General features: G+C 28.3%; 3 protein-coding genes across 5 annotated transcripts; 1 reads left to right on the forward strand and 2 right to left on the reverse strand.

Annotated features, from left to right (window-relative positions):
• Positions 1–2,830: 2,830 nt before the first annotated feature.
• LOC129956975 (uncharacterized) lies at positions 2,831–19,139 on the reverse strand. Of its 2 annotated transcripts, none has more exons than XM_056069054.1 (3): positions 19,028–19,139; positions 15,880–15,967; positions 2,831–8,965 (listed from the first exon to the last, which is right to left on the reverse strand). In XM_056069054.1, exon 3 carries the CDS (start codon positions 8,430–8,432, stop codon positions 7,182–7,184), a length of 1,251 nt encoding a protein of 416 aa, XP_055925029.1. In that variant the 5' UTR covers positions 8,433–8,965; positions 15,880–15,967; positions 19,028–19,139; the 3' UTR covers positions 2,831–7,181. The 2 variants fall into 2 exon arrangements, with proteins under 2 accessions (XP_055925029.1, XP_055925030.1); XM_056069055.1 differs by having other exon boundaries at positions 19,059–19,109.
• Positions 19,140–31,437: 12,298 nt separating this feature from the next.
• On the forward strand, positions 31,438–70,867 carry LOC129956974 (X-ray repair cross-complementing protein 5-like). Of its 2 annotated transcripts, none has more exons than XM_056069052.1 (21): positions 31,438–31,534; positions 34,668–34,778; positions 39,435–39,621; positions 42,606–42,783; positions 43,770–43,913; positions 44,549–44,663; positions 46,525–46,666; positions 47,020–47,132; positions 47,878–47,940; positions 51,655–51,792; positions 51,881–51,971; positions 53,313–53,373; positions 53,499–53,574; positions 53,648–53,734; positions 54,840–54,943; positions 58,863–58,953; positions 59,936–60,005; positions 61,525–61,640; positions 64,480–64,573; positions 66,755–66,909; positions 70,719–70,867. In XM_056069052.1, exons 1-21 carry the CDS (start codon positions 31,520–31,522, stop codon positions 70,731–70,733), a joined length of 2,166 nt encoding a protein of 721 aa, XP_055925027.1. In that variant the 5' UTR covers positions 31,438–31,519; the 3' UTR covers positions 70,734–70,867. The 2 variants fall into 2 exon arrangements, with proteins under 2 accessions (XP_055925027.1, XP_055925028.1); XM_056069053.1 differs by lacking the exon at positions 31,438–31,534 and adding an exon at positions 31,890–31,964.
• A 3,123-nt stretch (positions 70,868–73,990) lies between these two features.
• Positions 73,991–98,246, reverse strand: LOC129957418 (glutathione-specific gamma-glutamylcyclotransferase 1-like). The gene is made up of 3 exons (XM_056069725.1): positions 97,941–98,246; positions 77,239–77,274; positions 73,991–75,700 (listed from the first exon to the last, which is right to left on the reverse strand). The coding sequence occupies exons 1-3, from the start codon at positions 98,079–98,081 to the stop codon at positions 75,161–75,163; spliced, it is 717 nt and encodes a 238-aa protein (XP_055925700.1). The 5' UTR covers positions 98,082–98,246; the 3' UTR covers positions 73,991–75,160.
• Positions 98,247–144,179: the final 45,933 nt, after the last annotated feature.

Raw genomic sequence — 144,179 nt, forward strand, 5'->3', positions numbered from 1 at the left:
TTCAACAAAACCAAAACAAGATATAATTTTAATACTAGATTTAATACTTTAGATGAATTAAAACCAAAACAGGAGCATGATAGATTTAACTCTAAAAACGGAAGTGTAAATAAAATCAAATTTACTGGTGGAGCTGAAAGAACAAAATATAATAATTTTGAAAGTCGCAAGAATAAAATCTGTTTTAATTTCGGAGACCCAAAACATATCTCACGATTTTGTAGATATAATTTGATCTACAAAGATATGATTTTGATGTGGAGCCTTCAGTTATAAAGCATCAGAATGTGTTGAAATAAAGCTACCTTGGAGATTAATTTGAAACCAAGGCTTGATAATAAAATGATGATTGAAAATATAAGCGTTAATTCATTTATCGTTATTGGTAGCCAAGTGACATTGCTTCGTAAATTAGTGTGTGAATTGTACCCATTGAATCTCACTTTAAGTGGAATTGGTAAATGCAAATTAAACCCATTAGGCTATTTTAAGGGGGATATTCAAATTGATGGTTTGAAGTGTAATGCAGATATATGTGTTGTAGAAAATGATGTTATGTCTTATGATGTGATTATTGATATGAATGTATTGATACAAGTTAAAACGGTAATTAATGAAAATGGAATCTTAATTAAAGAAAAACTTCAGTGTGTAGAGGAAATCAACACATTATCCGCCCTACCAATTGATGTAATTCCTGACGAAGTTGAACTAAATATTGAACCTGACGTTCCATATATTTTTAAAGATAGGATGCGACAATCAATTTTAAATTACATACCACATAAAGCTAAAACAACAGGTGTTGAATTAAACATTTCGGTAAAAACTAATGAACCTATATCTCGTCAGTTTCGTAGATTACCATTTTCAGAGGAAAAAAAAAAATGTCCAAACTCAAGTAACTGAATGGTTGGAACAAGGGATTGTAGAATTATGTTCTTCAGAATATAGTAGCCCATTGGTAATCGCCAAAAAGAAAAATGGAACCCCTCGAGTTTTCATCGATTATAGGAAATTAAATGAAGTCGATTTTTAAGGATAGATTTCACCTTCCATTAATCGAGCTGCAAGGATCTCGCGTCTTTAGTACAGCCGATCTTAAGAATGCATTCTTCCATGTTGATGTAAACAAAGATAGTAAAAAAAATATATATATACTTCATTCGTCATTCATGAAGGTCAATATCAATTTCTTCAAGTCACTTTTGGATTATGCAATTCTCCAGTTGTGTGTCAAAGGCGAGATGATTACGGCGTATTGTTAAAAGACGAAGATGTTAGCGCTGAATTTGATTATCCACTCCATCCTGTAAATTAGTCATCATCATTTGCCCATCATTAACCTAATTTTACTGTCATTCATTAAATTCTGAAATATCATCTGGACTTGATATTGCTTGGCCCCACATATATAATTTGTTTTATATGAAAAGTAATTTTTAATAAGTGAAAAAAAATTATAAAATTACAGTTTAACAATTTTTAAATTGCAACATAAATCGAAGGACAAGACCATTTTATGGGAACATGCAAAATTTCACCTTCTCCCTACGAGTAATTTTATCGTTGCATTAAGTTTTTTGTATTGCCCCTAAAACGGTACATTTAGGGCCGCATTCACAAATTTCAAAATATCGACAACTTTTTATTTAGCACTGAAATTCTGTTGATCATGCATTCCTTGAAACAAATATCGTTCTCTACATTGTTGAATTAAAGAATATATTTAAAAAAATTCATCAATGGAAAAAAAAATTTATGAAATTAAAAATTTTACCTGTCAGCTCATATAATGGCACTTTCAGAATGTAACAAATATCAGAAAAATGGGAACTTTATTTCGCAATAAATACTTTGTAAGATTTAACTATTTAATGTTATAAACATCCTGAAAAATTATTTATCTTGATAATTTATGGATAATAAACTAAATAATTTCTAACAAGAAAAAGGCGATTTGTGTTTGAATGTTGTTGTCCTTACTTATGGCACTTTACAAGCCCGCTGACAGATCTGTCAGCGATTTAAGCTGAGTGAGCGTGTCTTGTTTTTTCAGTAGCGCCAACCAGGGTCAAGAGTACGACTTCATGCTTCACATTCGCCTGCACAACCCCTTTTTACAGGCGTGGAGGAGGGGGGGCACATTCACACACCTCACAGATAGAACACATAAGAACAACCATGCCCGAACCGGGACGCCCAGAGCACGGGGAAGACGCGCTACCCCTATGCCAGGACGCTGGCATTTTTTAATGTACTGATGTTTATTTAAGTGCACAAATTTCAAATATCATTAAATTAATCTGTCGTAATTATTATTATATTGTATATAATCACAAATGGAATTAAGATGTCAAAACTTATTTAATAATGAATTTAATATTAATTATTTGTAATGATACACATGTACATTGTAATAATAATATATAACAATCTAGAAATCTTTATTGATTTTATTTCTCCATTTAATACTGTTGGTTGATAAATACAAGATTTTTTCTATGCCAGCTTAATAAAATTAACTTTGTTCTGTTGGCAAATAGTTCTCATATAACATATCGATTATTAAGCTGGTTACTACTTATAGACACCCATTTAGGGATTGCAATACCGGAGCAAAATTACAATACCGGTATTCGGTATTTTTTAGATCTTAATACCGGTATTAGAAATTTTAGAAAAAGAAAGAAAACACAGGTGTTTCTTTGTTTTATTCGCCAGTTTTATTAGAAAGGGTAAATATCACAGAAAATTATTTGCAATTTATAAATTATAATAGTATTTAAAGAATCACAAAAAGTAAAGGAACAACTTATTTATTTAAATCACAAAAAATTGTAAATATCACTAATCAGTCTGTGGTACTAATACAAGTTTGTGAAATGTGATCTTAAAAAACATAATGCTTCGATTGTACTGTCATTAAGCCTGAAAAGTAATTTTGTGCAAAAATTACTAGCTGTCAAAAACGCTCTTTCGGCATCTATGATAGTTAGTGGTACTGTTAGCAATGCGCGATATACTTTTTCCAAGTATTTATCTCTAAATCCCTCATCTTCAAATAAATCGATTTCTCGTCGTATGGTTTTGGATATAGCTGATTTCTGTATTGTATTTTGGTTCGTTGACATTTTCTTATTTATCGCTCATTCTAATTTTTGTCCAAGAGACAATTCCTTTTCACTATCGGCATTAGTGTCATAATCTTCAATAACTGAACAGAATTCTTTTGAATGTGGATAGGTTTGTGGGTAAAAATTTTAAGAAATTTTACAATAAACTTAATCAGATTTGAATTGGTTATTTTCTTTTCTTCTTTTTCATTTTTAAAATCATTATAATTATGTAAATACCATAAGACATTTTCTATTTCGATATGCCTTTCTTCTGTGCGATTTTGAATGTAATATAAAATCTTCAGATAGTGATGTGTGCTGTTCTAATGTGATGTTTGCTGTTTGGAGTAAACGGTGCCAACGTGTTTTAAAATGTAATATTAACATATATTCTGTTTTATTTTCAGTTAGTATGTATTTTAATAATTTGTCATCTTTTGTAGAGGAACGTTTAAATATCTTAACAATTTTTCGAACTTTATAAATTATAGGAAGCAATTCTTGATGTGTTAATATTTCATCCTCATTAGCAATAACTTCTTCAACAATTACATTGTTATTATCTTCATTGTCAATATCACTCTCATTCTTACTCTCTTCAAAGTTGGAATCCGAAGTTTCTATATCCACAGTATTTGGATTCTTCTGTTCTTTATTTTTTTGGTATAATACATCTGTTATTCCTAACTGAATTCCATGAGCATAGCACAATTTCTGATTTGCACCTATCAACTTTCCAACTTTTTTTCATAACTGTTGCTCCATTAGTCGTTATGGATACAATATCTTCTTTCAGGGATAATCCATGTTTCGCTAATTTAGATTTAAGAAATTAATTAAGCCATTAATTAGTTAATTAATTTCGCCCGTTAGGGAGACATAAAAACAAAAACGTATACTATTTTGTTATGTTGGCGATAACTGAACATATAGTGGAGACAATTATAAAAATTTCTAGTAAATACCGAAAAACCGGTATATAAACTTGTGAATACCGGTATTACAAAATTGTATAAATGGTTGAAAATACCGGTATTCGGTATCCCGGTGTACCGGTATTGCAATCTCTACACCCATTCTTATAATCATTTATATATAATACTGACTCTCATATTTACATATAATTATTCTTTCAATTATATATATATTAATTCTTACAACGATATCTCTTTTAAAACTTCTATTTATATAAAAAGCAGCAAGATATGTAAAGTAATATAGTTTAAAAAAGTGCTACAATAATGGAAATTACAGATACTGATGAACATTTAGAGTGATGTTCTGCAATTTGCTTTTCACATCTGTAACATGCATACACACTGTATACGTGTCTTCGTATAATGAAATCTTTCACAATCGAAAAGCATTTGCATAGAGCAATAAATAGCCAGTAAAGAATGGAAGAAACTGATTTACATTTATTAGTGAATGAAATACTCTACTTTTTTTGTATGCTTATAAAATAAAGCGGCGTATCACTAACTATTTATGAGTAGTATAGGAATAATATACACTAATAAAGAAATGCAGGAATAAAGCGCAAAAAAGAATAAAAACCAGTTAAAATTTTTCTCTTTGAATCGATATTAAATATTTAACACTAAAATTGACATTTCTAAATAATAATAAGTGTGTTTAATTTTATTTTATTAATGCAATTTAAACAAAACTTTCAACGCTCTTCAATATTTCTTTACTGAAAACACAATTATTCCAAAAATTTTCAATTTATTTCATCATGAATGAAATAGCAATCGATTTTAACATGTTGATTGTGCATTTTAAAAGAATCTGTAGAACTACAAAAATAACAAAAGTTACTACAGATCTTACACATCTATGGAAACAACCCCTTTAGCAGAAAATGTCAAATACCCTCGATGCAATCATAGTATATTAACCAAAAAATTGTACTCCGGGTATTTTTCCATGGTGAATCTATTTAGGACATCAAAAACGAGTGTTACTGTAGGAAATTTCAAAGTTTTTTCAATTATAAATATGTAGACAACCCCTACGAAAATTTTAGGAACAGTATCTTTTAGTATTCCTTGCAACCTTTAAAAATTTCCCCGGGGGGCACCTCGAAAGGAAGATGAGATGCCTCCGGCATGGTGGTTGCATCTCGCCACCTTGGAGGGTACACGAAAAGGTGGGGTCTGGTTTCTCCCATCGATGACGGGACGTACTTCTTCAGAGAAGGGTTGTATCGTGGCCAGTGATGGCCCTTAGGATTCAACCGCAGTTCCCACGAGATGTTGCGACGGTCCGATCGTTCGGTTATTTTAACCGTGTGCCTTCGGGCGGGTCGGTGAGACAGTGATATAATTTACCACTTTTAAAACAGTACTTCTAGTTTTCACATAGGATGATAGATTGCAAAATAAATCTGGGTGGCTCTTTTTTTTTATCCCCGCTACTGTACAATCCAACGAATTTTGGAATGATTTTGTTGCCTAATTTACAAAATTTCATCAACACAACATTACGGATATTGGAAAAAGTAGCCCCCCCCCGCACCCAATTTCCTTATTTCAGGTGCAGGTCTATATGAAAAAATCGGGCATTAAAGTTTTGGTCTGGCCTAGGAATAGTTTTGACCTGAATCCAACTGAAAATTGTTTGCATATAATGGGTACGAAATTTTCTGCTAATGAATCTTACTACTGAGATAAAACTGCAGGAAAGCATTATCATAGCCTGGTTCCAAGAAATCAGTCACGATTACACGCGCTGAAATGTTGCCAGGCTGCCATTGCAGCTCCTGGAGGATCTTTGAAGTGATCCTCATATGTGGATAAACATATAAGTATTTGTAATATAATTGCAGTTATATACAATTTGCATTAATTACAAAATTTGTGTATCCATTGTTTTGTTCCATGTTTTTGTAAAGATTGCATTTTCCCAAATAATTAAGGGTATACAATTTATTTATCTTAATAAAATTTGATCGAGATTGTATTTTATCGTAACAATATCATCATTGCAGAAAATATATGAATGAAAAATATTATCTGCACATTTTTCCCACAAAATTAATTAAAAATGAAGAAAAAGAAAGGAAGAAATTTTACTCGGGAAAATCAGGTGCAATCATTTCCACCAAAAAGCGAACTAAAAGTTGAGGTGTTTTCAACAAGTTTGTTGGAATAGTCTGCTAAGGTGGCACTGCAAATAAATGGACGCAACTTTCTAGCGTTTGGTTATAATTTTTTTATTATCTTAATCATATTTAATATTACAATTTAAACTCAATGAATTATGCATGATTGTGGTATCATGCTGTACCCTGTTATTTAAGTATACATAACCAGTAATCAAATATGGAATGAAATACTAATTCTAATGGAAGAATAAATAAAATGATTATGATTTTTGTACTTGTGTAATGGAATGGACGAATTTTCTGTTCCATACATACACACCAATCCATTTTAAGTACTTATCTTTCATTTCAAGCAGTCACTTCATTTAATTGGCAACTATTTGGAGTTCAAATTAACTCCGTTTCCTCCATAAAAGAATCGAATTCTTGTCTATCATCTCCATCTCTTCTTTATTTTTAATTATCATCGTGTGTTATTTCTTTAAATGATTGATTTTTAAAAAAAATTCAGTTGCACATATATAGATTTAAGTTAAAAAATGCTATAAATAATTTTTCCTTTAGAGTAGTTGTCATCAGAAAGAGCAATGATAAAACAAATATGATATTTTGTAAAAATAGACTCTAAGTTGGAGCATACTTTAGATTAATATCTAAAAGTAATGAAATAAAAACTTCATTACTTTTAGTTTTCATTTAAAAATTTCATTACTTTCAGTTTTCATTTAAAAATTTCATTACTTTTAGTTTTCATTTAAAATTTCATTACTTAAGTTTTCATTTTAAAGTATCTTCAAGTTATAAAAAGAAGAAAAAAAGTTAGTAATGAATATTAATGTCTCTAAATATAGAAATACAAATTCGAAGAACTCCATATAGTAGAATAAGAATGCCAGAATTCCATTCCAGAAATACACTTATAATGCTAAGCTTTTTAGTTAAAACAAAAGAAGTTAATGGTATATAACCCGTCTTGCCGACACCGCCAACGCGTCATACTGCAATCTCATTTCAATATCCATTTGCTGAAGCCATTCCTTCGTAAGCAATTCAGTGCTTTCCTGATTAAGAGCAAACAATATGGCTTGAAAAAATTGCCGCGCTGGGTTGCTTTTCAAGTGAGATCGTTCACGCGGAGAAATTCGTTCCCAAATTGTTTTCATAAGTTCGAAATAATTATAATCTTCGCATTTCGGTACAATTTTTTCTCTTAATATGTGATCCAAAAAGCGTTTTAAATCGGCTTCCATACGAAATTCTTTTAAATTTAAGAACATGTTTTGGTAAGGCCAGTTTAAAAAACCTTTACCAATATCGCTGGCCGCCCAAAATTGTAAAGAGCACCGATGTTCATTATCCAGTTCCTCAAGATAGAAATGTATGATATCTGGATACATATAACTTCTCTCAAGATGCGATTTCAAAAATTCACCTTCTTCTCTGTGGTAAAGGCAATATCTCTTCCGAAACATGTTCCATAAATACTGCATAGCTGATACATTGGTAATAAATGTATTAAAGAAGAACTTCTTTCTTCCAATGTAGGTATTTAAACGTAAGTCTTTCCTTTTAAGATTGAATTGAGCCTGCCAGTAACCCAGAATTGAATTATGGTCATAAGAAGTTGAATTGAAATTATTTTTTCCATCAGCGGACATGTTACTCCAAAAATACCTTGCATCGTCTTCTTTGCAGTATAAGCATGCAAGACGAAAACGGTAATAGAATGGCAGTGTTTCAAGTTTTAGCAGAATATCGATAGTCTTTTCTCGGTCGATGAGTCCTTCAGACTTGAAATAAAAGTAGTTTTGACAATCAAAAGCTGGATATATAATTTCTTTATGGTCATTTATCCATGTCTCGATCTCTACAGTGATAGGCACAACCATACTCAAAACTTTTTCTTTGAAATCCTGAGGTAAAGACAGCCTGGAGCACATTTCTATAGATTTTTCTTTAACTCTTTTTAGATTTTCATGACTACGGTCATCATGGTAACTCAGGAATAAGTAATCATTGAATTGTCCACTTCTAAAATTTTTTCTGAATGCTACCATCTCAGAGCTGGTGCATATCAAAACTGCAATCTTTGTTAGTGCAATGTCTTGGAGTGACTGACAGAAATAGAAATTAATTGCTCTAGGCAATAGCGAAACACTCGGGCCAGGCATACTTTCTACTATGGGTAAAATAATGACAGACATGATGAATAAGAAACGAATACACTCTGTAAAAAGCTTGTGTTCACATAAGAGCTAATCAAACACTCGATCAGCTTTGTGAAATGCTCGGGTTTTACATATGAGAGCTATACCATTCAGATGGACTTGATGAATCAGAAATATGGGCACAATTGGAAATAAACTTGTGTTCACATCTGAGACTCCTGACTATTTGATAATGAATCGGAAACTTGGGCACACTTTATAATAGATCGATGTTCGCATCGGATCTATACCATTCTGATGATGAATCCGCAACTTGGGCACACTTTTTAAAATGGTTCTGTTTACATATGAGATGTACACCATTCAGATGGACTTGATGAATAAGAAACTTGTGCACAATTGGAAATAAACCTCTGTTCACATTTGATGCCTCCGACAATTTGAAAATGAATGCGGAAACTTGGGCACACTTTATAATAAATTGATTTTCACGCCTGAGATCTATACTATTCCAGTGATGAATCAGAAACTTGGTAAGCCTTTGTACATACTATGCCATTCTGAGGAAACTGAAAAATAAAAAAAAAATAAAAAAGTTATTGATTTTATCTTGCTTTTTTAAAAATCTACGTCAGGGCTTTTTAAACTGTCTCTGACCTCTTTTCGGATAAAATTTTCCATCCTACTTTTATCAGAACAATATCGCCGCCACCCAAAGTTGCAAGCATAAATAACAAAATTATGTATGAAACAACATTAATTAAAAAATAATACAATTTAAAATATTTACCATTAATATTTTCAATAAAATTCTCTAATGTCAAGGTTTTTTATAATTATTACTATTATTATTTTATCTAAAAATTGAAGAACCTAAAACACTAAGCAGTACTAATATAGTTTCCAAGATTCTGCTTCATAGAACAGCGGAGTCTTGGAAGGGATGCTAGTACAATTTCTAACTCACAGTTTAACAAGTCCTGATTTATTTAACTTAAACTAAAAATGAGTAAAATATGTCAATTTATTAATGTAATAAAACCAATTCAAACTACATCACAATCACATGATAAGTGCACCATTATTTAATACCCAGTTGTACATTGTTTTAACACTAGCATACCAACACTTAATTCTATTTCTACCATAACCGGACTTTATGTTTCCTGATTGAATGCATGAAATATGAGTTAGAAAAGAAATAAACAAATTAACTTCATTATAATTAAACAAAATTGTATATTGTCTATTTCTATGTATTACACAAACAAAGAATAAGAATTTTTAATTCATTGCTAATCATATTTTTTACATATACAGGGTGTTTCCATTGTACATTTTCCACAAACATATTTTTCACATTTAGAACAAATTTTGATGGTTTTATTTCCGTTACAATATCCTATTTGACATGTTGTTACGTTGATAAAAATCCGTAATAGATTTAGGCATGGGTCATTTTATATTTGTTCTTTCTTTTGCTTGTTCACGGGCTTCTCGAAAATCGGCGGCAAGTTCTACTGCTAACTGGAGTAAAAAATCTTGTCTCAAGATATTTTCGTCTGTCGTTTGCTTGTGCAAAATCCAAGCATTTATGCCAGCTAAATCAATGTGCAACTAACTTAAGGTGACCATTTTTTTAAAATCTGAAACCAGGACAGCATGAATTTTGACCAGCCACGCCCAGATTTTATAAATTTTTATCAAAAATTCACCCAACGGCCAACCTGTATACCAAAGTAAATAAAAAACTTTTAGATATCAAAAAATGTTGCGTTTATTTAAACACAAGAAATGTGAAAACTAAAATATGATTTTACAATATAAAAATAAAACATAATAAACATAACATGATAAGCCATACCTAATATAATAACATAATAAAACATAAGGAGTTATTTAATTTAGTTTGTTTTTTTTATATTTTTCTGAAAAATGAATTGCTTTTAACAAATTTTTGTTTTCCTGTATATTTTCATAGAATTCCATACAGGTTGCATTTAAATTATTTTTGACAATCAACAAGGATTTCAAAGTTTCCACTTTTAATTGGGTTTTCTCGCTAGTCCAGATGTTGTTTAATAAAGAAAAATCCCGTTCGGTCGGTGCATTAGTTCCTGGCATACAGAGGCAATACTCTACCAATTTGCCAATATTACTGGACACATCATTTTCTTTAAAGGCTTTAAAAATTTCAATCCACCTATCTCGTGGCGGTCCTGCTCATATGGAATTATGACGATATCACATGGAATTATCAGGGTTGCCAGTTTTAATTTTATTATTTTTATTTTATTACTTTTTTTGTTTTAATGTTTTCTAATCTAAAACCAGTACTTTTCGTGTACTGGTTTTGTTTAATGACTAACCAGGACTTATGTCTTGAAAACCAGTACTGTACTGGTAAAATCAGTATGAATGGTCACCTTAAACTAACTGAATATAATACGTTGAATACGCATTACATCATAATGTCTGATCCGATAATGATGCAATAAATTGATCGTTCTCCTGGTCAAATAACCAGTTGTGGTAGATAATGGTATACGGCAAGCATAACTCAAAATACAAAATAATAATAATAATTTTTAACTGTATATAATTTTTAAAAAAAAGTCATTAAGTCAAATGTACAAAAGCGATAAGATGATATGTGCATTTTCGATGCAAAAATTCATAATCGGTCATTTGACTGGTTATGGTGTGTTTAGTGTTAAACGGGTTGTTTTCAATCGGTCAATGTCAATCAATTTTTTATTCTATCCATTTAGGCTGATCATTCGCGAACACTCCTCATCAGCTTCACTCAAATCGGCTTAGCAACTTCTTTTTAGAGTAAATCGTAAGCACATCCCCGTTAAGGTTACTATACGGTTTGTGTCTAAGCATGTCTAAATGGTGGCAACCATCTAAAAATTCGACGAAAATCAGTCATCTTGTTTGGATATTAGAAATAGTTATAAACTGGTTTTCAGATTGCAATAAAAATTGTCATGACTATATTTGGCGTGAAAGCGTCTCAAAATAATTCAATTTTGAAACTGCACAGTTATTTTAAGTCTAGCATACATACCCTCCACTCCCCCCCCCAGGGGGTACCCCTCGAAATAATTATGAGATGCTGGATGATATATGGACGGTTGGATCTCACCACCCTGGAGGGTACACGAAAAGGTGGGGGTTTGGCTCCGCCCATCGAGGATGGGACGTACTTCCTTAGAGAAGGGTTGTACCGTGGCCGGTGATGACAGTTGCGGTGGTCGGGTTGTTCAGTATTTTTTATCCGTGTGCCTTCGGGTGGATTGGAGAGTCAGTGACATGACTACATACCCTCCAAGCGTATTCCTCTCCATATGTATTCAAAATGGCGCAGAATGATAGAAAATCGAACGGGTTAAATACACAGCCTACCTAACCATTTTTTAGACAGGCGATCAATTTAGAAATCGAACAGTCGGATTTGTGTGGCATTGAACGATCGTGAATAACCAATATGATATGGAAGGGCTCGTTTTTCTCCTGCAAATGGATTTCAAAACCAATTTGGACACAATGCACTGGAAAAGTATCGTCATGAATAGATTTCCTTAACGTAATGATTTTAAAATTGGTATATTCCATCAGGAATGACAAAGACATTAAAGAAATTAGAGGAAGGAAGTTTCCTCGAAGCTCATTAAAATTTTAAAATCTTATATAAAATAAATAGTTTTAAAAAATGCATCATATTTATTGTCATTTATTTTCAAATTTCAATTTTCCTTAGTATTTAACAATAAGTATTCTATGATTCAGAAAGTTGCAAATATCATTTTTGAATTATTTTACTATATAGAGGAGTGATACACTGCGAGCAAAAAGAGTGCATTTTTGGAGTCCTTTATTTTTAATTTATCCAGGGGGGAGGTGGGTTATTCAGCCCATTTTAGTTTTTGATATTCTTTTCTGATATTGGTATTTATTTTCAATTCAAATCATGCCAGTTCAATCTTAATTTTAAACTTGTAAAATGTTTCTGTTAGTAGAAGAAAAAAAAAATTGTCTTTTTTTGGTAAAACGAGTCCATTGGAGCATGAGAACAGCAATGAAAATTTTCATATCTGAAAATGAATTGTATGTATTTTTAATAGTGAGTTTCTAAATATTTTTGTGTTTTAAAAAAAATTCTTTTTTTTTTTTTTTGCTAACTTTTTTTAAAATCCAGTACTTTAAATTTAAGACACTGACTTTCTCCCCCCCTTGTTACTTTCTATTTCAAAGCAACACAAAAGTTAATTTGAGATGGACTTCAATATATAGATCTGTTCTTTGATAACACCGAAGGCGGCTTTCCTTTCTCTAGACTTCTGCACAACATAACTGAAAGAATGATTGTTCCTCGACATCAGATTTACTGTATCACATGCAAATGATCTTAAGTTGGATCGGATTTCGAACCTGCAACTCTCCAGTTAAAGGCTTCGGACCTACGCCACTATTATTAAAGTAAGTTACTATTAATAATTGCCAATTTCTTTCTTTTTTTTTAAGCAATTTAAAATATGATAGCATAAAAACAGCGAGGACTATGATGTTAAAACATTATCAGTGAAAGAAGATATTTTTAGCATAATGTTTTTATCAAGGATATTTTCTGTAAATTGCATAAAATGCTCTATAAGGCAGGTCACTGAATCAAGAATTACTAAATTTGACACATAGTTACTTCTTGGATAGAACATACTTGGAAAGAACGGATTTCCTAAAATTTTATTTGATTTTAAATATTTAAACTAATCATAATTCCAATGTTTTCTTAATGATTTCAGAGAATATAGCGTCACAAAAATCATTGTTACATTACGTTCAAATAAAAAAAAAGCTTTTCACAGATAGCAATTTTATTTCTATGAAATATTCTTTTATTTTAAACTAGCCGCCTTTGGCGACCAGCCGGTTAGCCAATCGTAATGTTCGTTTAAATTTTAATAGTTAAATAAGTTTAACCGGAGTTTAACCCCCTTCTTCGCCAAGTTGCGATAACGCGCCAAAGCTGGCAATCTTTATTATGCACTATAATTGAACATCTGCTCCTTTGCTTTTGAACATTTCGCTAGACCGTTGTTGGCGATTTTTAAAAATTTCGCCAAGCAGGGGGTTAATCTCCGGTCGTACCATTAAATATTTTACGCAATTCCAACCTTAATAGATTCTTCATCAAAATATTTTAAAACTTCAAATTTTGATAGTCATATAATTCACTCATAATATTATAAAGGCCTTCAGTCATAACGTGATATGTATCTCTCTAATTTTCTGTTACCCCTCGTAGAAATTATGCTTTAAATTAAAGTGTAAATGATTAATCTGCAATTAATATAATAATATTTTTTACTGAAACAAAGCATTTATTTTAATTATATGATTACTGATAATAGAGTCACTGAGCGTTTAAACTTTATGGGCACTAAAGAATATCCTTCTTAATATATGTAATATCTCAAGAATTTGTCAACAAAATTTTCTCAGATTCATCATGAACAGATCGATTCATTAACAATGTTTAATTTTAAATGCATCAAACACTAAGAAAATAAAATGAATTGTTTAAAGTAATCGGTCGAAAACATGTTTAAAAGAACTACTTAAAAAACGATGTACTTAAAACTATAAGCATATACAAAAAAATATATAACTAACATAAATACAGTTTAATTACAAAAGCCTGCAACTAACCTAAAAATAATTTAAATCATTGAAAACAGGTTTTAAAAAAACTACTTAAAAACGATGTACTTAAAACCATAAGCATATACAAAAAATATATAACTAACATAAATACAATTTACTTACAAAAGCATGCAACTAACCTAAAAAGAATTTAAATCATCCGTTGATAATGGTTGCCATGGCAACAATCAGAACACAATGCGCATGCGTGAATTTTCTTCGCCACTTACGGTAACGCAAATGCATGAATTTTTCTACGCCAGTTGGGGTAACGCTATGCAGATTATACATTTTTAATTTCCTTTATTCTGTGTTATTTTAATTCAAAAGTACTTCAGAATGAATCTGAAACATGGATTAATTAACAATGTTTAATTTTAAATGCATAAAACATTAAGAAAATAAACAGAATCGTTTGAAATAATCCGCCGAAAAATGTTAACCCTAGCCTCATTACTGTTGGGAGAGAAAAAAAAAAAAAAAAACTGAAGCCTTACTCCTTTGGCGGTGGGGAAATTGGAAGATTTTTTTGGCGGTGGGGAAAATGGAAGTTTTTTTTGGCGGGAAAGTTAGTTTTTAATTCATAATTAAAATTCTAATTAAAATTTCAAAAACTAGGGACCCCAAGTGCACATTCCCGACCTCTAAGGTATACATGTACCAAATTTGATAGCTGTATGTCAAATTACCTGGCCTGTAGAGCGCCAAAACACAAACACACATTGAGCTTTATTATAAGTATAGATAATTTTTTCAAAATTAATTTTAAACACAATTTAAAAGAATGTTTATTTATTTATTTTGTGAATGACATTCAAATCAATTTTTATTGTTCCATCAAAATTTTCATGTTTGCTTTTGCTAGTGCTAACATTATGATTAAAAAAAAAGTTGCTTCCTTAAAAATATTTATTTCAAAACAGAATTTTCACTTTCATTTTTATCAATGAGATTATATTTTAAGACTGATGTTCTTTCAGTAAATTATATATTGCAAAAAGTTTTACACACAGAATACAATAGTTGATGCTATCAAATTAGACAAATCAAATCTAAAACAGTATCATGCTGTAATGTTTCAAATTACAGATTTGAAATTTAAAGTGCTTTTTTTTTTTTCTGTCCCTGATATTTATTTTTAGTGTGCCCAGCTAATTTGATGAATTAAAGCATTGTAAAAGTTTTTGAGAAGTTGTATATATATGTATCACTAAATAATTTCCTTATTAATTTTCAATGGAAATTTTCACTCGTTTTCCTATACTAGACAGAAATTCTTTTCATTAAAAATTTTTTTAAATTGAATTTTGAATGTATTCCTTGAAAGGTTTAAATATCAGAATTCTACTTCCTACAATAGTTTCAAATATTTCATTTCTAATAAAAGTTTCTGCTTGTGCAATAAACAAAAAAAAAAAAAAAAAAAAATCAATTTATTTGTTAATGTATTCAAATGAAATCAATCCATTCTCATGCGAGACATCAAAAAATTTGTAGCAATAATTTAACTTTGGAACCTTTTCTACAACCAACAAAAAAAGTCACATCACAGCACAGTATAAAAATATGGACAGATAGATGTTCAATGAAGCATTCCATATCTGTTATATAACAATGATGTCATGCTAATTGATTGCTTACTATTAAAAAAAAACTTCAATTTAATTTATTAAGGATTGTTTTTTTTTATTTTATTTAAATCAACATATTTATTACCAAGTAGCATTCAACAGACTAATTGTCATAGTGATTGCAGAATATTTTTAATAATTACCCATATGTAGATAATTTGAATATCACATTCAGGATGCAGGTTGAAATCCAGTAAGTGACCATTCATGGCTTCGTCAAATAAATTGGGCCTAAATTATGGATCAAAAAATTATTTAATTTCAATTGTGAATCTAATTACAGCCTAATAATAACATAAAACAAATACAATTATTTATATACAAAGCAAATGATTTACATTGTCATTTGTTTATCTAAAATAATATGCAAGTTAAAATTCTATATTCAGATTCTTAATTTAATTTGAAAATAGATATTTAATAAATTGAACTATCCATAAAAAAGTATTGTGCATTTTGATTTAAAATACAAAGAGAAAAAAGTGCAATCAAATTCAATTGTGAGATTTTGACAAATTTTAACCTTTCAGGCTCCCCGAGTCCAAACACTTTTTGGGAATTAAGTCAGTCTATGAACACAATACTTAAAAAAATGTATTAAGTTAGTGCAATGAAATTAGGAATATAGTTTTAAGATCAATTTGCACATTTTTAATCAAAATTTGATAGAAAAGAAGTCTATTTGTTCATATATGCACATGAGAACAATAACTCAAAAGTACAAAGAGCTAGATGGATGATATCTGGTATTCAGATTAATTATCTGAATTGCAAAAGTATATTAAATTTTGCACCTAATATCTCAGAGCTGAAAATTTTATATTCATATATATATGAATGCCATAGTTAAAAAATGAATGATGATATGGCATTTTATGAATTTAATGATGATATTTTGATAAAGGAAATTTATGCACTGTTGTAGCCAAAATTGCAGATATCTGTCTAATTTTGGATCAAACTGATGGAAATAAAGGAAAACAAGAGTATTTTTCCCTATATTACAAAATGCAAGATATGTCATACTGCAACACTACAAAGGCACTCATATCCGAGGAATATCGTTAACTTTTAGGGTTCATCACCTCTTTCTGTATACTATACCACCCACAATATATTCAGAGGATGCAAAGGAAGATAGAAAAGTAGGTGTTTAATTATGCGAGAAAGTTACTCCAATTGGTTTCTCTACTATGTTTCTCATGACTAAGTTTTTTTCCAAGAAATAAGCCAGAACAGTTTAATGAAATGCAAAAAAGACTAACACAAGTAATTTTTTACAAATTTTCTTTAAGTTCCCTAATATTAGTTTAGTTTGTTTAGATTAGTTATATTAACGTCCCGTTTGAAGCAACACTAGGGCTATTTCCCTAATATAAAACTACCATTTAAGTATTTCAGTCTTTTAAACTTTGTATCATGTGCAGATTCAAGAAAGAAAATGTTCTGTGCTTTACTTTCGTGTATATTTCCAATCAAAGAATCTAGAATTTATGTTAAAAAAATGATTGTGCCTTGATACTGCAAAATCACAAGTTATTGAATTGCATCAATAAAAATACCCTAAAATGTAGAATTATCACTGATAGGTTTTGATTTTGTAATTTTGATATTTTTTTGCCAAAAACTTTAGAAATTGTTATCCATATAAAGCATTTTTATATGGTAACTATGCCATACTTTAATATTTTCACCAAATAAAATACAGAGGCAAATAAATAAATTAGTTAAAAATAATTAATACATTTTCTTTATGAGTTGCAGTATACCTTATAAACATTTTAAATACAGCATATTATAAATTTAACTTCATAGTACACTGAAGACAATCAAATATGCATTTTAGAAATATACCTTTTTTTTGCAATTCATCATGATAAAAAACATGATAAATTTCACTCATAAAGTCATTGCAATTTTGGGTTATTTAATAAATATGCATATGGATAAATGGACATCATTTCAAAAATATTTTTCCTGGAGTCAGATAATTAAATTTATATACATCTAGCAATTTTTTTAATAATTACAATATTTTTTTAATTATATATACTAAATAAACTAAATTTACTTCTGATGTTAACATTACGATTTTATTTAATATATTGCAAAAATTAAAATCCAATTTCTAAACCAGAATAATAGGATTTTAACCCTGATAAATTTAAGATTTTGATTTCTTCAGATTTTTGCATTGCAATCAAATATTCAAAATGCTCTTATGTGGGAATAAATATTCAAGGACTATATAAGATGAATTTTTGCATTTCTCTGTTAAACCAAGATTGCAAACATTAAATATTATATGAAGCAATAAATAAGTATAAGTGTATCCATAATAGGTACAAAACATAAGAATAAACAAAAACATTTATATCTATACACTTATTTTCACTGAAAAACATTGAACAAATAATAATTTTGATTTTGTTTCTGCTGAACAAAATGCAAGCATGTGCAAGAACAAACTGCAAACTATTATAGTTTAAAGAACGGAACATTTTTAATCTAAAAAAATGCTCAATTTATTAAACCTTAGATAATAAATAAACAATATAATAATTATTATTCAATATAAATAAAATTGGAATGTGAATTATTCATATATATAGAATAATCAATACCAAGAAAGGCACCTGTGTGATTTTAATAAATCAACTATTCATACAAATCATTGGTATTGAAATGAGTAATTCTAAAATAATGTATTTAGTGTTAAAAAAATATTAAATCAATTATATAGTTCATAGAAAGAAAAAGAAGAAGAATCAAACTTTAAATAATACACTTTTGTCCAATTTCAAACCACAAGATTATCTTTTTTTTTCCGATTCCTACTATTAGTTCACATTCTCCCTATATATATTTATATATCTTGTTCAAATTTTCAATCGTTAATAAAATACTTTTTATTCATCCAGTCAAGTTCAAGTACATTTTTTTAAACTTGTAGTGAATAACACTTCGTGTTAATAGTTTTTTTTTTCAATTTTCAATTTATTAATTATTAAATTTAATACTTTAAATAGAGTTTTAGCAGATTTTAATGAAAACTGAAATCAACAGGCAGTAGCTCAATCGGTAAAATGCAAAGATTTCAGTATTTTTCACGTGAAGGTGAAGAATGCGAATTCAATTCTTGCGAACATATGAATTGACTTTCAATATATATATATATATATATAAGCATTTATTTAATCAGAAATATATATATATATATATTGTAATTAATACTTTAATGATTATTTTTTTAGAAAGAAATAATCAAGTAAAAATCTAGCACAAACTTACACAAGAAAAGGGTGATATCGATATTACTGACCTAATCCAAGAGTAAACATCAAATTATCAATTGATATATCAACCAACAGAGAGTAAAGTAAAAGAACGAGGAAGATTGGAGGAAATGTGTACCCCAGAATGTGTACCAAAATTCACTTTTCTTATTGACCAATCCCAGCCCGCGGAAGAAAGCCGCTACGTATATCCATGTATATGAGCAATGCAATCGTACATGTGATTGGCTAACGTGCCAACGTGATTGATTGTGTATGTTTACATTTTGGAAATGAACAGCAAACGTGTGTCAGATTCTGTCTGGTTAATCTTTGAAAATTCACAGGTGGTTTGAGACCAGAAGTGTGAAAGAATTTATGAGCAATTGTTGATATATGTGGCATAGTAAACATAAAAATATAGTTCTTTTTATCATGTACATAGTGTTATTCCATTTACATTAACTTACAAATCTTCAGTAACATGTGAGATGATTATGATTTAAAGTATATTTCTATGTATCACCAAATAAGTAGCATATTTAGATAAATGATTTTTTTTTAAATATATTTCAAAGATTTTATTTTCTAGTAATTTTTTTTTTTCTTTTTTCGTGCAGAACATGCAAAGAAGGCTTTCTATCAATATCATGTTTTCACAAGTATTGAGTCATAATTTTTAACAATGATTATCATGTTCATATTTAACTATCAGAATTTTATTGCTGCAGATATTCATATTTCCTCAATTTTAAATACTTTCATCTCTTTACTTTTTGTTCCCCTTTGTTTCAATAACACTTAAGCCCAACTAATGATTGACATTCTTATTAAATACTAATTTTACCTAATTGTTACATGACAAGTCGTAATAAGCATTGCCCTTTTTTTGTTTATTTATTTATTTTGCATTGAAATGGAATATGTAGGGGAAAAAATACTCATATATTGAACATATTCAAAGTGAAAAGGAAAATTTGTATTTTAAAAATATAAAATTGGTTGTTTTTTTTACTTCTTAAAATCAACTACATAGACTTAGACATTGATTTCTATTTATATAGCAATTTCAGCAGAATTAGTCAAACAAATGTCTTTCTCAAACTATAATGCCACGACAATTTGTGCAATTCTTAATTGCCATTCCTTCGATATAAATTATGAAGATCAAGCAACTCATATATGTGTGAATTTTTTAATTGTTTGTGTGTGAATTTACATTGAAATATTTTAATACCATCTGCTTTTACTTTATTTCATATTAACCATTTTAAAATATATCCAAATTTCAATAAAAGACATACTTCTAATAACACGTTTTCTGTATTTTACTCAATATTTTGCTATACATATATATATAATGTAATTTTAAATAGCCATGTTATATTTCTTTAAAAAAAATTTCAGAATATTTTTTTCTGAATTGGTTTGAATTAGTTCTTTCAATAACATATATATCCAATACAAAAACTTTCATATTCCAATGAAGGTAAAATATGCCAATCTATTGAATACCTTTTTTCGTGTAAAGGTGAATATTTTAAAATCCTTTTATGGAAGGCTTTATACAGATGTATGAGGCCTCATATAATGCACTTAGAATTTTAATACAATATTTTACTCGTTAAAGAAATATAATGATCATTGTATGATATTAAAATGCATACATGTTATATTTTTTTTAAAGGATTGAGAAATTATGTATATTTAAAATAAGCTATACAGAAGTTTCATGCAAGCATAATAAATAGTACTTAGTCAGCTCCTAATGAATTTGTTTAATTATTAATGAATTAGTCAATTTGTTTTAAATACAATTAAAGTTGGTACCATTCAGCAACTACATTTGTTGATTATCTCAGTGTCAAATAAATGTTTTAAGATTTAAGTTCTTAAAATATCTCTAATTTTATATAAACCTTGTCCTGGTTTTATATTAATCTTCAGTTTCCAAACTTTTACATTACATTGCAACTTCATCTCTTCACATAATATAGTGAAGCAAAAAAAGAGTAATATTTATTTTTCATTCCTTTTAACAATTTGCTATTTTGTTAAAATTTATTTTTAAATTAAAATAGCTTTCTAACAAATAAGATGCCAAAATTCTTTCTCTTGAAACTTAGCAAAAATTAAATGCTTTGCTATTTCATTTTCTGAAAATATTTAATTTAAACAATATTAATAAATAAATGTTGTATAATCCTGGTTCAATGTAAACTGATTTTATAAAATATCTCTGATATTGCAAATTCAAAAAACAAATACTTATTGTAGGGAAATAATTAAAATTCTTCCCATGAAATTGCAAAATTGCTGATTTTTTAATGAGTAATTGATATGCTATTATTCATATACTACAGTTTAGAATTCGTTTTGTATTCAAAACATTTCAGATCCCCCTTCCCCAAAAAAAACTTGTATTGCTTGCCTATATGCCTCTACAGAGTTTAATTTTGACCTGCTATCCATTATTAGGTTCTAATCCATTCAATTTTTTTTTTTTTTTCATTTACTGCTTATTGTGCTAACAAAGAATATAATATTAATAAAATAAAAATGATACAACATGTAACACAAATTTAATGAACCCAAATGTGGTACATAGTGCAAAGATTTGGATTATATTTCTAACATGATAGCGTTTATAGACGTGTGTACTGTTTATAATTTCACCATGCATGACAAAAATCATTCAAAATGGTTCACAGAACAGATCATCGCATCTGCAACTACAAAAGTTACTTCTTACGTTGCTGATGCTCATTAACCCTTTCAAGAGATATGGAAAATATGCTTCCTCCCAAATATTTCAATTTTTGTGTGAAGTTATGTAGGTTTACTTAAGTTCTGACTCAAATTTTCTATAGTATGGTATGGTATAGTTTAGGTTTTCTGGCACAAGGTACAATTTAGGGCAAGTTGTGTCATCCACAAGGATATTTAAGCAGTTCCATCATAAAGGTGTAAATAAAACAAGGATACATTGTAAAACGTCAAAAGTTTAAAAGGTCTATGATTTATAATGATTTGGTACAAGAATAAAAATAAATTTTAAATGCTATGAAAGAAACCAGTAGGTTTTAAAAAGTAAAAAATTTTCAGTGAGGTTTCTCACCCACCAGGTCCTGTAAATTTGAAATAGGCGAATGAAAGTGAGTTAAACGATCAGAAGTAAAATTAGGACATTGAGTAAGAATATGTGCAATAGAATTGATCACTCCACAGTTCGTACAATGAGGAAGCTTCAACTTCAGGCTTGTTCACCAAACAGCAAATGTCTATGTGTGTCCAATGCATAGACGAATTAATTTCACATCTGCGCATCAGTGTGGTAAAACTGACTACAAAAGTAATTCGGTTTGAGAACAAGTACATTTTAATGCTGAACTTATGGCGGCACTATAATAAGGCCAGGTTTGGGTGTTCTGTCTAAAACAAATTTTTTCGCTTCTGCGTATGAAATATTTCTTCTAACTTTCAGGCTTTGAATTACTTTTTCCATTTAGGATAGTCACGGAAATAAGCAGGATGGAGCCCAGAGCAGTTTAAACATTTGAAGGTTTGTGAGCTACAAACTGAAGTTTCATGAACATCAGCTGAGCATTTGGCACATCGACGGCTGCCATGGCAAGTTCCCTGCGAATGTCCGAATCTCTGACATTTAAAGCAACGTAGAAGATTCGGTACATATGGTTTAACTTTGGATTGTATATAGCCAGCACGTATAAATTTCGGAAGTTCCGGACTACTGAAAGTTAGAATGACATGTTTTGTTTGGAATGAATGAACCATTACGTTTAATTTTTATGCGATGAGCTGCACAAACTTTTTGGGAATGCAATTCCCGAATGAGTTCATTTTCCGAACAATCAAAAAGATCTAAATCAGAGATGACTCCTCGAGAATAATTCAGTGTCCTGTGAGGAGTTACCTCTACAGGGAAGTCTTCAAGTTTTGTTAATTTCTGCATCGTAGCAATCTGTGTTTTTGATGAGGTCTCAATAGGAAGATTCCCGGATGGAAGTTTTTTAGTAGATTTCACATCACCAATAAATGAAGAAATCAATCTTTGAACTATGAAAGGTCTTTGGTGTGTGTAATATTAGAAATCTAGTATCTTCAGTGATAGGTAAACATGGCAAAGTGTCTGAAAACCCATGCAAAAAGGGGGAAAAAAATTCGGGCCACGACGACACCGCCTTCCACGGAGCCCAACAAGGGAAGGAGCCACTGGCTCCCATTCCCAGCCTTAGCGCTTATCATGGAGCTAGCTGGAACCTAGGAACCTATACCCTGAGAGTCACCCCCGGGGACAGTGACCACCCTTAAAGCTAAGCCCAAGGAGTAACCCCTTCGCTTGATCTTCTTGAGCAGCCCAGTCAAATATCTGGGATACCGGCCGATTGATGCATCAGGGACCGAAATGTACCACCCGTTTAGACGGGTGGTACATTTCGGTTTAGACCCTTAGAGGGTCACCACGCACGGTGAACACGTGGGGTTTTTGGTTGTCCATGCGAAGCAAGAAGCAAACAGAGCGGCGACAGCTTCTCATGGCAAGCTCCCTCGCTTACCGTCGAGAGAATGAAGAAAACAGAAGGGGAAGGGGGGATTTTAAGTGAAAAGGGGATAAAGAAGAGAAAAGGGATAGAGGAGTAGGAAGAGAAAAGAAAGAGTAAAGATCCCTGGGTACCTCGGGATTGGAACACCTGTACCCACCTAAAGAAGGTGAGCCCCTGAGGGGACAAATTTTCTATAAGACAGGAACTTAGATGCTTCAGTTCCTTATTTCACATAAAATAGTGTGTCTTGATTTGTTACTTAATTATCAAGAAACCAAATTTAATTAATGTAATTAGCTAAATGAGTCACTTTTCTTAAGCCAAATTCAATCCTAAAAATATTTTAACAAATCATGATTGTGTAAAAAAAAAATGACCTTTTAAAAGATTAAGGAAGAGTTTTTCAAAATTTGAATTAGATTTTTCACCTAAACATTATTTAAAACTTTAAATTTTTCCTTCAATAATTTTGAAGCATATCAGACACAAACCATTTTTTAAATTATTTTAAAAATACAAAAATGAGTTTTCCGATGAAATTTATTTTATTTCCGTGCGTGTTTTTACCTGTAATTTATATAAAATTTTAAAAATATTTTTAATATACTAATTATAATTAATTTATACTCACACACATTCCAAAGATATTAAGTATATTCGTTAGTAATTATTTTCGGTACAATAAAATCAGAGGAATCAAACATAAAATATTCCAGTCGAATTATCATGAAAAGTACCAAAATGTGGAGCAAGTTCGGGAAAAAAAAATTTAGGAGCAATAATCCCCTCTCCTTTCAACACGTCTCTGATCACAATGTATTCTTAAAGTCGAATTAAAGGACTTATTTGCAATTCTAAAAAATTCAATTGAAAACGATTTTCTATCATTGGGGCAATTGTGTTTTTTAGTAGTCAGACAGAATAACGTTTAGAAATTTAGAATGAAAGTCTTTAAAGGAGTGCTATGGAAAAATAAACCCATTCATCATAATAAAAATTCTTATAAAGAATATTTCCAAGAAGTTGAAGATCATAAGTCAGATAGTGAACCGGACTAAAACGAAGTCTTCGAATGCCAATTAAACCCTCAAGGGGTCGTTTCTCTTTTCCTCTCCTTAACAATATCTATATAAACAGTTTTAAGAAGAAAATTTCATCAAACTGAAATAACAAAAATTTTTATTGCGGATCACTTTCTAAAGTTCAGTATATCGCAATGCCAAATTAAATTTTCGAAGAATTCAACACAAAATAAGTTTTATGACTTTTTAAAGACAATCTAAATAATATTTAATTATAGATTTGATATATTTATTTTAAATTATAATGCAGCTTTTTTTATAAATTATGGAACAACAAAATATAAAAGTTTCGGTAGAACAATGTTCTAAAAGTAAATAACGAACTGCTAGAAAAATATTCTAAAATTAATATCAATATTTATAATAATAATTAAGTTTGCACGGCTTTTGTACACTAGGCGACAGTACAAAATGAAACTATCGGAAATACCACACACACACAAAAAAAAAAAAATATCTAGAGGGACCTAAGCAGTTGTCTATTTAATAAAAAGGTCATATTCAGGCACTGCAGAATTGTATTCAGACTATCAACATATACTCTGTTGAAGATATTTTTCATTAAAATGAACTTGTTTTTACACGAATAAAAACAATGCAAGGAACATAAGTTGCTAAACTATCAGATGTGAAAAATTATTAAAAGAAATAACCGCATGATTGACTTCTTAAAAATAAAAATTGCTTAATATTTCAGTGACAAGCTGTTTCATTCATCATTTAGATAAAAAGAAATAGTTTGTCTTCAATATTAGGATATAAATTTCTTGGATAAAAAATTCATACAATTATTAATTCTTCAGACTGGTTATGTGTTAAAAAAAACTTGTCAACACTATAATGAAACCTCATTTGTAAAAAAATGAAAATTACTTTAATTTTACAGAGTTTTTTACATCCAATATATTTAATTCACCCAAAAAAAAATTGCATGCAATAATATAGCCTTCAAATGAAATTTGGTAAGGAAAAACTAGTCCAAATATAGTGTTCATATATTATGAGAGGCTTCTTTTTTTACAGAATTTTAACACAGTTTAATTATTTTTTTTCTATAAATTTGGTACTCATTCTTTCTGAATTTCACAGAAAAAACGGAAAATCAGCTCTTCCCTAGAAAAGAAGAAGAAGAAAAAAAAAAAAAAAAAGACAAGAACTTATTTTCTCAAGCTGAAAGTTTAAAAGTAGGAAGTATAGTCATAAAATCCAGTATTCACATTCTACCTTTCTTTTTTCCATTGAAATTTCCCACTCACACCCTATGAGCATAAACAATCAATATCAGCATTTGGCAGGAAAAGTTTTATAACTGAATGAGCTGATTTTTTAGTGATTCACTTGTCATTTTAAAATTAGGATTTATCACATACCTATTTTGCTTATAAAAAATCTTAACTCATAATTAAAATTTTTACAATATTTAACAAATATCTTCATTACCTTATGAAAAAAAGACTAAAAAGATGTTGTATATTTATTCTTAATTTCATAGACATGGCCTTTTACGTTGGATATTGGCAATAACCTAGTCACATTTTCCAAAAAATATTCAGTCAACTGACTCCAAGCAAGACACTGCAAAAATGTGCTGTGTAGTAAATTATATAAAACATAAAATCAGGAAACAGTACTTTTTTTCTTTTCTTTTTTTACCTTGCTAGATAGTTTATTGCCACTCTATAATTAATTTTTTTAAAATACAAATCTTCAAAATCATAAATAATTTTGTTAAATATAAAATTTGTTTCTATTTTGACATTTTTATTTTATTCTTTCAAGTTATAATGATATTCTCTCAGTACTCCAATGTGCCAAAGAAATAGATGAATTTTATTAAGTTCACTAATTTTATATACTATTCCAAGCACTTATAAATTTGTTTCATTTGCAAAATGAAGAAAAGAAAACTGTATCTGGGAGACATTTATTAAATTAATTGATAACCAAAGATTAATTATATTTATTAACTATGTAAAAAGAAATCATTAAGTAATAGGTATAAATGGAAAAATAAAATAACATGGAATCATAAAAATCTGTAATTTGTGAAAAGTAATAATGTAGCATATTCTTATTGTTTTGTTTCACTTCAGAGTGTGAGAACTATACATCTTTATATGAGCTGAAAGAAGAAAAATCAAGCTCAGCAATATCCTTGCAGATTTTCAACAAGCATGGCAAAGTGATGAAATATGCAGACAATGAATAGATAATATAACATTATAAATTTCTACATATATTTTAACCATCTACATCTAAATAATTTTTATACAGATTTCTATGCCCCCCCCCTTATAAGAATGTACACTAAACAAATGAAATATAATTATTTTCATATTATCTAAATGATCTATTTTAATTTTAAATACAATGCAGCTATAGCATGGAAAATGTTCCATTTCTTAGCTGTCACTTACTGCTTTATTTCTTGAATTCTTGTTTGGATACATTTGTTAGTTCAGAGCCAGGGTCACCAATGAGGAAGATTGATGAGGACAAGGAGCAAACTCGTGACGTTGGGGTTTGTAGCCGAGTAACAAGACCCCTGGACAAAAGTGTAAACTCTTTCCAGAGGCTGTTATCTGGCTTGTAAGCTTCACCACAATTTCTGGTATGGATTTATCCTGATACTAAATTTTTTTTTCATAAAGGAACTTCCTAAAAGTTAAAAGCTTAAAAAGAAAGCCAGAAATTTCTGGACAATCTTTTCAGCTAAACCATTGGGAATTTGTTCCTTTATTTTAAGACAGGAGAAAATAAATAAACTGAAATATATACAATATAACAATATAAACTGCAGTATAAAAAATTAATTTATTTTTCTTATAAAAATATATACTATTTTGGTAACAGTGAGCTTTTATTGATATACTGATTCAAATTACATTCACTAAATAACAAACAACATTTAATAAACCCATTAAAATGAGACAAGAACAATTTAAAGTAACACAATCATATACTTATATTAAGTCGTTTTTAGTATGTTGCTTCCATTATGAGCTTGTTTCTTCCTGTTTTGAATATGTGATTAACTTAAATTTTTGAATTTAGTCACTTACCTTTTCTTGACACCATCAAGGCACTCCATTTCCAAAATTATCTATTCTCACTGAGATTAGCAATCATAACTTGCATTAAATCTTCTGTGAAACTAATAATAAAAGAACTTCCTAAAAGTTAAGCTTAAGAGAAAGCTAAAAAACTTTAGACAATCACTTCAAATTAACCATTGGGAATTATTTGTTCATGGTGTTTAAAATTTAGAAGGGATAAGGGATAATTCCCATTAAGTAAGGTTAACAATTAATCAAATTTATTATTTTTAAATTAATATAAAAATTAAAATTTTCACAATAAAAGATTTAAAAAATTTAAGTTTTTAGTAATCTGTTCAAACATTAGGGCTCTAAATGAAAGTATGTTGAAGTCCTGAGTTAAAGAAAATTTATTCAATTTTTGATGTGCATAAAAACTTATATAAACTCCACAATTAAAATCATCAGTTTGTTTTATATGAGGTGGAAAAAGTATCTGCCAGTGGCTTTCTGAATTAAGCAATTTATTTAAAATCTTAGACCACTTCCTAATCAAAATTGCAGTATTATTATCTGGTCTGCCAACAAGTGGATCAAAATATTCAAATGTTTTAAGTTTTATATTAACAATAATCAAAGTCCAATGACAATTTAAATTGACAGGGATAATTAATAAATCTAGATTTGGCAACTCTTGAATCCAAGAAAATTTAAGAATATCCTTCTGATTAAAAATTAAAACTGATTGCAAGGATTCTATTGCTTTACAATTTCTGAATTTCTCGGTTAACAGAAAAAGAAAAGCATCAATAGCAGAATCATAAAGCCAACCCTTCTTAAAGCTCGGTGACACAGACTTTAGATAATTCTCTTCTTTCCGAGTAACAAAAGGATCTAAAGATTTTAATATATAAAAAGAAAGATTGATATTATTAATAGTTACTACTGTTGCAGTAGGGTTACCCACATTCATCTTACTAAATTTATTGAATATATTAAGGCTAGTACATACAGAATTTTCTCTAGCAGAATAAGCTTTTAAAGGAATTTCCTTTTTATGACCATCAGGATCATCATTACTTTTTTCATCACGACTAAAGCATTTAGAAATTTCTCCCGCATGATACGATTGTAAAGGTGCAATCGCATCTATAATACTGTCAGGTTCATCAATATTTTTTTCATTTAATCTTTGCCGTTTCCTATTTTTTTCCTGAAATGATTTTCTCCTCTTTTGTCTTTGAGAAGTTTTATAAAATTTAATCAGAGGAGGAATTTTTTGATTGGGAGCAACATATACCCGAGGCGTGACAGGAGCAGGATCATCTTTGTGACAGACAACTCCACACATACCAGATACTAAAGTATTTAAACAATTTACTACATTAGTTAGCATAGTTTCTTGAATACGAGGAATTTTAATTAATTCCAAAATCTAGGAGCATAGTTTTTTGCATTCAGCTTCTTTTGTGTTAAAACATTCAGACGAAACATTACCTTTCAATTCCAAATTTAAGATTTGGGGCTCAATTCCTTGTGCATTTCTTTCATTTTCAACAGCATAAAAATCATCTGTTATGTATGTTTTCATTTCAGAATACAATAAATGTACTTTATGAATATGTTTGCAAAGGTTACTATTGTCTTCACAAGAACACACATACAAATGACTACATAGTACTGTACAGTTAATATCAGTACATTTAAAACAGCAATGATCTAATAAAAGACAAACATCTGTAATTTTTTTTATTGAGTATACTATTCCCTTTTTCGTCTATGAATTTACTAACCATTGATCATCATGTTTAACTGTATCATTAATAGGAATTTTTACACCCATTTCATGCTTTTCTTTAATAGTTTTATTGAAATTTGAATTTAATGGAACATTATTTACAACATTAGAAGAATATTTTAAAAACCTATCTGTTTCCATCTTTAAAAGAGTTAAAATTAGCTCATCTATGCGCCTATTAAATTTACGCTCAAAATATACAGTTTTTAACTGATTATGAAACGATTCACAGTAATTATTTGTATTGGTACCACCATGTGGAAACTGTCTATAGCAGGTAGAATAATTTTTTACAAAATAATCAACAAAATTTTGGCATTCATTTAAATATTTACTAATAAAAATTGAAACTTTATTATCAAAATCCTCTAGAGACTTTTCATTCATTATATTTAATAATTCATACGACATCTTCATACGGAGACATTTATCATGGACTTTAACAGTCAACTGCCTTTTCCAAGCACGGTATACATGCCATTGACACAATAGATGCTTGATATCGGGACCAAATACAGAATTAAAAGTAAAACCATCATCATCAGTCATGACTGTATTAACTTTCAAATTAGGAATGCGACAATGTAAACTAGAAAATAAAGCCACTAATGTACGAAAATCTAAATCATTTGTAATAAAATGCGCAACAGGATATCCCTGACCATATTCATCTTGCACATGCAATGAAAGAAGAAAAAAATCATAATGGTTTGTGCCATGGGTAGCATCAATACAAAGGATTTTATGGGAATGTTTCATAAGCATGTCTTTTTGAGCTTCAGTTTGAAAATCTAATGCAAAAGAATTTTCACAATTTGGTAAGCTATCCAAATAAGAAGGTCCAAAGATAGTATCCGACATTAGTAATTTGAAAATTAAAATGGGATTATATTTTTCATTTTTTAATTTCTCCACAGTACAGAAAACAGACATGGCATCATTAAGGCCTACATCAAAAGCTAGTAATAGTAACAAAATTCTGTACAAACTGCCAAAAAAGCATACAGCAAAACAGAAAACAATTATAAGATTCAATATACAGAAGATGTTAAAGATTATTATTAGATACCACAAATAAATTTGAAACTATCAAGTTCAATACACCACTGAATAATTAAAAAATTGAAATAATACACAAATTAAATGTAAAAAAAAAAAAAAAAGCAATTTCCCAAGTTAGCACTAATCTGGAAATTAAAATCTTTCAGATTATAGATAATAATAAGATATAATTAATCTACGGAAAAACAAATAGTAAAATTAAATATAAAAGTTTATAATATAAAATACAAGCACAAAGAAACTTTTTTGTTTCCTAGCTAACCCTAATTAGTATGTTCAGTGATACTAATTCTAATTAAGTTAAGTAAAGTAAAAAAAAAACCCTAAATAATATAAATAAATAATGAAAGATAAATAAACAATATAGATTAATAATATATAAAAGAACAAAATGAATTCTTATCTCCACAAGCAAATAAAAGGTGTAAGAGATTCAATACACACGTCTCACGTACAGCAGGGCAAAAAAAAAAAGGATTAGTCACTAAATATTGCTAGATAAAGCCCGCGCTAAATGACCAGTATGACGTCAACAAAGTGTTACGTCATATCCGATGAATTTTGGTTCACATCCGGTAGAATCAGGGGTATACTTCCGGTGGCAACGACTTACTCCAATCTGTAAAAACCAAAGTAAAAAGCGTCGCAGAGTTCTTAAGCTAATCGCAATTTCCGAATCAAAATACATTGCTTACAATCAAATTGCCGAATCCAAAATGACGAATCTTTAAACGGGATAATGTCATACTATGACATGTTTCAAACGTACTTTGTTACAATCTTTACCTTTTTAGCTACTTTTCACAATGATTTCAAAAGTATGGGACGAAATTACTTTCGTAAATCAATATTTTCAAACCAAAATGTGCTAAAATTTGACGTTTTATTGGTTTTCTTTAAAGGTCCCTTTTTGTTCTTTATCGATACTTAACTGTATCCGTTTTATAACCAAAAACAGAAACCATGGCGGTTACAAAGGTAGGGCCAGAAATCTAATTTCGTAAAAAATTTTACTTTTTTAGTGAACATTGTAATGCACTCTAAACTGCCTATACCTGTTTGTATATTAGTACTGCAAGATTATGCCACATTTATTTGCCTATTTACCCTCAATTTTTCTATTACTAAAGTGAATATTGTACCCCTTAATTGGGAAATTACTACATGATCCCTGTTATCTGCGAACTTTGGGGATGATCTGCTTTTCATTCGCAGTTTTGCCGGCGCTTTCAATTTAAATTCCTTACTTTTTGTCGAATAAAAAAGATTTTAAAAGCTCATATTAATATAAGTTATTTATACAAAATGGAATTAATTTAGCATATAATAAAAGAATGTTTCCATATTATATATAAAGAATTGGGAAAGTACTACATATAATACAGATTTAGAAACATGATTTCGCGAAGTACGAAATTTGGAGTTTTCCATTGTTTTATATTTCAAAATTTAATGTATTAAATTTTTATGGAAAAAATTTACATTGTTTAAATTTTTGACTCTAAGTATTTAGTTTTTCAAAAAAAAATTGTTATTAATTAACATATGTAAATATATAAGTGTCCTAGAGTAAAAAATTTACATCTTAAAATAATTCTTTGTGTTAAAGTTTTCCTTTCTCCTATCATTGATATTTTTATGATAGTGAGTTAAAGTGTTTTGATAAATTTTTAAATTAAATAAAAATAGTCATGATTTAATTTAAATTTGAAAATAATCTGAAGGAATTTTTATTTCCTTATATTCATATTCTTCAATGTATTTCAGTATTATTTATGCACCTATTTTCATATATATTTCACCTGCCCTTATTTAATTTTATTTCTTTATATGGTCTCTAACCTTATCAAATCTTAATAAGGTATTTAACCTTAACAAAATCACTATTTTTAAAACTATTCAGTTCAGCTTTCTGAATACTTTATATAAATTATTTTCTCATAATAGGATGCAGGATTAATTTATTCAAAAATATTAGACAGTTCAAATGGAATTTGCATTTGTATTGCAGATTCTAAACATTTCAGTACAATTAATTGTACTGAATTAAATGTACATGGTCCATTACAATTAATTGTAATTTAAATGTAATGGACTATGAGTCCCAATATCATATTCATAGTGACTACTTGTTCCTATGATAATAACTGGAATAGCAAATATAAAAAAATGAATTGTATATATATATATATATATATATATATATATATATATATATATATATATATATATATATATATATATATATATATATATATATATTAGTTTTCTTTAACCATAATTTTTTAGTTTAGGTTGCCATGGGCCTGGTTGTGTTACTATGCTCATTTACATTTAATCTGAGTTTTAAATGTGATTATTGTAGATTCAAATTCTGATTCATATAAAGGTTTGGGCATAGGGGTTTGCAAGAACATGATATATATTAAACCTGGTTGTAAATTACTCATACTTTAAATATGGAAAGAATCCTTTTGTATACTTGAAAATGATAGAAATCGTAACTTGTAACATGAACTTAGATCAATTTTTGAAACTCAATTCAGATATTAAAATAAATATTGGGAATCAAATTAGTTAGGTCTGTTTACAAAAAATGGCTGTTTGAATGTTTCTTAGTAACAGCTGATTTCGGTATTTTCAGAGAGGTTAGACATCTGCCAATAATATTTAGTTTGTATCGCTTTAAGTTTCATAAAAATGAAACCTTATTTTTTACTATGTTGAATATGCCAATTTTTATGTTTACTAAGCCGAATTTGTGAGATGTTTTAGTTTTTTGCTTTAATTGGATGAAAAGTGAAACTTATAGGAATTTACAGTTACAATGCTCCATCTGATAAATCATGTAGGGAATGGTTTCAACTTTCCAAGAATGGTGATCTCAGCATTGAAAACAAGTTTCGCTTTAGCCAAAAAAATTCAAAAACAAAGAAATGAGACATTATTTAATGAAATTATAAGTCAAATGCAAGAGGAGCTTGCAAAATTATTGGAGTGATTCAACAAGTAGTTTCGATACAGTTCCAGGGCAATGCAAGGCAATTGGATGCCTTATGAACTGAAACCAAAACACTTTCAAAATTAATTTTTCACTTGAACAGCCAATTCAAAGGAAACAAATAAATGTTTTTTTTTTTTTACGTTGTATTGTGATTGAGGATGAGAAATGGGTATTCTATGATAACACCTCAAGGAAAAATACTATGTCATGCCTGTCATTGTTATTGACATCAACACCAAAGTCGTATTCATGATTCAAAGGTCATGCTATGTATCTGGTGGGATCAAAAGGGTGTTGTGTACTATAAACTGCTACAACTCATTGATTCCATTACAGATTATCAATTTAGGCTACAATTGATTCGTCTGAGAAATGCATTACCAAAAACAAAACAAAAAACAGCCAGAGTACAAACAAAGGCATGACAAAGTTATTCTTCTGCATGACATTACTTGGACTCATATCGCAAAACTTGTAAAAAAATATTTGAAAATAATGAAGTGGGATATTTTACAGCACCTACCATATTCGCAGGACATTGCACCTTCTGATTATTGGTTGCTCCGATGGATGCATCAAAATTTAGAAAATTACTGGGGTTTTTTTTTGCAGGAATAAAAAGATTGGCCCGTAACTTGCATTGACTCAAAAAACGAAACATTTTTAGAGATGAAATTCAAAAAGATGAGAGTGGGAAGATTGAGATGTGGGAAAAAAGTGATGTGAAGTGTGTAGCCAGTCATGGACAGTACTCAGATTAATCTGTTTATTCATTTTGCTTTGAAATAAATGCATTCTTGACCACAAAAAACAGACTATAACTAATTTGTACTCCATTTAAATTTTATATTTGATGGAAGTATATAACTGATGCATATTAAATCTGGTTGTAAGTCGGATATCCTTTTATTGGTTGGAAATAAAGTACTGATTCCAGTGTTATTTTCATAATTTTGTCACAATTCAAAATTATAAGATCCATCTTGATGATCTATAGCATAGAACTAATCTTTCAAATCAAACCCGTATATTAATGACTATTTTAAGCCTATTTTGTAAGTTAAAATTATTTATTTAGTTCTTTCAAAATCTCTTTTCTTTTTGTAGGAGGCTATTGTTATCATTCTAGATGTAGGCTTGCCTATGCATGAAATCACAGAAAATGGTTCAATTCTGGAAAATGCCAAAAGTTGTGTTAATATGATCATTCAAAGAAAAGTAAGTGGAACAAATTCCTATAAAGCTGTTTCATTAAAATAGTATCTTTTCAATTAGATTTTTGTAAATGATTTTAAAATGGATAAAAATAATTGCTTAATTATGTATTTGTAAGATGTAATAAATTTTAGTTCAGTTCTTAGTTATTTTATTTGGTATTTTATGTATGTTATTTAATATTCAATTTGTCTGTATTCTAAAAATAATTTTGAATTTGTCAAACTGAGACTTCACTTAGATGTTATAACTTTTATGGGCCACGATCTCTTATTATCCCATACTGAATCTAACACATACTACTAAGCATGATATGTTGTTTCACCTAAATTCTTTCTGAAACTCTGTGTTCAAAATTATTATGGTTCTAAGGAAGAACTTTTAAAATGCATCTTATGAAAATGCCATAATAATGAAAAAAATGAAATAATAAAAATTCATTTTCTATATAACCACTTCTGTTCTTCCTTCTTAAGAATACTATTTCATACAAATGTTCACACACATACAACTGAAAGAACCCTGAATTGATGCATAAACTTTTTTTAAGTATGTATAAAAGTGCAACATATTTACTATGTGCAGTTTTTTAATCAGAGGATCTTTGAATAAATTAATGTTATTCAATGAAAATCAAAAGAATTTAAATATATGCAATCTCATAATTAGCATCTTTTATTCTTTCAGAGTGCCAATTATATTGAACAGAAAATGTTCATTTTCAAGTTATCAATTTTTGAATCAAATAAGCTGAATTTTTTTACTCATTATTGGCATTTGAAGATTTTTTTCTTCCCCTGAGGTATTTCAGGAATATTGCGAGAAAATAATAAATAATGCTAATCTCATTCTAGGGAGATTTCTTTTATTTTTATAGCTTTCTTTAATTTAATTTAAATAATATTCTTTATTATGCACTAGGGTTTATACAAAAACTGACTTTTGGAAAAACCAGTTTTCAAATTCAATATTTCCAAAAAAACAGGTTTTAGCTGGTTTTCGAATTTTTGTCAAAAAAAAATAGAATTAGGAAAATATTTTATTTAATTTATATAAAATTTTAAAAAAACAATGTCAAAGTCTATATATATATATATATATATATATATATATATATATATATATATATATATAAATTAAGAATTACATATACATATCACTTCCACAAAATAACAAAAACTCAAACAAAAATTTCAAATAATATTTATATTATTTTTATTAATTTTAATTTTTCCTAGGAAAATAGGATTTTAAAAAACATAAAATATTCATTGAAAGGTGGCTAAATCTTGTTCTTATTTTAGACACAATATTGCCTGAAATTGAAAATACTCGTTCACTAGTTATTGAGCTTGGTTTTATAGTTTTCATGGCATCAAATTAGAAATCTAATTTTTTTGTTCTTTTATACATTGCCTCAAGTAATGAAAATTCAGCTTTCAGTATTTTTGGATTTTTAAATTTTTCTTCAGGGTCTGTAAGAAACTTTTGAATTGATTTTTCCATGGATTCTTTTAAAAAAGCATTATTCTGATGAGTAGTTTCTTCAATTTGCTCTTCATCAGAATTGGTTTCCATGTAAGAATTCGGAAATATTCTAGATAATATCTTTCCAGATAACTCAATAATTTCGGTTTTTGAAGCTAAAGAAAGTACTCTAGATTTCTTTGCTGAACTAGAAATGTGCAAATACAGCAAAAGAGTTGCTAATTGTACTTCTTTCTTGAATTCGTTCTTCTAAAGCATATAATAATTTCAAACTTATTTCAGTGTTTAAATTTTTTAGTTCATTTAATATAAATTCAGATGTACCTTTTATTGTTAATAAATTGGTATCACGTCTTTTAAGCCTTCAGCTGCTAGACGAATCGGTCCCAACAGATAAAATTCAAAATGTTTGTTTTTTTGAAGAAGAGGAGTACAGGTGTTTTGGAAAACTGGTTTTCAAATGTGACAAATTTACTTTAAAAACTGGGTTTGAAAAACCGCCAAACTCTATTTTGCACCACTTCATTGGCAAAGGATATAAAATTTTATCCTTTCAGAAGCTGCTTTGATGAATATAAATATAAGCATTTAAATGCAGGTTTTATATTTTATTAATAATCCTACATAGTTTGAACACTCTAATGTTGTTTAGTGCAGTTATTATTTTTAAAATTTAAAATTGAAAGGTAACTTGTAAAATTTTCATTTTGCTTTTTGATTAATAACCTGTCATTTTATAACTGAAGAGAAATTTATTTTCGTAAGAAAAATGTAGCATGTAATTTCCATACATATTTATTTAATGGGTAGATTTAAGAACTTATTAACTCACTAACATCCAGTATTCTATTTATACAACAGTTACATTTCATGTCTATGGCTAGACCAAACACTTTTCGTATTTTTCTTTTCTACTCTGCCTAAACCTTCAATAAGCAATCCAAAACTTTATATAGTTTTCAACAAGCTTAGGCCCATTCATCCTATTTTGAAGTTAAAGTGTTATCTTTTCAAATATTTTTTTTAATAATCTTTTTTTTTTTATTATTGTGTTTAATTTTTTAAAAATATTTATGTATAAAAAACCCTTTGAAATGATTTTTTAAAAAAATTTCCAAATTAATAAATATTAGAATTTACTTTTATTTCAAATGTATAGAATGGTGACCAGAACCCTGATAAATGATAAATCAGTAATTTCAGGGACTTTTATCGAATTGGAAAAGACAGAGAAATTTGTTAAAACATCTAAATATCGAGGGAAAGTCTGAGATTTTGCATCAAGCCTGTGCATGATCAGTGATTTCGTGTTATCATTTCTTTACATTTGAAGTCTAATGCTGTCAAAATGTTCAAGTGTATGGTACTTTTTGGAATTTCGTAATGATAAGAAGAGCGATAAGCTAATGAATGTTGCTAATAGCTACCTAATGAAACTTTAAAAAAGATCGGTTTTCACTTTTTAAAAAATAGAATATGAATAAATTGTGGCTTGACCTGCTGTCAACTTAAAACTTTCCAATGCTGCCATATCTTTATTAAACATCTAAAAGATTAAATTTTATTAAAAACGCATCTAAACAGTATTAAAGATGATGATGCTTTCTCATGGCAACAGTATTGTCGCAAGTAGATTTTCGATTAATAAAGATTTTTTTTTTTTTATGGAAGTCCAAACGCTCATTGCAATAAGAATTCTTTATATCTGCATTCAAGCAAATAGTGGAATAAGTAATATTAAATTGTAAAAACAATGGATTTTAAGTGTGAAGAATTCAGGAGTCAAACAAACATAAAGAGCAAAAAGAAAAGGAATTGTATGAAAATTGAAAAAGGAAGCAGCATATCTGCTTAGAGAATTAAAAGAAGAAAAAAAGTAAGATCAAAAAGAGAGTTTAAGGCTTTGAGAAAAAAATTACAAGCCTCAAAATTTTGCAAAAATAAAGTTTTAAAACTTTTTAATTCATTTAAAGCAGGAATGATTGTTTTAAATCAAAAAATCTTTTATTAGTTCTCTAATAATTGATTTTTCAATTATTATTATTTGTAATTTTTTTTTTACATTTCAGTTGTAATAAGCATTTGTTTCTTTGAGTTACTATCCTTAAATTAGTATTTTACATATAGTATTATTTATAATAAAAGTGAAAATAAAATAATTTTATTCATTTATGTAGTAAATGTAGTTGAATGTAGTAATTCCTTATGATTTGTTAAAGAAAAAAGATTGATAATAATATTTGGTGGTTTCTTTTATTTAAATTTTTGTTAAAATATATATTATTAGAAGCATATAATCATATTGATTTGATATATATGCAAAAGCACTAATTTTTTATTGAACTGTTTGAATATTTTCAGCAAAGATTATTATAAACATGATTGTTAATATAATTTAATTTGTGTTGTATAGAATACTTTTGTTTCCTAGAATTCTTATGAAGTTTTAGAAACAAAGTATTTTGTGAAAATTTTCAGTACTGTTTTAATGTTGTTTTTTTTTTCCCCTTAGGGATCGATGTTTGTCTTATTTTTAAGAAATTGTATTTCATGAATATATATATATATATATACATTAGATAATTTGTGAAACTATTTTTTATAATGTATATTGTATGCATAAAATGATTCTGAGTAGAGAGAAAGTCAGAGAGCTAATATAATTAGTAGCCGTAAGTCAAGAAAATGTTGTAAGTTTAGTCCGGTTTTTTTTTCTCTCTCACAATTTCTGTAGCCATTCCTGATGGCAATTTTAACATAACTTAAAAGAAAAAAATATTTATATGTCTTTGCTTATGTTGGGAATTAATGGATTAAAATGAAATGAAACACTGATTCTCTTGTGTAAACTACTGCACTGTATTTATGCACTTCAGATATACAAACTTTACTAAATTTTAATGAAATACATATAAAATGAATAAATGAAAAATAAATCTTATTGCCAGCCATTAAAAAAACTATGCAATTCAAACATTGAAAGAGTATAATTATTATTATAGATTTTATTTCCCATAGAATTATGGATGAGAAATGAATGCATCATAGTGGAAAACGATGTGAATGATTTATGAATTCTAAAATTAGAATAAATATTTTTCTGATTTGCTGCTCAAAGGCATGATATTTAATTTTTTCTTAATTGATTATATTAATTAAAATTCTCTTTAGATATTCTCTGAATCCAAAGATGAATTAGCACTTGTACTGTTTGGTACATCAGAAACTAGCAATGTTTTAGCAGATCAAGGGGATCCTGAGTTTGGAAATATTTATGTTGTGCAAGATTTTAAAACTGCCAGTTGGGAGCTCTTAGAGAAAGTAAATGAAATTCAAGGTTGTGAGGCTTCATCTGACTGTATCCTTTAAAACTAAGTTTAACACTTGTTTAAATTTTTCTTTTTATGGTCTCACTTTCATCTGAAAAATTATATCACAACACTATGTTTGGAAGAAATAATTACAGACATGTTGCAAAAATTAAGATTGATTAAATATATGAAATAGTAATCCAAAAAACTCTAATAAAATATTTTAAACTATCCTGTTTTTGCGACCAGCCGATTTAGTGGAATTAATCCTCAATAAAATTTTCAATTAAATGTTTCGTGTAATTTGGTATTTTAAAAGTATAGGAAAATATTTTTAAGTCTGAAATTTTGATAATCAAATAACTGATACTGTTACAGACACCTTAAGCTGTTCTATTCATTGTACTGTGTATCTCTAGTTTTCTGTCAACTAACATACAATTTTAAATTAAAATGGAAGTGATTAGATTTTAATTAATGTAATTAATAAAAAAACAACTGAATCGTTTTTGCTGAAATCAAGCATATTTTTTGAAAAATGGAAGTACAGAAAACAGTATCATTTGGCATTGAAGATTTGTGTCCTATAGCATTATTTTTATAATTTATGTAATATCTCTAAGAATTATTCAATAAAAATTTCTTGTTAATCATAAAATTCAGTTTTTAGTTTTACTTTAAAAAAGATTTAAATTATTAGGTGAATGACATTTTATATTATTTCAATCAATGAATGTACTTCAAAAAAGTTATGAATTTATTACAGTCCTTTGTTCTTAAGAAACCATATTCTGCTAAGTATTCTTGTCCCTCCAACTTTTAAATAAAATAAAAAAAAATGTTTTTGTTTTCTGCAATCAAATTGACCAAATTATGAAATTTGAATATTACAATTTTAGAATAACCAACATTTTTTTTTAACATGCACCGATTAGCAGCTTCTTTTAGATGGTCAATGCAGTGGTCTAAAATCATACATTTTTATTGGAGTAATATTAATTAAATTCAAATTCTATTATTATTCAAATTTTATAAATTATTGAATGTTAGTTAATGAACTAAAATTGAAGTTTAGTTTAATAATTTATTGAATTTTAGTTGCAATGGTGTATACCTTTATTTTTATTTAAAACTGTTCACCTTGGCAGCCAGCTGATTTTCTAGAAGTATTTATTATTTTTCATTTCAGATAAATCGTTTTTTTTTATAATTCCATGTTTATGATTCCACTATATTATCAGACATTAAAGTTGTGTTATTTAAATTGTTTTAATAAATGCTTTGTCTTTTATATACTTAAACCTTTCTAATGGAAACTAGTCCCATTATATCATAGTTCTATTAAAAGCGTAAATATCAAATTCATCTATTTTTGAAATTGTGCAGAGCTATTATTTATTTTTTTTATTCATCTTGTAAACTGCTTAAATATTAAGCAGTATCTTTCTTCTTTGGTTTTTCAACAATGGAAGGAAATTGCATAGTTAAATATTTGATGAAACATGGAAAACAGTTTGGATTTTAGGGCAACAATGTAATCTGCTATTGAAAATCAGGTTATATGTATAAATGTGTATGTGTGTGCTTTAAAAATTGACAAAATTTAGCAAAAATTTGCACAACAATTAAATTGGCATAATTCAAAAGAAAATTTAGTAAAAAAATTTTGAATCAGTGTAAAATTAATTTTTTTATAATTTTATTTTTGGAAAAATTTGAAATTTTAGCTTAATAATTAATGAATTAAAATTTCCAAAAAAATTGCTCTAAGATACAAATTCTTACCCACCAAGTTATATGTAGGCGAAGTTTGATAGCTATTGATTTAATGATCTGACCTATAGAGTGTAAACACGCATTCATCTTTAATATTAGTAGTAATTTTTTGATAGTAATTTTCTTAACTAAATATAGATTTGTTCAAAAAAATGAAAGAACAATCTGAAAATTTTTATGAAATTACTTTTCAAAATATTTGATTAAAATTGCTAATTTAATTATTTTTAACTGTCCGTGTACCCCTAAATAAGATTTTGATCATTAGTTAAGAAACATTTATATACTTTTAAAATGTCATCATTATCACTTGAAGTGTGAAAAAATAAAGAATATAAGTTTAAATTCTGTTTTTTATGAATTTTTATTTATTTTCAAAGAGTGTAAGAACAATATATTCATTAGTTTCAAATATTTTTTTAAAATTTTATTAACTTATTTCTTTTATAAAATGTAGAAATCTGCAAGTACATTATTATATTTAGTATGACATTATTTTTTTCATTTAACATAAAATATTTAAAAATATTGTTATTTTTTTCATTTAACATAAAATATTTAAAAATATTGTTATGATGTCTTCTCATTTTTGCACATCATTCAGAATTTATTTTAATATTATAAAGGTATACACTATCTTGTTCTCATAGAATTAAATTTTTTCAAGTTGTTAAATTTAATTATTAACTTTTTATTATTTCTTTTTTTTTACAATAAAATCAGTTTAGAAATATTTGACAAAATCTTATTCTTGATTAATTTTATCATTTATTCCTGAAAGGAACAAATGGTATAACATTTACTTATGATTAATTTTTAGATCATACTCATTTTCTGGAAATTAAGAAAGCAAGATGATACATTTTTTGTTTCCAGTTTTGAAAAGGTTTTTATTTACAACATTCCTTTAATTATGAATAAATTGTTAGTGACAAATAAATATTTATTTTATAGAGCTTATTGACCATGCATTTTCAACATTAAAACTGAATTTTTTTTTTTTTTTTTTTTTTTTTTTTTTTTTTCAAAGAGTAGTTGAAAGTATATTGATTATTTAATGCTTTTTTTCTAAATTTCTGTGTAATTAATTTTTTGTCTTTATCCAACTTTCTTTTCAGTTTCTTTCTTTCTTTTTTTTTTTTTTTTTGAAAAATGTGTTTGTTTTGTGTTTCAAAGATTCTATGTTACAAATATTTAAAAAGAAAATATTTATTATTTAATTGTAATATTTTCCTTCACCTTTCCTCTGATGAAGATATGAAAGAAAGTGTGTTGGTGCTTGCAATTCATATGCTTCAAAACACAGACAAAAGCAAAAAATTTTTCTCTAGGAGAATACTATTTCTATCTCGTTTTGACATTCCTTTTTACACCAATAAAATCCAGAAAATATGTGAAGACTTAAAAACATCCAAAATTGATCTGAATATTATGTAAGTATAGATAAATGGGTGTTGTGAAAGCCTTTATTCTTTTTCATTGCATTTTAAAAATTATTATTATTATGCTTTTTAAATTTTTATGTTTATAGTTTTGTTTATAATCTTAGTTTCATATTAGAATGTATTTTTCTGAATTTTTGTTCTTATAGCATTATATTTTTTCATATGATTATAAGAATTTGTCATAAGTACAGTTCTATTCTTAAAGAGGGCTTTGTGTTACCATTTGAGTTTATATTTCTGTACTTAGATTTGATCTTATTTTGTTCTTGATAACCATGGATATTGACAACTGAGTTGATAGGACTTTGAAAGCTGTAAATAATCCTATAATTAGGGAATTAATATGATAATACCTGTTTCAGCACTTCTTGGAGCCATAGAAATTGTTCTCTGAAATTAATTTTCATTTTAAATGTAATGATATTACACAGAAAATAGATTGATGAGCTTTAAAAGCATATTTTTTTATGTGTTATAGTTGCTTTTAAATAAATTATCATTATTTGAAACTGTGTAATGTGCAAAATTATACATCGCATATCTTTCATCAAACTCTGAGCTTGAGCAATCATTAGTTGTTATATTTATTATTTAGTTTCTTGATTTTATTTATATTTTAATATGTGTTAATTGAAACTCAATAAGTTTTCTCAGTAATTGATTATACATATATATTATTTTGCTTAGATTCAGTTAACTAATGTATATTAAAGAATTAGAGGGTTCAGTGTTATAATTATTATGATTTGTTGCAAACATATTATTTTATTATAAAGTTTCAAGATATTTCTATTAAAGTTTGAGATTAAATATCATTAGTTTACTCTCATCAAAATATGCCCATTAACTTTTTAAATATTATCATGATAATAATTTAAATTTAATTACAATATATTTGATTATATAAAAATTGCTCCATTTAATTTTTATTAGATTTTTTTTCCATATGATTTATAATTTTTTATCATTTATAGAGGACCAGTTTCATACTCTGAAGAAGAAATAAGCAATGGTGCTTGCTTGCAAGCATATTCTAATACTACTGATGTTACTGATGTATCTGGAAGTACTATTCGAAGTATATTAAAAGAAGTGAATGGTGAATCATATTCTTTTGAGTAAGCTACATTTTTATATTATATTAAAATTAATATATATTAATTTAATTCTTGTAAAAATATTTTTGAATGCATTTTTTCCCCTTAAAGCTTTTAGAAAATATTTTTATTATTAGCTGCAAACTTCCATATGCTTGATTTTTAAATAGTTATTGTTTTTATCATGAACCATGTTATCACAAAATGTTACATCAGTGGAAAATGGTGTAATGGATCAAAAAAGAATGAAATTCTGGGATAAAAGTTGTTAAACTTAACTTATTATCAACTTAATGCTATCTAGTTGATAAACTTCTAACATTCCTGCATATGTGTGTTGTGTCTTTGCTGAAAGAGTTTGAATAAAGCTGTTTAATTTTTCACTAAAAATCTTTTATATGTTTATATAATGGAAAATATTTCTGAACAGATAAATTGTTGTTTGAAATCCTGCAATGAAATCCTAGCTGAAATAATGTTATTCATTTTAAAAGTCTCATCGATTCTATATGTAATTTTTAAACAAAGCTTTTCAGATTTGTTATCCTATTTGGATGAATATGAAATTTATTTCATTTTATGTTTTCCTTGAATTTTTTTTATATAAAAAATTAGAATGTAAATACATTAATAATTTTGTTCTTTTCTGTTTATAGAGAAGCAATTCCTGCTTTAATTTACTATCAAAAAAAGAAAGTGCAGGCCTTGCCATGGAATGCCAATTTGGATATTGGAACAAATTTAACTATACCAATTAGTGCTTATATAAAGGTAATGTATTATCATTTCCAATTTGATTTTCGTTCTCTGACATTACACTACATATTTTTATGTAAATTAAATTAACTCATTCTGAAGACTTAGATCAAGCTTGCACCTGGAAAATATAGGGAAATTAAAAATCAGCTACTGAGCTGGGAAAAGGAAGGTAATTTTAAAATTTTCCTTAAAAACTAGGAAAGGTAAAAACAGACGATTTAAAATTTTTCAGATTCTTTTTTTTCTTTCTGTTAAAAAAATGCCAATCTCTTTAAAAATTGTGAAAATAAAAGATTGTCACCATGGTTCCAATCTCAGAAATTTGAATACCGAAACAAATATTTTTTAGATTTGTTTTAATATGCAAAATTAGTGCATGTGAGGTATTATAAAGCTTCATAATGCAGAATTTTTTTGGTGGGGAGGGGGAAGAGTCCAACAAACACAAAGCAACTTTGTAAATATAAATTGTTGCAAGAGAAAAAAAAATAAAACTGAAAGAAAAAGCCTTGTAATTTTCTTAAATTAAGTAATAATTACATGGTTTGTATTATGAAAGCAAGAATGTTATTTTGTGTTTTATTTCACACGAGTTTTAAATTTTAAATTTAAAAGCTTGAAGTAAGTGTTCAATATCTTTTTCCCGCTTCATATGTGAATCTTCTCTTGCTGAATTCAAAGCATAAGTGGATAATAATAACATTTTTTTTTTGTTCATGAACATTGCATTTATTATACTATTATTTTAATTAATGTTAAATTATTGCAGACTTCTCCTTGTTTTTCCCACTGATGAAAACTTGGAGGATATTGTTATTTAGTTATAATTAGTACATAAAATGTTCGCACAGAAGTGCGTGTGTGTGTGCGCATACATAAATAATATATTTATAATTATATATTTCCCTAGTTTCGTTTCTGTGGAAGATAGTTTTTTTAGCATTTCACTCTTTGTAGACACCATGATATTACTTGTATCCATATTCTTTAAAAATATCTGCTATGTGATCATTATGATTTTTAGTTAGCATATTTTATATGTAATTAGTGAATTTCATTTGTTTCAAATTGTAATTTCTTCAATGTTAATTTTTTATAGGAATGATTATTAATAAGTTCGAATTTTAAGGGACCATCTTGAGCTTTCTGTTTTTCATTGATTTTTTTTTGTATCGGACTTATGCAACTTTTATTTATTTATTTATTTGAAAATTGATGCAATAAAGTTTAATTGAACTTTTATTTTATTAAAAAGTAAACAAATTGTTATGAAGTTTTTATTTTTCGGTCTCAAGAATTATATTGTGGTGTAATATTTTATTCACTATTTCCTTGTAAAAAAATCTAATCAGGGTTGTCTACCCATTTCTATGAATTTGCCCAAATCCATAAAAATTTTATAAATTAATTTGCCAAATATAGCTATTTTGTAAATACATCTTGCAATTCTCAAGCAATTTTTTAAATTTTGGCATGTTTTTTGCGGATTTCAATGTACAAGTTTTCTTAACTAGTATTGAGTGTTCTTTATTCTAGGAATTGTTTTTATGATCAGTTTTCTCTTTCTTTGTGATCAAAGGTCTAAGTTTCAATAGTTTTTTTTTTATATCAAGAAATACCCAGTGTTTTTTTTTCCCTTTATTTGATGTATATAAACATTTTATATTGAAGGGAATTTAAAAAATAAACTCATATTTCAAAATGTTTGTCTGTATTGTTATATATATATTTATTGTATTAATATTGTCATATATCATATATAAATTTACTAATATATATATATATATATATATATATATATATATATATATATATATATATATATATATATATATATATAATGTATTCATATATACATTTATCAAATCTTCAGGTAAATGAAAGCAAACCTAAATCTTGGAAGAATGCATATGCTCGAAAATTAAATGCAAAATTAGAACGAAATACTACATATTTGATGAATGATGATGAAGTATATAATCCTATTATTTTGACAAATGAGAATATAATTCCAGGTAGGAAATTATCTTTATTATCCATTCTTATTGACAACTCAAAATTTTATTTATAAAATGCCATTATTAATAAAAGATATTTATTTGCTTTATACTATTATATTTCAACACTGACTGAATGTGATAATTATTGTGAAATGATATACAAAATTATATATATGAATGTTTCAAATATAAGTCATTAATTATAAAAGGTTGTTTATTATTTAAGCTATATTGAATAACATGCTGCTAATTTAATAAATTGTTTGTTTATGCAAATATGCCATCAAATGCATGAAAAAGGTAAAATAACAGATTAGAGAAGCTTCTCATTAAGAAAAAATATCTAACTATCATTTCTTTTATTTCAGCCTTTAAATATGGAACAACTCTTGTTCCATTTACTGAAGAAGATAAAATGAATATGGATTATCAATCAGGAGATAAAGGAATGAAAGTTCTGGGTTTTACAAAAGCTGAGAATGTGAGATTATAATTTATTCTATTTATACATGTACTTTAAATTCTTTTCATTTTCTCTTTTGCATTGTCTTTATAAATATGTACAATTTTGTTAACATTAAACCAAGGCTGGTTAAAAGCTTAATTGTTAATGTTTTCCTTTTTATGAAAGTTAAAAAATTCTTCTAATCTAAGAGTTTGAAATTTTAATGTAACATCTTCAGCTTGTATCATCATCAGAAAGCTCATTTCACATCTGTTTTTCTGAGCAGTTTATATATTTTTATATACATATATGTGTTAGTATTTTGTTATTTATTTTTCACTTTTTTTAAATCACGGAATTGGCAAATTTTTTCCCTATAACTTTAGCATGTATAAATAAAAAAAAAAAAGTTAAGTTGAAATCAATCATCTTTTTAAGAAATATATGTTACCTTGCTTATTTTAAACTTTATTTTTTAGGTGTACTTTTATCAAAATGTATTTATATAATCAATAATAAGTTCATAAATGAATTATTAATTTTTTGTGGATGTTAGATAAATACCATTTTTTGAAAAAAGGTCAAAGTACTCTGTAAAGATTTTATTTAAAAACTTTTTCAAAAAATGATGGGTAAATTTTTATGTCAAATTTAAAATTTATAATAAATTAAGATCCCAGTATTTAGTTATTTTGTAATTTTACTTTTGTTACTATCTTCCTGACTGATAATATATTTTTATTAAGGCCTTTGAGTTTGATAATATTTTTATGTTTTTCAGGTACACAGGTATCATTATATAGGTGATAAATCAATGTATGTTTTTGGTCAGAAAAATCGAGAAGTAAGTTCATAAGGAATATTTCCCTTAATTTTCATAAAAAATGTATCGATGATACTCGTGTGAGTCATATATATATATATTCTACATTTGCCAGGAGAAGGCATTTCGGCCCACCTTCTTGAAGGTAGAGTTCATTTCAGCACGTGGAAGACGTGTAAACATCCCCACTCTTGTTAATGAGACAACCCTAAATGTGCACCAAACCGCAAATGTTTACTCTTTATCACTTACTTTCTTTTATCGTCTGCTATCGTACTTTAAAATTTCTTTAAAAGGGCAAACTATTCACTCGAAAGAGAGATATATAATAAATAATGTTACTAAATTTTGTGAAGAGGAGACTAGAGCTGGAACACTTTTGTTTCCCCTTTCCCAAGCCCAAAAACGTTCTGCTTTAGCTACTGTTATTTCACTTAAAACAATTAAGCGAATTAAAAAGGGAGATATTTCTACAAATGGACAGTTATCTACACCGGGAAAACATCGAAAGTGTCCTGAGGCTCGAAATGCAATATTGTCAATTTTGATCTGTGTGTTCTTTGAAATTTTGTGAATGAGTTTTTTGCAAACAACAAAATTCCATCTTTATTTTGATTGCTTCCCGTGGTGAAGGAAAGAATAAATTTTCCAATGAAAAGTGGAACTCTATGGAAATACCTCCATATTGCAGGTTTTCAATACAAACGTTGCAGAAACCAAAGAAAAATCTTAATTGAAAGATCACACATTGTAGCTTGGAGATTTCGTTTTCTTAGGGAAATGAAAAAATTCCGAGAAGCAAAAAGGAACATTGTTTATGTAGATGAAATGTGGTTGGACAGCAATCTTTCCTTTGAAAAATGTTGGAGATAAAAAAATTGGTGCTGCCATCAAAGACAGCTCACGTCATTGTCTGATTGTGGATCATGCTGGATCAGAATCTGGTTTCATTCCAAATGCCAAAAGCTGGATCTGCAACTGGAGATTATCACGGGCACATGAACTATGACCATTTTAAAAAATGGATAGTTGAGAAGTTGCTACTTAATATTCTAACGAATTTGATAATAGCTATGGATACTGCAGTTTATCACACAAAAGTGATGGATCCCATACCCACAAAAAGCTCAAAAGATAAAAGGTGTGCCTGGTTGAAAAAAAAGTAAATCCCATATGATAAAAAAATGCGAAAAGTTCAGTTACTTGAACTAATTGCTGCAAATGCAAGTGGCGAAAAAAATATTTCATTGACGAAATTCTAAAAGAACAGACAAGATGTTTTGAGACTTCCCCCATACCACTGTGGTTTAAATCCGAAAGAATTAATTTGGGCGGATATTAAACGTTACGTGCAAGAGAGAAATGCGACTTCCAACATGAGTTTGCAGCATCTTGAAAGTCTTGCGTTGGAAGCCATGACAAATATTGGAAATATGAGATGGGAAAAACATATCAAACACATTGAAAAAAAGTATTGGGAAACTGATGGCATTGTCAAAGAAATCATGGAAAACATTTCTTTTAAGATCAATTCAGATTCTGATACCGAGAGCAATTTTAGTGATGATGACACTGATGATAGTTATGACGATGAACCTTAATTCTAATTCCTACAGTTTTAATTTTCTTTGTTAAGAATGTCTTGATTATTTTTAATTGGAAATATTTGAATAAAATTTAACCAGTTCAAGCAGTATAAATAAATGCCTAGTGGATGTTTTATTTATTAGTAAGTTCTAGATATTATAAAGATAATGCAATTTTCTATTTTTATTCATGAAATAATACTAATACTATTTTTATTCATGAAATAATTTAAATCGGGATTCTTCATTATAACTAGATTCTGAAATATGTCTCATTCCAAAAAATTAAACTGTAATTTATGAAATTTAAGAAAAATATTTTTTAAACCAAATTTATATTTTTTACAACTTTTAATAAATTTTATAAATGAAAATGTCAACTTCATCAACAAAAGTTCAGTGTTAACAAAATACTAAGTATTGTATATCATTTTAAAACTTGAACTATCTATTTTTAATAGTGCATAGATTAAACATGGAATAATAAATTGTTTTATAAAAAATAGTAGCATTGATAAAATTGATATCTATCTCTTTTTAGAAATTTTGCTTGATAATTTGGTATGCATTAATTAAAAAATTTTAAAAATATTTTCCAATTTTAAAAGAAGTGGTTAGTGTTATTGCTATATACATTACAGACAGCATATGGCAAGCTAATATAAAATAAATATCCTTATGGCACGTCATTTAGCACAAATTTAAATTAAATTTGTGAATGTCAGTCAGTTACTTAAATATTAACTTTTTGTTCTCAACATGAAAGTTTTTGATATAAACTTTTTAAAATTCATATTCTTAGCTTGTATTAAGAGTATTTAGATGCTGAATAAATACAATAAGAAGTTTGCATCTAGAACACAAAAAATTCCTTGGCAACTGATTGATATTTTATATATAATATTAAAATGACACCAGTGTACTTTACCATTTATTATATTTCATTTCTCAAATATCAGGGTTCATTTAATTTAGTTTCATTCAGTTTTTTAAATTTTACTTTAAAAGTTGATTCTGATTAATGTGCTTGATTTCAAAATTGAAATATTTCAGAGTTAAAAAAATAAGCAAAGTTGGTTTTATTGATTTTAATTTTATTTTTCTGTTCTTAAAAGAAACTAGAAGGGAAAAAAAAAAAAAAAAGACTTGGACAGACATACGAGTTATCAAGATCTAATGATGTAGAAAAATAGAAAAGCTTTTGCTTTTTTTAAATTTTAGATGGATTTGGTTCATTTCAAATCACCGAGGAGAAGAAAAAAAAAGCATTTTAAACCTGAGTGGGAAATAGAATAAAACTATCAATAATTTTATTTCATTTGCTTCCCTTTAGTAAAATCATTAACAAACATTAATTACATTTTACCAAATCATATTGAATTTTTTGCATTAGGATTCCAAGAAATAACATTCAGTAACAATTACATTAACCTTTTCTTTATTCTACATACCACATAATCATTCTTTATTCTAGCAAATTTGTGACACTATATTTAAAATTAATTTTCATTTCAGAAAATTCTCTTTCTGAATTAGTTTTACTTTTCATGCAATTTTCTTAGACTGTTACCATGTTTTAAATTATTATTACTGAAAAATTATCTAAAAACTATCTGGGAAATTCAATAATACCATTGTTTTCAGCTAGAAAAAGACAAATTAAGGGTAAAGTCTCTTAAAAGATGTACATTTTGTGTGGTATGCTGAATGTCAGTCAATAACCCATGAAATTTGTCAATTGTCTCACTGATATGATAATATATAAAGGGGTAAAAGCTTACAATCACCAATTGGCAACCTTTCTTGACACTGATCACTTTCTCCTTCCAAGTGCAAATTTCTGGTGAATAGTATAAAATATGCATTCTTTTATCATCAGCATGCTTCATATAGCTGGTTAATATTGTAAGTTTTGTTATGTTATCACATTTCATATTTATGAAATGCAGTAGTTTATTTAGCTTATTATCTTATGTTATAAATTGTTGTTCTTAAAAAAAAAATTATCTATTTAATTTTTGGAAAAATGTATGTAGTTTTATATTTTTGTTTTAATCTTAGATTTCATTTAAGGGAGGAAAAAAAAAAGATATTTTTTATTTCTTATAATAATTTATATGATACAATATTTTAATTTTTCTTATCGCAGCTGGCTGGTGTAATTTTGGCGCCGTTTATTCATGCCTTATATGAAACAAAAATGGTTGCTATAGTTCGATATGTTTACTCACCTAAGTCGGCTCCAAAGATAGGATTTTTGTCACCAAAAATTAAACCAAATTATGAAGTAAGTATTTTTAATCATTGCATTACATATTTCTTAACCTTTGTGGTGTGTGGTGTGACTTATTCAATCTTTTTGTTGTTTTTTGTAGTGCCTTGTGTTTATAGCTTTACCATTTATGGAAGACCTTCGGCATTATGTCTTTGCACCTTTAGATTCTGATCCAAAAAATATTCCTACAGGTAAATATCTATTTGTTTCATTTAGTATAATCTGGGATAATGGTTTAAACACTTAAGTGCTTTTCATTTAATGTTGGGGAAAACCAGACCTGATCACTTACCCAGTTTTCAGAAAATTAAATATTTTTTAAAAAAAGGATGATATAGTCAACACTGTAGAAGCACTAATTATCCTTAATGGGTATTTTCTTTATGTTCTTCTGATTGTTTTGATTTAAAAATATTTATAAATTGAAATTATTTATTGATATTTATAAAATGGGAAGTTTAGCACTGGAAAAAAAACCTCTTTGTTATTTATAGACACAGCTTGTTTTAACCGAAGGACTTGCCCATAATGGACGTCTAATTTACACATCAGGTATCTAAAGAAAAGATGTATCTAAAGGTATCCATCAGGTATCTAAAGATGTCCAAAATACTTTAAGAATAATACAACTCTACAACTATAACAAGGACAGTTAACAAACAAAGAAACCAGATCATGCAACATAATTAATATTATTCATTTGTTTTAATAAGAAACAAAAAAATTATATAATGTACAGGATTGAAAAATATTCATGCATATGTAATTTTTAAAACTTTCTTAAAAAGTTATCAAAACTCTTTCATCATCAAGCATTCATTAGATAAGCTTTTCATATGGATATTATTTCAGTCTTCCTTCCTTTTTAAAAAAATAAAATCAAATAAAAAAAATGGTACGTATTTATTTTTACAACTCATGGGTTTACTTGGCAATTTTTAGATTACATCAAGATCACAGAGCTGTATTATACATAAGATGTCAAAACGGTTCTAATCTCAGAATAATCAAAATAAAATGAAATAAAAGAATTTTTTACTTATTTATTTTTACAACCCTTCAGTTTACTTGGCAATTTTCAGATTATGTGAACTGTAACATTGATTCCGCTATGCCTCAGTTGCCAAAATGGTTGCTTCTCAGGTTGACGATTTTCAGATTATATAAAAAATGCCAAGTGCCATTATACATAACGTGCCAAAATGTTAGCAACTGGTTGCATTTTTTGACAATATACTGCAAATGCTATAAAAATAAACAAGCACCAAAAATTTTTTGGAAAAATATATTTATTTTATATGTAGATGAAAATTAGTAGTACTGAACATTTCTATTTAGAAAAAGAAAGGTTACAATACAACTTTATGAATTTTTCTGAACTTTGTGATAAAATATTTGTGAAATTTATTCATCGACCTCCTTCTGAAACAATTCATAATTTTTCACTATTTATCCTTTTAATTTTTTAGGAAAACATTATAATTCTTAGTATTTTATGTAAATGTTTACATTTCTCTCTTTTCTTTTTACAGAAAGCCAACTTGGTGCCATTGATGAACTAATTACATCAATGGATTTAAGCACTGCCACTGTGTAAGTTCAGCTTTTGCCTCCTTAAAATGTAACCAATGAAAATAAATTTATCTGGATTTCAGTTTTATGGATTATTTGTGTATACTTATTTTATTTTTTATTTAAATACAACATTTTCTTTTTAGCGATGATGAAGGTAATTTAGGTGAAGCTCTTAAACCAAAATATACTGTGAATCCATTCCTACAAAGACTTTATCAGGTAACATCTTTTGTCCTGCTTCTGCTGTCTTTTAGCCTTGTCTGTTGAGCTACATGTTTTTGAAATTTTGCAGTGCCTACAATTTAGAGCAATGTATCCAGAAAAACCTCTTCCTGGAATTTCTCCTCATATAGAAGCAATTATCAATCCTCCTAGTAAAGTAAGTTAAACCATTGTTGTTTTGATAATGCTAAGATTATTTTAAAATCAAATTATCCCAATTTTGATCCAAAACACTATGTTATTGATTTGAATGATTTAAATATTGTTTTTCCCTCCTCTTAAAATGTCAAAATGCCTTTATGTAGTTTTGTTGTATTATTTTTCATTACTTACTAGTAAATATCTTATAACTTTAAATAAGCAATTCTTGTATTTATATAAATTTGTTTTGTGCATCTTGAAAACGGCTCCAACAAGTTTGATCAAATTTTATATTTAGATAAGGTTTTGCTTTTTATCTATATAGGTATCTTTCCTGAAAAAAATGTGATTTTATACAAACAAAAACATTTTTTATAACTAACTATTAGAATAAGTATATTCAACTTCTGCTTTGAAGTGTGGGCAATACAGTGGTGGTCAGAACAACATGAATGACACGTGTGTTACTGGTCCTTGGTTTGTGCTGCATTTTTTTTACCTATGTATTTGTATTTAATATTTTTAATTTTATATGTATAGGTATCTTTCCTGAAAAAATATGATTTTATACAGAAATATTTTTTTATAACTATTAGAGCCTTTTTTTTTATCTGCTCTCTTGTTGACAATGTCATATAGTGCAATCTCAGACTCGATTTCACCATGGTAAAACAGAGTGTAAGTTCAAAAATATTAGTAATGTGAGATAAACTGTAAAATGAATATTGTAATATAGTAGATTGTTTCAAATAAAATGTTAAATTAAGTATATTCATGATTTTTTTTAAATGACCAGTTCATCTGTGAATTGGAAAATGTTCATATATAATTAGTATGTGATTCGTATCTAAGTATTTTCCCCGTATGAAACAGGATTTTCCGAAAAAACCTGCCGAGTAAAGCTCGGTCTTCCAGATATTTTGAAATAAAACTGCAAATTAGATAGCATGCACTATTTGATTTTATAGGAATTTTTGTATCATTGACATTTATATTATTTTTTTTATGTCTGACATTGGAAATTTCTGTGTATTATGTACAAATATTCACAATATACTAATTATTTAAAGAACATAATTAAAGAAAAAAAATAATGAATGCTATTTATACCTTTTTTCTAGCTGGTGAAGATGGCAGAACCTTCTTTTAATAGAATTAAAGAATTATTCCCTTTAAAGCAATATACACAAAAAAGATCCAGAGAAGTAGGAGCTGATATGTTCTTGTAAGTTGCATTTATACTAAGCAAATAAAATTTTTTCAATTATTAATCTCTTCCAGTAAAATGACGAATATAGCTTGTCATTAGTTTTTCATGCCATGCAATACAATGTTGAGCTATACTCATCATAGGACTGCAGTTACTGTCGAATACAGTAATTTTGGTATAAAATTTCTAATGCACTGAAACTGGCAGCTCAGTATTGTTGATAGCATAGATCACTATCACATGTTAATCATCTGAATTTCATGGTAAAAGCCAAATTTTTGTTAGTCAGTTATTAGTCAGTGTCATTGTTATAAACATTTAGTATGAACATCGGTACAATCAATATATATTTTTACTAAATGAAAAACATATTGTGAAATAAACACCATAATGGATAATCACAGGCTATGAAGATCTAAGTGATTGGAGGGAATCTGAAAAGTCAGTAAAATAAGAATTCATTTATCTGATACTGATAATAAAATTAATGATAGTGAATTAATACCATAAAGACAAAAATGTGTTAAAATGATTAAGTAAATGATTCTAGTGACTAAATGCAAATCCGAATCCGTTAGAGGTTTTGAAGAATATGAATCAAATTGCTGAATATGAACTTATGAATTGCAGTTATATCCATATCACTAATATAATTTTAGTTAATAATTTCTAAAATGAAACAAGTATTTTAAAATAAAATTTAAATGACTGTTTCATGCAAAATTTTTCATTATTAAATCTTACTGGAAGGGGTTAATGTATTGTGACAATATATAATAATATGAAAGATTCTGTTTAATAGAATTTAGGATTGTTATGAAAAATTTACCTCATTATGAAGAATATAAAAATAGTTATAACTATCTTATAATTATAGTTTGTGCATTTTCTATAGGCGGTTCAAGGTCACATTTTCTACCTCGTTGTTTGTCTGGTACCATTAACGCGGTAGAAAATGTGACCTTGAACCACCTACAGAAAATATACAGACTATAGTTATCGAATCCCAGATCTACATATTTATTCAAAAAGTAAAAGTGTTAAAAAAAAATGTATATATTCTTACAATTTTAATGTTTAGAATTGTATGCTATTCTTCTTTTTCTTTTTCTTTTTTTTTTGTAATGAATATTGCAGTTAAAACGATCATTTTTTTCTTCTTCAGATTTATTCTTAGTTATTATTAATATTGTTTTCAGGCTCTCATATTTTTTTCATCCATTGTAACCTTAAATCTGGAAGGAAATTTTAATGTTATCTGTATAAAATTGTGTAATCTAGATCTTTCTTCCTTGTGTGTATATATATGTGTGTGTGTGTCTATGTAATGAATTCAGTTTATCTCTGCTTTTAAAATTATTTGCTAATTTTTAAATTAAAACTTGAAAAGTGCTTTAACCATTAAGCTGCACAGGTGTCTGACTTTTTCATGTTTGTCAGGGCTTAACTTCTATAATTTTAATTGTTTAATATTGATCTGCAGTGTCTTAAAAAATCATGCCCATAATGAATGCTTGCTCATCTAATTTTTAGTGAAATTCCTTTTGTGAGTGTATATAAGCTCTGAATGCATTCCCTGTATTATCTAATGTGATGTGATATTCTTATCATTTTAATAAGCAGTCATGGTAATGATGTAACTAAGAACTTTTATAAGGTTAAAAACGAGCAGTTTGCTTATTGATGAAAAAAGAGAATAAACCTGTTATTTAACACACTCTTCTGCTTATTTCTCTAAGAAATTCTGCACACATTTGTAAGCACATATTTCTTTACTGAATTTTTTTCTCCATGTGAAAAGTGGAGTAACCTTTATGCAATTGAGCTCATATAGCTTACTTTTTTTAATGAAAATTCTGGTTCTTTTTCATTGCATAGAGTTACAAAAGTAAATAGTATCCTGGTTGTAATCACCTACCTCCTGAAATAACAAGATATTTTTTTAACTGTTGTCTGGGATGCTTTTGGCTCCAAATAGGAAGCTTTAGACTCGCTGGGTAATTTCTAAACTGTTAGTGTTTAAAAATTGTTTTAAATGATAAGAAAAATTATATTTAATATTGTTTGAGTCAATAAATGTATTTCTGAAAAAGTTACTAACTCTGTTTTTTTATCCTTATCAGTTGTACTTAGTAACAAAAAACACTGATGGCACCTTAAATCCTGTAATAATAATAATAAAAAAAATCATTGTTATATGACTAAACTTGGTTGAGTTTTAACTATTTAACTTAAACAGAGGTTATAAACAAATTAATTTTTTTATTATTAAATTTATTTAAGTTTGAAAAAATGAAAGTGTATATGAGATTGAAAATTTCCTTATAATTATTTTATTAGTTAATACATTTTATGGAAAAATAATAAAATAAAAATTCAGTTTGTGTATAAATAATAGGAATGTAAGAAAGCATTTTCTGTAAAGAAGGCATCTTTGAAAATCATTTTTATTACAAGATAAACTGATATTTCAAATGTGATTATAATAAATGATTCTAAAGGTGAAGTAAAAGTTTCTTTACCCTTATCTCTTAAAACTTATGTGGAAGACAATTTAAGCTCTGCTTAAATTGTCTTCCACATTTAAGCAGAACTGATATTCTTGAAATGTGAATGCGAATAGTGATGATAAAAATGGGCACTTTCGTAATTTAAAAATAATCATTCAAGTGAAAATTAAGTTTTCTATATGAATAAAAGTATTTCAAAAAATTATGAATAACTTGTTACAAGGAGCTTAAATTTTGCATCTTAGAAGAATTTAAATTTTTGTTTTACCTTTAAAGAGCTGATTTATAATCAATTAGACGTAATTATTGTCTTCATTTAAAAAAAAATTTCTTCTTCTTAATTAGAAGTTGAATTTTCCTAATTTCTTTACTGATATCAAATGTTTCACAATCTGAAACACAAAGTAGAAATTTTTTGCTAAATTAAGTGCAAAGTATACAATCCTATGAAATGCAAACCTTGCAAATTAGAGAATTTTCTTTGAATAAAACAATAAAAAAATAGGACTAAGAACATAAAATAAAATGTAAGAAAAGAATGTTATGCTAAAATCATTTTCAACACATTGAAAATATCTTCTCTTGAAACGTATTCTGAAAAATGTCAATAACATAAAGCTTAATTTTATCGTGCAAACAATCCCTTAATATCTTTTTCAAGGCCACAAGTTTAATCATAAAATTCATTTAAAATTATGATTATCTTCATATTTGATCAGTTTTAGTCACAGAAGAATGTTTTCTTTTTTAATGTTCTAATATCAAGAATATTTTACTAAATATAATTGATAGGACTGAGGGATTGTATAAAAATTTAGATATGGTAATTTTTTGAAAATTGACTCAATCAACATAAAATATAATTCTTCCTGTCATTTAAAGCATTTTTTAAACTGGAATTTTATATCTATTTTTAGTGGTTTAAATATTAGCTTTTGGGTCATGGGAAAAGTGGACCTTCTGTATATACCCTGCATGTAAAATCCAATATATATGTATATATATCTACTTATGCCATATTAGATTGATTGTATTCCATACTGAGTAGAAGTAGGGAAGAATTGCTTTTTTAAAGTTTGAGTTTGGTTTATCTTGTTTCTTTCCCCCTCTTCCCTCAGAAATAAATAATTGGGATATCCTTTCAAATCCAGATAAAATGTCAAAAACTGGGTTAAAGCTGATATTCTTTTAATAACTTTTGAAAGTTTTGTCAGTTAACAAATTTCTGCTCTTAATTGATGTAGTTTTCTTAACCTATGAACTATTCTTTTTGTCATACTTAATGTGTGTTGTCTTAATCTAAGATTATGGTAGTTTATTTTTTCATATTTTTATTTATTTATTTACGGGCATGTTTTGAATTATTTTTTTAATGCAATGTCTTTTTATTACACCCCCTGAACTGTTTTTAAAAACACTTTTAGAAGCTCAGAGAGTTCTAGTAAAAAGGTAAAATTAGAAAATGAAGATATTTATCCTGGATTTGAGAATGCTGTTGGAGATAAAATTGTCTCAGTAAGTTGCAGCAGATCTTTTATCTCATAAATTGATTTTTTTTTCCTATTATAAGTGTTTTAGAAATATTAAAATAGAAAACTTGTATATGAATATTTCCTTGAAAAAAATTTGGGACATATTAAACCTTAGTTGCTATATTTCTATTTAAAAAAATTTAAAAAAACAAACAAACGATAATTCTAATTTTATAATAATACTTTTCTCTAAAGATTAAATATTTGTAGTTGGAAAATTTTCATCAAAATTATTAAAATGATTATAAATAAATATACATAAAGCCCTTTTTGCCTTCTAATCAATATTGTTGATTATGTGTGTGCACAAAGTGATTTACAAGAATACTAAGTAATATATAAATAAAATAGTAAAATTATAAGGTAGTATGTAAATAAAATAAAAACTAAACACTAAAATACAAAGTAAAGAAGAGAAGAGAAGAAGATAAAGGCCTATGAAACTGCTTAAATTCCTATGTAGTCCATATTAATTTTGTCTCCAGATGAGTGATTATTACATTGATTGAAGAGTGAATGCATGTATTCATTTGACAGAATAGAATGATTTATATTTATACCAATCTTCAAATTTTAAAATAAAAATGTAAATTTGTTTCTATTTACCTGTATTTTGATGCAAATCAATGCAGTTTGGTTATTTGTTATTTAAAAGGATTTAATGTATAGTAAATCATGTATACAGGTCTACATGAACCTAGTTGATGAAATAAAAGTAGTGCTGATGCATGACGTGACAAATAATTTTAATATAGGAAATCATATTTGCATTATAAAAACAATATTCTATTTTACGAAAAGGATGTATTTTGTGTTTTAAGTATCAAATCCAATGGTGTTTTTTTTAATAGTGTTTATCATAATTTATTTTATTCTTAAAAATATTGATACTTATTTAATATTTCTTGTTATTGTATATTTAATTTTATAAATGTTTCTATATTTTTGTAATTATATAATTCTAGGTAGGTTCTGTTAATCCAGTTCAAGATTTCCAATATTTACTAAACAGCAAAACACTCGAATTTGCAGAAGGTAATAAAAGAAATGTCTAAAACTTATCATATTATGATTCATTTTTGAAATTTTGTAACATATTGAAATTTGTTCTTTTTAGATAGCAAATTATATTTAATAAATTTATAAAATTATAAATTATTTTTAGAAGAATCTATTATTAGTTTACTTTTATGCTAATTTTTATTCAGCGTTTTGTTTTTATTTCAATTTTTGAAAGCTATATGTATCTTATCTTTTATTTATATAATATTATTTATATTTTAATAATTTTTTTTACTTATTTTAGCTTAAAAAATCTCTTGTAAAAGTTATTATATTAGTTATCACCAATTTTAAGGATTGATTAAAAGTGCGGTAAACATCTGTAAATAAAAAGTAGTTGTTCTTTGATCAGAACTAATTAATTTCAGTTGAAGTGGTTGACAATATCTAAAAAAAAAAAAAAACCTTTTTTTACATTTATTGCAGATAGGAAATAATGATGATTTAGCTTCTTTGAATAATTCTTTTTGAAGTTTGTTTTCTATGGCCACTGTTTGAGAAAGGATTTTTGTATCTAGCCAGTTCAATAAGTCGTTTCATCTCAAATTTTGCATCTAACAAGTTTTCTTAAGATATTTTTAAAAATTTTCATTTAAAATCTTTAAAATAAATAACATCTTATACTGTTACTATAGTAATCTTAAGTAAACATCTGATACTATGTAATACATGAAACTTAGTTGATTAGGATTTATTAACTGTTTTATTCCTGTGTTATGCCTATTTTTTTATAATATTTGATTATAAATTCCTTTCACTAGTATTTTTTATTTTACATGTCATTTTAATTACTTTAAAAGTGAAATAATAGGTTATTGCATGGTATAAAAATCTTCAGTTTAGTAATAATATAATGCAAGGTCATAAAATTTAAGATTTGTTACTATTATTATTTTCCTTTTAAAGCCAATAATGTTGTGAAGGTGAATGGTGATTATTCTAATAGGATTGACCTTGACCTTCCTTACCTCTTTCAGTGGATTTAAAAAGGGAAATAAAATATTATTTTATCTTTATGGTGAACAAAGTATTTCTACTCCATTTGCTATAGGGATCTATCCCATTCGCCACCCTATTGCTATAGGGATGCATTTCTAAGATTTTAGGCTTTGGGATCAGAAGTTCGCAAATTTGAAATGCTGTTTCATTGAATATCTACCATATATCTGATATATATTAAATCTGCCATAAAAATAAGTTATTCTGCTATTAGTGTGGTGTAGAAGTTTCATGAGATAGATATCATCTTGAACTTTAAATATCTTATGTGTACTGTTCAAATTACAAGATATATCCAAAAATAGCCATAATGTAGCTTTAAAATAGGATAGCAAACTAAAAATTTGTTGTTTCTATATAATTCATCAGAGGTAAACTTTCACATGAATTTATAAATTTGCTTTCTTGAAGCAAATATATTTTAATTATTTTCATTTTTATGCTAGTAATTTTTTTCCCCCTGTAATTTAATCTTTTGTTATCTTTCATACAGCAAGCAAACAAATGATCGATGTTGTGTACAAATTCTTGAAAACTGATTCAAATCTGAAGCACTACCATACAAAAATCTTATCCATATGTAAAGAACTTAGAGATACTTCTTTCAAGGTAAAGAATTTTTCTGAATATTTCGAATTTCAACTTTGAAATGATCTGCAATGTCTCTTTAATGTTTAATTATGTGTAATAAACTCCTGTTATTTTAAACTTTTGTATATTTGATAATTTGTTTTATGCAACCATTTGATATGCTAGTTCTGGTTTTCCAATTTAGGTTTATCTAAGTTCTGTAAATTTAGAGTGATATTTTATAAACTTAGAGTGATATTAGAGTCAAATATAAAGTGAATTTTATTGATATAATTTAAATAATAATAATTTAATTATTTTGTAATATAATTTAAATAATAATATTATTTAAAGTGCAAGTTAAATAGCTGTAAAATTTTGTGCTATAAGAATAAAGTTATTATGTAAGTACTATGCAATATTATTAAATGAATATTGTTCATTAAATTGTATCTTAACTGAGCATTCCTGTATGTGAAATTGTGTGTATGTGTGTGTGTATTCATAATTTTCTTTTTAATTATGAAAAACTGTTCAATGAATAGGAGATAATTAATTTTCATGTAACTTATTTTCATTTATTTGGTCCATTTTCGTTAATACATTCATACACAAGCTTTAAAAAAAGGCATTTTGAAGTTAGAGGAATTCATGAGCCAAATATAATGAGTTTGAAAAGATGAAACGAAAGGAAGAAATGAAATTAAATGGAAATATAAAAAAGTAAAAAGGAAGCAGAATATCAGTTTAAAGAATTAAAAGAAAAAAAAACCTAAATTTTTTAAGATGGATCAAAAATAAAGTTTAAGAATCCAGGAAGAAATTGCTGCTCTTAAACTTTTCCAAAAGATGCTTTGAAATTTTATTAGTTCATTTAAAGCAGGACTAGTTCTTGAAAACAAACTATTTTATATTAATACTGATATTTCAAATTTGATATTAATATGATTTTTGTTTGTAACTTTTGCTTTTTGATTTTAATTAGCAAGTAATAGTTATTTGCCACTTGAGTTATTATCTATAAATTGATATCTTATGCTTAATGTTATTTGTAATAATAAATGGAATCTAATAAAAACTTACATTACAAGTTTTCGATCAGAACAATTAATTTCTTAGCATTTGTTAACATATATATATATTTAAATTGGTATTTTGGCAGATTATTTTGTTTAAATCTTTGCTAAAATATATATTATTAGGTATTTATTGTCTATGCTGTTTTTTATATTTGTGCTGTTATGTTATTTTGATGTTCATGCAAAGAGCATTAATTAGTTATTGAACTGTTTTAAAGTAACCTGTACTGTTGATGTAATTTAACTTTTTTGCAAGAGTTAAATTAGTTTTATTGTTTCTATGCATTATTTTGCAGTTTTTACAAACAAGATATTTTGTTAAAATGTCCTGTGTTTTCTACACACAAGAAATGTAATGTAGTATTTTAATTGATTTTTTTAAGATGTTCATTTTTTTTTGTAACTAAACTAACTAAATTTTATAAAAATATTTTTAATAATTTATATTGTATGCATACAGTGATTCTGAGTTGGGTGAAAGCCAAGAAACTTAATATAATTAATAATTGCTAATCACGGAAATGTTGTGAGGATAATCAGGGAAAAATAAGGGAAATTCTTTTTCATATTTGCAATAGGCCACCCTGAACTAGGATTTTTTTGCTTAAAGGCATAAATAATATATGTTACTTTTGAAATTTTTTATAAATTTATCATTAGTTTACCTATTATGGTAACTATAGTTTGTATTGAGTAAAAGCTAAGAAAAAAAAAATTCTTCAGAAGTTAATTTTTTTAAAAAGAAAATTAGTTGGTTTTATTCTCTAAAAGAATATTTACTAATAAGAAAAACAAGCAGTATCTCAACTAATGAAATTACATCAGACTACTTTAATTTAAAAATCATCTTATACTTAAAAAGGAAATTCAATCATGAAACAAAAATCTTATCTCAAATATTTTATCTTTAAATCTAAAATTAACCTTGTTATGTCACAGGTTCTAATGAATAGGTGAATTAGTGAATGTTTGGATTTCTCAATTATATTTTTCTTTAATCTGCAGCAAATTAAGTGCAAGGAAATTTTACTTGCACTTGGAAATTCTGTTGAAGAATAATTAGAGTGATGATGTTCTTTTTTGGATGTCTGACATCTGAAGGGATGTTCCCCCATTTTATTAAGATGTTTGATTTTTAAATTCTTTTACAATATTTTGGTTCGTGAATTAAAAATTTTGATGATTATTTTTAAATTGATCTCATTGTAGCAAAATTAACGATCAAAATATAAAGCTGAAAATTATAAAAGTTCTTGAATATCTGTATGTGTAATTTGGTAGACATCTTTTAATTAATAAAAATTAAATAAATAGAAATAAAGATGTAAAATGTGAGTACATTATCATGTTTTTGATAGATGTATTAAAGTAATGAATTAATATAAGTTTATGGAATGTATTAAAGTAAGTTTTGTAACTATATTTAAAGCAGAGATTGACCTTTTTTTAAAAAACTATTTTATCAGTTATATTTACCAAAATAATACTTATGGAATCACAAATCAGGAATTTGAATTACATATACAAACTTGTTTCTTACTGCAGTTCAGAATTACAAAGTCTCTTCTGAAGCAGGCTCTGTGTTGCTTAAAAGCAGGATAATCTTACAAATGGGAATCAGATCCTCTAGAAAAATGAATAAAGCAGAAAAAAAAATGTTTTCTATTTTCATATAACTTCTTTTATTTTCCTTTAGTATTGCATTAGTTTTTAATGTAATTTTGTACATTTCATAACAGATTTAGATCTTAAGATATTGAAATGCAAATTATATACAAATACTTTTTATTCTTTTTAAGAGAAATGATGCAGCTCAATACAATGTGTTTATGAAAAATCTCAAAAAGGAGCTTTTGTCTCGAGACCCTGAATTGTGGAATAAGTTTATAAAAGGTAATTTAGTTTTCGTTCTTTATTAAAGTAATTTCATTTCATCTGTAATTGATAAATGGAGAAAGAGACAATACCATACAAATTTCTTGAAAAATTATCTATTATTTTGCTTTTGAAAAAATATTCTACATTTATGGATAAATCTGTTACTTATTGGTTAGAAGTAATTATGTTATGGCCCATGAGTGTTGATTTCAGCTTAAACTTGATTCTTTTTCTTTTGACAACATGTTTATATTATCTCATAAGAATTTATATGAACTGAAGATTAGCTTGTGGTTCATTTGATTAATTTATTGATAGCTGCAATATTTCACGAGATATATGGCTATTGGACTAATTTCAGTACATTTTAATATTTTACAAAACTACCATGTCCATATGGTCTACCAGACAAAATTTTTTCCTAATCTAAACTTCTCGGACAAGTAGTTAGTTATAAAACCTGCAATCTGGGAAAAAATTCTTTAGGATTGAAAACTTTTTTAAAAAAAGTCTGTAATTTTGATTTAAAAGCTCATTTATTAATCTAGAAGTCTGTAGTGACCAAGAAGCAGAATTTCGGCTTTAGCCTGTTTCTGTTGTCATTCCATTGTATGTACACAGCCATGAGGTGCATATTAAATCTGTTGGGGCCTGATATATTGGAGAAGTTTGGTGAAAGTTTGCCAGGCTATTTTTTTTTCCTTGTAATGTGGCAAAGATTCACATTTACAAAGTTCATTTTAAAATAGTTCTCATGTAGCTTTTGAATGTGACATTAATCTAACTAAATGCATCTCATTTTATTTTTAACAGCTATATTAATCATTGAATTAAATGCTTGCCATTTTGCAATTTTGATTTCTTGATGTGAATTTTTTTTTCTCTTTGTTTACAAATTTAAAATATATTTTATTATATGCCAGGCTCCTTCATCTAAATAATTTCTTCAGTGCAATGTAATGTATGCATTTTGGATGATTTATTTATAAATTTTATGAGAAACATTTAGAAATATACCTTTGTCTTGTAGCTTTTATAAATTTTGTAAAATTTATTTGAAAATTTGTTACAGCAAAATGCTCTGAAATTCAAAGATAATTTCTTTTTAAAACAACTTTTTTTTTTTAATGAAATAAGAAATTTTAAATATTATAAATAAAAAATTTTGATATTTAAGTTTACTTAAAAGTTTAAAAAAAATCTCAGATTTTAATCAGAGAATATATTTATCAATTTTAATAATAAAGAGCTGTTAAAATGCTATTAATTTTACCCATTACGGCCCTCTTTGAAATTTCTTGCATGATAAGTTATATATATTCACAAAAAGTTGTGTAATAGTATAATTATATTCAAATTATGTTTTGTTTTCAAAATATTTATTATTTTTGATAAAGTATGTAATTATAAAAGGATCAATAAAATCATTTTGATAAAAAACACAAGACTATGTAAAAAATCTGTAAATGTATACTCTAAATTATTTATTTATGATATTTCATTATTATATGAAAACTAAACCAGAAATATAATGCTTCAAATTAAATAATCTCGAATTAAATCAAAAATAAATTAAATAGAAAGTATTTCTTATGTATTGAAGAAAAATGAAATATGGCAATTAAAAATTTTAAATTGCATCCTATGATCAAAATCAAAATCCATACATTTGTAAAAAAAACCAAACTGAGATTATTTTACTATGTTATGCTATAGATATTAATATTTCTTTTAAGAATGACATAGTTCTTCAAATTTGATAAATTTGATGTCATATATAAAGATAATAAGCTATTGGATGCAAATTCACGTATAACACAACCTGTCTTCTAATTAATGTAAAATTAGTAGCTGGATGTTTAATTATTTTGAAACTGTTTAATTATTTTGAACCTTATTTTAAAACAAATAACCTATTATGCATTTTGAAGAGATTTGCAAAATTGATTAAAACTTGCCAGTAGTCAAAAATAGAGACAAAAAAGTTATAGTATTACTATAACTTTTTTTAGTACTACTAGTTATAGTAGTTTTAATTTGAAATGGATAGTTATAAAAAATCATTATATTTGTTGTGAAATTTGAGCTATGGTGATTTCTAATATTACTATTGTTTTATTTCAATTTAACAGATATTTTTCTCTATGTGTCACAGTGTATTTTTTATATTTGTATTAAATAAACATCCTCTTACAGATAAAATAGGCCTTCTTACAAAAGAAGAGGTGAAATTTAGTGTAGTATCTCCTACAGAAGCTGAAAGCTTTTTATCTGCACATTCCCTAAATGATGTGAAACCCTCATATAAATCTCCTGATATGTATGAAGAAGAGGAAGATGATTATGATTTGGTTAGTATTGTGTACAAGTTTTGTGTTAATTTTTTCAAATTACTTTTCTTATTGTGGTGTTTATAAGTCACAAAATGTATCCATTTGCTCACAAATGGATTCAGTTCTATTCAGTTGCAAATAGAGATCTGAGATGTTTGGGCTTAGAAAGTCAGAGTTTCTGCTTCAAATTTTTTTCTAGTCAAGCTTTTAGAATTTAGGAGCTTGGGTGGAAAGTCTTTATTTTTTCTTGACAAATTTGCCTTTTTAAAAACAGAATATTGAAAGGAAATGTGAAATATTTCTTTAATTTATAAAATTTGTCTTAATTCTAAATATGAATTGCATTTGATATTTTACACAAAAACAAAAGTGGTAAACTTCAAAAATGTTTTTCTTGTACCTAAGAGGTAGCAGATTAATTATTATTACTAAATAGCAAAATAATAACCTTTTTAGTGGGAACATAATTGTTGGAGAAAATTTTGATATTTGTAGGATGAGACTGAATCATCTTTAGACATGACACATTTCTGTGGAAATATAGATGTTGGTATTTTCGAAATCAAATTTTATTGTTATTAAGATTGGTAAATTTTCTTTTACATAATAATTCTATAATATTTTTAATATTTCAAGCAAATTAATCGTACGTATTTTACTTATAGGGTGTTTATGTTTGGCACAATTCATTATTTTATAGTGTTCTACTTTCTTTTTTTTTACAAGGCTAAGAGTATCAGTGTTTGGATTGATAATCTCCCAGTCTTCATTTGTTTTAAATCAGGTGATACTTTATCATTCTGATATAAAGTATTAAATTGATAATGCCTAGTTTGCCGTTATGTCATTGCTTTAATATTAGCTGCATGATATACTTTTTAACTATATATATTTTGTTCTGAGCTATTTTTGTCTTTTATCTAATGCAACAGTGAGCATATTAGTAAAGAATCCCTGCTTCTCCTAAACTATCTATATTAGCACAGCTATTTCTCTCCTCTTCTCACTCATCCATCAGTCACTGTTAAAACTAAAGCCACTAACACATTATCATCAATATCTCTTCAAAAAAAATCCCAATTGCCTTGGCATATGTGTGAGAACCAATGCCCATCAAGTGTCCGGTTTCATTCTGATGGGAAAAGAATCTATTAGTAATTGTATTAGATACAAATGATTTTCAGTACCAACCTGTACCTGATACAGTAAATTGAATATTAGCCTAACCCTACTTACGTTTCTCACATTAGATGAAAAATTACTGGAATAGGTACAGGAAGTTTGATATTTTTTATTATCCTCAAGTCAACTCCTAAATTATCCCCTCTTCATGTTTTTCATGAATGAGTTGGAGAGAAAAATCTGAATTCTTGTTGTTAAAAGATTCCAGGGCAGCTGTAAAGCTGAAAGCTATGCTGAGCAAGTAAGCATTATGTTTAACGCCTTCATATTGGTTGAAATATGAACATAATGCTTCATTTTTTTAGACTGTTTTTCACAAAATCTTGACGTGTTAGTAGTGAAGAAGATGAATGATTTCGGCAAAATGTTAAGACAATGGACGACTGATATCAAAGTAGATGGAATACTCTCATGATGATGGAATGCTTTCATATTGGAATCTTTTAAGAAGCTGTAAACTTCCAAAAATACTAATCTGAAATAGAGCAAAATATCTTATCTTTTTGTTTTTCTTTGATTTTTCATTTTTTGAATTAAGCTATTGTTGATTTACGGAAGTTTTGCTGGAATTTTTTAATTAATTAAAATGTTTCCAAAATTTGTTAAGAAATTTAGTACTGATTGATACTTTTGTCTGATTTAATGTTTAAATACAAATATTATGACTTAGCTTACAAATTAGAGTTATGGACAGAAACTAATATCCTATTTGTTTTCAACTCATAAAATACACATCAAATCAATTTAAAAAGACCCAGCACCAAATTATGAATTCATTTTTGTATTTTGTATTAATGATTTCCAGCTGTTTTTTCTCCTATACCCATAAATATCCCCCCCCCCTTCTACAACCATGTCTTTACAGAAAATAATTTTTTATTAATATAATTTAAGATTTCAATTAATTTTTCTCAAACAATTCAGATTTATGTAATGACACATGAAAGGCGATTTTTGATTTAGCATCTTATTCAATTTCTTGCGACCTTTGTTAATCATTTGGCTTGCCAGAACTAATAAAGGCTGAAAATCTAAATTAAATATTTTGTGTAGCTTAGTCTTCACAATTTCCTAAACAAATACTTTTAAATTTCAAATTTTGATAGAACGTATAATTCATACTATTTTACAAACCTTACACCATTCTAATCATTGTGCTGTGTATTTCTCTAATTCTTTGTCTATATATTTAAACATCCAAATATATCACAGAAAAGAGCAGCAACGTTTAAAATTGAATACAGTCAAAAAAACTTTCCCCATTGGTTGATTCTGAAGTTGAACCTTAATTGTAAGCTCAATGAAATTAAAAATATATATATATTAAAGTATGCATTATGCTGAAGCTTACTGAAGCATGAAAAAATAAACTCAAATTTATATTGATGGGGGAGAGAGAGAGAATGAAATATTAGTAACAACAATGGGAACAATTTGAGTTCCGGTTCAGTAGTGAAATATATTGTTGTAAAACATATTTAAAAGATTTTTAAAAAATAGAATAAAATGTTATATGAGGGAAAAAATTGGTATCATTGAAGAAGGAGAAACTTTTAAATTTTAAGATGATATAAAAATCATTTTTGTGTTGTAGTATTTTTTGGAAATTATGGTGAAAATGCCTCAAAATTTCATCTAATTTTCAAAGCTTTCAGATGTGCAATTCCAAATTTAACAGCTGTTTGTGAATAGTCTATCTCTAACAAATAGTGAAATAGTCTAGTCGCTGGAATGCTTACACACACACACATTTTTGTTACTAGTAGGGATTTATAATAGTATTAGTTGATTCCCAAATCAAATAAAAATAGCATTTAACTACTTTTGCATTAATTAATAATGAAAGCTGATAGTTACTTATAACATGCTTTTAATTGTGCCTTAAATAAAATTTAAAAAATGTTCAATCTTTGAAAGGATTTAAGATTTTTCTGAATAACCTTGGATGTCAAGAATTGCAACATCCAATAAAGGTACAGCGTTTAAGGAACATGAATGTGTCATACATAATTTTTTTTTAATTAGCCAGTGGCCCCATTATCACAGAATTAAGCTGTATAAACAGGGATTAACATAATTGAGTTTTATGATTATTAATAGTAATCAATTTCAATCATTTCTAGGCTTTAATCTGTTCTTTTTCTTATTCAATGAATAAGCAAATTTTTGAATTTGTACTTTTCACTATTCATCATAATTGGAGGGGGGGGGGAAACTAGATTGTTAAAATTTTTATTAAGTTAAGAGTTTTTCACTTGTTCCTATTACTTTTCATGCAATCTTGGAAAAACAAAATTTTAGATTTTTTAAAAATGATTCCTTATGTTTTATTTTTTTCTATGATTTTCAAGATCACTTTTTTCATATTCAAAAAATGAACTAAATCCTCCCAAGATAGTGTACCACAGCTTTGGAGCCTCATTTCTACTGTATTAATCAGTAAAATTAAAACAAAAGTTATTTATTCTCATGGGCTTCTTTCGTCATCTATAAAATGCACAAAGGGAAGAAAAAAGAACATTTTATATTGTTTTGTACTAATGTGATTGCTTATAACTTGCTCACAAACTAAATTTCCACTGAATATAATTTAAATAATCAATATTCTCAATTTACATGTCCCCCTTTTTTTCTTCTTCTTTCAGTTGGATCAGTTGTAATTGCTGAAGGAATCTAGTTGTTCATCATGCCATCAAATTGTTATAGAAATCAATTTTATAATGTAAACTAATTCATTCACAAATTAGATTTTTATTGTATCTCTTTGTACAGTCGTTATTTTAATTTGTATTTTTGAAGTATAATATTTTAAAAAAGTGATTTGTCAGTTTTCATTTCTTTGTTGTTCTATTTATTACATGCCTAGATGCATGATCAATGATAATGGATTAATTACATTTTTTAAATTTAGTTTACTATATGATAAGGAAGTGGGGTGTTAAATGCAAAGCATGAATTTTTGATTTGATATTTTATTTTGGGGTGAGCAAACATTTCATTTAATTATTTATTTAATTTCATTTTAATTATTTCATTTAATTATTTATCAGAAAGTACAAACTGAGTTTGTTATATAAATGGTAAAAATAAGGAACAATTATTTTTAAAATCTTGAATTATTTATATACAAACTGCCTTTGCAACCAACATGTTCGCCAGGTTATCGACTTTTTAAGCTCTTAAACAATTAATATGGAATACATTTAAAAAAATTCACTTTATTAATTGATGCTATTGAAAAATATAAATTTAATTGAATTATTGTGGATGAAAATTGAAAAAGATATATACTATGAAATAAAAGCAGGAGTCAAAATTCTATATCAGAGTTAATGACCAAAGAAAGCAATTTTTTTTTAAATCTTAATTTTACCATTGTGAAAATTACATGATTGAAAGCTTTGATGGATGAGTTTGAATTTCATCATAATATTAGAAATTTTGTTGCAGATTATGCATCAGATTTAATTTAAAAAATATATTAAAAAAGAAGAAAAATTGTACAGAAATGAAGTTGATATCATTGAAAAAGCATTTTTACTTTTTGCTAAAATTATTTTTATAAGATAATAGTTTTGGACCATATAGCCATTAATTTCCACAGGTAAGTCTTACCATTACCAGTAGGTTTGCTTATTTTTCTGCTCAATTAGTTTTACTTGTATTTCTTTCCTTTGAATGAATGAAGTTTACGACAATCCTCTCGAGCATTTCTAATAGTATTTTACAGCTCCATTAAGTAGAGGAGCTTTACGTACAACTGTAAAAACGTTCAATGAAGCAGTGTGAAATATTTATATTGTGGTTTATTTACATTTGACTGTTACCATTTGTAAGTAATATAACAACTTTTTGCCTGATACATCTACATTATATATATAGATATTGTTAAATGTGTATATATTTCAATCAAAATATATGTGATAATATTTTTCTTATGTTCCTACAGAGTTTAAATCATTGAATACTAGAAAATAATTAAATGTGACTTGATTGCATTATATGCTTTATTTGGTTTTTTTTTTTTTTTTTTTTTTTTTTTTGTTATTTATATAATCATAAACCAAATAGGTATTCAATCATTTAAGAGAACTATACACTGAATAATGCAACAGTAATACATTCCAACTTATAATATCCGATGTTATTTTACTTTTAACTGTTCATTTGATGATTATTAATTATAATATAGAGTATTTCTCAAGCATATAAAAAAAAGAGGAAAAATTGTACAGTATAACAAAAGATTTTTGTAAACTTGTTCCAGAATGCCATACAAGTGTGAAATGAGGTAAATAGTTTTCTTCAGATTTTTATTTTTAATACTTTTCTAATTGAATTTTAAAATATCAATCTTTTGCATACAAAGCTTAAAATCTCTATGTTAAACTAATGACAATTTCTTCTCATTTATTCATATAGGAAGTCTACATTGCATTTTATTTTGCAATCAACTCGATCATCCTAATTAGAAAAGAATTACAATTTTTGTGCAATACCTTTATAATTTATTTTAAATTTGAACATAAATGATATTTTTAACAAAAATTTAAATTATACCTGTTTGTATTTTTAATGAAATTATACCTGTTTGTATTTTTAATTAGATAACACAAAATAACTTCAGCTTTAGCCAACTATTAAGTCAAAAAATGAGGTCAAAAACAATAATTATAGAAAAACAATAAATGTGTTTTCCTTTTTCTTGGCTTCTAGAATTACACTGCCAGTAAAATTTTAAGATTTTATTGACAAGGTTTTCTGTGAACAAATATTTCAACAAAGGAGATACATTTGCTCTTCTTAAAGATTTGATGTCTCTTGGTTATTCTTTGCACGTGTTTTGTTGCAATGCTAATTAACAACTATTTTCTATTCATTTTAACATGAGTTAATTTGCTACCATTGGCCTGAAAGAAGACATTAATCTAATTATAAACTTAGAAATTATGGGTTTATATTCATAGTTAAGAGTGATTTAACATGCATGATAGGTTGAAAATTAGTGCTAACTAGTAGTTTGTCATAATATTATTTAAATTTAGTAATAAATAGGATGGCTTGTATTTTCATTGCTTTTGAATAGATGTATAATTTTGAAATGGGAAGGCCATTTAAAAAATATTGTTTCCCCACTTTGATTAGAAATTATATTGCAACTTATCCCAAGTAGAAAAAGTTCAAAAATTACATTGATAACAATGAAAAAAATAAATCCATTCTGAAGATTTCATTCAGAGCCACGGATTCAAAGTAGGTTTTCCCCCCCCTTCCTTTCCTGGACTTAACAATCATTCAAAAATAAACCCTTTGTGACCACTTAACTATGGATGAATGTCTAATTTTGTTCTTTTTTTTTTGGGGGGGGGGCGATTGTATAACCCTTCACGGAAAAAATCCGTCTAATTTTTTATTTTAATTTTAAATACTTCAATTTTTAGGCTTTTACTAGTGTTTAATCATTCGTTGTAGTTTTTAGATGGTGCATCATTTGCATTGTCTAGTAGCAATGTTTTTCCTTTAAAAAATGGATTGTTTTAATAACATTGTTCCTTAATTTATGCTTTATTATTTTTGGATTTCCTTGTGAAGATTAGTAACAGTAAGTACAGATTTCTATTTATTAGTTAGTAGAAGTGCATATAATCAATTTTAAAATCATATCTTATGCTTAACTATTAGTCTTTAAATATACAGTACTGCTACTAAATGTTACAATCCTAGACTTTTTGGTGAGCTTTTAAATTTTCGCTGATTTTTCTTTTGTTAAAAAATTTATTGATGTTTAAATTCATCATGATGAATTTCTGTATGCTTTGACATTTATTTTATAATAAGCGTCACAGCATACATGAATAATATTTGATTTCTTAACTAAATGTGGCTGATATTGTATGGCACAAAAATTCACAAAAGCTTTAGAATAAATGCATGACTTTATTTTAGTATAAAAAATAATTATCTTAAATATAACATTAAAACACAAAGTCGTCTTTCTTCTCTCAGGAACTTTATCCATCTTTTTACAAGTATATAGCTGGTTATAGAAAGGAACAAGGACATATGGAAGCAAGTGTTTAAACGTTTAGTTGGACGTTACAATACGGTACTGTCACCAAATTTCGTATTATTTCAAGTAATGCGATAGCAGCCATCAGTGTTCGACAAATGAACCACCAATTTAGCTACAATGCAGTACCATTTTTTTATTTTCTAAAAAAGTAAATGTACTCTTAAGTGATGTATCTTCCTAAAAAATTAAGGCTTTTATAAAGTTTAGAAAAGCAGATTTATTAGTTACCAATTAAAAACGATAGAATAGCTAACAAAAATTATATGCAAATGCATTTTGGCATAATTATCATTAATAATCTCTATTTGAAGAAAGCAATATGGACAGCTTCTCTATTAAGCTCAAGTAAGCAGCCATTGAGTAGTTAAGACATAATAAATATATACTTTATGCATCTATACAATACATACAAAATAAATTAGTCTTCTAACAGTATTCAGGTTTGAGAAAATTCTAGGAACAGTAATCCACTGAAAGGAAAACTTTGGCAAAGAGTCGGCTGATTTTCATTTATCTTGACAACCAACATGTGTTTTATTTTGCAGATAATGCTGAAGGAAAAGGATCTTTTTAGTCTAGTACCATATATATTTTATGATAAATTAGCATTTTCTCTATTAAGCTCAAGTAAGCTGAGTGTCAGATAGCTTGAATTGTGCAATTCAGTATAGTTAAAAGTTGCTCGGCAACTACTGCATGTAAAAATGAATTCTTTTAAAAAAGATAAATACTGCCGCTGTAAGTTATCTGTTACAAAGGAGACAACAAGGACCAGAAACTTCTGTTATGCCCTTGAGGCACACTGTGATTCAAAAAATGGACTCATTAGTCAAAATATGAGCACTTTATGAAAGGCTGTCAGAAAACTGACCCGGTAGAGTGAAAAGCCTATCTAGCTCTTTGTCGAGAAAAATCAGATGGTGAAGGTACGAACAATTCTGTTTGGATCCTGATGATGGAAAATTGTAAGATGTTTTTTCGAAAACATTGGACATTACAATATTTTTTCCCAAATTAAATATCCAAGCATCGCAGTTTCCTCGAAGGCACGCGCGATGCAAAGTCTGGAGGAGACGATGAAGGCGACCTCCTGTCATGCCTGATTTCAAGGTTGTCGGGACAGTCATCAGCTAGTCCGGCAACTGCCAACGGTTTCTCTACACCCATGACATCATCCACTGACAAATTCATTTCTTTCAGGCGGGCACGGACAAGATGGTCTAGGTTATACAGGTGTTCGTCCCACACGTCCGGTAGTTGCTCTTTCATGAAATGCACCAACCTTATCAGGTATTCCGCATTGTGACCGCAGTGTCCTTTCGCTTCTGCAATTTCGGTCGCCACTTGATGCAAGGGTGCAGAACCGGCGTACAGACGGTTGGACGGAAGTGCTGTATACAATACTACTGGAAAAGGCTCCTCCGTAGGATCTCGGGGTTGGAAAGTGACAACTGTCGTGCAGTAGCCGCCCAATTGAGCTTCACGTTTGTCCAAATAAGCCAATGAAGTATCGGCTCCTGGACCAAGCAAAAAAGCCTTTCCCCAAGTCAGACCCTGTAATAAAAGAAATAATGTTAAAGTGCGAATTTGGAAAAGAAAAAATACAGCTAAGCATAGATTGCAGAGAAAGAAATAGCAGGTAAAAATTTGAGATCGGTATCTGCACTGTTTAATACCGATAATTACTTTTCAGTCAAAACAAAATAGGATTATTTTGCGACTCACAAATTCTACGCAATGTTCTTGGATTTCAGAAGTTATTTTAAAGGCCAAAAAATGTGGTGAAATTGAAGTTAACTTTTTGCTTCGATTGTTAAGCTTGAAATTTGATGACCGTTACGCTAGTGAACACACCTATTTAATGCCTTTTTCAGAACCAGCCCCTACAAAGTAAGGTTTCTTTCTGAATACCATTTGGAACTGAACAACACTTTTAGAATAAAAGTTATCTTTTGATTTGTGAATTCTGATGAAAGAAAAGTACTTACTAGCGGATTACTTTTTTTTCCACCCCCATTTTTTTTTTTTTTTTTTTTTTTTTTGAAATTATTACCAGACAACACGTACACGTTTTATATATAATACGTACTTGAGTTGAATTAAAAAAAAAAATATTTTTTTTTTTAATTACTCTAGATTGATTACTAGATAAATTACTAACGATCGATAGGTCTCACTTTTTTTTTTTTTTTTTACATCTGCAGATTTTTAAAATTGTCCTCTGAAATTAATAAATTTTAATTTAAACGAAAAACCGATGACTAAACTTCCACCCACCCACTCTATTCCAAACCTCTTCCAGTAAAATGTCGTCGTGAAAACTTAAAAGCTTGTTTTGGATAGCCAACTCAACTTAAACTAATAAAATAGCAGTTATATATTATTTTCTACATCTACCTATGGCACATTTCGATTGGATTATTAGCGGCTAATTTATTTTTTAGAGTATCGTACACTAGGAAAGATTTCAAACATCTTGAATCTATAATCTTAAGGAACCCAGAATACCATTAGGCAAACTACGAGGAGTATTCCATTATGCAATAAAGTACAATGCTTAGACTTTTACTCGGAACAGATGCTATTATTTTTAAGCTTTCGTGCTAATTCTACAAGTTTTTATAAAGAAGTGAACAGGAAATTTGAGGTCAGTGTCGTAATGGCAATTTTTCATTAATCAAAGACCACTACCCAATTTCCGTTCCTCATCGTGAAAATTTTCACCCATCTCCCTCCCATCGAATCACTCATCATGTTTTGTTAATAAAATTCACAAATTTATCTGTGATTTTCAATTGGTTTACTGAATGTAATTTCCAAGTGGCGGGTACTCAATTTTTCAAAAACTAAACATGCAATACTCAGCAGTTTAAAAATGACTATTGTTCGCCAGTGAATCAGTAAAGTGAACGTGCATGCGTTAAATCGAAAACTGAACTTGGTTTCTGCATACCCCTTGTATTTCATCACTGTTATACGCAATACTTGCGAGTAAAATTGGCTCTACGATTGGAATTTAATATAATCGAATTACACACAAACTATAATAACCGCGATAAAATTTTAAGTTAGAGTGAAAATATATTACTGACCTGTTCATCTTCTACTAAAGTTGCTACCCTGCCGATCTGCAAAGAGAAAGAAGGGAAAAAATTAATATTTAAAATTTTTTTGTAGAAATATACAATTTATATAGTAATAAATAATGCAATACTAATTGTTATATATAATTTCATTTTTGTATTATTTTATGTTCACGATCCCTTCAACAAATTATTTTTTAGTATTAAATTGTGATAAATAATCGTATAGATTAAAATCGTATTATATTAATAATATTAATCTTGTTCTGTTTATTGTACACATGAACATTCGTAAAGAAGTGAAACCCCGTGAGATCATAGTGCCACTACTAATTTTACTTTTTGATTATCATGTAAACAGCAGATATACTATGCAGAATCTTTCTTCCTTTGTTTTCAAAAAAAGAAAATTCATTTGCTTAAATATTTAATGACACAAAAAATTTTTATTTGATTTTTATTGAAAGCAATAAAATGCATGTTAACTAAATTAGCATAATTAAAAAGGCATTTTTTTTTAAGATTTCAAACAATGTAAAATCAATTTTGTGCTTTAACATTTTCGGGAGTTATTGTGGGAGAAGATTTAAGAAAAAACTTTGCTCTTTATTTATTTTTGTTTCTAAAAAAATCTCTTCAAGGTATAAATTTCCACCAAATTTAATAGCTTTAGATCACATATTCTGGCTTGAAGACCTCAAAAGGCATTAAGCTTTTTTAATTAGTAAAAATATTAGCAATCTAAAATTCTTATGAAAATCAATAAATAAAATAATTGGGATATTTTATATAATGGATATATTCTGAAAAAAGTTTATTTTATTTACGGCGTTTGAGTATGAGCCACGATATAACATAATCGTTATAGAAGTCACGTGCATCCAAAAATATCACTTAATGTTTATTTTATTATAAAAATAACAAACTTTTTGTAAATTTACAGTGACTACCGTTGTGTCGCCACGTGATATATCTTATTTCTTGTGAGAACATCTGTAATTAAAATCTGTCGAAAAACAAGAAGATAAAAAAAAATTAATTTCTGAAAATATATATGTAAAAAAAAACATTCAATCCAAAAATATCGACAGAACACATCGTGCTAAAATTCATTCTATTTATAGAAAAAGGTAAGCCAATTTGTTTACTCAGTGTATCTTCAAGTAATACGCAGTTTTATTCCGGCAACAAAATATTATCGTCTGCTAAAACATTAAATTAACACAAACGAAGCATTGATCTTAATTAAAAAGAATAAAGAAAGAAAATAAGTTTGCTGTTATTATGAAAACTTATATGAAGTCAAAGCTGACATTTAAACGCAATCGGCTACAGTGGTTCATAAACAAGTCTTCTAATTGTGCACAATATTTGTGTTCCTTTTTTCTCCCATTGGCAGAGCAGTTGGAGTATCGCTGCCAAATTATTTCTGAAGACAAGGAGTCAACAACTTGTTTTACTATTTTTGTATCAGATCTGTTACAGGATTTCATTGTGCTGTAAGCATTATCGTCATTATGCAATGTTACGAATGGCGATTTTGTAATCGATGTTTTCGCGCCCGCCACATTTTAATTTAACTTGAATATGAATCATTTTATATTTATATCTGCGTTTGTTTGTTTGTTTGAATGAGGGGGATTTAGGGATTTTTAGCTACAAAGGCTGTCATCCCAGATATCTGCGTTGTATTGTTTCAAGGTGGAATAATAAAAGATTTTTAAAGTCTGCTGAGATGATTAAAAATTTGCCACACAGCCAAAATGAAAATGAAACCTCTTAATTGTTTTTATTTATTTAATTTTTGTTTGTCTAATTGGATGATAACCTCCATTTTCTGGAATAAGATATTTTACTAATTCAATTCAGATTTCAAAAGAAACATAAAGGTACTTGTGGATAATATATAACATTTTTATTCTGAATTATAACGTCTATGAATGTTTTAATTTCAGCTTATAAGTTTGAGAATCGATAATTCGTATAGTGATTAATGGCACACGGTTAAGGAGTTAAAGTTAAATAATTCATTAGAATAAAAAAAAAAACGAGCTAGTATTCTTAACTGTGCAAATATATATTATATACATATATATTTAAAGCTCGCAACATTATACGAAAACGGAAATTGGACGCTGCCAATAAGAAATATCTATATATAAATATAAAACACTAACGTACATGGCACAGAAATTATTCTTATTACGTATTGTCGAATGGCAACAATGAAATGTAAACCGATCACTGTACGAACATTTCAGATTGCTTCATTGAACAGCTGCATTTAGTTCAATGCTTAAAATTCATTATGGTAAAATGCAAACTTATCCATCAAAACATTTAATCTCGTGCTTTTGCTAATGCTAAAATTAAAATAAAAAAAAAATACGTACGAAGAAAATAGAATTTTTGATTCCGCTTTTATTTCGTGTCGTTTCTTTTTAATTTGCACACACAGCATTTTGTAGCACATTGATATAATTAAACTTATATATATATTTTTTTTCAATTGTGTTAAATAGCAAGGTGAAATATTTTAAAAAAATGTATTTAATAATATATTCCATATCAATAATTTAACAGCTTAAAAAGCCAATAATCTGCCCGGCTTTTATATATATAACTTGCTGTTAAATATTAACATTTCTCGAGCTTCTATTCAATAAAAATGTTAAATTAATATAATTACACAATTTATAGGAGATTAGCACTTTTAGATCGAGGCATCACATTTAATAGGGCTGTCATTTTGTGTATTATCATTTCACGACAATAATTGCACCAATGTTATTTACCAAGCAAAATTGAAAGCAATTCAATCATTGCCAGTAGACTATAATAATGATGTCACTAATTATTTTAGGAAAATGTATGGCAAAGGGGGAAAAAAATGGAATTTTTCAAAACAGTCATATTTTAAAATGTATATTCAAGAGTTTATTCCAAATGTACAGCTTCATACAATTGCTCTATAATCACCTGATAAAAATTAATAATACCTTATAATAAACAATGCAAATAATCAATTTTAATTTATAAAAGATTTTAGATGTTGAACATCATACTCCCATCCCCTCCCCTATTTTAATGGTACCAAAATGCTACAAAAACGTTCTTTTGGATGATTTATTATACGGACTTCGATCCAAATGGCCTTCTAATGAAACAACCTTGTAAAGCAATAAAACGTTTAGTCTAAACATTAAACAACTTCAAGGTTCGAAACTGCAATGAACCAGAAAAAGATCAACAACCTTAGCATAAAAACAACAAACGATTTGCGTCAATTTCTATAAATGTTGAAGCTGAATCGCAGCAATCAACAAACCATCGTTAACAGCGGCGAAAAATCATCTCTCCCGGGGGAAAGTTAAATGGCCAAATTTAAAAGCGACTGGAATTCATTTTTCATCTATTTATAGATTAAGAACAATTTATGGAACCCGGGATCAATAAATTGTCTTTACTAAAAATTAAAAAATAAAAGTACTTCAAAGTGAAAAATTTTTACAATGACGTTAAACTGAAAATCTGCCTGTTCGAATGCAAGTTAATACGAAAACTACAAAAGGAAGAAAACTAAACGAATAAAATTCATTACACAGAATTAATATCTATAATATAGACGCCTGTCGAATTATGAGACATGAATGTTTGTCGATCTGTACCATCAGAAACATTTTAACGTGGTAATTCAAAAACGCAATAACAAACATATCAAATTTGATATGCGATTTTTATTTATTATTTTTTTAACTACAATTATAGATATGAGTCATATTTTTGTTTCAATCGTTTGGGGAAAATATGTCAAATTCGGTTTTCGGATAATATTAACCGCATGCCAGGTAATCGCCAAAAAACTCGCCAAGGGTCACATGATAGATTCAGTAAAATTGCTAAATTCACGCCAAGGTTACTATTTCAAAGATTATTATATGCCAAAGCCATATAAGTGATTCCCTGCCTTACCCAAGGTCCGCAATTTTTTTTGCTGAGTTAAAGGCTTAACAACTTTATTAGAAAATTTTAGGAAGAAAACTCTGCATTATAAAAGAAACAGACATGAGCATCGAATTCAAATAACATCTTTGAATTAAAATAATTATAAGAAAATTCGCCAAAGAAAAATTAAAACCCAACGGAATGGAATTTCCGGATTTTCGCTGACTTATTGAGAAACTAGTACATTCACAACAGAATTAATTTAAACTAAATATAATTTTTAAATTTCCGAATAAATAAATTTTTTTGCATAATATTTCCAAACCAAAAGAGCTTTGGTAGGAAAAGAAATACCAAAAAAAGACTCAGTGATTTCCTTTGTTGGAAAAACTGATTAGCGATGGGAGAATTGAAGTTATTCTGCCTTGTCAGAATTTGGCGTTAAATAAACGATATACGACAGCTTACACAAGCGTCTTTTGCATACTATGCAAATTATTTATAATACAATATTATGTATAATATTGCATATTATGTATAATACAATATTGCATTTCCGAATGAATTTTAACAAAAGGTTGTTAACATAAATATGTGTATAATAGGCATATTTTTAATGAATCAAGAACATATAGTTAGTCTATATAGAATGTCTATGATAAACTAAATATATCTATTAAAAATGGTCATTCTCAATGGAAATATTGATAAAAATATCACTAAATTCTTTCATGTTATTTTACTGAAGAATGATATTCTTTCCGGTTTTACCACCGATGAAATTAGTCAAACGATTCTGGTGAAACAACTACTTTTTGCATAAATTTACATTACCTAATTTCCTCGATACGTTGACGCAAGTATTAAGAAGACAGACTTAAGACGTTAAAATGGCGAATATATGAAGTGTTCTTTTTAATGTTTTTTCACCAAAATATAAGCATACATTCAACTAAAATAACATTATAAAATATAATATTTAATAAAATGATTATTCTTATAATATCTTTTAAAAATATATTAAAGGAATAAATGTTTTTAATTATTTGTTTTTTCAAAACGATGTTCTAATTAAATTTGCATATTTTTTAAATGTGCCAATATTAAAAAAACAAAAACAACTGGATATATATTTTATGTTTTGAATTCTTTTAGATAGTTAAAAGTCAAATTTGATTCAGAAAAATACAAAATTTCTTATGGAAATTGAAAGCATGAGCATAATTACATTTCTAAAAAAGTAACTATGAATTAGAAATAAAAACTATAACCATTTTTAAAAATTAAGTGGCCGAAAATATTTTGAAATTTTAAAAAATAATATATTTCGTTCTAAAGAGCTTTTTCAATAAGTTTGATGTATTTAAATTGTAATACATTTGCATTAAAATTTCATTCTCTAAGTGAATAATTAGCAAGACTGTAATAGAGTCAACTGTCCTTTTAAAAGATAAGAAATACTAGAACAAGAAACTACAAGAATACTAAATAAATAAAACAAGATAGGGTAAAAACTTATTTCATTTATACGAAATTTCAGTATAGTAATTTTTTTATAATACGGCCCTTTTTTCATTTTTAGGTTGTTCTATTCATTTTCGTATGGAATTCGTTGTCGTGCGATTTTTTCATGCTTATTTAATACTTAAATGCAAGCAGCAAGTAATTTCAAAATTTAAAACAGCTCTATTAAAACTATGGTTTTCAATAACTTCGAATAACCCTCAATTTTATTCAATTCAGCTTTTTTTTTTAAATTATTAATTTAAAAAAAATACTGTGTACATCTGCAAGGGCAGCATAAAAGCAATGGCAATTTTTTTAATATCATATCAAACCTGAAGACCTGCAAAATAAATATAGACTCAAGTTAATATTTAGTAATAGCGTCTGGTTACACTGCAGTCATTGCATAATTACAATCTAGGAAAGAAAACTGCATTCATAATACAGTACTTTGTGATCAATGCTTATTTTCGTCACAACCTGACGTCAAAAAATATTGTGTACACAGCTCAACTGACAATCTCATGTAGCAGTACATACTCGAAATTATAATATACCGTCACCCAAAATATTCATATCTTCCAGTGATAAGACATGTAATGGTTTTAAAAGTTTCTGTTTTACTAAATAAATTAAAAATTACTACAAATAAAATTTCCGAAATATCAAGATTTTTTCATATAAAACAACTAATCAACAGCCATCGTGAAATTTAACTTTGACTTGAATTAATTAACCAATTTTTCTAAAACTCTTTGAAATATCATTTAAGATTAATATTGACCAAGTCTGAGATATTTAATATGATGTTATCAAGACTCTTCTATTTTTTATTTCATACGTTTACAACATTATTTAAATGCTATTGCTTGCACTAGAAAAATACGATACTGCTTGCTTTTATAGATATCTTAGAAAATGTTTCTTTTCCAGAACATAATAAAAGAAGCAGCGTAAAGTTGAGTGACGAAAAAAGTTGTCACGATTTCATGGCCTTTAAGAGGCCCCAAAAAGGTAGCGAAACAAGAATGTTGCTAAGCTACTCCGCACTTTTCCAAAAGAAAAAAACCTTGACTCGAATTATCTGTAATTTATTCTTAACTCCAATATTGAAAATTTCTAAAATAAAACCTATAATACATACAAAAATGTGAACAATAATTTAACTTTATATTACATTTATTTCAGAAATCGATTCTGATAGAACAGAGAACGGGGTCTCAAGTTATAAAATAAATAAGATAAAAGTGAAAAGCATCAGCATTGCTGGTTATTTAAAGTTATAACAATTTATTACATATTTCTTACATTAAAATCTGAAAAATCGTAGACAAAGTATTTCAAAACAGGGAAATCATTTTTAACTAATGGTTTTTAAGCCTTCATTCTGAATATTAAAAATGACCAATGATAATAGTATTCTTTTTTGGATTTTTAAAACAGCATAACGTTATAATATTATTAGATAAAAGAGAAATATTCTAGCAGAATATTTAATGCAGAAAAATCATTTCATAATAATTAAAACAACTGATAAAAATAAAACCTCGTTACGAATCGTTTGCATTTAATCTGTTAAATTTGTCATCTGCATCTGGCAGTGTGACTGAAATTATTTGCATTTATTTTTTTAATTTATCATTTGCATCTGGCAATGTCCCTGAAATTAAGATTGTTTCTAATTATTAATTACATCATTTTTTTGCTGCTTTATTCTTCTTTTTGTTTGATATGTGTTCATTAAATTTATTTCATCAACATTATTGCGATATTCTTCGACGCAAAGTATATTTATCATTAAGATATTCGACATAATTAATGTGAAGAAATTTTCAATTTAATACCAGCTTCTTTTTTTTTATGATGAGAAAAAAAAATATCAAACGATAAATTTAACTCTAAATTATATTTACATTTCAGAAATCAAAAGTGAGGCTTTTTATCCTTCATTTTAATCGCTACTGATGACAAAATGGTATTTCTAAAAAAATCAAATTCTTTATTATTCAAAAGCTTTAACGGCATTCGTTCAAGTATGTTACTCAACACATCACGATAAGAACATGATTCAGCTGGTTTAACTCGTTTTAATTATTAATAAGGACACTTTCAATATTTAGCAACACTTGTCCCAGCAGACGATTGACTAAGTTCCGATAAAAACACCGGCATGCTTTTTATCCATTGATAAAAGTCGCATTTTTAGTTCACTTATCATTTTCCCACTCGTGATCTATCAGAAAAAATTTACGAAAGTGTTAAAATGCTACTTTTATCATCCTCGAATATTTTGTTTTTATCAATTCAAGAGCGCGTTGACTCCTTTCAAAACCTTGATAAAAGTAAGAAAGAAAGGGTTGAATATAAATAAAAAAAGTTCTGAATACATTGATTGAAATGGTTATTTTAGTGTGAGATTTACCGCAAGATTCGCCAACAAAGATTTTTAATTATTTATACTAGCATGTTTTTTTGAGTGCCACACCCACTTACCGTACGTTTCTAGAATGTATGCAGTCCTCACATGTATGATCAGCTAGAAATCCCTTAATAATTTTTTAAATAATATATCAATACACATTGGTTGGTTGGATGATTCGTGCTTACTATTCGAACTATTTGATTAGATGACACCTTCTTTGTTATCTGATAAATATAGCAGAAAAGAAACCATCTAATTAAATGGTTCGGTATAGTTAGATAAGAAAAACATGCAGCAGTCAGTGTGTTAACACTAACTAAACTTGCATTTATTTATTTTTTTACTTTCTCATATGCGAAGTTTACATAGAAAGTATTTCAATCGACAAAAAATTCAAACTCGAAATTTTCGCTATCTCCACGTTTCCAGACTTCTTCGAGTTATATACATAATTCCAAATTTTTATTTTTCAATCTAGGAACATGGCAACTTAGAAACACTTTGATCTACATAGATGAATTTAGATTTTTAGTATATTTCTATCAAATTTTGAACGAAGTGTATTCAGAGGAAGTCTGGCTATCTGAGTACTAGTGAACTCGATTGCTACGAAACGTCGAGAACTAGGTGCTTAAAATTCGGTATACAGATTTAAAATCTAAACTGTAGCTTTCCAATAAATTTTAAACAAATCTACTAAAGGATTTTCCGTTTTTCGTCTATAATGTTGTACGGATGTAAATTTTATAACTCAAACATGATTTAAATAGCTACAGATTGTTATGTGATCTTGTGACTGACTACATGTCAAATATTGTTTTCAATCGGTTGGAAAAGGTGTCCAAAATACATATTCGATTTTCCCTGGCAACAAAGTTTTGGAGCTCGACCGATTTTGAGATGAAATAACAGCTATGATGTCATTGTTCTACGTCAGTCTTTTAAAAACGCATCTGCTGTCAAAGAAGCATACGTAATAATAAAGCAGTATTGGTAAAAGCAGGTCTACCTTTTAAAAACGCATCTGCTTTCAAAGAAGCATACATAATAATAATGCAATACTGGTAAAAGCAGGTAAAAAAATATATGCAATTAAAAGATGAGGATGGAAATTGCCATTTATGCTTTATTCATTGCCTACGCGATTTCGAGCTTCAAAACTCCCTAACCAAAACAATATCATGTTCTCACATGATAAAAAGAGTGATTTAACAACAATTAATGCAAGTTATTACTAAAGACATCAAAAATGGAAAAAAAAATGCAGATAAATGAAATAATAAACGAAGAAAATTTTTCAGTTTCCATGCAAGAGAAGTATACAATACCGAAATAGAATTAATGAATATATTACATCAATATATAATGAAAGCAGAAAAATCAGAAAAGATTATTTATCATGTAATTTCGGCATGTATCAGAATACTAATAAAGTCATACTAGGAAGAAAAAAAAAAATGAGAAACTGCAAACAATGATAACGGAAAAATAAATCTTCATGAAGAACGGTTTGTTTTAGCATTCTAAATGAATGCTGATGACTGTCACCATTTCGAAAACGAATTACTAGTTAATGAGATAAAATATGTTCTGACAGCTCCAAATGATACTATAACAAATCATATGCATTCCGACAGAACAATACTTTATGGACAAAAATTACCACATTGATTATTCCGATTATAAATCTTTAAATATGCAAAGGTACAAATCACATAATATCGCTTGAAAAAAGAAAAATAATAAAACGATGGTCCTTATCTAGATAAGTGAAGTTCCAAAAAGAGTGCAAGACATTTATCTACATAAAGTACAAAAAGCATTACGAAAACCTTCTGGAAGAATTTAACAGAATTAGATTGAAAGTACAGAGACGATTTCAATATTCCAAATTGGTACTCGGTTAAATAAAAAAATAGATAAAAAAAATAATATAAACGATTTTGGGAAAAACAAGACATGTTTTTGTCAATGGATATGTTTTTCCATCTGTTAAGTGTTTTTCAAGTTTATTTGCTTTGATACATTGAGAAAAAGGGGAAAACATCGAACTAGCGCAACTCCTAACCCATTAAGATACGTCATGTTGTCAACACTACAAATGTCAGGAGAAAAAAATAAACAGATAAATAGAAATAGATACGTTGTTTACTTTTCTTGTCTTTAGTGAATAAATTACACACTGCTGACTTACTGAATCATTTTTGAGTAATAAAAACTGATACTTTTAGGGAAAATAAAATTCTGGAAAAGTAAGATTGCAAACGACTTTTAAAAATGTGCTTTAAAAAAAATTCAAAGTGAATTTTTATCTAATGTTTCTGTTTTCAACGAACAAGTTTAAAGAAAGATGGTATACGTTTTTAAAAAATAATTTCGCAAACTGCATAACATATTTTTAAGTGTTTCTGTTTACGGTTCAAAGTATGAAGTACATGTACTACGTTTATAGCAAATCTAGAAACAAGGGCAGAAATCAAAGGCGATCATGACACAGTTTTTAAATCAATAAAAGGGTTGAGATTATAATTTTATTTACGAGAAAAATCTACTTTTACGCATGTCATTTTTACTTCATTATTGATTAAGGGTTTAAGGTTCTTAAACAAGATCTTATAATTGGCAATAGGGTTTTTAATAGAAATGCCGATTTTTAAACAGATTTTAGAACTATTTTAATATCGGTCTGACTGCTGTCTATCCTTTCATTAGTACGATAACGATTTGAAAACATCTAAAAAATGAAGAGAAAAATTACATCGAAATATGAAGTGTGTTTAAGCGTTTTATGATCATTATTAAAATTAAACAACTTTCCCCTCAAATATTTAGTTTTGCTACACAAAATATCAACATTCGACGCGTAACACGTTTCATTGTGATTCGGGCTATCTATCTACTTAGATGTCTCATTTTTCATGTAGTATAATAGAGAAAGCATTGAAATCGTCAAAACGAATTCGAGATTTTGACAAATCTCCATGTTTCAGACTTTCCTAAGATTTTCCGAAAAACATTTTTGGAAAATGTCCGTCTGTCTATAACAAAAAACTTCCAAAACGCTTTGAAATAGATGAATGAAATTTGGTATAAATTATTAACATCAAATTTTTAGATTGATGTTAAGGGAGGTGGTTACCGTACAAGGAGGGGTTTACCGTCTATCGGTCTGTAATTACAGAAACTAGCAAACGTGATAACTCAAAAATACAATGAATTAATTATGCCAAAATTGGCATGTAATTTTGCGATTATAAGTGTAGTTTTATGTAAATTTTTGTTTCAATCGTTTGGGAAAAATAGATTCCTAAAACCGGAATCAATTTACGGATACTATTAGCTGCATGCCAGGAATTAATCGCCAAAGATGACCCAAGATTCAGTAAAAATGCTAAATTCACGCCAAAGTTAATATTAGGAGGCGTTTTCTGGGATAACGCATTTATTGGAGTATGCGAAAAAGTTTTGGAGAAACTATTTATGCTGGTTATTTAAATATTTTTTTAAACCATAGTAGAGAAAGAGTAATTAGAAAGTAAGGGTAAAGATTCATGCGGCAAGCGTTGCGTTAAAGCCCATATTCAAACTTTAGTAAGCCAGTTAACAACTACGCTGCCGGAGCAATTGCTTTTGTATCACGGTCATGTTACTGGACTGTGAACCACAAGGTCCCAGGTTCTATCCACGCGCAATCAATCCGCAATAAAACGTATATCATTCTGAGTATATCAACTAATAATCTATTATAATCATTATGAAATCTCATTCAAACTTTGGCCTACATTTGTATTTTATACGATTAATGTAAGTTTGTTGCAATTTGAATTTCGTCATTGTTTCAGAACAATTGTTTGTATTCTAACTGGACTTTTAAAATATAGCTTGAGTGTATTAATACATCAAAAGCTTCTATACCATCACCTTGAATAGCTTCAGGCTATATAATTCCATTTATGAATCCAGTAATCATAGCGTCGAAATGACCTTTTGAATTGCTCGAATGCGAAGGTGAAAAAGTAAATAGCATGAATTTGCCGCCATTTAAAGCAATGAATAATGCACAAAGAAACTTCCTGAAAGCTGTAAATTTTCCAGTAATATTGTTCTCTTGACACTTTCAATGCACGTGAATTATTCTTCAGGTGGCGGAGCATCCACTTGGCTGATGATACAAAAGAAGTTCGTCTTTTAGCTATAATTCCTTTTATCTTTTAGTTAAATAACACAGCCTGTTGGAATGAATTGTCATTCTTTATTTCAGAGCAAAAGCTACACACATTTGCACGAATTTGTAGTTTTTAAAATGTTATTCATTATTTTATGGTTAGTTAAAGTACTTAAACATAAGATTAAAATTTAACAATAAGAAGAAATTGCTTTTTTTGAAATAGAAATTTGTCTTTGATTAAATTAGAAATAATAAAAATAGGTTCGACTGTAAATAAGAAATATTGAGAGAAAATTTTAGTTTAAAAAATACATGTCTCTAATTAAACTTTAGAGTCTTTGTCAAAAATTTAAATGTGTGTCAAAATTTCGAATCATAAGAAAATTTAATTTTTTAAAGCATTTTCATTTCACTTGATTTGTTTTCTATTGGTAAAAATAGAATTCTGTAATCAATTTTTGATCTACTTTGACTTATTGTGTAAGAGGTTTGACATTTTGTACACTTGCGCATTCTCCGTGATAATACATTATTTTAATATTTTCAGAACTTCGTGACCAATTAACCATACATTTCGGGACAGAGGCGCCACCTGTTATTGAGCTTGAAAAACATGTCTCAAAAATAAAAGGATTCAAATTGAAAAAATTCTGCTATTCAGTACAATAACATGTTTTTTTTTTTTTAATTTCTTTACAGTAAAATTTATTTATAATTCAAAATATTGAGGAAGTAGAAGTGAGGTTTTCTCATATATTTTACATGCACTTGCATTAGCATTTTGAATTTAGCTGCGTAGTCGAGTGAAATGAATCAGGTTTGTATGTTGAACCCCACTAACCGATAGGATCCAAAATTAGACATGGATCTACAATTCTGATGTCATGATCATGTACTGAAATTCATCTGTCCAGCTAGTTGCGAGCTTGAATTCATACACAAATCAATAGACAGATGTATAGCACATTTGACCGATTGTATCTAAAGTTTAATATCAATTTACATTAATTTTTGGTGATAATCATGTACAGTTCATCTAATTTTATACATTTTGGAATTATTATGTTCTTATGCTCAGAGGTAGACAGATTTCAGTCGAAGGGTTTCGTTCAAAAGTTCTACAGTTTTAACATGTTTACTGCTGCGATTTTACAAGACGACATTTTCACATGTTATTCGAACCATCTAATTAATCAGATTACCCATTCTTTGCTATCTCTTAACTGTTGTAAATAAGGAGTAATTTAATTAGAAAGAAAGTGCGAATCGTATGACTCGCGTGGCAGCCACGTATTAATGACAATCTAATTAGAAAGGACGTGCGAATCAAACGATTCACGTGGTAGACAAGTATTAAGGTAATTCTAATTAGAAAGAATGTGTGAATCATATACGATTCACGTGGCAGACAAGTATTAATGTCACTGATTAGAAAAAAAACATGTGAATCATACGACTCACGTGGGAGCAGACGTATTAATGCAAAAATTGATTTTGAAATTCAATCTTCTTTTTTTTTTTTTTTTTTACTATTTAATTACTGATATGTAATTGTAAATTATTATACTTAGAATTCTAAAAATTATTATTCCGAAAATTATTTTATCGAACTCACGAAATCTAAAATATGGAGACTCATAAAATTCCTGAAATCGAAAGGTTTGACAGTTGCACTGCTCTTATGCTTTTCTAATAAGAGAAAAGAAAAATTATTTCGTCAATCAGTTTCAAGAGATAAAAGGTAATGAGATTATGCAACACAATCAATCCTTTTTGATAAGTACACACAAAAGATTTATCAATTTTTTTTATAACAAAACTGTATGACCCTGAATATTCCATGATTGATTTGACTTTCCCTTCGTATTACAGTGACTTAGTGAGCATCAGGTGATTGATTATAAATACAAAAGACTGGAATGGTTCATTGATTCTGTGACATCTAATCCTCGCTTAAGTTCATGAAGTATGACAAGCTTTTTGAATTTGCTTAACCTAAGAAATCACGAAATCAGATTATCTTGTTATCACGGTCCCGAGAACCCAAAACTACTATATAAATATATAACGCTTTGCCCATATTATCTTGTAAATAAAATAACTATAGTAATTTTGTTTGGATTTTAATTGGCTTGAAATATGTTGCTAGAAATGTAAAAATCTCGGACGAGTTCGTAAATGGCCCATCTTTTTCAAAGGAGGTGGAAATACTAGAGGGGTTGAAATTTTCATTTCGCTATAACTTTCTTAATATTGATGATAGAAAAATAAATCCAATTAGCCAAACTAGCACTTCATTCAGACGGACAACTTTTGTATTTAAAGTTTTTCTATAATTCCAATATCTTAGAAGTTAGGGTCTGAAAGTGATTTTCAGACCCTAATTTTGACTGTTTCTAACACCAACAATTTATGCTGCCAGATAGTAATTCAGGTGTAAAGTAATCTACCTTTGCCTTCCAGCTTGCCAAGAAGATTTTTTTTAACAGTTAGAGATAAGTATATATTTCAAGTTGGAAAAAGGGTCTAAATAAGTTAAAGATTTTTATTTTATGTTATTTAAGTCAATAAAAGTACAGGTGAAAATGTTATAAAATCTGAATTTTTGTTTTAAAAAACCAACTTATTAGAAATTAATAATAATTAAATTTTTAACATGAATTATTTAAATATAAATAGAATTCTACATAATTAACCCTGGGTACCTGATCACTTCTCCATGTTAAGTCACATAAAAGCACTTTTTAAAGAAAAGAATTCTTCTAAATCAATGCTACAAGGTTAAACAGTGTTGTTCGATTAATATTATAATTATTTTTTAGTTACAAAGACCTCGAATATCGCCAGACTGCACCACTACGCAGGTTACATAATCTTCTGTATCAACCGAAAAGCAAAAATAAACAGAAAAATTTCAAGTCCTGGATGCCACAGAAAACCAAAGAAAAGAGAGAGTGGAATTCAACACTAAAATCTTGCAAATGAAGGACACGCTTCTGTCGCAAATGCTATCACGTGAAAAACTATACATGCACGAGCTAATAAATTATAATACATTCTCCTCAGTTTTAAATTCCACAACATGCATATCCAAGACAAAAAAAAAAAAAAAGTGAAGAAGAAACAGTCATGCCCTTCGAATTATGTAACCTATATCTAATCAAAAAGAAATAACAGACGCAGCAGACAGGTCACATATGTGATGAATACCAATCACACTTGACCCTGAAGAAAGTAACATTTCTTCAAGGTTAATATATAAAAAAATATACATCTGAGCCAAGGTCGTTTAGAATTGAGTTACTAAGTTGGTAATTATATATGAAAATCAATTATAAACATCTGCACTATACAACTTATATGGCTTTAAAGCGATCGTTTTAAATAATGACGTACACCTTATCATTTTGCATTATTGATGGATGTGGACCACATGTGAGCGTTGATACAATAAAAAATTAAGATGTAAAGAAAATTTTTAAGAAAGGAATTGTGACAGGACCACGTTATAAAATATGCCACAGAATAGGATGGTTGATGGAGAATGGAATATTGTGTTTTATAAGCAATTAATTTAAATACCAGCAACGTGTTTTAAATTTTCTGGTTAATTTTTATTAAATTTAATTATATAAACAACTATTCATCGGAAACTCGGTATTGGCTTTCTTGGTGAGTTTATTCTATTGGCATTCACTCTCAACAACTCTTCTCCATTAATTGTTCAAATACTATTAATATCTCTATCAAAATGGTTATTCCAACGAATTTTAAGGTTCTTATAATTCGAATAATATGAGTTGGCTATCTTATCCTTTGTAGTATTATAAATTTATTAATAATAGTATCCATAAAATACTTGCATGGTTTGTGATTATATCCTTTTACCGTATTCCATTCTACCAGGAATATTCCTGGACCAATATATTTTTTAAAAAAATAGCTAACAGGTATTTGGAAAATTTCCCAAATTTCTGCAGCATACATCAAAATGAGTTTGACAAATGTTTTATATATTAAAGTTTTACTTAAAAGAAAATACAAATTCAAATAATAGTTAAGGAATATTAGTTTATTTAACTTAAATTTTATTACCTTCAATACTAAGATAAATGAAATAATGCCAGTTCGTACATTTTTTATTTGAATTGACAGTAATTCGAATTTTGCTCTGGTTTCTCAAAATTCTTATTCACATTATCTTAAAATATTATCCACATTACGAATTCTGGTACTTTTAAGTCAAAACTAATATGCCCTGTTTTTATTTCAGAATTATTTTAGCTAGTTAAATAATCCGTTCTCAGTGATATAAATGAATACTGTTTAAAGAATCTTAATTGAAAATAATTGCCAGTCTTGTATAATTGATTATCAGTTTTTGTCCTTGTTTATTTTTATATAAAGATGCCACTCTTCAATTTTGGTTACGAAATACAAATAAAGTTTTTCTTTCTTTATTTTTACTAAACGTTCCTAATTAGAATCAATGAAAACAGATATCCAAAATCGCCTTTTTTTATTAATATTCAGTATTATTTATTGTACATTTTTTATGATAAATGATACGTCTTTAAAAAAATATTTTCTCTAATAAAAAAATCAATATAGGATTTTTTAAAATTAAAAATAAATAAATATTTAATGATGATAGATTGTTTCACGTTTTTTTTTTTTTATTTATTTATTGACACTTTTTTGAAAAATTTGTTTTTAATGTTAGTCATGATTACATACACGAAAATAAATGTACTGGAATATATTTTAAATATGTAAAATGTGTTTACTGAACAAAGTAGTAAGGCTTTTGAGTTTTAACATATAGACAACACACTACCACATATTCACATAACTGTAAATATTATAGTTATTTAAATTACAATGTTTATTTACAATTACAATGTTTATGTTGTCTATGTATATTGACATTATATATTTATGTTGTCTATGTACATGATATTAAAAATATTGATTTAAACAACCCGACACCAAATTAATAAAAAGAATCAATATTGAATTTCATTTTATTTAAGGCATTATAAACGTAAAGAATCATGCGTCTAAAATTTAATTCCTCACAATCAACGCTGTACTGTGATATGCTTTTTTACTTTGCTAAAATAAAATGAATCGTGAATTTGTGCATTTGTTGAACGTGTATCAAGTTACTCATTAGTAAGAGTATCGACGATAAAAGCTCAGATAACTGTCAACTTTCTGCTACTAACTCAGTCACACTACTCAAGTCATGTCAACATGATGTTTTTTCCATCGAATTTGTGACGGTCTTCGTTGGGAAAAAGCACGCAATATACCTATTAACGTTTATTTTGAAAGGAAGGGTTGAATAGGTGATTCAGTTCACTTACGTATCATGAGCAGTGGAGGGAAAGGAAGGTTCACTTCCTTTACAAAGAGGTGAAAATTTAAGTTAAATATATAGAGACGAGCGTAATTTATCGTCAGATGAATAATTGTTAAAGTTTTTAACCCTTTACACACGGAAAAGTAATTCGATGCATAATTATTCACCTAATACAAAGATTTGTTTATAACTCTGAAAAATAAATATACATAATTGGTTAAGTTGAATTTCTTTGAAAATGTCTTTTTACCATTCTGTAGGTGTTTCAAACAATCAAAATTGAAAAATAGATAAATAAAACGACAAAATGATGCACCCTCTTGAATGGTGAGTAAGAGTCACTATCCCAGTGCAAAAGATTAATGATCAGATAAAATATCTCAAAACCAACGACATTTCCCACAGCCACCCCCTTTCTTTTCATAAAGTGAAATATTGAATATCTTGACAAATTCAGAACCGACGAGATAATAAAAATGTTACTGATCTAAAATTTAAAAAAAAAAAAAAAAATTAAAAAAAAAAATTTGTACATAACGAAAGAAAACGGCAATTTTTGGATTACAAATGGTAACTAAGTCACATTTCTAATATTTAATATTTTTGATAAATACATAATTGCCAAACAAAGTTATTTTACTGAATAAAATAATAAGTTGTAAGTACTGTAATAGTTTTACTGTTAATTTCATTAAATATGTGACTAATTTTGATTAAAAAAAAACCCAATATATCGCACTTTGAATTCTGTAAAATAGTGCAATTCAGATCTAACATGTTTTAAATTCTAAATGACCAGACTCTTATTATACTAAAGCTCTGTAATATATGTGTTAGGCTCTGTCAGGGGTGTTTGTGGGACCCCCAAAAATCCCCGGAAACTTTTACGGACTTACTACCGACATTTTGGAGTTTCGAGAAGGGGGGGGGGGGAGAAATGAAAAATTACGATTATGAAGTATTGAATGACCTAATTATAAAAGTTCAATGAATTACTTTTTTTGCAAAATTAAGACCTTTGAACCCAGGTCACGTGATCGCACATCTGGTCGAACGATGTCTCTCCCTTTTTTTTTCTGCCGCGCCTACTTGCCGAAAAGAATCCAGAAGAGAATGTCCGAGAACAGGGGGAATGAGTCATAACTCGCAATAAGGAAAGAACAAAAAAGAAGTTTTTTTCCCCCTTTTCACGCATTATCACTGCCTTTGGAGAAAGAAAGGAAAAGTTTTCACCACACACACTGACCTTGCGTTTTCTGCTTTCAAAGCAAACAAAATTACCCAGATCAAAATAAATAATTCATTATTATTCCTACTTCCTTTTGAACGACGATCCCCGGAATTTCCGGGTATCGAAGTTCAAAATCCCCGGAATTCCGGGGTTTCCCCGGAGCACAAACACCCCTGCTCTGTGCAACATTCAAATTCTCGAATGAATTGAGGTGAATAGTATTTTAATTACCTAAAAAGAATATTTGTTATAATGGTCATAAGTTACAAAAATATTTAATGGAAATAATTCAGATTTTTTTTAAAAATTACTTTGGGATCGAATTAATAAAAATTATTTGTTTACCATTCGTTAAAAGAATTTTCAAGGGATAAAAAAAAAATAAAAAAACCGAATGACAAATATTTGTATGAACTAAGTTCCATTGTTCTCATGTGATATGGAAAAGAATGTCTTAAGAGAGAAATTGATGATTTCTTTCCAACATACCAATTAATATCAATCTCAAATCCAGACTGCCTGCGAAGTCGGGAGGGAGGGGAGGAGAAATACGTGACAAGCAACAGATTAGCAGTCAGCCGATGCTGATATGAACAGAATAAACTAGCAAAATTCATGACAGTTAGTTGAGAAACATTTTTAATGTTATCAGACTGACAGAATTCTGAGATGCACCAAGTATTTAAACTATCAGCTGAATAAAGGAATCATGAGTGTTAGTCATCAGATAAATTGCACATTCGGATGATCAGGAGGATGATAGTATGTATCTGCACTGATCAAGAATGTTAAACATCCATGTATCTAATAATCCGAATACTGCATATTCGGATAATTAGATACATGGAAGTAATATTTGTAATTCTAAATTTATATTATGATCATAGACTAGTTTTTTTAGATGGAATTTATATATTATATTGTGGAAGAAATAAATTCTGCCATAATTGAAATTATTTTACGTACTTCAAATAGTATTCATATGAAAATTTAAAGCATAAAATCAAGTAATGAGGTTTAAACATAATAATCGAAATATAAGAAAACGATGTTCTAGCTCAACACGATTTTATATCTAAAAATATCAACAATTATTCGAATTTTCATTCGTAAAAATTTAAGAGTTTCTGTGTGAAAAGAGAACAATTTATAATAAACTAATTCCATCTATATAATTTATCATACAGTTTTAATGATTCAAAACACTAAATATTATTAATTTAGGTTTCAATAACTTGGTATAAACACTTGTTTTGAAAACAATCTACTATAAATATAGCATGCTGATTTTTACCATAGACATTAACTTCGCTATTTAAAAATTTGTAAGCGCAATCTAAGAAATCAATGGATTAAAGACAATTCGATTTGGCTTGTTTTACACATTTCATTAAAAAGAAAAGTATACATAAATCAAATTTAAAAAAAGCAATAAATTTAAGTAATTGATGTAGCAATTATTAATTTAATGAATATCTTGTAATTTTATAATAAATTATCAATATTATAAGTTTATCTTTATAAAAATGAAAGAATTTATTGCGGATTAAAAACTACTTTTACCTCATAATATTTTTTATATTTAGTTTCATAATAAAGTCCTCGGGAATATAAAAATTATTAAAAGCTATGGATTCTAATTCATTTCTGAAAATATTAGTGACAGCAATTTTCTTTTTACAAATTAATAAACTTTAACAATTTAATATACAGTATTTAAAAGTAAGTATAACAACAAATAGACGCCGGTCACCATAGATAATTTCTGTCATTATTATTATTGTAACAGTCTAGATAGCTGCAACATTCTAGTTCAGAACTGTAGCAACTTGAGCTATTATTAGGAAAAAAAAAAAAAAAAAAAATTAACTAACCTCTTTTAAGCTGTAATTTCTTAAACTCAAAATAAATATTGTATAATTTTTAACATCGAAAGTGGGGTTACTACGTAAAAAATTTCTTAAAAATGACTCACGCGCAACGACTTGCATTTATGCAAAAGAAATGAATTTCCATAAAATTTAAATCATTAAACAAAACAATTACAACAGTGTAAATAAACAAACACATTTACCTTGTCAGGGTTACCTCTGTGAAAGTCATTGCCCTGCCAAAATCGCCGATTGTAGCCTTTGATATAACCGACTTTACTATCTAAATATTCAAAACCGGGGTTCCAAATAAGAGATCCATAGCCGAATACCCACATAGCCATCTTTCAAAAATTTTGTAAACCTAAATTTAATTTAATTGAGTAGCAATAATAATCAATTAAACTATTGACAGGGTCTGACAGACGATCCAGAAAACGATGTTCTTCGCGCGGAACTCAAATGCTAGCTACTTGCACGTGTCATTTTAGGCTAAGGATGAATTTCGGCCGCTGTTGTTCCAGGTGACGTACAGGGTTGCAGCGCTTTTTATCGCCAAAAGTGCGCATCGCCAAGTAGTCGCCAAATTGAACCGCTATGCAAGACAAGAAGTTGGTTTTGAAACTTTTAAAATCTATTCAATGGGGCAATACGCTGCAGTGCTGAACCGCAATTATTTTTTAATTAATTATTTTTTATAAAAAAATGAAAAAATTCTTCATACTAGAAACTATAAATAAATTTATGTTAGAATTACAGTTTTAACTGGAAACATCATATGCTATTTTCGAAATTGCAGGTAAAATAAATCATTGGCATGAAATAATAATTGATTCATGATTCAAAAAGTATAATCAGCACTCATGAATTTTTTCTTTTGTTTATTTTATGATTATAAGGAATAAAGTTTTGGATGGTTTCTTTTTTTTTCTGGTAAAATAGATCATGAAATGTTTTACTGATTCATTATATTATCAGTGTTATGTAAAAATATAATTATTAATAATGAATTACATGATTACAAAAAAAATTCAAATCTTAAGACAATAGCGTTAATACTGTTTTTAAAACTAATTTTCATTTTTAATGAAATAATCTTTGTGTTTTATTATAGATTGTTAGAATTATTTGAAATTAATATTTATGTTAATATAGGATTTCAGATACCGTTTGAGAAATTTTAGTAATAAGTGTATTATAATGCTCTATAAAAAATGCTTATTAAAACATTTAAAAATAATTTTTTATTTTGCTTTTTAAACAGTAAAGGTTTTTATTTTTATTATTTTCATATTTTAATCTCTCGAAATAAATTTTTCTGAAGCTTATTACTAGGTGGCGCTACTCGTAAGGAATCAAAAATTGATTTAATTAATGATTAAGTGATAATTAAGTTCGTTTAATAGGAAAATAATGCATTAACATTACTAAACTTTTTACATTTTGAAAATTCTACCAATTTAACTTTTACAAGTATGTCACATTAAATAAAAATGTTTAATTAATAAATAGTGTGGTTCTTTTCTGTTTACAAACAATAATGATGGAGAACAAAAAAATAGCTTTGGAATCATTTCAAATAAATCTTAACAAAAAAAAAACTCAAAATGATAGATTGGAATTTTCAGACAGAAATATTGTCATCGGCATGAAATATTTTATTGATTCATGGTTACATAAATATTATTGAATAATAATAAAAAGAATAATAGTATCCTTTGTTGTCTTTGTTATTTACTTCGTGCTTACTAACTACAATAGATTTCATTTAAATTTTTGAAACTTAATCATTCAATTTCGCAAACGATTTTTCGAATTTCAATGATGCAAGCAAGCCATCTGATGCGAAGTAATGATGCCAATAATACTTTACTAATAGTATTTTCGTATGCAATTACGCTCGCCAATATTTTGGAAAATTCTAACGAGAAAAATGAATTGTTTGTCATAATAATGATAATAAAAATAAAGATAAAACTGCAATCTACAAAAGTTAAAATAAAAACGCAGCCTTATGTACAAATCATTAAAAATTTCTTAGAATTGTTAGGTTTTCAAGAATCTAAAAACACATTTTTAAAGCTATTAGAATGTTTGAGGATTGCTTAGAGGTATATTTTTAACAGGGCTTTTGGAAATTCAAATTAATCAAAATTACATCTAAAAATAAACACACCAACAAAAAGCAATTTAAAAAAAAAAATAGAAATTGATACCTAAAATCTGTTTTTTTAATATTTGACATTATTTTCAAATAATAATAAACACTTAATAATTAACTTAATAAAGAAACAGTTATTAATTTAATTAAATAAAGTAATGAAATTTTATAGATAATTTAAGAATGAATTTTTTTAATAAATAATTTTTTAATAAATTTTTAATAATTTAGTAAGTAATTTTAATAATAAAGCATTATCTAGTACTTTGTATGCACACACAACTACTGTATAGCAAAATTTAAAGATGGAAAGCACATTTCCTATATTATATATTCAAAGTTTATTTTTAATGAGAAAATTTTCATTTTTATGTTATTGCAAACATTGTACTACAGTAAAATTCTCAATAAATGCAATATAAATGCATACAGCAGCGCTTATTGATCATTAAAAGTTGATTACTCCAGTGTTGCCAAATAAAAATACGAATTAAAAAAATTAAATAATTAGAAAAAGTCAAACACTTTTATTATTATTGTTATTATTATTGAGAAGAAATAATTGTCTTTCATAAAATTATATCGTTTGCATTTTTTTTTTCTTTTTCGCCTTGATTAAATTACGAAAATATTAAAGAAACTGAATAATGAAAAATGTAAGTTTCTGTATAATTAACAATTTGCACTCGAAACGTTTAAAAGGTTTGCATTTCTAAAGTTTTCCCATATTGGCCTGCATTTCCCTATATTGTATCTATATACGGTCATAGAGATGTTTGCTTCGTTATCTAGAGATAACTTATCTCTATATAACTTGCAATAAATTATAAGCAAATTATCTCTAAATAACTATGGATATCGAGATGCTATAAAGTTATGTTATCTAAAGATAACTTAAATTTATTATCTATACCTATAGAATTTCTTTTTATAATCTCATTTTAAACGCATTAAAGATTTTATGATCTCATCATCTTTATACGGGTTTAAAGATAAGTTCATTTTACATCTCAGAAGAAATATTTCGAAAAATGTCGCTCATTTGGTCAGTTAAACTTAGCCAAATGATCAACCAGATAAGTCATACAGTCACTTTTTCCATCTTAAATTATTATTATATTTCTTAATAATCTGCTAAACTAGTAACTATGAACGAAAAAAAAAAGTACTATTTTTTGCTGAACTTTTACAATAGTAATAGCGGATTTTTTGGTTATTTTTTTTAAATTTGAAATTTGTATAGGATTTCAAAGTACTTATTAACAACAATATTAATAAACTGAAATACTAGCTTATCAAAAAGAAATTTTTGAATTTATTTTAGTCCAGTATTATCTATTGCCCTGTACTCCCTTAATCTGTTTATTTCGCTTTAAATAATATTAATAAAAAACGATTTTTTAAAACCAAATTAAATATAGAAAACAGTTTTTTTCATGAAAATATATGGTAGGCAATAATAATAATAATATAATAAACAGTTGAGATACATAAGTATGATGCAATAATGGCTTTATTTACGAAAAAAAATATATTTTTTTGATATAAGATATTTACTTATTTAATGAGTCATCTACAAAGTCTGATTCTAAACTTCGCCTTTTCTAACTTTCTTCATTCTAAAAATATCTATTCTTAACTTATCTTTGTCACAAAAAAAAAGTTTTAAAAAATATTTTATTAGATGATTAGCGCGGGAGCCATTCATAAACTAAAAATAGAGCGATAATGTGCCAAATATGGTTGATGCTATTTCCATTCAACCAATGAGAGGCGATCTTCCGAATGATGCAACCGAGTCGAGATTTTACGTTGGCTTTTACGCTCCACGACTTCCTCTCTTTTTGCATTGTAGCTTCCTCGGTAGTTCCGAGAAGAGTGCTCAGCTGTTATTACTTTACGCTGCAATTATAGCGGAATCTTTGCTTTTGTGAGCGGATTTCAACAGTGATTACACGTGTGGATCTTTGTTGTTCCAATACCGGTTCGCTGGTTTTGAAAAATAAATAAGTACTTGTAATCATAACATCTATCTATTTAGAATTGATGTTTCTTTGTTGTACGAGTGTTTTCATTCGAACTTGAGTTCTTTGTAATCGAACTCTGTGCGTTTTTTTAATTACTTCGAAGAAAATTGCTCTTAATGCTTATTAATTTTTTAAAATAATTATTGACTGTAACTTTAATCTTTACTTTTTAGAAAATCATGCAATGGTGTTTAAAATAATTTTACAGTCGGGAAGAAGAACGAATCGATTTCATTGATATAAAACATAAATCAAGTCTAAGTACATATTTTTATCAATAATTTCAATAGTGGCGACTGGTCCATTAGTGTTTCATAACTGCAATTCCCTTTTATATTATTTTCAAATTTGTTTTCAATTTTATTTAACTGTTTTTTTTTCCCCGCAAAAATAGTTCGATGAATAATGAAACACACACACACAATTAAACTGAAGAAAGAATGCAGAAATTGAATCAGTGTGGAGAAAATACACAGACTTGAGGCTTGACGGTATTTTGCTCTAAAGTTTCAAAATTTTTTCACTACGCATCGCAAAGTGACAGATCGGAAAGCTAGCTGCTTTATTTCCCTTAATTCAACAATGGCTAGACAAAAATCGCTGCAGCCTTGGTTTGGTGCTCTACCGAATATAACTCCATATCCAGGGCTTTTTTTTTTTTTTCTTCACTTCCTATCTTTCGCTATTTTATGGTTTCGGTATTTCCTTCGTATTTCCACGAGAAGATCACATCTTGTTTGATGCACTTTCATTTTCATTTCTTAGAACTCATTTATTTAAAAAAGATATCTGGGAATTTTCTTAAATACACTTCAGACTACCACAACTAAAAAATGTGGCTTACTAAAAAAAAAAAATGTGTCTGCTCATTTTTTTAACTCTACGAGTGGCCGTTTATCTTACCTGTGCATTGTTCCATCCCGTTTCCTTCCTTCTTCAAAATGTGCAATCGATTCCAAAATTAAATTAGCGCGGCATATCGAAGTGAACCGTATGGTCATGAATTAACTTCACGAAAAATAATAATTTTCAGATGAGTTGTGATTTTCGGCAGAACTGAAATCGTATAACCGTTTTGTAAATCGGTAGTTGGCCCGTCAATTGACCGATTTCCCAACTGCAGCTTCAATATATCTACGGAAAGTCGGTACTTTTACGGCTAAAATGCTGATTTAATACAACTAATTTGTAACCAATCCTTGCAATTTTGTTAAAAACTGCTTAATAACACTGGCCGATCATACAGTCTAAGCTAACAGGATTTCAAGTCCAATCAGATACACAGATTAAATTATTTTTAGCTACAGTAATGTCCTGTCTTGAAGCACCACGAAATACTTTTTTGTGGAAGGTATTTCGTAATTTTGAACAGTGATGTGATGACGAGAACAACACCAGAGCTCAACACTTCTTTCTGTACATTTCCACGCCATACTAGTAGAAGGACGCTTGACCTTCGGCCTCATATTCATCTATTTACACACACATATATATATATATATATTTGGTTGAAGCAGAGTGCAGGTTTGAAGACAGACGAGACGTTGTATTTTTAATTTCGTGTTATTTTCTCTTTAATATCCATCTCGGGAAAACAATTTATTTACAAGCAGAAGTAAAAAAGAAGCATGAAACAAATGATCACTAATCAAGATAGGATTTCCGGCCACGCGCGGATGGAATACATATGATGACCTTTGACAAGGGCAAAAGTATCACTTTCATTTGATACGTAGTACTGATGGAGCATTAGTTTTACAGAGAAATTAATTAAACCGAAAGTGGAATTGGATCACGAAATAAGAGAATATTTTTAGAATGAAGTTACTATGGGCTAAATTAAGATAAAATCTTGGAAATTAATTAAATTGAAATTAGAATTTATATATATAAAGTGAAATTTGGTTGGGAACTTGGAACATTTGGTCCCGACAGAATATGAATATGCTATCATTAGTGAAGAGTCTTTACACTGTGTGGGGTGGAAGTTTGGGAAGAAGTGTGCAGGTTCTAGTGTTGTTCCTGTTCTCTGAATAAATTTCCATACTGTAATGATCTTTGGTATCCTTTGCATTGGCTCGGAACGGGGAAAAAAAGCGCTGTTATTTATTTGATATGGAGACAAGTCTTCGATTTCATACATCTAATTACTATTCATAATATATAAACATAATTTTGAAACTTTTGAATGCGTTTTGATTTTATGGTTATAATATATAAATTCTATTTTAAAACTTCTGCATAGGTTTTGACTTTTGTTGTCATGATATATAAATACTATTTTAAAACTTGTGCATACGTTTTGACTCTTATAGCCATAATACATAAATACTGTTTTAAAATTTTTGCATATAGTTTGATTTTTATGGATATAATACATAAATACTATTTTAAAATTTCTGCATGTGTTTTGACTCCTGTTATCTTGATGTATAATCACTATTATAAAACTTCTGCATACGTTTTGACTCTTATAGCCGTAACACATAAATACTATTTTAAAACTTCTTCATGTGTTTTGACTCCTATGGCCATGATATATAAACACTTTTTAAAACTTATGCATACGTTTTGACTCTTATAGCTATAATACATAAATACTATTTTAAAATTTCAGCATATATTTTGATTCCTATGGATATAATGCATAAATTATATTAAAAAAAATTTCTGAATGTGTTTTGAATCCTACTGTAATGTAACTGTAGCGAGAAACTGTCAGCTATTTCTTTATACTATTATGGAATCAATTTATACGACGTTATAATGGTATGATAAGAAATAAGTGCGCATGTCTTATAACCAGATGCTTCCTTACGCAGTGCTGTAAGCCATGTTTTCAACCACCAGCAAAATGTGCAATGGATTGGAAAATTAAAATGGCTCGGCGCACTTCGAGTGTATCGCGTGAGTTTGAATTAATTCTACTATAGTTAAGTAAGGTACTAGTTTCAGCTGTTGTGTGAGAAAAATTCTGCTTCATTGATTTAAGACATAAAAGAATATATCGATCGGTTTGTTAGTTTTAAAATAAAGAAGAAAGTGTTGCCTTTAATTCTTATTAACAGGTTTAAACGGATTGTTGACTGACATTTTAACCTTCGTTTTCGAGAAAAACGGATCAACGATTTCATGTTGACACCGTTGATCCATATCCAATGGTTGCATGTTGCTTATCTTTTTTAAAATATTATTTATTTCCAATTTTTGAAATCTGTTATTTGAGGAAGAAACTGAATCGTGAGGCTTCCAGATGTTTATTATTATTATTATTGTTGCCTATGTATTTGGCCAACTTTTCTTTCTTGAATGCAAAATATACAAAAATAAAATATCGAATTTCTTTCTTCATTTCATTTCATTCAAATTCAATTTCCGTTCTTCTAAGTCAGGATTTTTTTTTTTTTTGAAAGATACTACATTTGTTTATCCAGGAACAAAGTGCATAAAATTCGCAAATAGAATAGATAAATAAAATTTGGTATATGATTGATTTTATTATTAAATTGTAGATCTGCTAAGATTTTGGATCAAATCCACCAAACGATTAGCCGTTATCCATTCTGTGGTACATATACATGTGAAAGCTCAGAAACACATAAGCTACATAGAGGACAATCTATATCTGGTTTTGGTACCAAATCATACATCCGTATTAATTTTTGAACTTACATTTCTACACGTATCTGCGATTCAATCCATATTAACCCTTTCTAGGGCCGTGGGAAGTATGCTTCCCACCAAATTTATCAATCTTTGTATGAAATTATGTAGGTTGGCATAAGTTCTGACAAATTTTTTTAGTATGTCAAAAACTTAGATGCTTCAGTTCTTTATCTCACACAAAATGATGTGTCTTAATTATTAATAAACCAAATTAATTAATTAATCAAATTAAATTTATCTAATAAGCTAAATGAATCCCTTTCCTTATTCTAATTTCAAGCCTAAAAATATTTTAACATAATATGACTAGAAAAAAATGGACTTTAAAGGGTTAAATTGGAGGTTCATAAAATAATAGTTTCCAGAGCCAAATTATAATTTTAATTTAGAATCGTGCTTTAATAGTCCACGAATTTATATGGTTTTCTTATTAGATAGAGAAACATTTATTGTAATTTCACTCTATAAAGAGCACCTGATATGCTTAAGCGTATCCAAATGATTTCTGCCTTTTAAAAATTTATTTCTAATTCAGATGCATAAATTCATAATTTCTGGAACTAATTTATGGTTTTAATTTAAAATCTTGCTTTCGCTCAACAATCTACGTTTATGTAATCAGACAGCACGTTCTATTTGAAAAATTTATTGTTATTTCATGCCATAAAAAGACTTCTGAAACACTTATGCGCATCTAAATTATTTCTGCTTCTTAAAATAAATTGCTACTTTCCCTTAAATACAAATTTTAAATTCAGAAAATTTTACAATTTACCATTCAAACGAGTTATTATGTACAAAGAGATTAAATTGAAATTCATTAATAACAAGCATAGAAACTTAACATATTCCCTGGGCTGAGAATATAAGTTCATTTCTTACATTAGTTAAAACTAATAATAAAAATTATTCACATAGTTTTTTCTGACTTACATAACGATATAACCAATATTACAATTTGTTACACTGGTACTTTAAATTACTTTTTAAATAAGTACTTTATAATAGAAATTATACTATATAATAATATTTTATATATATAAAATTACTTTATAATAGTAAGCAATAACCTTATAAACAAAATACGAGAATGTAATAATTTCTTATTTACAACATTTTAGAGAATTATGGTTTTACCTAAGTAGTAATATACAGCAGATATACTATTTTAAGGGAGGAAGGGGGGGGGGCGTGCCTTCATTTTTGAAGGTCACATAAGATCTCAGCATGGAAATGCTTCTCCACTTAGGGGAAGAGCCCTGAGCGTTAGAGTAAGAACTGGCTTTTTGACTTTTACAAGACATAAAATTCGATGAATGAGAAGAATCCAGGACCAGCCCTTTTCCTGACCTTGAAGAGCCTCCCCCTCCATCGAGGGGAGGATTTCCCCACTCTCACACCCGGTCAGTGTTTGTTGAATGAACTCTTCCTCCTTTCTGTAGTGAGTCCAACAATCTTCATTCACCTACAACGAAACTTAAAAGGGTTATCTCTTTAATGCAAGTGAAATAGACATGTATAGATTATAGACATTTATAGACTATAGTACAGGTTATAGACATGTAGTATCTCAATGTCAGTTATTATCATTGGATATCTTGGCACAGCATAGTCATGTTTGGCTCTTCTGCCATTAAACTTACTTACCTACTTTTGGATACATTTAGATCAAAACCGTCGAATGATTTAAAAGCTGTTGTGATGGCAGATTAGGCTCTTAAGTATAAAATGGTTGGCGATGATTCTGGTAATCTATCCGACAATATCGGCTACTTTTTTGTGAAGCTAAAAACATAATCTAAATAAATAAATTAATAAAAAATTAACAGAAAGATAACCATTTCATAATATTACATATTTATAATAATTAAAGAATATTACAAAACTGAAAAAGGAAAAAAAAAAAATCATTGATTCTAATTAAGAAAGAACATCAAAAAATCAAAGCGAGTGATCCTCCCGAAATTTACTCGTGCACACTCATTAATTATTCATTAATTCCGACGAACAACTGGTATAAAAAGGCGGATATTATATTAATGTAACAAAAATTCATAAACGCTTTTATACAATTTTTTATTCAAAATGAAAATAATACCAGTATAATAAATTGTTAGGAACCCTTGGATCTATGGCGCTCCTAAATTATAACTCAATCAACCAGTTGGAAAAGATGGCCCAGACTAGGAAGTTGAACATAAAATGCGTTATGTATTATTATACGAGGAAATCAAAGTAAGGACATATCCAGTTATACAAAATGTTTAATTGAAAGTTTTAGTAATCATTAATACCGACGAACAATTCATCACCAATGGCGGCATTATATTGATCTAACAAAAATTTATAAAAATCTATGCATTTTTTTAATTAAAAATGAGAATAAAATCAGTATAATTAATTTTTAGAAGCTTTTGGATCTATGGCGCTCCTAAATTATAACTCAATTAATCAGTTGGATAAGATGATCCAGACTAGGAAGTTGAACATAAAACGCTTTAATATTACACCAGGAAGTAGAGGAAAGGACATTCCTGGTTGGTTTTATGTAAATCTCATACAGTAGAATGTAAAAGGAAGTATTATATTGCAGTTCGCGAAGCACGGTATTTGAAATATGAAACCCAGGAAAATCCAAGAGATCCAGTCTTAGTGTATTTTCTGTCTACATGAGCAATATCCAGGGAAACCATGCACTACATCCATTGCAATAAAAACATAATTCAAAAATAAAATGTAAAGATGAAAACTGCCCAAAAAAAGTTACATTACGAGTGATTAAAAAAAAAAAAAAAAAAAAAAAAGTCGGCGTCCTGGCATAGGGGTAGCGCGTCTTCCCCGTGATCTGGGCGTCCCGGGTTCGAGTCCAGGTTTGGGCATGGTTTTTCTTCTGTTGTTCTATCTGTGAGATGTGTGAATGTGCCCTCCTGTAAAAAGGGGTTGTGCAAGCGAATGAGTGATGCGTGAGTGGCAAAGTCGTACTCTTGGCCCTAGTTGGCGCTACTATAAAAAATAAGAGACGCTCCCCATCAGGCTTAAATCGCTGTCTTCGTAACAGCGGGCTTGTCAGTGGCAAGTGCCATAAGAAACAAACAAACAAACAAAAAAACAGCACGAATTGGGACTATTTTACAAAAGAATGTAAAAGGAAGTATCACATTGCAATCGACCAAGCAAAGTATTCGAAACGTGAAATCCAGCGTCTATCTATTTTCAGACCAGATGAGCAAAATCCAAGAAAATCATGTACTACAATCATTGTAATAAAAACGTAATTCAAAGATAAAATGCAAAGGTGAAAACTGTCCAAAAAAGTTACATTTCCGGCAATTGAAAAAATAAATCCGAATTGCTTATTTAGTAAGAAGATCCGAATTGTTATTTAGTAAGAAGAAAAGTGACACTGAATAACAAAAATACATTTGAAATATGAAATCCAGGAAAATCCAAGAAATCCAGTCTTAGTGTATTCAACTATCTGACAAGTGTTGCCTTGAGATGAACAGTTCTAACTGAAAAGGCTGCTCAATTATTAAAGAAGTGAACCAGCGAGAGCAATTTTTTCAAATCTTTTTACCATACTCTCTAATAAAGGTGTTATCCGATAGAATGTCTTGTATGACACAACGTACAACAGTTAAGAAATATTAACCTTTGGCGTGAATTTAGCATTTTTACTGAATATATCGAGTCTTCGTTGGCGAGACTTTTGGCTATTAATCCATGACATGCAATTAATAGTATCCGAAAATCAGATTTGTGCTTTCGTCATGTTTTTCTCAATTGATTGAAATCAAAATTTGACGCAAAGCCACATTTACAAACCGAATATGATATATTTAAGTCATTGTGTTTTTCAGTTATCGCATTTATATGTTTCTAAATGTACAGATCGACAGACGGTCAGTCCCTCGTTAGATTTGGCTCAAAATTTTATAAGTGTCTACATTACAGCTGTTAAATATATGTGCCAAATTTTATCCATCTAGCTCTTTTTGTTTGGTAGTTATCGCGTAAACATATATATTCGAACACCCAGACAGACAGATTTCTTCTGATCGAATTTCGCTCAGAATTCGATTGAAATTTAAAAAAATTGTTGCAAAGACCATATACCAAATTTCATCCTTCTAGCTCAAAGTTTTTTTAAGTTATCTTTGTCACAGACAGACGGACATTTTTCAAACAATGTATTTTCGAACTTGGGAAGGTCTAAAACGTAGAGATTCGTCAAAATCTCGAATTTGAATTTTTTGACGATTACAAAACAATACGTTTTTTTGTACCACGTATACGGGAAAATAAAAATTGCAATGGAAAAGCAAGAAACTAATGGAAGTGCTGTTGATTCTCTTCTCTACTTCCATCAAGCGTTCTATGTTATACTTTACCATACATTAAATAGAATCTTACTTTGTGTTTTAACTGGAAATCCACTTCTGTATGAGATTTTTACACTCAAATTACAGATATTCGTCAAACTTAGAATCAAATCTGCCAAAGAATAAAAAGATATTGTTCCAAAATGCAAATTGGATTTTCTTCTCAATACTACGAAGCTAAACAAAGTAAACCAACGAGAATTCTCCTCTCGACTTTCTAGTACGAAACATATCATTTATATTTAATTTCACAGTACTTTGAAAAGACTCAGGTATGCATTTTTGTCTTTCATAGACTGAATCTAAAATTTGATTGATTGAGTGAGTGAGTGATTTCTTTTCTGGCACAAGGGTCAATAATGGTCAGCTACGTCATACTAGTGTTAATTTAAAATGTAAAAATTAATCGATTAAAAACAATAGAGAAATGAAAAATCCCTCAACCCCCAAAGCGATGAACAAAATACGATTACAAATTAGATATTATGTATAAAACCATTGTCATGAGTAAAGGGAAATACGTTAGCATGGTAAGGTCCACCAATTATATCTCTCATATTAGATTAATTCCTTCCGAAGTATATTATTCTGAGAAAGCGGTATTTAGAGTATCCATGTATAATATGCTGGGCAAAGAGAATAGTACCATAAGACTATTCAAGAGAATACCAGTACCACACTGGACAAGAGAATAGTAGGGTGGGATTGGAATGAAGTAGATATATGTGAGTAAAATAATTTTGACCCAACCGAAGTCTTGTCAACATTCAGTCTACAGTTGATAGAATCAGTTTTAAAACTAGCTTTTTTTAAACCAAATTTGAAACAAGTAAATGATAAGACTCCACTCTACCAGACAGAATGCACATTTTTCTATTTTGTTCCAAATTTGACGAGCGGTACTATTTTAGCCAAAAGATCTCATATCAAAATACATTTCGGGTAGTTCGTTACGTTTTTGAATTATTTTATTCGTAGACATAATTCCAAAAATCATCGGGAATGCTCTTACGAAACTTCCTCGCTTATATTATCACCCCCCCCCCTTTCCACTCGCATGAAATTGTGACCTTGATTAGGGATGTGCATGCCACGATTCCTGCATTTCGCAAGCTGAATACTCTAACCCGCCCGGAAGTACACGGAAAAAATCTGACTGACAGGCCTGCCACAACAGTATTGGCGGGAACTGAGGTTGAGTGCTATTTGATGTATATTCATTTTAAACGCCTTTTTTTTCGGCCAATCGAAACGAAAATGTGAACAAAAGTAAAAAGTGAACAATTACAAGATCACGTATCAAATTTCAGGCATTTAACGCGTTGCGGTTTTGATATATGGCGTTTATGTGAACGTAAAAATACGGCCTGATTGACGATCACTTGCTTGACAGATTTAGTCGAAAAATTTGATAAAGGCCTGCATTTTAAATATAAAAACTGTGTGCCGAATTTTATTTATTTTGTTATTGTTTTTTTAAGTTATCATATTTATATGGAAGTAAAAGTAAAAATCTTAGAAAAATCTGTATATAAATTTGATATGGGGCACTTTAGACGTCAAATCAGTGTAACAAATTCCATTCATCTAGCTCTTATCTCTAGACAGACTTCCAGCGAATGGGTTTCATTACAAATTTGATGAATATCTACATATTTGGGCGTAAAGACCACAGAGCAATTTCCATTCATTTAGCTCAAAGCATTTTTGAGTTGTTTTTCGCGAAGCATTTTTGAGATTTGTTTTTCGGACTCGTGGTGATCTGAAACTTTCAGATCCGTCAAAATTTCGAGTTTGGATTTTTCGACGATAATTATACTTTCTCTTATTATATTACATGAATGAAAAAGTAAAAATCTTGATCTTTACAAGTCTATTCGGGTCATCAAACTTTTTTTGAATGTTTATAATACTTCTCTCTCTCTCTATATATAGTATATAATATTAGTTAGTAATACTACTATATATATATATATATATATATATATATATATATATATATAGTTTACAGACTCATTGCCTCTCTATTCTATTTATCTCTCATTTTATTTTTTGCATAATTTTTTTTAAACATTGTGTTTTAGTCGCTCTCTGATTGGTAGATAGCGAGTCACCTGACCCATGACATGTGAGGTTTGTTTTACCAGGTATTATTAACCCCCGGAGGGACACCTCGAAATGAGGATGAGATGCTTCCGGAATGGTGTTTGGATCTCGCAACCCTGGAAAGTACACAAAAAAGTGGGGGATTTGGCTCCTCCCATCGATGACGGGACGTACTTTCTCCGGGAAGGATTGTACCGTGGCCGGTGATGGCCCTTAGGACTCAACCACAGTTCCCGCCAGTGTTGCTGTTGCGGCGGTCCGGTCATTCAGTTTTTTTTATCCGTGTGCTTTCGGGCGGATCGGAGAGTCAGTGATATGACTTACCAGGTATTGTTTGAAACATCTAATGAAAGCACTTGATAATGAAATGGTGATGAAAAAGAAGAATTTAATTAACACCAAATAAATATCAAATAAATTTAAACCAATATTATTTGTTAGTTCTACTTTGAGACACATCACATATTCACTTTTTCGAATAAGGGAAATTTTTCATATCTTGGATTAGCAATCATCTGAATATCTAAGCAATTCACGTGTTAAGCCTGCATTGCTGTTGTTGTTGTCGTGTAACATCTCCAAAAGTAATGGACATCCCCAAAAGAGGCTTTTGGCATTGAAGTCGCCAAGGAGTATTTTGATGTCTGAGGATGAAGAAATGAGATGTTTAATAAGATCCGTATTAATATCATAGTTATCTGGATCCTACACATTAACAATAGTTACTGTGCATTTTGGTAGAATCAATTTTATAATATGAAAACCCGCATGAATTTTTTTAAATAGTAATACAGCGTCCAGAGTTATAAGATGAAGAAAAATGCGAAGAAAGACCAAGCGAGAATGTGGAATTTTAAAAAGAAAAGCTGAACGTGAAGCTGCTAAGTTGGCGGCAAAATGTGAAAAATTGATTCAGTATTTAGCTATTAGAGATGTAAGCAAAGAATGCTCTCATTGTGGGGGCCTTGAGTTTTGAATCGGAAAATGTATGTTCTCATCATGGAAAGAGTAAGCCTCCAGTACTGAACGATTGATCCGTGGAGTTTAAAAACTTGCTAACTAGAACTAACGAAACTTGCTAACTAGTAACCGAAAACATCGGGGTTGGCGACCGAAAACGAGCAGAGGGCGGAGCCTTCTAGTTATGTACTAAAAAAAATAATTACATTTATCGATGCATAGTTAAAAACAAGTGTTTAAAATTGTAATCAGTTTAAAAACAATGTTCAACAGAAAGAAATTATTTAAACTGAATAAATTTTAATCAAATTTTAAGATATCGTAAAAATGTTTTTTTTTTCTTTCCTTCATCAAATAGAAGTTTCCGAATTATTACATTTAAAACGGCGGGGTGCAATGTAGCAGGCCTCCACACGGTGCACCCTGATTAACACTAAATCTGCTATGGCTTTTCCTCCTTCCTTGTATCGCTGATATATTGGAAGGCTAGAGATCTAATGGCGTCATTGCCAATCTTTTGGACATTTATAATAAACATTTAAAACGGCAAACAAAGTAAATTCAAACAGTAAATGGATATCAATGCAACAATAACCATATTCCAAATATGCACAAAGTTCATTATAATGGAAAATCCTCAAAATAACTTAGATATTTACATCAAAATTAAAATTGTGGCTGCCATCAATCAATCAATAAACGTTAATATTAACTTCAGAAAAAAATTATAAATTTTGATTTAGTTTAGTTATATCGTGCCCTGGTTGAAGTTCAGTTTAGCTTATTATATTAATGTCCCTTTGTAAAGCAACTCTAGTGCTATTTTGGGACGGACCTCGTAATTTTGAACCGCGGTCAGATGACAAGGACGACACCTGAGCTGGCACCGCCCCTCTCCACACCAGCGGGAGGACGCCTTGGTTGAAAGTAACACTAATTATTCTGGGATGAATCTCATAATTTTGTAGCCTAGTCAGATGACGAGGACTAAGCTGTTACTCCCTCTCCTAACTTTCGCACCACATCTACGGGAAGATATGTCGCCATGATGTTAAATTTAATTCGCACCAGGCCCACATACACGATAAATTGTTAGTAATATTGGGTTTCGAACCTATCCGCCTCCGCGATCTCCATAATAAAGTTTCAGTTTAATTTGTGTAACCTTATATTATTTTTAAAAATTTACATTTAACTATAAAAAAATATAACATGGACACAAAACTGTATTTATATCGTCTCAATAATGTGTGTGTATCTGCATAAATATAGCCACTAAAACAATGAAAAATGTGTTATATATTCAAAACATTTTAAAAATTTATCAAAAGTAGAGAAAAAAATAGTAAGGAAATTAAACGATTATCATTAAACAATTAATTTTTTTGAATTTAGAAATGATGTAAAAATTGCTTTTGTGCAATAATATGTTCTGATATAAATAAAGAAAATCGTTAAAAATGTAATTCATTTTTAATGAAAATTCAGATAAAATTTTAAAAAGGCCTAATTCATAAGTTATAATATAATTAAACCTAATTCATAAGATCTGAATATATACTTAAAAATATATTAAAACTAGATTTTACCCGCAACATCGTTCGAGTGGAAATTTTGATGTGTATGTATGAGAATTGACGGTCTGACGGTTCAAATAATAACAAATAAAAAAAAAAAATTAAAACTAACTAAAAACCGATGCACTTAAAACTATAAGCATATGCGAAAAATATATAATTAACATAAATACAATTTAGTTACAAAAACACACAATTGACCTAAATACAATTGATTTACATTGTAACCTGAAATAAAACAAAACAGCGAGTCCATATTTCTTTAAAATCAAGTCACATCTATTTTATTTATCGATCGAGATTGAGATAGCTACAACAGTACAACACACATAATTTTTTAACTTTTAATTAAAATGAAAACACAGTTGTCAACAATCAGAACACACTGCGCATGCGTGAATTTTCAACGCCAGTTGGGTTAAAGCAACGTTGGGGCAATGCAGATTAGAAATTTTTAATTTCCTTTAATCTGTTTTATTTTAATTTAAAAGTACTTCAGAATGAATCCGAAAGATCGATTCATTAACAATGTTTAATTTTAAATGCATCAAACACCAAGAAAATAAACAGAATCCTTTCAAATAATTGGTCGAAAATATATTAAGCCTAACCTCATTGGTGTGGGGAAAAAAAACAAAAAAACCCCTGAAGTCTTACTCATTTTTGGCGGGAATTGGCCTCAGATTTTTGGCGGGAAAGTTAGTTTTTAATTAATAAAAAATTAACCACTCAATTAACCGGAATAATTAGAAGCCTATGTCCTATTCCAGACTATAATCTATCTCTGTGCTAAATTTCATCCAATTCCGTTCAACAGTTATGGTGTGATTGACTAACAAACATCCATCCATCCAAACTTTCACATTTATAATAGTAGTATAGATTAGTTTTAGGTTTTAGTTACTATATTAACGTCGCGTTTGAAGCAACACTTGGGCTATTTTAGATTAGAGAAAAATTATAAGGAAATAAAAGCTGTATCGCTAAATTCTAATTTCTAATTCTAATTTTTTTTTATTAGAAAGTAATATAAAGATGTTTTTATGCGATAATATGCTTCGGAATCATTTAGGAAAATTGCTAAAAATCGGATTAATTTTCAATCTAAAATGTAATTAAACCTTTCTTAATGAATATAAGCTACTGAAGGAGTAACTATGTGCCAAATATGGTTGTACTAATTTCAATGATAATTTCAAAACATATAAAAAGTTTTTTTTCTTTTAATTTTTTTTTCTTTCAATTTTTTTTTTTTTTTTGTGTATTACGCATATAGTATTTAGCCTGCAACTATCATTACAGATAATATTCAGCTTGTAAACATCATCAAATTAAAAAGAAACATTGTATTCATTTTTTTTAAACATTCAATATTAAAAAAACAAACATTATATTCTTTTTTTAACTCTCAATATTCTTTTTTTTTAAAGTTCATATTATTCAGCTTTCTGTTTGTTTCACTGTTCGCTTGAAACCTGAAATAATCAAGCAATTCTGATGAAATATATACTAAATCGTTTGCGATAAACCAATTAATTTTGATGATCACAATTAATTTAATCTTTTGCAATAACTTCTAGAATGTAAAAATAAATAAAAAAAATTCTTTTGCATTGGCATATTAGTTTATCTAAATTAATTATTCGATCAAAAATATAAATATGAAGTCATATATAGATTTTTAATTTTTTAGAGGAAATAGAAAAATGACGTCGTAATCTTGCGGAATTTTCTCATCGACAATATACTTGTTAATTCAATGCTGCAGCATAAAAATAATTTACGTTTTTAAATAATAGAATAATAACCGGGAACATTATATTTAATAAATAAAAGTAATCATCAAACCACTGTGCACTAAAGAGTTTGAAGTTTATTATGGTGTTAAAATATATTTTTCGATAACAGAATAAATATGTAGCTTTATTTAATATCGAATGGCATCATTTGATTTCTTTCCCCTAAATATCTTTTCCTTCTTTGTCCTTGAATAATCAGCCAATCACAATCATCTTTTATTATTATTTTTTTCCAATTATTTTTTCCTTCTGGAATGATTTTATTCATTGATTTGTTGACTTATCGAAACTGAAACTTAAGTGTAACGATGCTTCTGTATCGTCTAACACTCTCGTTATTCTAAACTACCTATTTTTTTTTATTGTCTAGTGTAAATGTATAATGTATCATTGTAGTAATTTTAAAAATGCTCTCGAAACTACCGCCTGAGTTTCAGTTATGCTTCTATTAACAGTTTCAAAAGGTGAGTGATTTAAATACATAAAGAATCACAAACTATTTCTCTTTGTTTTTTAAATATTGCAACGTGTGAAATGGAAAATGTTATCTGAATTAATGAATTAATATTTTGTTCAAGTTCGTCCAATGATAGTATTTCTTTCAATTATCTTTTGAGAGAGTATTGTTGTCATTTTAAAGCCTTTTTGTAACGATCATGGAAAGTATATTTACCGCCATATTTATCAATCTTTATATGCAGTTATGTAGGTTGGCATAAATTTTCTGAAATTCTTACATAATACAGAAAGACATTAGCGTTTCTCATCTCACATAAAATGACGTTTTTCGATTTACTTCTTAATTGGTAATTAATTAAATAAATTATTAATTAACTAAATGTATTAATGAATAAATTATGAAGTAACTAAATTAATTATTAATTAACTAAATTAATTAATGAATCAATTATTAAGTAACTAAATTAATTAATCAAGTATTAACTAAATTAATTAATCAAGTATTAACTAAATTAATCAATCAAATAATTAATTATTAATTAACTAAATTAATTAATGAATCAATTATTAAGTAACTAAATTAATTAATCAAGTATTAACTAAATTAATTAATCAAGTATTAACTAAATTAATCAATCAAATAATTAATTATTAATTAACTAAATTAATTAATGAATCAATTATTAAGTAACTAAATTTATTAATCAAGTATTAACTAAATTAATCAATCATTTAATTAATTATTAAGTAACTAAATTAATTAATTATTAATTAACTAAATCAATTAATTAATTATTAAGTAACTAAATTAATTAATTATTAATTAACTAAATCAATTAATGAATTATTGATTAAGTAAATTAATTAATAAATCAAATTAAAATTGTGTAATAAGTTAAATGATTCACTTTTCTTAAATTATCTCAATATAAAAAATATTTTAAAATACCATTCTAGAAAAAATGCCCCTTTAAAAGGATTAATAGAAATGAAGGCAAATTAAAATGCAATTATGTAGATTCAAAATATTAGCAATGAGGTTTTTTTTTTTTTTTTTTTTTAGAAATTTATAATAATGTGAAGAATTATTGTCGGCTTTTGAACTAATGTTTCTAGTTATTCAATACAGACAGATGAAAATAAATTAACATCGAGTAAAAGTGTAGAACTTTATTTCGATTTTTTAGAAATTTATATTATTGAAACGAATTATTGTAAGTACAAATATTATTATGAATATGTTTTTTTTTAAAGACAGAAAATATCAGATATTTGAGCGCTTTGATTTTACACTTTACTTTTAATGATAGTTTTCAACTATTAAGTTCCATTGATTCTCCACATATCGATCTTCACAATTTCCGAAGAAATAATTTAAATTGAAATTCCAATATTACAGGATACATATTGTAATTTTTAATGATTAAAAACAGTTACTCAGAGGTAATTTTTATAGTTACTCAGAGGTACATATTATTGAAACGAATTATTGTAAGTACAAATATTATTATGAATATGTTTTTTTTTAAAGACAGAAAATATCAGATATTTGAGCGCTTTGATTTTACACTTTACTTTTAATGATAGTTTTCAACTATTAAGTTCCATTGATTCTCCACATATCGATCTTCACAATTTCCGAAGAAATAATTTAAATTGAAATTCCAATATTACAGGATACATATTGTAATTTTTAATGATTAAAAACAGTTACTCAGAGGTAATTTTTTTAGGGGATCAGATGACTTAAAAGAATAAAACTATCAAAGAAATTGATCTAAAAATATGATAGTGAATTTAATAAATAATTTGAATAACAGTATCAACGAAATTGTAGATTACCCTTTTCGAAATTTCATACAACTTTTTTTTTTCTGTATCCTGCTATGTATATCTTTTATACTAACTACTGAATTTTATTTTCACATTTTAAAGTTTCCATTCAGAGACCATACTCATTATACATTAAAAAACTGAAATAAAATAACTGAATTAAAATAAAGAGCTCTCTTCAAATTAGGAAGGATATTTGTTAAGCAGAATATAAGAAAAACATATGATTCACTTATAGACAAGTTTTTATTGCTTTTTTTGTAAAAAGACTATCTGCAAGAATTAGTGAAACAATTCATTTCCTCTTATTTTATCTTCTTATATTATTTATCTTTCTGATATACGTAATATAGAAATACAAAAATCGTTGAAAAATTTAAACTCGAGATTTTGACGAATTTTCAGTTTTTAGAACTTCTCAAGTTCTAAAAACACATTTTTGGAAAATGTCCGTCTGTCCATCTATGACAAAGATAAATAAAAAAATCTTTGAGCTAGACGGTTGAAATTTGGTAATGGTCTTTTGAACCAAATTTATAGATTTCTATCAAATTTTCAGCAAAATCCACTCAGAGGAAGTCTCTCTGTCTGTCCGGCTGTTCGAATATAATTTAACACGATAAATGCAAAACGAAGAGAATTAGATAGATGAAATTCGTTACACAGATTTAACATCTTTAGAATAGACACATATCAAATTGTGGCTAAATTCAATAAGGAGTTAACCGTCTGTTCTTTCAGAAACATATAACGCAATAATTCCAAAAAGCTCTGAATTAATTATATCAAATTTGGTACGATATTTTCCGAACTACAAATGTTATTTTGTTCCAAATTTTAGTTTCAGTCGTTGAGAAAAAGGCGTCTAAAATACAAATTCAATTTTGGGATACTATTAACGTATGCCAAGGATTAATCGCCTAATAACTCGCCAAATCCGACATTATAGATTCAGTAAAAATGCTAAATTCACGCCAAAAGTTAATAATTCGTAACTATTGTACAACAATGCCATGTAAGACGTACTCTGGCATGACGAGTTTATTAGAGAGTATGCGAGAAAGTTTTGGACGGACCACACTCGTTGGTTGAATGAAACCATTGACCACTGCAATATATGTAATTTTTTATGTGAAATGTTTTTCTATATAAAGAAATTTTACCCGTTTTATTATTTGATGCACAATTCATATTAGAAACCTAAATTTCATGAAAAAAGTCGATATATAGAAATCTTTGTTGCATAGTTATTCCATAAATGTGTTTTCACTGATTGGTTAGTGCAGTTTTCGTAAATGCACTGTTAAATATCGTTGATTTGGCCTCAAAATCTTGTTAAATCCAATTTTTTTTTTAAAAAATGATTTGCTTGGATTCTAATAAAGGTGAAAAACAGGAGTAATGTTATTTTAAAACTTTCATAAGTCAGTTCATCGAATTAGTGCTCTTAGTCGAGCATTTAAAAAAAATATGAACTAGTGGATATTTTAGAATTTATCCGTGTCTCCTCAAAAAATTACTATTTTTCAACTTGCACAGTTTTGAATCCAAGCTGACGATAACTGCGATCAACTATTAAATCTGCTGATTCCAGTAACTCAATTCTGACCAATCAACGCTAATAAAGCGTTATAAAATAATAATTACACTGTTTTTAAACCAAGCTGACGATATTTGGGATCAGCTATTGAAACTGCTGACTCCATCACTCAGTTTTAACCAATCAACACTGATAAGGCGTTATAAAACAATAATTATTTCTATTGATAAGTCCGTTGATAATACGTATTCCTATCCACGTCCAGTCGCCAGCAAGCGCTACTTTATTAGTGGGCGTTGACTTTCTCCGGTTTGCCATTCGGTAATAAATCTGAAGTTCGTATGTTTACAGAGGCGTTCACCACGAACGACCACATCTTCTTAATATCACACACTGAAAAATGGGGGGAAATGAATTAGAAGTAAATATTAATATAAAGGTTTAGGGAAAATAAAATTATAAATTAGTGGAAGTGGTCTCCACAAAGCTGTCTCGCATACTCTTTAATAAATTTGTCATAACAGAAAACGCCTTACATGTCACTGGTGTACAATAGTTACGGAATGTTAACATTAATTTAGCATTTTTACTGAATTTAACGCATCATCCTTGGCGAGTTATTTGGCGATTAATCCCTGGCATGCAGTTAATAGAATCCAAAAATTTGATTTTAGTATTGTTAGTTTTAAATTTGAATATTAAATTTGTAATTTCAACACGTTTTTCTCCACCAAATGAAACTAAAATTTAGCACAAAACTGCCCTTGTAGTTACAAATTCTCAAACCAAATTTGATATATTTAAGTCATTGCATTTTTGAATTATCGCGTTTATAAGTTTCTGAAAGTACAGACCGATAGACAGACAATCCGTTGTTGGATTTGGTTCTAAATTTGACAGGTGTTTACACTATAGATGTTAAATCTGTACTCTGTACTAAAACTTATCTATTTTGCTCTCTTCGTTTTATAGTTATTGTGTTAACTTATATCCGAACAGCCGGACCTTCTGCGATTTGATTTTACTCAAAATTTGATAGAAATCTGGAATTTCGGTGTAAAGACCACATACCAAATTTCAACCATCTAGCTCAAAGCGTTTTTGAGTTGTCTTTGTCACAGACAGACGGACATTTTCCAGAAATGTGTTTTTCGAACTCATGGAGTCTAAACCGTGGAATTTCGTCAAAATCTCGAGTTCGAATTTTTTGACGATTACTATACTTTCTCTACACTACGTTCACGAGAAAGTAGAAATTACAAAAAGAAGGTAAGGGTAAATACGCAGAAATAATTTAGAATAAAGAATTGTTTATTCATTTTTCATTTGTGCCTCGTTTTTTCACTGTTTTAACATTATTTTAGCCTTTGTATTATTTCGTTTATACGATGCAAAAGATGCTAAATTTTGGCTATACGTTGTTTTCGGTCTTAAAATAATTTGATAACAGATATATCACGAGAATTTAACCCTGATACCGAAATCATGACTTCCAAGTAATTCGCAATTTTCGAATTAACAGTAAAGAAATTTCCTGGAGTCAATTTTCAGTTAATTGGATAAATGGATAATTAATTAATCCACTTTGTAATCGATTTCTTTGAAAAACTTCGAACTTATTTTATTTGTTTATTTTATATTTATTACTTGCAGACAATAAATATATCAGTCGATGATTCAATATTTAAAAAAAATAAACACTACCTGCGTGCACATAAATTTTATTTAATAAGAAATGGATAATTTGTACTCAAGATATACAATAAAGATATGATTTTTCTCACTTTTATGATAGATGTTTAATTTTAAAACTTAATTATGTCTTCAATACTGTGTAATAATATACACGCACCATCTTAAAAAGTTTTTAAAAAATTATCTTTAAAAGAATCTGCATTAACTGCATTAATTTTTTTATAATCAAACTTATTTATCAAAATTTCGATTACGAGTCTTTTTATTTATACATTATTTTACATGCTACATTTTTTTTTTTTCATTTTTCATTTTCGATTGAAAATATTGCATCATGGGAAATCTTTGCGACAATTAACATTTTCTTTGCTCAATTTATCTCGAGTTATTGGATTAAACAATATCATTTATTTAATGTTCATTTTTATAAATAATTTTTAAACAAGATAGTAAGCATCATTGGTAAAGTTTTTCTAAAAAACATGTAAAACCAGCGGGAGTGGTCTCTTCAAAGTTTCCTCGTATTCTCTCTAATAAAAGTTGCTCAGATTTTTATTTTCAGTCATAAGTGTCTTGTTTCATAGTATATTAAGAAAGACCCCCGCACTTCTGTATATTAACTGAGTATCACTAGCAAACAATAATTACGAAAAATCCATCTTTAGCGTAAATCTAGCATTTTTACTGATGTACTGAAATCTTCGGCGATTAATGTTTGACATGCGCTTTACACACAAGCCAAGAAAATAGAATATGTACTTTTTGATCCTTCCTTCCTATCAATTGAAATCAAAATTTGGACTATAATTGCAATCACAAGATCACATATCTAATTTTAATAATTTAAATTATTACATTTGAAAGTATTCGAAAGCACAGACCGAAGACAATCAAGCCATCGGTAGATTTGAGTCAAAATTGGGTAACATGCTAAAATTATAAATAAAATTTCCTCAAACTAGTAGTTAACGTTTTGTTACTGTACTCGAATAGCCAAGATTTTCTTTAAATGCGTTAAGTTTTAAAATTTGAGAAATATTCACAAATTTGGTATAAAGACCATACGCTAGATTTCATCCATATAGCTAAAACTTTTTACTTTCTCGTATACATACTATAGAGAAAATATAGTAATCGTCAAAAACTATAAAACTCGAGAATTTGAAGATCCTCCACTGTTTAGACCTCACTGAATTCAAAAAACACATTTTTGGAACATGTCCGCTTGTCTGTCTGTGACAAAGATAACTTAAAAACGCTTTCAACTAGGGGATCGAAATTTGGTATACGGTCCTTACGCCAAATTTGCAGATTTCTGTCAAATTCTGAGTAAAATCTGTTCAGGGGAAGTCCGGATGTTCGAATATAAAATAACACGATAACTACGAAACTAAGAAAGCTAGAGAGATGAGATTCGGTACACAGAATTAACATCTACAGAGAAGACAATTTTCAGATATTTAGCCAAAATCAACAAAGGGTTGACTGTCTGTCGGTGTGTATTTTTAGAATCCATTGTAAACGTTACAATTCAATAACGCACTGACTTGAATATATCAAATTAAGTATACGATTTTGTGACTACAATTGTACTTCTGTGTCAAATCGTTGTTACAATCGATTCAAATAAACGTGTCTAAAGTACAAATTCGATTTTCGGATACTATTAATCGCATGCCAAGGATTAATCGCCGAGGCTGACACGATAATTTCAATAAAAATACTTAATTCATACTAAGCATTAATATTCCGTAACCACTGTACTCCGGTACCATGCAAGGAATCCTCTGGCGTGACAAGCAGCGCCGCGGTGGCCTGGTGGTAAAGTCTCGGCTTGTGAGCGGTAGGGTTTCAGGTTCATGACCCGATTCCACCGAAGAACCATCATGTAAGGGGGTATGTTGCACGTTAAATTCGTCAGATCAAACGTCTTCCCGCTGGTGTGGTGCAGTGTGGAGAGGTAGGTGCCAGCTCAGGTGTCGTCCTCGTCATCTGACAGCGGTTCAAAATTACGAGGTCGGTCCCAAAATAGCCCTAGTGTTGCTTTACAACGGGACGTTAATATGACTAAACTAAACTGGCATGACAAGCTTATTACAGAGTATGCGGGAAAGTATTGTGGAGACCATTCCCGCTGGTTGATGTATCGGTTTTACAGACAGTCATAATCCCAAAAATTTATTTTTTGGATTACAGCAAGTCTGAATTATCGAGAGTCCTCAAAATCTCGAGTTTTAATTTTTTTGACGATTACAATATTCCCTCTATGTATGCTTCGTATATGAGAAAATAGAAAGGGAAATTTAAAAGCATCTGAAAAATTTATTGTAAAGTTGACTTCTTGCATTTTTTAATGATTTTAAGATTTTTTTTTAATGTAATGCAAGTTGCCTGGAATGTAATATAAAAGATAAATACTTACCTTTCATTCTGACAAACGCATTTTTCTCATGATTGCTTGTTTGTAAATGAAAATAGTTAACTGTATCATTGCCTCATTATTTTGTGGTCGGATACCACTTAGCGAGCACTTGAATCTTTCATAACAGCAATTTTTGACAAATACTGATCAATATTACTGTTTAATTTCAAATAATTTTAAATTTAAACCATCACTAGACATTTTTTTAAAACATTGCAAAATGCAAAATACTTTCCTTATGATCGAGAGAAAAAAAAAAATCAATCTCAGAGTTCCAAAAAGTATGAAAAATGACGGAGCTACATTTTTCACATCTGCATTCAGTGGATATCACTGAAGAATATTGTTGAAGTTTCCGAACCCAAATTAGTTTTGGATTCAAAAGAAAATTCACAATCAGAAAAAAAAAAAAATCTAATCTTGAAATATTTAAGTGATATTCAATCTCAAGATCATGTGAATCAGATTCACTCTAATTAGAATCACCGTAATGCTAGTAAACAATCGGATAAAAAAAGAATGTTATCCAAACCAGTTTTTTTTAAAATTCACAATAAAAAAAAACCTTATCCTAAAACATTGAAGCGATATTCAATCTCAAGATCATGTGAATCAGATTCACTCTAATTAGAATCACCGTAATGCTAGTAAACAATCGAAAAAAAAAAAGAATGCTATCCAAATCAGTTTTAGTTTTAAAAGAAAATTCACAATCAGAAAAAAAAAATCTAATCCTAAAACATTGAAGCGATATTCAATCTCAAGATCATGTGAATCAGATTCACTCTAATTAGTGTCACTATAATGCTAGTAAACAATCATATAAAAAAAAATGTTATCCAAACCAGTTTTGGTTTTAAAAGAAAATTCACAACCAGAAAAATCTAATCCTAAATTATATAATCGGTATTCATTTTTAAGACCATACGAATCAGATTCACTCTAATTAGAGTCACCGTAATGCTAGTAAACAATTGTATAAAAAAAGAGAATGTTATTCAAACCAGCTATGGTTTTTTTAAAAAAAATCACAATTAGAAAAAATCTAATCCTAAAACATTGAAGCGATATTCATTTTCAAGATCATATGAATATGTTTCACTCTAATTAGAGTCACTTAATGCTAGTAAACAATCGGATAAAACAAAGACTGCTATCCAAATCAGTTTCAATTTTAAAAGAAAATTCACAATATAAAATATCTAATCCTTAAACATCGAAGCGATATTCAGTCTTAAATTCACGGTCAGTCTTAAATTCAGTCAGATTCACTCTAATTACAGTCCCCGTAATATTAGTAAACAATCAGAAGAAGAAAAAAAAATGCAATCCATGGATTCTCATTTAAACCAGTAGGAATAGATATCACGAAACTTTCCTGCATGCACTCTTATAAATATATGTTATTAATCGCTTGCCATTGGCGAACAATACTTGAGAGTGCGCCCTTTCGCGATTAATCGCCAGAATACGATTAAAATGCAAGTACCAGAAAATCAAACATTTTGGGAGTTTTTTTTTTTTTCTTTCAAATTTTGAGACATATCTATAATTGTAATCACAAAATCACATAGATTTCTTATATTTAAGTCATTGCATTTTTGGGTTATAGCGTTTACATGCTCGTGAAAATGTAGACGGACAGACGGTTTACCTCTTGGTGGATTTGGCTCCAAATCCGATACACGTCTACACTTTCGATTTTAAATCTGCGAATCAAATTTCATTTATCTAGCTCCATTCTTTTTGTAGTTATCATGATCATGTATGTTTGAACAACAGGACTTGCATTTCTTGTGAACGAATTTTTTTCAAAATTTGATAAAAATCTACACATTTTATCTAAAGGTTATATACCTAATTTCATATTTCCAGCTCAAAGCATTTTTGAGTTACATTATTCTCATAATTCGGAAATCGTGTTTTTCAAAAAGGCTTGAAAAGTGAAAAAAACGTCAAAATCGCAAGTTTCAATTTTTTGATGGTTTGATGATTCGTTTGTGAGAAAGTAAAACTAAAGATTTTATATAATGAATCTGCTAATAAAAAAATGATGTGGATTACTATCTAGTAGTTAAAAAAAGTCAAGAAAACTATCGAAACATTAAAAAAAATAATAATTCGGAAATGTTTAGTATAATATTTTTTATTGCCCAGGATTGATTGATTCGCCGTATCAATCTAAATTGATTTTCTTGGAGTCATTTGTCCGAGTTGAATTCGGGCAAAACCAGGAAGAATTTAAAGACCTTAGAAATGCTCGCTCAACTTAATAATGAATAAAATTATACCATGTTCTTCTTATTATTTTTTATTGTTTTGTTTAAAGAACACAATAAATAAATAAATAAAATCGGAAAATATATTTTTTACAATTTTTTGTTTAAACTATCAATTAAGAAAAAGGAAACAAATCGAATTATACACTATATATTAATATTATATCTCTAAGTAATCCAAGACATCAGAGAAAATAACGAATTATACTAGAATTAAGAAATATTGGAATTAGTCTGTAGATTCAAACACAATACATTATTAAAACAATATCATTCAATAGCTAGATAAATAAAATCTATTGCATAGTTTTAACAACGAAATTCTAGATTTCTATGAATTTTTGGCTAATATTCTTCCACGCTCAAGTGGCAATCTAGGTCAAACGGGAACTAGTCTATAAATAACCAGCACACTCGCATGCACGATGAAAAAGTCGATCGATTTACTTGCATCGAATCGGAGTGTATTTGCGCAGAAGGAGATCATTAAGAAACAAGCGGGAGTGGTCTTCCCGATATTTTCTCGCATGCTCTGCAATTAAAGTCTCCTTCTTATATTTATTGCATTAGCAATAATTACGAAATATTGATTTTTGGGGTGGCATTTTGACTGAAACTTTGCGAATATATCAATTTGACTGCGAATATGTATTTTGAACAACTTTATGACCACCGAATGATACCAAAATTTGGCATGGAGCTATTGTTATAGTCACAAGATAACATACCGAATTTCATTACTTGCGCTTATGAGTTATTACGGGCCGGGATAGTCTGGTTGATAGGGCGTTGGATTCACGTCCTTTGTCTTATGAGTTCGCCGGCCGAAGACTCTCCGTGTGTGTGGTGGCTGGCGCACGCATGAGTCTGTCGTGGTTACAAAGTCCTCTATGTCGAGAGTAATACCACTGGGGGGACTGGATCGAGGGTGATCGTTCTCTAATTCAGGTCTAAATTACGATCTGTGTATGAATGAATGAAATGCATGAATGAAGTCCATCCCGTAAAAAGGGTAGTTAAGACGTACTCTTGACCGTAGATGGCGCTACTGAAAAACAAGAAACGCACATTTGGCTTAAAATCAATGACTTCGTCAGTGGGCTTGTGTATGACAAGTGCCATTAGAAACAACAAACAACAACAACAATGAGTTATTATGTCCACGTGCATGCGTAAGTACACACCGACAGACGGTCGACAGCAGATGGATTTCGTTCAAAATTTTATAAGAATCCATATTTTAGATGCTAAGCTTGTGCATCAAGTTTTAACTACATAATTTTAGCGTTTGGAGATATCGAATTCATTTGCAATCGGACAGACAGACAGACTGACTTCCTATCAATGAGTTTCATTCAAACTTTGGCAGAAATCAACAAATTTCGTCATAAATCCATTACTGAATCTCATCCTTCTAACTTCAAGCGTTTTTGAGGAACATGTTCACAGACATAATGCCAAAAAGGGCGTTTTTCGAACTCGGAGAGATGTGAAAGTGTAGATTCGTCAAAATCTAGTTCGAATTCTTTGATGATTACAATGCCTTCTCTGTAATTCATATACGAGATAGCAAAAACTTTCCAAAAGTATAATTAAATATTTAATTAAGAATTAATCAATATTTTATCGTTTTAGCGTGATAATATCTGTGCAAATTATCGCACAAAGATCATTTTTAAAATTGAAAAAATAAGCTTTCCGGTACTTCTAATTTTATTTGCTGGTAAATTTTCTCTGATCTTAATAAATTTTTCCAAATATTTTTAAGTGTATTTTATGTTTTTTATTATTCACGCGTAACGACGATATTTATATACATTACACTCCCGACGACATTCATATACAGTACACTCCTGAGTATCCGGCTCGCGATTATCCGACCTAGTTTTTCAAAAACTAAAAACTGTTAATTTTCACTCTTATCTTAGGCTTACCTTTTCATATCTGTGTAGCAAGAGTGAAATATAAAATCAGTTTGAATAAATTTTCTTAAGAATTAGGCGTACTATTTACGTCAATGTTTTGTTTATGTTTCCTTCATTTAAATTAGGCAATACAAAATTTATGTTAAAGTGTGAATAGTTTATATCCTTTAACTTACTTTTTAATCTTAAAATTCTTGAAACGTGCAGTGCAGTTTACATACATATATAAATTATCAGTATAGAGCCTTCTGTTTTAATTCGACACATTACCGGCAACTGCTTCTATGATTCTGTGGGCGGCGGCTGCGTTCACATTCTACGTGGTTTGAGATAAATAGAGGGTTTAGTACTCAATAAGAAATGAGAAAATACATATTATAAAAACTTTACCTTCTGGTATTGGTGGGCAAAGAAATGAGTTTATAGAACTCCGGCCTATCCGTCTTTTTTGCTACCCGGCCTGGCCTTCCGCCACATTAGGATGGATAATTGGGAGTGTACTGTACTTTTTATGTGTGCGCGCGTTTGCACGTTATTTGTGCTATGTATTTAAGAGCAGGATTAAAAACTAAAATAAAGATCGGCAAATCAAGCCTAAATCTGCTGTGTTTCAAAAAAGAGGTTCGAACCTTTAAACTTTTTTGTTGTTTATAATGGCACTTTCCATAGACCAGATCGCTGACGAAGTCAGCGATTTTAAGCCAAGGGAGCGTCTCTTGTTTTAGTAGCGCCAACTAGGGCCAAGAATACGTCTTAGCTACTCACGCATCACATTCGCTTGCACAAACCCTTTTTACAAGGGGGCACATTCACAGATAGAACAGATGAAGAACAACCATGCCCGAACCGGGACTCGAACCCAGGACGCCTAGATCACGGGGAAGACGCGCTACCCCTATGCCAGTACGCCGGTTTAAATATTTTTAAAACTGTATATGCCATAAAATGTGATTCGTTTTAAAGCTACTTTCAAATTCTCAAACACTCAGCATTATTAACCCATTACACTTGGAAAGATAATTCGATGCGTAATTATTCATTTAATACATGGACCTGTTTATTACACCAATACATGCAGCTGTTTTAAGTCGAGTTTCCCTGAAAAATGAATCTACATCTTTTTAACATTCTGTAGGTATTTTTAACAATTAAAATTAAAAAAAAAATACGTAAAAATGCCTTTAATGGTGACCGAGAGAAGACATTCGAGTGCAAAGATTAATATAAGTCAAAACTATACCCAACTTACTTGACTCGCTTTGTCTATAAATCTTCAACACAACAGTAAACGGATGAAAACTGGAGTTATAGAAGCTTACAACAGAACTGCATTTTCATTCGAGAATTCATACATACATTTCATTTATTTCGCCATGACTTTGGAAAAAAAACAACCTGAGGAATTCTTTAGAGGAAAAAAAAAGCTCCAGGTGGTTGCATGATGTGACTTTCCTGGTATTTGATGAAACAGTCTGAAATTAACGATTTTCAAACAACGGATAGTTTCACTCAAGTGTGTACTTGACCAAACAATTTTTATGAGCTCTGGCGTCGAATTCAACAGTTTAGTTTGGTTAAGCCAAATAATGCCGAGGTGAAATTTTGAATTTTTTCAAGATTCTCCAGTTTATTGCAACATTTAGCGTTGGAAGATATTCGCATGTCTCATATTTCGTCGTGCCTTTTCTGTTAATGATTTGCAAACAGATTTTTCAACATGTATTTAAAAAAAACTACGAAAGACACGCTTTACTACCCCTACCAAGTTTTATTACCGTATTTCATCTTTCGGAATATTTTCCAGTTCTGAATTTTATATTAATTGCGCTTGACACAGCTTTAATATTCGAGAATGGTGCAAGATCACCTGTTAATATAAGTAAATGAACACTAGACGTCGAAACATCTAATGGCTCTGTTCATAAAATTCAAGAAAAAAATTTAATGGCTTTCATAGCTCTATATGAGTAACCTTTTTGTGCAACCAAAACGCAGCAAATGGTGGCTGTGTTGTAATAGCTTTAAGGACATAAATCTGTTGCCTGTATCTCTCGAAATGAAATCTACTGCGATGATTTTTATTAATGTCTCTGCATATTTAAAAGATGAGATTTTTATATAATATATGAAATTCTATAGAATGATTACGTCATCTAAGTAGATTTAAGTATTCTAAGAATGCCGAGACATTTTTTTAAATTTAGATATTCTAAAAATGCATGAGTATTATGCGTCATCTATACGGATTTAAATATTCTAAGAATTCCTGGGTAATGCTTGGAATCCAGGCAATCTAAGAATCTCTGAGTAGTTTATAAAAATTAAGTATTCTAAGTATTACCAGGCAAAATGCATGAAATTCATGCATCCTAAGAATGTTTTTAGGCAATGTATCAAATTTAAATATTTTAAGAATGTCTATTAAATTCTAGAAATTCATGCTAAAAATTCATTTCTAGAAATTCATGCATGATTTCAAAAATGTTTTTAGGCAATGTATTAAATTTAAATATTTCAAGAATGTCTAGAAAAGGTTGAATTTTATAGAATGCTATTGTATGAAAGCATCCTCTTCTGTGCTTTAAAATACATAGAAAGAATATAAATATATAGATAAGGACATAATTTTACTGCATTCTATCTTGCAGATTAAAATCTACTGTAATGACTTTCATTGATGTTTATTTCTGTATCTAAGAATTCGATTCTTTCTTAAATATGCTATCGACAGTGCATGAAATTCTATTGAATGCCTAAGCCATCTATGTAAATTAAATAATCTAAAAATGCGTGGATATTTTTTGAGATTCAGGTATTCTAAGAATTCGTGGGTATTGCTTGGAATCCAGACAATATAAGAATCTCAAAGTAGTTTATAAAAATTAAGTATTCTAAGTATAACCAGGCAAAATGCATGAAATTCATGCATCCTAAGAATGTTTTTAGGCAATGTATCAAATTTAAATATTTTAAGAATGTCTAGAAAATTTAGAATTTTATAGAATGCTATTGTACGAAAAGCGTCCTATTCTGTGCTTTAAATTACGTAGAAATTCGAATATAAATATATAGCTAAGGTCATAATTTTGCTGCATTTTATCACGAGGATTGAAATCTACTGTAATGACTTTCATTAATGTTTATTTCTGTATCTAGGAATTCGATTCTTTCTTAAATATGCTATCGACAGTGCATGTATAATATAACAGTGCATATGTAAATTAAGTATTCTAAGAATGCCCGGATATTTTTAGAAATTAAAGTATTCCAAGAATTTCTGTCCATTATTTGGAATCCAGGTAATCTAAGAATCTCCGAGCAATATATGAAAATTAGATATTCTAACAAAGCAAAATGCATGAAATTGATGTATTCTACGAAGGTTTAGGCAATGTATGAAATGTAAGTATTTTAAGAATATCTACGAAATTTTGAATTTCATAGAATGCTATTATAAGAAAAGAGTTCTATTATGTGCTTAACCAAAATTTAAAATACATAGAAATTAGTATATAAATATTTAGGTCAGGACATAGATATATTTTCACTGTATCAAGCGAAATCATCGTCTTAAAGATGCTATTTTTACATGCGGAAAAAAGTGAATTTTTCTAAAAATAATCATGATGACTTTTTAAAAAGACGACGGTTTTTTTTATTTATTTTTTTATTTCACACATTTAATAATTTTGGTAAACACTTTGGAAAAATTACCTTTACATCATCTGTTCATAAATTCACACATATCTCATTTTTGGTAAACACGTTGAAAAAATTACCTTTATATCATCTATTCATAAATTCACACATTTTTCATTTTTGGCAAACACATTGAAAAAATTACCTTTACGTCATCTATTCATAAATTCACACATTTCTTATTTTTAATAAACACGTTGGTAAAATTACCTTTACGTCATCTATTCATAAATGCACACATTCCTTATTTTTGGTAAACACGTTGGTAAAATTACCTTTACATCATCTATTTATAAATTCATGATTTAGTGGAAGCCACTTTGAATATCTTGTTATTTTAACCCAACATTGACAATTATTTATTAAAACATTTTAAATGTTAGTTCAAAGACAATACTTTTGATCGCTCTTAAAAAACTCATTCATTTTTTTTTCAAAATTTGTATCAATTTTAATCACAGGTTTTTCAATAATTTTAGTTAATGATATTTTGCATTTTTAGTCTCTTGTACACGAATTATAAAAAGTAAAAGGTATCGTAATTATCAAAAAATTCCAATTTGAGATTTAGATTTGAGGCGACGTTTCTAGAGTGATGTCTGTATATTTATCTGTCTCTCTGTGAATACGATCGCTCAACAATACTTCGAATTAGACGGATTAAATTTTATGTATGGTCTCTACTCCACATTTGTAGATTTTTATCAAAATTTGAACGAAATCTATTCAGAGGAAGTATGTCTATCCGATGTCTGAATATAATTTAACATGATAACCACAAAATTTTGATGAATTTGAGTTTGATGAATAAAATTTGGAACACATATTTAACATTAAAATGTAGATATGCACCAAATTTGGAATCAGATCCGTCAAGGGGTTGACTGTCTACCGATTTGTATTTTCGCCTGCATGTGAACGCAATAATTCAAAAGCGTAGCTATTATATAAGTAAAATTTGGTACACAGTTTTAGCGTTTATTAAGTTTTGAATAAAATTCATTAAGGATTTGACTGTTTATCGGTCTGTACATTTTAGTGTACGTAAATGCAATTTCTCATAAACGCATTAACTCATATAAATGAAAATGATTTTGTCACATAATTGCAATTTTAATAAATTGTAATTGTGTGACAGTTTATTAAAATTGTAAATGGGAGACAAATTTTCATTTCATTCATTCGTTTAAGTAACAAAAATTCGTCTAAGTGTATACTCGATTTTGTTTCTCACTACCGAAAAATTCGTCTAAGTGTATACTCGATTTTGTTTTTCACTATCGAAAAATTCGTATAAGTGTATACTCGATTTTGTTTTTACTATCGAAAAATTCGTTTAAGTGTATACTTGATTTTGTTTTTCACTATCAAAAAATTCGTCTAAGTGTATACTCGATTTTGTTTCTCACTACCGAAAAATTCGTCTAAGTGTATACTCGATTTTGTTTCTCACTACCGAAAAATTCGTCTAAGTGTATACTCGATTTTGTTTTTACTATCGAAAAATTCGTTTAAGTGTATACTTGATTTTGTTTTTCACTATCAAAAAATTCGTCTAAGTGTATACTGGATTTTGTTTTCCACTATCGAAAAATTCGTCTAAGTGTATACTGGATTTTGTTTTCCACTATCGAAAAATTCGTCTAAGTGTACACTCGATTTTGTTTTTCACGGTATTACGAAGCATAGAACTTATGTACGAAACTCTGAAAATAAAGTTCTGAACATTCATAGTATTTACGACTTTACCTCAAATGAAAACTTTCACGCAGAAAATTACATCCGTATTAAAGATTAACCACCTTTTTCGACCAGTTGGTACGCCGGGCTTAGTGGTTACTAAAAATTGCAGTTGGTTTCTCAGTAAAATATTTTAAACCTCAAATCTCGATAGACATAAAACTTACATTATTTCCAAAGCGTTACTGAGTTCTGTTCGTTGTACTTTGTAGTTTCCTAATTTTCTCTTGATCCAATTATATCACAGAACAAAACAATAGTATTTTAAATCGGAGGCGCTTTAAAAATTTGTCCAACCTTGCCTGATTCTGAACTTAAATCTTAATTTTAAGCACAGAATAAAATTTTAAAAAAATTATTTAAAACATGCCTTATACTAAAACTTACTCAACATGGAAAAATAAGCTGAGTTTTCAGATCTTGATTACAATAATAGAAAAACGGCAGAGTGAAAAATTAGTAACAGAAACGTGAACGGTTTGATATGCTGTTGTAAAATACGCTTAAAATATTTTTAAAAAATTAATTAAAAATATAAAGAAAAAATGATATGGCAAAATATTTGGTATCAGTGAATAAACAATTTTTTTAAATTTCCCAAAAATTTAAAAAAAAAAAAAAAAAATCGTTTCTAAATGTATATTCCTGAGCACCAAAGTGTATGTGTCAAGTTTGGTCTAAGTCTAACTGTCTTACCTGTAGAGTAACAGGATACGCAGACATATTTTTATTAGTAGAAAATATACGAGAAATCATTTAGGAAACCGCTCCTTCTGATTTTGAGGAAATTAAATTATGTGTTTTTAAATAAGAAACAGAATATTTAAATTTAGATTTACGAATTGAATATTCTAATAAAAGACTAATAATTCTTACGCTCTTTTAAAATAAATACCAAATATATTATTATATATTTTTAGAGAGGAAATATATTTCATAAAATTATATTTTAATGATGAAGCTTAAATGATTTTTTTCCCGTCGTTATTGTTCAGACTATATCACAACACAGTTGCCTAAATTGAGTTGTCTGAAGCAATGGGACAGTTATCTTGAGTTACTGTCCGTTCCAATATCCTTAATGAGGCAGAATCATCGGAAAGCGGTAGAGCCTACCACTTTTCGATGATTCTGCCTCATTAAGGGGTGTGTCGGAGAAGGAGGAGTGAAGCACATTCTTGGAATTCTAAGTTCATTTTTTTTAAACTTTGATTTTCGTCTCATTAGATACTTTTTCATTCCGTCCCCCCCCCTCCTCTCTCTCACACACACACGTATGTGGGTGCCATGTCATTTTTGACTGTACTATTTTGGAGCGAAATTGCATACTGATTGCTTATATGGCTAATTCAAGTGGTAAAAAATTTCAAGAATGGTACGAATAATATTTACATAATATCATTAAATGTGACTGCGGTAATCTACTGTTGTTAATCTCAAAATGTTATGAAAAATTCAATAACATAAAAAAAAATGTGTTTTAACATAAAAAATTATTACTATTTTATAAAAAAAGTGATTTACTATAATTTAACAACAGAAATCTTCCTTATGATTAAGAATGGCCTTATCTGGCTCTGCTTGTGCAAACATGCAGGCTTATCTATTAGCCGTCTATGTCATCGGTTTTAGATCGTACCAGAGCTTTTTTACAGTACGTTTCGTTTGTGCCACAGTCTCTTTAAAGACTTTTATCCACAACGTTAAACATGGGTAGCGAAAGGCGACATTTACGGCATTAAAGAGGCTTGTCACTAGAAATGAAACGATTTATATGAAAATGCGTCTAGAAAACGCATTTGGTGTAATGGCAATAAGCCTTCAACTGTCGCAAAGCTGGAACTACCCCCCCCCAAAAAAAAAGTTCGTTTGTCCATTTGGTGGGATTGGAAAGGCGAAACAATAAATTCTACGAAATATTGTCATCAACTGGATCAATCGAAAGCTGCCATAACAAAGAAAAAAAAAAAACGGCCAGAATTAATAAACAGACGAGGCGTTGTTTTTCATAATGACAACGCGAGACCACATATTGCATTAGCCGCAAGAAAGAAGCTCTTACAGTTTGATTGGGATGTTTTACCGCATCCTGCATACTCTGCAGATCTCGCTCCATCTGATTATTACTTCTTTCTGTCCTTAAAACATTCTCTTCGCGATAAGCAAGCACCTTAAATCCATCAGCGAAATAAAAGCGCACCTCGAGGATTATTTATTGTCCAAAACACAACAATTTTGTAAAGAAGGCATAATGAGGCTTCCTGAGGGATGGAAGAAGGTAATAGAGCAAAAGAGTTCTTATATAACAAAATAAATAATGTCTTAAAGAGTAAATATTGTGTATTCATTTCATATTAGAAATAGGAAAGAAACTTATGGGACACCCTAATATTTTATTATGAATTAGTATCTTTTTCCGACAATAGTACGGGTTACCTGCAGATTTAACGTTCCCAGAGTCAGCATATAATTCGAATTTACCTTATTTTTACATGTAAACATCTCCTCTTTTCATCTTTACTTTCATTCCTATTTTGGCAAAATAAACGCATCCTGATGTATACTGCCGAACGGGATGTTAATATAACTAGATCAGATTAAATTAATAATATTTACCACTCTTATTTGTTTTTCTAGAGTCTATCAGTTGTTGAGAAGAAAAGGCCATTGTATTTGTTATTTTTTTTTAGTTATTTTGCTCGCATACAAGCGGGTAGTCTCTAAACAAACAAACCAATATCTGCCCGGTGACCGAATACGCTCGTATTTATTGTATTTTTGAGTTAATGTGTTACATGCAAACAGGCAATCTTTAAACAACAGTCAAAGCAATAGTCTATTCTGTGACGGAATTAGGCATGGGTCTTTAATTTTAATGTTAAGATCACTTACTAAAATTTATCTATTTAACTTGCTGCGTTTTGAATTGTCACATTCACACAAGTATACGATGAAACAAATATATTGTTTTGATGAAACAAATCGAAATACAATCAATCTTTGGTGGAACTGGTCTAAAATTTGATACAAATCCATAATTATAAATAAATGTATATGATTATTACTAATAAATACTTTTCCACTAAACATATGGTTTTTACCCCAAAATGAGTGAAAAAGTATTAAACGTAATACTTGATTATTGGTGTATACATTTATTATCTGAATTATAGATTTATATCAAAGTTTAGACCAGATCCACCAAAGCTTTGATTGGTAGATTGACAGATACAGCTTGACGGCTAATAGCTTAATTCAAAGAATGAAAGAAGTCTATAATCTAGCCAGTCTATCTATCTCGATACTTTTTTTCGACTCGTCATAATAATTGAAATAGACCCCTTAACAAGATAACGAATTTTCAAGTGAGATCTCGGCTCCTAATATAGATATTGCTAAAATTCTTGTATTTCCAAGAACTTCGTTTTCGTCGCCGAGGCTGTGGATTATTGACCTGACATCCAATGAGAAGTTCTGTTTAAATCTTCCTTACTATGAGTCTAATTGTGCAAGGAAGCAATATTATAGAATTGTAAAGATATGATCCCAGTGGCGAGTATCGCTTAAAAAAGGAAGCATATTTGCAATCCTACACTAATCCCACCGCCGAATTATTTTTTTAATTAAATGGTCGTCTTTTTTTCATCTAATTTGCTTGATTCCCCATTCTGAGAGTACAATGATCAACGAAACAAAACAATAAAAACGCGAAAATGAGTTGCGAAAATGCCTACTATATTTTTCTCTTATGCGATTAATCTTTCACATAGATACAAAAAAACTAAAGGTGGTGTATTGTGGACGCCTTTTTTTCCTCGACCAATTAGAGCTAAACTCTGATACAGATTTACAATTTTAGTTACAAAATTACATACCAAATTTTTCATATTTATGCTGTTGTGTTTTTGAGTTATCGTGTTTACATGCTTGAGGAAGTACAGACCAACAGACGGTCAACCCCTTGACGGATTTGGTTCCAAATTTGATGCATATTTACACTTTAAATGTTAAATATGTATTCCAAATTTTATTCATCAAACTCTCTTCATTTTGTAGTTATCATGTTAAATTATATTCAGACATCGGATAGACATACTTCCTCTGAATAGTAATGTTTGTTCAATATTTGATAAAAATCTACAAATGTGGAGTAGAGATCATACATAAAATTTAATCCGTCTAATTCGAAGTATTGTTGAGCTATCGTATTCACAGAGAGACAGATAAATATACAGACATCATTCTAGAAACGTCGCCTGAAATCTAAATCTCAAATTGGAATTTTTCGATGATTACAATACCTTTTATTTCTTATAATTCGTATATAAGAAACTAAAAATGCAAAAAAAAATCATTAACTAAAATTGTTGAAAAAAATTGTGATTAAAATTCATACAAATTTTAAAAAATGAATGAATTTTTCTTAAAAGCAATCGAAAGTATAGTTTCAAACTAAAATTTAAAATGTTCCATACTTTGGATATTAAATCTGTGTCCACATTTTATCCAGCTAGCTTTTTAAAGTTTGCAGTTATGTTCATCTGTATGCGGAAAGTTAGATGAATGGATTTCCTTCAAAATTTACAAATATCTATACATTATAAATTTGATCCGTCCAATTGAAAACATTTTTAAGTTGGATTTATAAGCAGAGAGATATAGTCAAGGAAGTGTGATTCATGAAAATTTCGAATTCGGTTTTTTTTTACTATTTTAGAAGTTTCTTTTTGCATGTTGTATTATAAACAGACTTAATGTGCGTATCAAATTCAGGAAAGTGTGATTCATGAAAATTTCTAATTCGATTTTTTAAAACTATTTTAGAAGTTACTTTTTGCATGTTGTATTTATAAACAGGCATACTTAATGTACTTATCGTACTCAGAAAAATGTAATTAATAAAAATCTCGAATTCGAATTTTTTTTACTATTTTAGTAGTTTCTCTTTGTATGTTGTATTTATGAAAAGACTTAACGTGCTTATCGTATTCAGGAAAGTGTGATTCATGAAAATCTCGAATTCAAATTTTTTTTGACTGTTTTAGTAGTTTCTCTTTGTATGTTGTATTTATAAAAAGAATTAACGTGCCTATCGTATTCAGGAAAGTGTCATTCATGAAAATTTCGAATTCGATTTTTTAAAACTATATTAATAATTTCTTTTTGCATGTTGTATTTATAAATAGGCAGCCTTAATGTGCTAATCGTACTCAGAAAAATATAATTAATAAAAATCTCGAATTCGATTTTTTTTACTATTTTAGTAGTTTTTCTTTGTATGTTGTCTTTATAAAAAGACAACGTGCTTATCGTATTCAGGAAAGTGTCATTCATGAAAATTTCGAATTCGATTTTTTAAAACTATATTAATAATTTCTTTTTGCATGTTGTATTTATAAATAGGCAGCCTTAATGTGCTAATCGTACTCAGAAAAATATAATTAATAAAAATCTCGAATTCGATTTTTTTTACTATTTTAGTAGTTTTTCTTTGTATGTTGTATTTATAAAAAGACTTAACGTGCTTATCGTATTCAGGAAAGTGTGATTCATAAAAATCTCGAATTCGATTTTTTTTTACTGTTTTAGTAGTTTCTCTTTGTATACAAGAAAATAAAAATGGTTCCATTTATCACATTTTTTGAAACGTATTAACATATTTTGCAGGACAGATATTTAATTGAGTTATAATAACAAATTGGTCCTCTAGACAATGGTATGAATTAGACATTTATGTTTTATACAACAGCGACTAAATTATATTCGCCTAAATTCACTCATACTCACTTTGAATACCTTTTTTTGCTTATTTTATATCACGTTCCTATGTTCTATATTTTTTAAATTCTATATATTTTGTTTTAAAAATATATATTTTCATATTTATAGAATTATGATTTATCATTCTTATTATTGCGGGGTTTTTCTTCCTCTCTACAGTGTTCTGAACTGACACAATTTAACATTCCGAAAAACGAACAATTGAAATTTCGCCATCTTTTGACATTATTTTACTTATAGTTCTTTTACATCATTCCGAGTAGAATTAATTTGAAGTTCCGAAATTCATACAGTGGAAAAGATAACTGTTTAGATAATCTATTTTCTGAATTTCACGTTATTGAACTTCACTTAATTATTACTTCATTTAATTATTTCTTCTAAATTATTATACGAAGTTTAAAGAAAGTATTGTAATCGTTATTGCAACGCTTTGAACTAGACGGTTGTAATTTGGTATAGGATTTTAAACTGAATTTGTAGATTTCTGTCAAATTTTGTGTAAACTCTATTCAGATGAATTCTATTTACTTGGCTGTTCGAATATAAGTTAACACAATAATTAGAAAACGAAGAGAGCTAGATGGATAAAATTTGTTGCACAGATTAACATCTAAATTGAAGACACCTTTCAAATTTCGAGCCAAATTCAACTTGAAATTAAATATCTGTAAATATGTTCTTTCAGAAGTATATAAAAGAAAAAAGTATATAACTCAAAAACTCAAAGACATAAATATATCAAATTTGGTATTGATTTCATGATTGAAATTATAGTTCTCTGTTCTATTTTAATTTCAATCGGTTGAGAAAAAAAATCATCTAAAACACGAATTCTCATTTATTAGAGAATGTGCGCGAAAGTTTTAAGAAGACCACTCCCATTGGTTTTTCATATAAGCTACACATATATTAAATAGGGTCCTTATTCTTCAGTTTTCAAAAATGTATAAAAATTAGGCAAATAATATTCGATGGTGACAATAAAAACGGTTTTGTTTTAATTTCAATGCTATAGTTAAATCTTTTATTGTAAATAATGCAAAAAATTATTTCAAAAAAATTCTTAAGAAAATTTTGTGCCAACACACACATACGCACGCACACACATACACCCACAAAATGCACATTCTTATTTCTACACCTTTTAAAAACGAAGGTATAGGTTTGTATTGGTACATACAACAAAAAATTTCCATTCTTATAATTACTGTTTTTTTTCCCATAATTGTGCTCTAAACAGGGATTTTTTTATATCTTAAAGATCATAAACAGAGTTTTGTCAATCTTTATGTTAATTCTTCAGTGTTTTGTTTTCTACTACTTGTACTATAATTTGCTTAAAAGAAATATTTTAATATTCTAGAATTTATACAACCGATATTCAGCATTCTCTTGTTTATTGTTTTTATTACAATACTTCGTATAAGGATAATTACATGTTTCGAAATTTATGCAACCGAGACTTGCCTTTCTTATGGTTAGGGACTGCAATACCGGTATACCGGGATGCCGAATACCGGTATTTTCAGCTATTTGTACAATTTTGTAATACCGGTATTCACAAGTTTAAATACCGGTTTTTCGGTATTTACTAATTTTTTTTTAAAATTGTCTCCACTATATGTTTAGAGATCGCGAACATAGCAAAATAGTATGCTTTTTTGTTTTTATGTCTCCCTAACGAGTGAAATTAATTAGCTAATTAATGGATTAATTAATTCCTTAAATCTAAATTAGCGAAACATGGATTATCCCCGAAAGAAGATATTGTATCCTCAACGACTGATGGAGCAACAATTATGGAAAAAGTTGGAAAGTTGATTGGTGCAAATCAGCAATTGTGCTATGCACATGGAATTCAATTAGGAGTAATAGATGTATTATACCAAAAAAATAAAGAAGAGAAAGAATCCAAATACTATGGATATAGAAACTTCGGATTCCAACTTTGAAGAGAGTGAGAGTGATATTGACAATGAAGATAATGACAATGTAATTGTTGAAAAAGATATTGCTAATGAGGATTAAATATTAAACATCAAGAATTGCTTCCTATAATTTATAAAGCTCGAAAAATTGTTAAGATATTTAAACGTTTCCCTATAAAAAATGATATATTACTAAAATATATACTAACTGAAAATAAAATAGAATATATGTTAATATTAGATTATAAAACACGTTGGAACAGTTTACTCCCAATGATAGAACGATTTTTGAAACTGAGAAATCCAATCCAAAAAGCAATAATCTACTTAAACCTGTAAATTAATTTTTCAGATAGTGAATTCGACTTAATATCCAGAAATATATCAGCTCTACTTCCAATAAAACTGACTATTCAGGCATTATGTCGGAAAGATTCTAATTGATTAGCAGCTAATGCAACAATAAATTTCATGTTGCAGTCACTGAAAGAACACAACACACATCACTATCTGAAGAATTATATATTACATTGAAAAATCACACAGAAGGAAGGCATACCGAAATAGAAAATGTCTTATGGTATTTACATAATTATAATGATTTTAAAAATGAAAATGAATAAGAAGAAAAGAAAATAACCAATTCAAATCTGATTAAGTTAAGAGTAAATTTTCTTATAATTTTTTACCCTATGATGCTAATATCGATAGTGAAAAGGAATTGTCTCTTGAACAAAAATTAGAATTAGCGATAAATAAAAAAATTTCAACGTACTAAAATACAATACAGAAATCAGCTATATCCAAAACCATTCGACGAGAAATCGATTTATTTGAAAATGAGGGATTTAAAAGTAAATACTTGCAAAAAATATATCACGCATTGCTAACAGTACCAACAACTAGCGTAGATGCCGAAAGACCGCTTTCGACAGCTGGTAATTTTTACACAAAATTACTTTTCAGGCTTAATGGCAGTACAATTGATGCATTATGTTTTTTAAGATCACATTCCAAAAATTTGTAATAGTACCACAGACTGAATAGTGATATTCACACTTTTTTTTGTGATTTAAATAAATAAGATGTTCCTTCACTTTTTGTGATTCTTTATATACTGTTATAATTTATAAGTTACAAATTATTTTTTGTGATATTTACACTCTCTAATAAAAGAAAGAAACATCTGTGTTTTATTTCTTTTTCTAAAATTTCTGATACCGGTATTGAGATCTAAAATATACCGAATGCCGGTATTGAAATTTTGGTCCGATATTGCAATCAATACTTATGGTATATTATGATACAAGCATAGTATTTATATTATATGTGGCATTCTTAAGGATAATTTTCTCCACAAATGTTCTTAAAAGGAATATTTTGATATTCTAGATTCCATACAATCGATATTTAGGATTCTTTTGATTATTGTTTTTATTACAATACTTCTAATAAGGATAATTCAATGTTTCGAAATTTATACAACCGAGACTTGCCTTTTTTATGGTATATTATGATACAAGCATAGTATTTATATTATATGTGGCATTTTTAAGGATAATTTTCTCCACAAATGTTCTTAAAAGGAATATTTTGATATTCTAGATTCCATACAATCGATATTTAGGATTCTTTTGATTATTGTTTTTATTACAATACTTCTAATAAGGATAATTCAATGTTTCGAAATTTATACAACCGAGACTTGCCTTTTTTACGGTATATTATGATACAAGCATAGTATTTATATTATATGTGGCATTTTTAAGGATAATTTTCTCCACAAATGTTCTTAAAAGGAATATTTTGATATCCTAGATTCCATACAATCGATATTTAGGATTCTTTTGATTATTGTTTTTATTACAATTCTTCGAATAAGGATAATTCAATGTTTCGAAATTTATAAAGCCCAGTTTTTGCTATTTTTATGATATATTATGATGCAAACATATTTATATTACATGCGGTATTCTTAAGAATTTTTTTCTTTTCAAATGTTTTAAACAGGAATATTAAAATATTCTACAATCATTCAATCGATATTTAGCAGTCTTTTGATTATTGTTTTTATTACAGGAATAAAGATAATTTAACTTGCCGAAATTTATACAACAGAGATTTGCCATTCTTACGATATATTATGCTATAAACATATCTATATTTATATTACATTTGGCATTCTTAATGAATTTCTTTTCTCTCTAAATATTCTAAACAGGGCCAATTTAATGTCCTGAAATTCATACAACAGAAATTCGGTATCTTTTTTAATTATTACTTTATTTTCTTTTCCATTACCCAACAGGAATACTTTAATATTTTATATTTTATAAAATTGAGAAAAATGTTAGGATTCCCTAATTTGATAGTGATGACATTTGAAATATGCGATAACTTTTAAAGCTATAATGTGAGCACATAATTTGTCATATTTGAAACAAAAAAAAATAGAATTAC

Source organism: Argiope bruennichi, chromosome 11 (genome assembly GCF_947563725.1).
Source record: "Argiope bruennichi chromosome 11, qqArgBrue1.1, whole genome shotgun sequence".
In the NCBI taxonomy this organism is placed as follows: Eukaryota; Metazoa; Arthropoda; class Arachnida; order Araneae; family Araneidae; genus Argiope; species Argiope bruennichi.

Bases quoted from the DNA above. Each gene is read 5' to 3' on its own strand.
- LOC129956975 (XM_056069054.1), bottom strand. From the start codon at position 8,432: ATGTCTGTCATTATTTTACCCATAGTAGAAAGTATGCCTGGCCCGAGT.
- LOC129956974 (XM_056069052.1), top strand. The intron at 47,941-51,654 runs GTAAGTTCATAA...TTCTTATCGCAG, and splicing joins TTGGTCAGAAAAATCGAGAA to CTGGCTGGTGTAATTTTGGC. The intron at 51,793-51,880 runs GTAAGTATTTTT...TGTTTTTTGTAG, and splicing joins AAATTAAACCAAATTATGAA to TGCCTTGTGTTTATAGCTTT.
- LOC129957418 (XM_056069725.1), bottom strand. From the start codon at position 98,081: ATGGCTATGTGGGTATTCGGCTATGGATCTCTTATTTGGAACCCCGGT. The intron at 77,275-97,940 runs GTAAATGTGTTT...TTCTCTTTGCAG, and splicing joins ACAGAGGTAACCCTGACAAG to ATCGGCAGGGTAGCAACTTT. The intron at 75,701-77,238 runs GTCAGTAATATA...CTTTTATTACAG, and splicing joins CTTTAGTAGAAGATGAACAG to GGTCTGACTTGGGGAAAGGC.